This window comes from Phyllobates terribilis, unplaced genomic scaffold (assembly GCF_046119375.1).
Source record: "Phyllobates terribilis strain yellow unplaced genomic scaffold, ASM4611937v1 Scaffold_2__4_contigs__length_985480577, whole genome shotgun sequence".
NCBI lineage: Eukaryota > Metazoa > Chordata > Amphibia > Anura > Dendrobatidae > Phyllobates > Phyllobates terribilis.
Window position 1 is genome coordinate 620965169 of NW_027362762.1, and position 144179 is coordinate 621109347.

The window sequence follows — 144179 nt, forward strand, 5'->3', positions numbered from 1 at the left end:
GAGGTCAGTATAGATGGACTAATAGAGAAAGTCCCACACACTGCTAGAAGGCCAAATATTTTTTCAGAGCTAGATGCAGAAAAAAATTATATTCAGTTTGCAACCTGATGGAGGTCAGTATAGATGGACTAATAAAACAAGTCCCACACACTGCTAGAAGCCCAAATATTTTTTCAGAGCTAGATGCAGAAAAAAATGATATTCAATTTGCAACCTGATGGAGGTCAGTATAGATGGACTAATAGAATGATGCTATGCCCAAAAGATTTTACTTCACTAGGTGCAGTAAAAAAATTGGTATTCTATACACAGGTGGTATATCTTGCAACACAGATAGGCTACTCCACTGACTAACACACTCTGCAATAGGCCAAAAATGATTAGCTTTGCTAGATTCAGCCAAATGCTGTGAAAAAAACTTGCACAGCACTGGCACAGACCTGCCTGGCAAAAACTGATAGGAACTGATGTAACCTAGTCCTGAAAAGGACTGCAATTACAATTAGTCTTTACTCCCACAATCTATCTATTTAAGAGTACAGACCTGCCTGATAAAAGTCGTAGGAAATGCTGTAACCTAGTCCTTAAAAGGACTGCAATCACAACTATTCCCTACTCCCAAGCTATCTGTAGATTTGTGCGAAAATTGGCTTGAAATTAACAAGGTATAGCGCACACAGCAACAGCGGTGCCGTCTAACACGCAGCTGCAGCAGTGAGAAAATGGTGGCGACGGGGAAAATGGCTTGGTCTTATAGGGCAAGGACATGTGACATACACTGCCAATGACACATGCCCTTGCTTGTATGAAAAACAGCAGTTCGCTCCGTGTGTGCGCTGCTGATAGGCTGACAGACTGCACCTCCCCATTGCAAATGCGGGAAAGAGAAAAAAAAATGGAGATCTTCATTATTCCTGCAGAGATCCATCCCCTGCCCCTCCCCCCACCCCGCTGTACACTCAAACTGCGTATTAACATTAATTTTCATCATTACTGAGAAAAAATCCAGTTATGATTTTGGTGCACGAACAGTTATCGAACATAACCTCGAACAGCCGAATTTTTCTCAAATCGTTCGTGTTCGCCGAACGGCTCGAACACCGCCCAAAACAGCTCGAATTTGAGATTGGCGAACAGTTTGAGTAGAACAACGCTCATCTCTACTAACTAACTAACTAACTAACAATGTCCAGTCTTTTCTAAGAATCTTTGTTGGAAGTTAAAGAAGGGAAGATTCACACAATATTCACTTGTCAATCCGAGGTGATACTGCTTTGAAGTTAAATAATATCAGACCCCTAATGGGACTTCACCCCTTATAGTCTCACCTTTGACTACATCCAACCAGGACGTCAAGAGATACTGCAAACAACCACACACCACGTGGAAACCACGCCAAACGGTCAGTGTCACTAGTAAAGAACTTGTGCACTTACCGTGGCTTTTTGTGGGGGATGATCAGTCCCAATTCCAGTGGGGGAGGCTGAGAGTAAGTCTCTCTTTGTGGACGTCCAGAGGTGGAGGGGCGTCCCTGGTTAGGGATCCGAGTCACGGCACCAACTGTTAAGGGAGGGCAATAACCCTTCACGGTTGACCAAGTGAGTGTCAAATTATTATGCAGCAGAGTTGGTTCAGCTCTCCACAGGTTAATAGTTGATAGTTAATTATGAGGTAGCTGTTGTTGTGCAGTGTAGTGCAGGGCTGGTGATGGTGCAGCAATAATTCACAGAGACAGTGGGGTGCAGTCTTCAAGGTTTACTCACGATTATTACATTGCTCCTGGTTACAACGGCCAATTATGACCACCCACAGCGTTCTGCGTTCACCGAGGCAGGGGTTCAGCAATCCCTCAGGTAATTCAAGAGCACTTAACGGGACCCCTTTCTGTGTGCCTTTCTCGGTCGTCTTCCTGTGCTGGCTCTCACCCTCCTGCCCTGTTCCTCGCAAACAGTGTCCCAAGTCGGTAACCTCAGATCTTGGCGGGCAACCTGGAGTTCCCTGGATCCTGTGCAGCTACCTTTTCGGTGATTAATTGCGGCTGTGGGACATTACACCCTGAAAATGTAGAAGCCTCCGGTTTCTAGCTCAGTGTTGTAATTCCCACTAGTTAGGAGCCAGTCCCCTTTGCGGCCAGATCCTTCCACGTCCTGGTAGATTCGGGCGTACGGGTGGCCTCCAGCACTTCCCGTACCCCTAGGATCCCTTCTTTCCTTCTGGAGCCTTCCTCCCTGCTCCTCTCCTCTCTTCAGTCTCACCTCCTGGGCCTCTCTTACTCAGGCCCGCTCCTCCTGAGGAGAGCTCCTGCAGAGCTCCTGCTCCTCTCACTGTCCTCCTCTGACTGGACCCCTTCTAGATGGTTCCATCCCTTTTTATACTACTCCTGAAGTGCTCCCCTGATCTTCTTCCTCCACCCACCCCCACTACATGGTTCCACCCTCCAGCTAGGGACCAGGGACTGTGCTCTCCCTTAGGAGCAATCTCGCCCTTCCCTCTGAAGTATACTGTAATGGATGCAAGTGGGTGGGTCCCGGGCAGTACTCCATCCTTACCTGAGAGTGAGATACCACACCTCTGGGTGAGATGCAGTACCCCTGTGGCGACTGAATCCTCAGGGGCGACACACGAGCACTAAAATGCTCGGGTACTCGTTGCTCGGATCGAGCATATTGGAATACTCGGGTGCTCGACCTAAGCAACGAGCCCAATGTAAGTCTATGGGAAACTCGAGCATTTTTCAGGCGGCTCCACGCGGCGGTCTGCAGAGGGCCTAAAAATTGCCCAAATTGATGGGAACAGTGCTCAAATGACATGGGAACAGCATGGGGAAGACGCCTGGAAGCATCTGACTCCCAGATCACTGCTGTCAACAACGTTGTCAGAGTATTACGCCACTTTTACGGACTCACAATAAAACATGCAAAAACAAAACCAAAATGGATTTTCCTGGGAAATATGTTAAGGAACATCCTTTCCAGGGTAATGACTTGTATATAAGGCAAAATAAATAACCAAAAACAAAAATACTCCTCCACACCTTGGGCTATGTTCACACGTAGCGTTTTTGATGCGTATTTGCACTTTTGCATTGCTTTCAACCAAGACAAATGCATTCACCAGGAAATGTCATTTTAACATTTTACAACCTTATCTGGCCATGTGGTGTGTGACACATCATCAGACACATGTATACAGTGCTGAAAAGACATGGGAACAGTATGGGGAAGACGTCTGGAAGCATCTCTAACTCCCAGGTCACTAAAAGTGTGCCCATCATAAATGATCCTTGGCGCATGCGAAGATGCCTCCCACCATGCACCTGTCGTTGCAGACTTGCAACAATCACCGTCCACATCCTTGTCCCAGTGCAGCATTCAGTTATCCCTACCCCATTCCTTGGAATGCAAGCACAAGTATGCAGCCAGCCACCCACCCACCCACAGGCTGCAATACTATACTGCCAAATTTTTGACAGCTGTTTGCACTTGAAATGTGGCCTTTTAGGCTCGTGGAGGCGGAAGCTTTTCATAACGTCATGCCGGCGGTGGCGGGGTGTCCCCAGCCGCCACTGTTTCTCCCGGTGTCGTCTCCGCCTTCCACAAGTACGGGTCCCACAACATTACCCGTGCCCTCCCCAGTGCACTTACTGGGAAGGACCGCCTAACCACAAACATCTGGACAGGTGAATGTGGCCAGGGATGGTACGGAGCCAGTCCACAGCTTTTTTTGCTGAGTTGTATTTCACCACAGCCGTATTCTTTAGCTTGGTGAAAGGACTTGGGAAACCATATCTACCCAGCTGTCATTTCTCCCAGGAAGTCCTCTAAAGCTGCTTTCACTTGAAATGTGGCCTTTTAGGCTCGTGGAGGCGGAAGCTTTTCACAACCTCATGCCACTTGTCCATACTCGGTCCCCAGTCGCCACTATTTCTCCCGGTGTTGTCTCCACCTTCTACAAGCACGGATCCCTGAACATTACTGCTGGTACTTTTCTGTGGGAATCTGCTTGATTTCTACCAGCCTGGAATATTTCCAGTAAACTATGGTACGACGCCATGGTATTAGCACTGCCCCCAGTAACAGTAGCGAAGCCTTCCCCAATTTCCTTCTCAGGAATTTTATTTGGTACACTGAATGGCTTTCCAAATACATTAGTTTCTCACAAAGGAGCTGAAGATAGAGTGGCAGTAGGTGCAAGTTTCTCCAACCTGTTAGATATCAGAGGGTGAATGGCAGCACATTGGATCAGTGGTTAGCACTGAAGCCTTGCAGCGCTGGGATCCTGGGTTCAAATCCCAGCAAGGACAACATCTGCAAGGATTTTGTATGTTCTCCCCGTGTTTGCGTGGGTTTCCACCTCAGTAAAAAAGCAGCCATATAGTGTCCGGGAACCTTCCCACACACTTTTTTTAGCCAGGACTGCTTCTCGGAAGGGTTGGACGGTCCCACCAGAAAATCCTCTGGTGTGCTCTGGCTTCTACATCAGGAGAGTTCATGATAGCACTAACTTTGCAGCTGCTATGGGGCTCTTGAGAGGGGGAGAAAGGTGAGCCCTCAGAATCAAATCCTCTGGTGGGCCCAATGTTTTTCAATCTGAAACAGCTTTTCAGTGGGAGTTGTATTTCACCACAGCCATATTCTTTAGCTCGGTGAAAGGACTGGCATAGAGGGAAACCGTATCTACTGCGGCTGTCATTTCTCCGTCACCAGGTTCTGCCTATTGTCACACACGACCATGCCTAGCTGTATGTTCAGCGTTGAGAGCCACAGATCAAGCTACTGTGTTACAGCTTTCAACAACTCTGCAGCACTGGGCGGTTTGTCACCTAAGCATTAAGCATGTTATCTTCAGCACAGCCTGTTGCCGCTTGGCCAAGGCAGTGCTGCAGCAATTCAGCTTGTGACTGATGTGGTCATTTCGGAGATGGAGGAGGAGGTGCAGGAGCTAAACAATGTGATTACATTGAGGTTACATTGGCGACTCTGTTTTTATCCTAAAGAAAGATCCTACTGTTTTTTTTTCTACGTTATTTTTTAAGGCAAATGCATTCACCGGGAAATGTCATTTTAACATTTTACCACCTTACCTGGCAATGTGGTGTGTGACACATCATCAGACACATCCTGTTTCATTGATGATAGAGGGACTCTGAAAGACACATAGAGCAGGGCCACAGTAACGAGTACGACATGTTCCCATTAGAAAAGAGAGAGTCTGCTACACAGTTATAGGGCATGCAGAGAGTCCAACGGCTGACCAAATTTAGGAAAAACTCCACTAAGAAATTAAAGACACATAGAGCAGGGCCACAGTAACGACAAATTCCCATTAGAAAGGAGAGAGTCTGCTATACAGTTATAGGGTATGCAATGAGTCCAACGGCTGACCAAATTTAGGAAAAGCCCCACTAAGAATTTAAAGACACATAGAGCACGGCCACAGTAACAAGTACGACATGTTCCCATTAGAAAGGAGAGGGTCTGGGGGGCGTGTCTAGCTTCTGAAGGAGACGGTCGCATCTCAGGGAGCTCCTGTGCCTGAATATAAATCTACTTCAATCCACTTGTTTTTTGGGGTCTTTTCTCCCTTCCTGACCCACTTATAACCTCCAGAAGTACCTGCTAATCCATCTGGCCCAGAACAAAGACTTTAATCCGGATAGCTCCTGCTCAGAGGATTGAGGCCTACTGGAAGACCGAGACCACGGCCCTCCCCACGTGCGCACGGCGGAACTAAGGAGCTTGCCTTGAAGCAGCAAGTTGGGACGCTACCTGACTCTTTCCCTGGTGCCCAGACGTAGGCTGGTGGTGGGTCACTGCTGTGGGGAGACCCGACCTCCACGTGGAGCCGAAAGCGCAGCGAGCGGAGCCGTGGGAGAAAGCCCGGCACGTGTCTCGCGGCGGCCTTCAGCTTTCTTTGGACCGTGGCGGAGGCCGTATCGCCAGATCCGGCGGGGACAAAGAGACCCTGGAGAAAACCACGGCCTCGGTTTAAGGTACTGCCACCCCCCGTCAACGGCACCCATCGACATCTATAGAATGGAAAGGGAGGGCTTGCGGTACTCACAGCCCTAGGTTCTGCTGCTGGAAAAAACCCCGTCCCGTTGCGGTAGCTGGTGCGGTTGCCCCCCTGGGATCTGGGACACATCGCTCCCTTGCCCCTGAGTCTGCGAGCCCCTCGTGTGTGCCCTGCCATCACCGACTTGACTGAGTGGGTTTTCCCTGCCTTGGCCACCGCCATCTGCGCAATAATAACGAAACGACAGGCCCTGGAAACAGAGTCGGGGTCTGATACAGACATCCCTTCCTCCTTCTCTAAAATACTGCAGAGCAGGATGATAAGAGAGTAAAGGATACCCTGATATAGAATACAGACTCCCTCTTAACCTAAAATCCGATTGCTCCTCACTCATAAAATCTGCATAGCTTTACAGCTCCAAATATATATATATATATATATATATATATATATATATATATATATATATATATATATACCTGCTCCTCATTGGACTGGACACAGCATCTTTTGTGAAGTGACCAGGATTTTGCATTTTTTTTTTCCTCTCTCTTTTTCTCTCTCTCAAAAAAAATAAATAAATTAAAAAAAAAAAAAAAAGGGAGAGGGAAGAGCACTCTAAGCCAACTAGTAGATGAACAATAGCAACATCTAGTGGCTGAAAATTAAAACAGCAACCACATTTCTACAATAATTTCTCAGCTGTGGATTTCACTCCAGAGGTTTAGGATTGAAGCACCAAAACCACCGCCCACTCATTTAATTATTACATTCTCAGCAAATAATATGTAAACTCTACAAGTAACTCAACACTGAACTCTAAATTTAAATTTATACCTAAGGAACTTTTGCAAAATGGTCAAAATAGGATGCGGTCCTTCTAAAGATACAAGCTCGCATCCAAAAATTCTGAAGTGGGAAATGGAGAAATTTATCAATAAAAATAACAACCCCCCTTCTATTTCTATTTCTTCGAATAGAACATCACCGTCCTCAAAGGCCTCTAACCCAACCTCAAAAACCCTCTTAAATGAAGAGCAAAACAGTGATACAGAAGATACTCTGCAGGACACAAGACCAGTGTCTTGCTCATTCATCCATAAAGCGCTACAATCGGCACTTGACCCGCTTATTAAAGAATTAAAAGAATTAAAACAAGAAATTACACAAGTTGGATCTAGAGTTGATTCACTAGAAACAACACAAGAGTCACTATGCAAATTTTCTGTAGATACATCAGATAGCCTTAGGAAATGCCAACATTACCTAAACTCAGCTTTCGAGGCTCTCGAGGACCAAGAAAACCGCGGTCGCCGCAATAACCTTCATATTAGAGGCCTACCTGAAACCGTCCTACCGGAATCCATTCCTTCTACGATTAAAACCCTCTTTATCCAGATTTTGGGAGGAAAGTACCAGGATGAGATTACCATAGAAAGAGCTCATAGAGCCCTTAGGAAAAAACCTACACCCTCTGAACCACCCAGAGATGTAATTTGTCGCCTTCTGAACTACAAAGTCAAAGAAGATCTCCTTAAAAGCTCCAGAAGCTCAGACGGTATCTTTTTTGAAGAAACACGTATCTTAATTTTTCAAGATATTTCTCCTCAAACTCTTCAAAAGAGAAGGATTCTGAAACCGCTCACAGACGCTTTAAGGCAAAAGAAAATTCTATACTCCTGGTTATTCCCTTTCGGTATCTCATTCTTTATCGAGGGAAAAAGACTGACCATTCACAACAGAACAGAACTAGATGAAGCTCTAATACTTTTGGGACTCCCGGATATTCACATTGAGGACTGGAGTTTCGTACAAGACTTATCAACATTACAAGCTGTGCCTCCTCCACCTTCATGGGAAGCAGCCCCGACCGGACGCCCAGGCAAACAAAGAAAGCAACAAGAAAAGTTAGCACCTAAACGCCTAATCACTGACTGACTTAACATGAGACCCACTTAGAACCTTCTGAACTTTATCCTAGTTTCTAGACAATTTGACTAGAAATTCTCTTCGTGGGCAAACCATCCGGAGTCCCTGACACTACTCTCCTTTTTTAGAGATAAAACTAGTGTCTAAACTCTATTGAGCCTTTTTTTTGGTCTCTCTCTTCGACCTTCTTGTCTAATTTGCAATAATCTCCTTTAACATAATTACTATTAGATTGAGTTCTAGTGTTGACAATGTTCTCATTGTATTTTTTCAAATGTTGTACAATGTACTTTCACGTGCCTCTAACAACATAAAAATATGGTTTATTTGTTCTTTAGACATAACTGATGTTCCTGCTGAACACCTTAATGTTTCTCTTCCCCCCAACTATCAATCCTACTATCTTCTCCCCCCCCCCCTTCTCCTTATTCCCCAAACAGAGCGACCTGTCTACACAATCAGACTCCCATGGCTCCCTCCAAGGACAATGATCTCTCAAACAACCAGAATCTTTGCCATCTCTTGTTCTCCTCCGTCCTCTTCACCTACGCCTAAAGTGTATATCCAGCTGATTAAAAAACCTACTCATCTATATATCTGTGAGTATGACTCGCGTTAAGATTTTGTCATATAATATTAGGGGAATTAACTCCCCTTCAAAAAGAGGTCAAGTCATCAAATTTCTCAAAAAGAATAAGGTTGATTTCTGCCTGATACAAGAAACACATTTCAGAGACGGACATATACCCTCCTGACCAACTGAGAGACAAAGAAGGCAGATACATCTTTTTAAAGGGCAAAATTGTCTCGACTCCCCTTACCATCGCTAATATATATGCACCAAACACCGACCAGATTAATTGGCTTATTGAAACCATTGATATTTTACAAGATTTCACAGATGGGATCCTCGTTCTAGGAGGAGATCTAAACATCGCATTAGAACCAAACATAGACACCTCTTCAGGGAAATCCGCTTTCTCCCAGAGAGCGCTTGCTAAACTTAAACACAAACTACAAAACTCACACTTAATAGACCTCTGGAGACTCGCTAATCCCACTGTGAAAGACTACACCCACTTCTCAGCCCCTCATAGCTCATATCAAAGGTTAGATTACTTCCTAGTCCAATCACAATACCTAAACCAATTCATTAATCCAAAAATAGGATCTCACATATTCTCAGATCACTCTCCAATAGAAGTTAGTCTGAATATCCCTCACCTACCAAAGAAAGAATTCAGCTGGGATCATATTCTCAAAGAAACAGATAATAGTAAAAAAATTACCCAAAAACTTCTCGACTTCTTTGAGATTAATGATAATGGGGAAGTCCCGACACAAATAATATGGGAAGCCCACAAAGCATTCATCAGGGGAGAATTCATCTCATTAGCAGCCCATATTAAAAAACAAAAAGAGAAAGAACAGCAAGATCTGCTAAATAAAATCCAACACATAGAAAAACAACATAAACAATCTATGCTCCTTCCCCAATTCTCCCAACTTAAAGAACTTAGAGCCAAATTGAGCAACCTGCTAAACCTACAGTCTGCTAAGAATTATTTATTCTCCAAGTTTAAATACTACGCCCACGGTGACAAAGCGACGAGATTTATGATGGCACCGATTAAACAGAGGAAAGCAAAATCATTTATATCATGACTGAAATCAGATACTAGATCTATTATCTATAAAACAGAAGAAATAGCATCTGAATTCAGGAAATATTATGAGAAATTATACAATCTAGAAACCCCCTCCCAAGATTCGTTAGAGGATAAAAGAACTAGAATTCAAAAATTTCTTAAATCAGTCTCACTCTCACAGATCTCTGAGTCCCACATAAATACCCTCTGCGCCCCAATTACAGAAAAAGAAGTCACAGACATAATAACTGCAGCTCCAAAGAACAAATCCCCTGGACCAGACGGCCTCTCTTCCTACTATAATAATGAATTTGGCCAAATTCTTTGCCCTTATTTAATAAAACTATTCAATGAAGCCCTCAACGGTATCCCTTTCCATCCTCAAACGCTATCTGCTAAAATTTCTATAATCCCCAAAGATGGTAAAGATAATACTTTATGTAGCAGTTACAGGCCCATATCCCTATTAAACACAGACCTAAAACTATTCGCAAAACTCCTTGCCAATAGGCTGAGGGCCCTACTCCCAGATATTATCAATATAGACCAATTCGGCTTCGTTCCCGGCAGAGAGGGTAAGGATAACATTCACCGTGTAATCCAAATAATACATCTCTCCCAATCCACATCCTCACCGTTAATTCTACTAGGGACAGACGCAGAAAAAGCATTTGATCGTGTAGATTGGTTGTTTATGCGGGAAACGCTGGCAGCATTCAATATCCCCAATCAGTTTATCGAAGAAATCTTCTCGATGTACAGCAAACCAACCGCGAAGGTAATAGTCAACGATATTATGTCTACATCTTTTAGTATTTCTAACGGTACCAGGCAGGGATGCCCGCTTTCCCCACTCCTTTTTATTCTTACACTAGAACCTTTTTTGCAAAAACTCAGAGAGGAGGGGAGGATTGTTGGCATCAAATCAGCAGGTACCGAACATAAAGTTGCAGCATACGCAGATGACCTACTTATCATGACCTCTAACCCGAGAATATCTGTCTCAGTTATCCTGACATTGCTCAATGAATACAGTGCACTATCTAATTTTAAAGTGAATCTTAGCAAATCTCAAGTCCTAAATATAAATATCCCAGAATTACAAAAAACACAAATGGCAATTGGGTCCCCCTTTAATTGGTCCCCCCCCATCAATACGTTTCCTGGGAGTTGAGATTTCCCCAAACCTACAAGAACTTTATAAGCTAAACTTCCCTCCGCTACTGCAGAAAATCCAGAAACTTACCCCCAACTGGAACATCTCATACATCTCCTGGTTGGGTAGGAAAAATCTACTTAAATGTATGATATGGCCTAAAATAACTTATCTAGTACAATCCTTACCAATCCACCTACCTAATACTTTTTTCTCTGACATACGGAGACTCCTCAGCCGTTTTCTGTGGCACAACCAAAAACCTAGACTTCCATTACAAATATTATCCCTCCCACACTCTGAAGGAGGTATCGATCTACCAGATCTAAAATACTTCAACAAGTCACTCATCTCCAAAGAGTCGTGGATTGGATTAGGCTCCCACCACAGAAGCAATGGATTAAAGTAGAAGAAACAAACCTTAAATTCCCCCTTAGACAACTCATCCTCTCGCCCCCAACTAGTATTAACTATACATCAATCAAAAACCCATTCACCGCCACTACCTTTAAAATTTGGTCCAATTCTCATATCAAACAAAAATGCTCCCCGTTTCCCTCCCCTCTTCTACAAGTTAGAGGCCTAGTTCTTTCCAGCTCTCCAGCCCGTAATGCCACAATACATAACTCAATTCGTAACCTGACAACACCACTCCAAAAAATTATAGACAATGGGGTCATACCCTCCATGGCCGAACTCAATCAAATGCTAGATACAACCTTATTTCATTCCTTTATGTACCAGAAATTTATGTCCAACCTAAAATTAGTCTTTAAAACTCCAAATTATAATAGGGAAATGACTGACTTTGAAAAACTTATAGCAGCAAAAAAAAAAAAAAAGAACGCTATCTGTCCTACAAAAACAACTATGCTCAGCCAGAACCCCTAAGAAACTGTCATATGTAACGAAATGGGAACAGGATCTGAATAGATCCATCACCCCTTCTGAAATTAAAAGAATACTACTAGCACCCAAAGCCTCCTCTAGATGTGTTAGAATACAAGAGAATGGCTATAAGGTCCTCTCCAGGTGGTATATGACCCCATCAAAACTTCAGAAATTTTACAAAGGACTTGATCCTAATTGCTGGAGATGCTCTTCTGAAGTGGGCACTATGCTCCACATGTGGTGGAACTGTCCATTGATCAAGCCCTTCTGGACAAAAATAATTCAAGCTATAAATAAAATTTTAAACTTACAACTCTCGACCTCACCGGAAATCTGCCTTCTGTTTCTGTTTCCAGATAACATCCCTAAATTAAAACTAACTCTTCTTAGACAGCTCCTAGCCTCGGCCAAGATTCTGGTGACATCTTTATGGAAATCTGTGAAGACTCCAAATATCTCACTCTGGGAAATTAAGGTAGAACAAATATATAGGCTAGAAGAACTAGCTAGCTGGGATGAAAAAAGTCATAAACAATTCTCGGTGATATGGCGTCCTTGGCTCAGATATACTACAGATCGTACAATATTAATCTAGAATACTTAGATTGTTAGCCCACCCCAACCCAGCTCCCCTCCCACTCCCCCCCCTCCATCTTTATCTTTGTAATCCCCCCCCTCTCTCTTCCCCGCTCCTTTCACCTCCCTCTCTATCTTCCCCCTTCTTCATGTTTTTCTCTCCTAAAGTTTATTCCTAGGTTATCACTTTAAACTTTCTTAAAAATGTAAACATATTATGCGACCACAGTTTTGGTCTCTGGCATGTTCAAAAGAACCTAATCTTTCTTTTATATTTTTTTTCTTTCCTGAAACTTGTCACTGACTGGCTGAAACTAGTGAAGTCCGTTTAATTATTTCTTATAATCTATGCGATAACCTTTTATTGAATTGTTTCACAAACAATGTGATATTTCTATGTTCAATTGTAAACCTTCTTTATAAAATCCTAATAAAAAGATGTTTAAAAGAAAAAGAAAGGAGAGGGTCTGGTATACAGTTATAGGGTATGCAGTGAGTCCAACGGCTGACCAAATTTAGGAAAAACCCCACTAAGAAATTAAAGGCACATAGAGCAGGACCACAGTAACGACAAATTCCCATTAGAAAGGAGAGGGTCTGCTATACAGTTATAGGGTATGCTGTGAGTCCAACGGCTGACCAAATTTAGGAAAAACCCCACTAAGAAATTAAAGACACACAGAGCAGGGCCACAGTAACGACAAATTCCCATTAGAATGGAGAGAGTCTCCCATAGTTTTGGCCTATGCAGTGAATGCAAGGGCTGCCAAAAATTTGGAGGCACTTCAATGCCCCATGGAAGAGACGTGGAGCAGGGCCTCATAAAAAAATTTTCCCATTAGAAAGGAGCGGGCCTCCTATACTTGTAATGCCCATGCACTAAGTGTATGGGCTGACAAACATTTACGCCTGTGGGGTATACATGAACATACTCTATAAAAAAATTTTTTACGGGCATTATAAACACCCTTTAAAAAAATTATGTGGGTGTTGCATCGCGGACCACGGTCACCCTGGTGATATGGTGGTGGAGGATGAGGAGAAGGAGGAGAACAAGAGCAAATATCCAAAATCAGGAAGCGTATACCCATGTGTGGGTGTGAAAAGTTGCATGGCAATACACCTCCCAAGAAAAGACACTGGATTTGAGTTTATGTTACGCTGCTATCATTCGCTTTAGGGCCTGTGCGATGGGAGGGTCTGAGAAAACTCTCCCAGAACTGTGACAGTGTTCCCCTGCCTCTGTTGGATTGAAGTTGTGTCTCTCTCGTCTGTACTCCTTGGTTGTCCAACGAAGTGTGCCCTCTGCCGCCAGCGTTTTCAGATGGGAATTTTTTTAATAGTTCCGCAACATGGGCCTTCTGGTACACCCCCATTTTTGTAGACCTGTTTGCCTCAGGAATAAGAGATATAAAGTTCTCCTTGTAGCGTGGGTCTAGAAGTGTCACCAACCAGTAATGACTGTCACCCAAAATTTTGAGAACACGAGGGTCATGGGAAAGGCAGCGTAGCATAAACTCTGCCATGCGTGCCAGACTACTAACAGGCAAAACTTCCGTGTCCTCACCAAGAGGATGACTGACCATGCTCTCCTCCTCCTCCTCTCTGTCCTCTCGCCATCCACGCTGAACAGACGGTATGACAGCTGTGCAGGTAGTACCATCTATAGTGCATAAAACTAGATCCTGTCCTTCCTCGTCCTCCTCTTCCTCATTGTCACCCAATCCACGTTGGGATGAGATGAGGCTTGGCTGTGTGTAATCACCCTGTATGGTTCCTTGCTCCATCTCATCGTGCTCCGCCTGCAATGCATCCTCTTTGATTGTGAGCAGAGAGTGTTTCAGAAGACAGAGAAGCGGGATGGTGACGATAAATATGGCATCATCACCACTCACCATCTTGGTGGAGTCCTCAATGTTTTGGAGGATGGTACATATGTCTGACATCCATGTCCACTCTTGAGGTCTTATGTGTGGAGTCTGAACTGAATACCGATGGCTGGTACTCAACAACTGCCCTCTTCTGCTCACAAATCCTTCCCAACATCTGCAGTGTAGAGTTCCAACACGTGGGGACATCACACACCAGTCTGTGAGCCAGAAGCTGCAAACGCTGATGAAACACGGCAAGGGCGGCGGAAGCTGTAGTTGACTTTCTAAAATGGGCACACAGGCGGCGTACTTTAACAAGCAGATCCGGCAGCTCTGGGTAGGATTTTAGAAACTGCTGAACCACGAGGTTAAGCACATGGGCCAGGCATGGTACGTGTGAGAGCTCGCTTCGCCTCAGAGCCGCCACCAGGTTCCTGCCATTGTCACACATGACCATGCCTGGCTGTAGGTTCAGCAGTGTGAGCCACAGATCTGCCTGCTCTTTCAGAGTTGTCCACAACTCTTCAGCATTGTGCGGTTTGTCACCTAAGCATATTAGCTTCAGCACAGCCTGTTGCCTCTTGGCCGAGGCAGTGCTGCAGTGCTTCCAGCTTCTGACTGATGTGGTCATTTCAGAGATGGAGACTGAAGAGGATGAGGAGGCTTAGGAGGATGAGGTGCAGGAGCTGTAGACCCTGGGGGCAACCCTGATTGACCTAGGGCCCGAAATCCTTGGCGTCGGGAGGTCGTGTTCCGTCCCAAGGTCCGACTGGGTCCCGGCTTCCACTATGTTAACCCAGTGTGCCATCAGCGAGATGTACCGTCCCTGCCCACAAGCACTTGTCCACGTGTCTGTGGTTAGGTGGACTTTCCCGGTAACTGCGTTGTTGAGGGCACGGCTAATTTTTTGGGACACGTGCTTGTGTAATGCGGGCGGCACACCGGGAGAAATGGTGGCGGCTGGGGGCCGAGTACCAAGGGACGGCCGCCGCTATCTGGTTGCGGAATGCTTCCGTCTCCACGAGCGTAAAAGGCAACATTTCGAGCGCAAGCAGTCGTGAAATGTGAGAATTTAGTAGTGTGGCCTGTGGGGCATTGGGTGCATATTTGTGCTTGCGTTCCAAGGACTGGGGTATGGACAACTGAAAGTTGCACTGGGACAAGGACATGGACGTGCTTCCTGATGCTGCTACTTGAGAGTGCGCAATGACAGGTGCAGGGCAGGAGGCATCTTTGCATGCACCACAGACAGGGGATTAGCTTGCATGCACAACAGCGGAAGAAGCAATGGTGCCACCTGCAGACACTATTCCTGGACCCTGGGTTTCGGCCCACAAAGTCGGGTGCTTTGTTGCCATATGCCTAATCATAATGGTGGTGGTCTGGCTGGTCGTTTTGCCACCCCTGCTGATGCTGGCCTGGCAGGTGGTGCAAATGGCCTTTTTGGGGTTATTGGCAGAGTCTTTAAAAAAACAACCAGACTCGGGAAGGCCTAACAGTTGTACTGGCAACTTCCTTCATGTTGATGTTACGAGGAATGGTTGCCTGCCTTCTGTCTGCGGCCACCAAACTGCTTCTTCCTGCCTGTGGGGTGCTCTGCCTCTCTCCCCCTGTGTGCTGCTGTCCTTGCTCTGCATGTCCTCCTGCCAGGTTGGATCAGTTACTATATCATCCACCACCTCGTCTTCCACTTGCGCACCCTGGTCCTCCTCCTGACTTTCTGGCAATTGTGTCTCATCATCGTCCACCTCTTGTGACACTTTCCCACCGTTGCCTTTGTGTGACCGTGGCTGCTCAGATATTTGGGCATCGCTACACGCGTTTGTTACGCTCGCGCCCGGACTGACTGGCGTGAGCGTGATTAGTGATCCCACTGTACCATGAACCGAGGAGTGCCTGGAGGGGCGTAACTAAGTATCTACCCGATCCGACCAAGGTCGCACGGTGGCTAACGACTCCGTGAACCAAGGAGGAACCGAGCAGAGGGACCAGGTGCCACTCCAGGTCAGACCCTGGTCACAGCTGTTGACCCACACCGGGGAATGCAGGAACAGGCAGGTTAGACTGGCATACAGACAGGTGGGTATTGGCAGGCACGGCAGGTATGCAAACAGGTGGGTACTGGTAAGCACGGCTGGTATACAGACAGGGAGATACTAGCAGGTTGGAGCGCAGGCTGGATAGGGTCCAGTACAGACTAGGAGACAGGAACAGAGCCACAGATGCGGTAGACAAGCAGAGTAAAGCAAAAACCGCTGGAGCGGTGAACAAGGCAGAGCAGAGCGAAACCGCCGGAGCGGTAGACAAGACAGAGCAGAACGAAACCGCAGGTGTGGTGGACAAGGCAGAGCGGAGCAAGACTGCCAGATGCGGTAGACAAGCTGAGCAGAGCAAAACCCGCAGATGCGGTAGACAAGCTAAGCAGAGCAAAACCCGCAGATGCGGTAGACAAGCTTGAGCAGAGCAAAACCCGCAGATGCGGTAGACAAACTGAGCAGAGCAAAACCCGCAGATGGGGTAGACAAGCTGAGCAGAGCAAAACCCGCAGATGGGGTAGACATACTGAGCAGAGCAAAACCCGCAGACGCGGTAGACAAGCAGAGCAGGGCAAAACCGCAAGTGCGGTGAACAAGCAGAGCGGAGAAAAACCGCAAGCGCGGTGAACAAGCAGAGCAGACCAAAACCGAAGGTGCGGAAAACAAGCAGAGCGGAGCAAAACCGCAAGCGCGGTGAACAGCCAGAGCGGAGCAGAACCGCAGGCGCGGTGGACAAGATAGAATAGAACAAGTGCAAGCAGAAAGGACAGGGCTCTGTTCACATGGAACAGATAGGAAATTACAGAAAAATGGCTAGAACACAGAAGGTAGATATGGAGGAAGGGAAAAGAGACAAGCAGAACCAGATACACACAAGGTACTTACAATGAAGTAGCGAGTGGACACAAAACTCACAAACAGAAGTACAGAGACAACGAGTTGGAGCAAGGTGCAGGTTCAGACAACGCAGGAAAAGAGAAGGTACGGACATAGAGACAAAACAGGTAACAGGCTAGCGTACAGTTCAGACAGGAACTGCTACTGCAATGAGATACAAAAACGAGCCTGGGTAAACAGCCCCCAGAATGGCAGACAGACTAGAAGTGAGAGATAACAGGCCTGGGTACACAGCCCCCAGAGATGGCAGAAGCGGACAAGAAGTCATAGATAACAGGTCTGGGTATGCAGCCCCAGAAACAGACAGAAGCAGAACTGGACCAGGCAACTTCAGAGTCAAGGAGCACACTGAAGTGTTGCTCAGGCACCTCCTACTGGGTGGAGGGGGTTTAAATATCCAGTGACTACCAGCAATAGGCTGGAGACGCATTAGGGGTGTGTCCACAGCAGCTATAAGAATCAGGAAGTAACCGGGCCGCCGCCCTAAACAGTCAGTCAAGAGACATGCACACAGCATGAACTGGAGCACGGTTTACAGGCTGGACTGACAGGTAAAATTGCGGTCTTGCATAGTGGGAGGTGGTGCACTATGCAAGCATGCCACCAGGGATGTTACAACGTTCTCTTCTTGCCCCGCTTCAAGTGGACCGGGTGAGAGGCCCAAATCTATAAATGGAAAAGTGAACAGCTCTTCAGAGTGTTCAAGTGTGGGATCAGTTGTCTCCGGGCACTAGGCATGGTGGGAGGAAGGAGGATCAGGGTGAGGAATATGCTGTCCAGACTAACGGCTACTGAGACTTGACCGTGTGGAAGACAGGGTGGTGGTGGTGGTGGCTAAGTGACTGGAAGCATTATTCGCTATCCAACCAACAACCTTTTGACACTGCTCTGTGATGTGCTGCGATCACCTAGAATTGGGACAGGAAGGTCAAGCGAGAAGGTCAGGTGAGAAGATGTGGGTGTTTGTTGTGGCACAATTTCATACACTCCCGGTCTTTCCACGCTTTCAGCAGGTTCACTTGATACAGTTGTCCCAGTTTTCTCATTCCTTGTTGGTATACTCTGTAATTCACCTCTGCCACCTTTTCCTGTATTTCATAGGGCCCTTGCCACTTGGCCATGAGTTTACTCTCTGCAATGGGCACTAACACTAACACCCAACCCACTTCTTTAAAGGACCTGACCATGGCTTTTTATTATACGTTCGGCTCTGCGCTGCCTGGGCATCCATTATATGCTCTTTCAATATAGGCATGACTACTGCGATCCGATCCTGCATAATTGCCACGTGCTCAAATATACTTCTATGCGGAGTAGGCTCCTGTTCCCACGTCTCTTTGGCTACATCCAGCAGCCCCTAGGATGCCTGCCGTGCAATAGCTCAAAGGGGGAGAACCCCGTGGATGTCTGTGGTACCTCGCAGACAGTGAACAATAAATAGGACAGTAACAGGTTCCAATCCCTCCCATTCTTGGAGACCACTTTTTTTAACATAGATTCAAGAGTCTTGTTAAATCTCTCCACTAACCCATCGGTCTGTGGGTGGTACACTGATGTGCCTAACTGTTTTATCCAGAGCAGTTTACATAGTTCACTTGTCACCTTGGATATAAAAGGAGTCCCCTGATCTGTAAGGATCTCCTTAGGTTGTCCAAGGTGGCAGAACATGGCAAACAGCTCACGGGCGATAAGTTTTGCCGAAGTGTGGCAAAGTGGTATTGCCTCCGGGTAACGGGTGGCATAATCTACTACCACCAAAATATGCTGGTGGCCACAGGTGGACTTTACTAAGGGCCCTACCAGATCCATCACAAACCGTTCAAAAGGTACCTCTATAATGGGTAGAGGTACCAATGGACTACGGAAGCTTGCAGTGGGTGTGGTAAGTTGACACTCGGGACACGACTCACAATACTTCTGCACCTCGGCATAAACCCCGGGCCAAAAGAACCACTGCAAAATACGTTCTTGGTTTTTTTTTACCCCTAGGTGCCCACCCAGCAGGCGTGTGTGCGCCATCTCAAGTACTGCCCCTCGGTATGATTGAGGCACTATTCGCTGTTCGACGACCTCATCCCGGATTTTATCAACCCTATATAATAAATCCTGATTGACAGTCATGTGTGGGAAAACCCCCTTTGCACCCGGTTGCTGAGGCACTCCATTTATTTCTACCACCCTTTCTCATGCCCAGGCTTGAGTGGGATCCTGAAGCTGAGCTGTCCTAAACGTACCAGTGGACACTTCCAGCTCTGGGATCAACGGGGTCTCCTAGACCTCTCCTGCCAATACCTCTAGGGGAAACATATTGGGGTTAGACTCTGTCCCTAGGTTGGCGACCCCTACGGCAGGTATCCCTGATTTGGGATCTTTGGGTTCAGCACCCAGCCACTTTTTGACTAACTATAATAAGTCATATGCCTGAGACCTAGTGGGTCGGGTCTCCGCAAAAGACCACTGGTACACACGTTGTGTCCGCACAAAGGTGTTAACCCCACGTCAGGCAAGGATCTCACCTTTCAGCTTCCCGTAGTTCAGGCATCCTCCCGGGTGAGGTCAAAGTGTGTCTTCTGGGTATCCCCCATCAGGAACGGGGCCACCACCTCAGCCCACAGCGCAATTGGCAAGCTCTCTCACTCCGCTGTGCATTCAAAAACCGTGAGGAAAGCTTCCATGTCATCCACTGGACTCATCTTCCTTAGTGCTGCCTGACTTTGTCCCGGGCCTCCGAACAAACCGGGGTCGGTGTTGGGGGCATCTCTCGCATGGCCGCAATCTGTTGCAAAATCAGTTCATTAGTTTTCTGCTGCTGCTGCTGATTGTGCTACTGGTGCTGCTCCTGCTGTTGCCGTTGGAGATACTGGTGCTGCTCCTGCTCTTGCTGCTGAAACTTCAGCTGCTGCTGCTGGGTGAGTACCAACTGCTTCAGTAGCTCCTCTGTGTTGTCGGCAGGCCTGAGCTGTAGCTTTGCAGGCTTAATCATGGACATGCTGCTTTGGGGGGTATTCCTCAGTTAACACTGCCCGCATTCTCCACCATATTGTAGTGCGATGGTGTTCACACAGTACGATTTAACAGGCAGTGACACATGAATGTCCAACTTAAAGGTTTTATTGTCCAAAAAAACTCACAAATTAAAGGCAGCTTTATCCTCCGGATCGCAGCTGCCGCCTCCAATACAATCAGTATTACACAACCTCATTGCCATGGGCAACTGCACCGCCATGTTACTCAAGGTGCATCAGGTATGTTGCATTCACTGACCTGTGTTCAGCTTCACACAGGCTGGTAGTGCAGAGCCTACTGCTCTGCTGCTAGCAAACACAACACTGACACACCCAAACCTTTGCTGCTGGTTTTTAAATGAAAACTGTGGACATGAGCCACATCCAAGACCCGGGCTGGAGGGAGTGAATCTGCCCACTGCCATCCTGTAGTTCACTCCAAAAATAAAAGCCTATGCCGGGTTTTCTTAAATCTGACTTAGCCAAACGGTTTGACCAAGTCCAAACTTTACTTTTATTTTGCACTGCAACCACAGCTGTGCCTGTGACTGCAATGCACTCCAGCGGGTTCAATATGCCTCTATGCGCATCCTGGGGGATACATACCTTCCCTCGCATATAATCCCCCTCACTGCCTCACGCCAGGGGCCGGATAAAAGGTTATTGAGGGCCATAAAAGGCTTGCGGGCCGGTTCCCCGCTCTTGCTCTAAGCACGTAGAAATGCTAGAATAAAGTCAAAAGACCTTGTGAGCATTTATAGTGACGATATGTAATAATGAAATATAAAAAAAAAAGTCTAAAACCATAATCCTAAAAGAGAGAACAACGAACAACGTGGTGCCGGAATTAATTTGCATACAGAGAACATAAAAAGGAATCACCTTCATAGATCAAAATGTATTAATACAGATTATTTTGCTGGTTTATATTAGTCGGGCATGTCAAACTCAAAATTTTCTAATCACGTATCGACACTGTAAGGAAGGACGAATTTCAGAAATCCCATATTTTATAAAATTTCCCAGGACAACCTCTATTTTGGTAAACTGTACATTTTGCAAGATATTATTGAATTAACTAATTCAATCCAGGACCATAGGGTTGGACAGGAACTGCCCATCCATTGCAGGGCTAACAACTATCTTGCCAGAAACAGCGTCTCTCGGAGAAAGATGTACCCTCTTCCAGAACACCAAATAGACAGATTAAGGGTCAAAGGGAATATGGATACATATCAAGGAGGCCAAAAATGAAATTACTTCTAGCCAATAGGACAAAATGATTTGACAGCTCCATATCAGGTGTGTAAAATTTGCATCTAATGCATGGCATCTCAGACATTTTAAAGCTGGAGATCGTCCCATTCAGAATAACTTAACCGGAGTGAGATATGATTGATGGATTATATAAATTTGGTTCATTTTATTATTGATTGAAAGGGAGACCTGGGTTGGAGATTCTAAAATCTCCTTCCAATTCTCTTCCTGAATAGTAGTGATCAAAAGTTTCCATTTCTATTGATTTTGCATCTGTTCAAGGACATTAAAATATTTTGGTTATATATATCTTTTAACGAGAGTACAGCTTGTGAGCTCCAAAACTTGGCGGACTGGTGATTCAACAATGTAGAAAAATAGACATTGCCAAATGCCAAAGCGATATTTCAGCTATGACTCCATTAAAGTTAACCACTTTCTTGACCTGTCTCAAAATCAGACATGCTAGCTTGAGAAGAGGCAACAATTTAGGTAAAAAAACAACAACAAACAATTAGCTTTAGCAGCTTGAGCTAGATGGCTCTCTGAATTTGGTAGCTTAGAGATGGGCATCTATCCACTAATTGCTTTGAGCTGACCTGCTAGATGGTAAAGAAAAAAAACAGGTAACGTTACACCTCTGATTCGGTTGGATCTTTGTAGAGTTGATAGCTTAAGTTTAGGTCTTGTGTTGCCCCATACAAAAGTAGAAGTCAAAGAATTGAGAGTTGAGAAAAAGGATTTGGGGACTGGTACCGTGCTATGTTGAAGGGTTTAGCTACATTTAGGGAGTAATATCATTTTAATTAAATTGAATCGTCCTGATACTCATAGCAGCAGTTTGCTCCATAAAGTGAATATAAGTTTAGAGTAGAAATGCTAGATGAGAAGTCATTCTTGATATCCTTCTGTATAATTATTCCCAAATATTTGAAATTAGACACAATAGGTAAGGGTGATAATGGTTCTAAGTGGTCTAGCGAGGTGTGGGTGAGGGGCATAAATGCTGATTTATCCCAATTTATAAATAATCCGGAAATAATGTGGTAAAGGTTCTTCTACTTTATCTATAAAAATTACCATATCATCTGCATATAAGCACATAGTATCTGTCCGGACCGCTACAGTAATACCTACAATAATCCTGGTTACTCCTTGAATCTGGTGGGATGACTTTTAAGCTTTTTTTTGGTCAAAGTCATAAAACATAAATAAAACTTAATTGTACTGACCCACAGATAACACTTAGATAACAGATAGAGATAACACTTTATTTGGGCAGCACGTCAATTCTCCCCATAAAGAGTTAATAAGAGACAGGTAATAAGTGATTTGTGGAAAAAAAAGTGGAAAATCCAGCAACCGCAAAAGTCATTAAAACATCACATTTATTAGCTAGTGTAGCTCGAAACGCGTCGACCGTTGTACTATCATGGTTTTTACATTTTTCTTTTTCATGTTTTAATCTACAAATAAATGCGATGTTTTAATGACTTTTGCGGTTACTGGATTTTCCACTTTTTTTTCCATGGTTCATGGCCTCTGTAATGTGTCAGTGAAAAACTAAAACATCATCCTAAAGCCACAAAATGGGCATGTTCATAAGATTTTAATGTAGTAATGAATAATTAAAGCATTTTTATATAGTGGATATAACACTTGTTTCCAGATGCAATAAATAAACGCATTTGCAGGAAGAATTTGTGTTTCCTTTTCTCCATTATATACATTTCCATGCACACATGGGATACTGAAAGTGAATGTAGTGTTTTTAAGACCAACACCCAAAAATATCTCTACAACTATAAAGATGTAGGTGATAAAGGATATTGGAATGGAATGTTATTTGGTTTCAAAGCTCTCGGTGCATGTTGTATATGACCAGCAGGGGGAGCCTAAGCCATAAACTAAGTCCATGTGACCATAGAAACGATTCGTACACAAGCTGGAGCAGAGCATGGAGCATGAGCCAGGTAATGCTGGATCTAGACACCTATAGTGAATAATATAGATTTAAGAGAAAGAAACAAACTGTACATGAAAAATAAAATGCCGCAATTTCTACTGTAGTTCAGCAGATAAACTTTGGGTTTTTCAAGGCACCAGTGGACTTGTGTTCAGTAATAAACATATTTTTTACCTTGCTTATTGTTTTCTATGTTTGTTGCTTTTTAACATTTTTCACTGATTTTAACACTTCAGAAGCCCAGAAGAGAGTCTGCTTTGGCAGTTCACAGGAAAGAAAACAGTTCCCCTACTACTGTGCCCCAGACCGCCTGGGTAATGATCTAGCCCCCATCAGAGGAGCCCCAAACCGTGGACCCGGATGTTATAAATATGAGGAGGTGGGTAAATATCATTTTCATGTTCACACATCGCACATTTTTGCTTTTATCGGATGCATTTTTGTGAAATGGAAAACGCACTATCTACATATGAAAGTGAATGGGATTTTGATGCCTATGGCACCTGTATGTATGTTCCCAAAATTGTGAACATGAACTTTAATGACCCAGACAGATGCATACTTCTTAGTACATGTAGTAGAAACCATAATCCACTACTCTTAAATCCAAGGTCCACATAGTATACATTTTTGTCACTATTTCTGACCCAAGAAGAAGCCGCAGTGGTGGCTATACCCTTGGGGCTGTTTCCCTTCCACTTCCCTGCTAACAGTTATTATAGTAATTTGGGTATATTTCTTCATTGCTCTTATGCACTCCATCTATAATTGTGAGCACAGGCATTTTTTAGTTTATGTTGTCTATTGGGTCCTTTATACTACTATTGCACTTTTTATAGCGAATATTTATAATCCATTTTTTTGGACTAGGCATAATCTGCATTTCTATATGTAGTTGCTCCACAGGGGTCTCATTGTATTAGGTGTATTGGGGCTGTATAACTTTAGCCTGTTGTCACCTGGGACATTGATAGACACCATGTTTGGGTCTTTCTTTAAGTGTTTTTAGTAGCCTTGTTTCGTCTTGGAATTCATATATTTGTTAAGAAGTAAAGTTTATTTTTCTTGTACTTTTGTCTGAATGCTAAATATGCACTTAATTCTTTCTCTTGTCAAATGTTTTTGTCACTATGGGCTTAATGATCGTGGTCACAGAGGGTGAAACTGCAATTGGGCCCCGATGGGTAGGGGGCCCAATAACATGGAATATGATGATCAGGCTGGCAGCAAAAGCACAGCTGATCTGTGTATGCAAGCAAAGTCTAAGTTCATTTTACACCGGTCAGACTGGAAGGCAAGCTGACAAGTGGCGACAGCATTGTAATGGCACAGGTCTCCTCTCTTCATTTGACATTAGCAGGAGGAGGAATAAGACTGGAACAATGGGGCCAAGAGTCCATACAGCAAGGAGTCGCAGGGCAGCGCACACCTCTTTGAGTAGCTTCTTCTTAAACTCCATTTCTTTTTACACAACTGAAAGAGGAGGAGGATAGATCCTGGCCGGTCAGGGTGATGTACTGTAGAAATAAGGTGGTGATGAGTCAGTGATATCAGATAGTCAGTGATATGATCCTTCCCATAGGCTAAAATTATTGAGGTCTGGACCAATACCTCTGCCAGAAGGCCAAATATAATGTAGATATGAATAAATATCTAATGGAAATAATGCAAATCGTAATGGAATAAAAAGTGATATGCCCACAACATGTGAATCGAATGCTTCTGTGTTTGCATGTGTGCAGGTATGCCGCCCCACTGTGTATGCATGTGTAAAAGCATACCTCTGTGTGTAAGTAATATTGTGCTTGTATGTAAAACTGTGCCTTTATGTCTGGAAAAGTTTAAGCAGATATTTGAGGGATATTCCAATATTGTGACTATTAACTGAAATGCACAGACCTGCTGCAGGTCTACCGATGCGAGCTCAACAGCCTCATATATGCCTTGCTAGAACAATGGCACACATGGGTGTGAATGTATCCTTAAAGGGAACCTGTCACTTCGAGAAGCATTATTTATTTGCAGACATAGTGCTAATCTGCAGGTAATCAGCATTTAGATCCTATGTACCTGGCTTACTGGAGCAGCGGCTACAGGGAGAAAATTAAATTTTATTCTCTCTGCAGCCATTCGCTTCCAGTCATCGGAACGGTGAACTACTCACTACCATGTGAGCACAATTGTAATCGTTCTCTGTCACTTTGATTGACAGCCTGCTCTGTGGACACACATGGCACACATATGCTGCAGATCAAGCAGACAATCAAAGTAGCAGAGAGTTATTACAGCCATTCTAACATATGCTTTTGAGGCTGTTGAGTTTGGTTTGGGAGAGACATGGTTGGTCCATGAATCAGAGACTATGACTCATATGGATGTGTGAATGTAGAAAACTCACAGAGGCACAGACAGCATGAGTAGCATCATGCATATAAGCAAGGCAGCATTTTTGCATGAAGTATGCTGCTTAGGGCTCCCTGACTATATACGTACTGTGTTGGCAGGTGCCTAAGGGTTCTGACGCGCCCCCTGGGCCGTGGGGTACTTGGTGCCGGGCCTGTTGTTGCTAGGGGAGATGTCACAGTGGCGGTGACCCAGTCCGTGACCCAGGGCGGTCAATCAAAAGGGGATTATTTACAGGGGATTTATAGTTTTTATATATAGTTCGTGACTCCACCTGTGGTATGCGGCTATTTGGAGCCGCCGCTAGTGTGCAGAACCTCCGGAGCTGGTGTTAGTGCAGCAGGGTTAGTTCAGCTCTCTACAGGTAGAATTTAGCTCCAGGGCAGTGTAGATGTTGTAGTGAAGTAGATGATGCTGGACGTTGTAGTGCAGGGGTGATGGCGCAGATAATAATCACAGAGACAGTGGGGTGCAGTCCTCAGGGTCTTTACTCACGGTTGTTGCAGTCCAAGTTACAGGTACCAGTGTAACTTCCCTCGTCGTGCTGCGCTTACTCAGGGAGGGGTTCAGTCAACCCTCAGATATCTCCGGAGTACTCAGCGGGACCCCCTTCTGTGTGTTCTCTCTCTCTGGCAATCTCCCTGCACCTCATACCTAGGGTCCCAATCCAGTACCCGCGTGCCTTGTCGGGCGACGTCTGTTACGTCCCCTGGGTCCTCTATAGCTACCTTCTTGGTGAGGCTGATATGGACTGTTGGCTGCAGGACTTGAAATACTGCAGCCTCCGGTTTCTAGTTGAGACATACAATCTTCCGCTAGTTGAGGGACCGGTCCCCTTTGTGTGGCCTGACCCCTCCACCTCCTGGTAGATTCAGGCGTACGGGTGGCCTCCAGCACTGCCCGTACCTCTGGGGTCCCTTCTTCGTTCCTGGAGCCCTTCCTGCTCCTCTCTCCTTCTCCTTCAGTCCTGGGCCTCTCCTCAGGCCCTCCTCCTGAGCAGAGCTCCTACAGAGCTCCTGCTCCACACACTCTCCTCCTCTGACTGATCTGGCTCTACAAGATAGCTTCTCTATTTATACTTTCCTTCATGTGCTCCCCTAAACTACTTCCTCCACCCACACCCACTACATAGCTCCACCCTTCAGCTAGGGACCAGGGACTGTGCTCTCCCTTAGGAGCAATCTTGCCCTGCCCCCACTGGTGTGGAATGTGTTGGATGCAGGTGTTAGGAGCTGTACTCCTTCCTTACCTGAGAGTGAGATACCCACCTCTGGGTGAGATGCAGTACCTCTGTGGCGACCGAACCCTCAGGGGCGCCACAGTTCCATAATAAATTATGCCAGCTAGACACATGCAAACTGCATGCTCAAGTTATAGCACTGTTTGTCACAATTACAGAAATGTGCCACTCTACAGTTGCAAACATCTGGATATTTTTCCCGGGTATACGTTAGTAGTTTGCATATGAATACAATGTGAACAAATAATAACACAGGTCTACAAAAAAATATTTTTTGTAATCATCGCAGTTGACCTTGCACTTTTCTGAATCATTTTTTTTGTTCTGATTTCCACGGAGCAGTATCATTATTATAAGGTTTAGGAAATATACTGGCGACATTAAGAAAAAAGTAATCTACATATCAGGAAAAAATGCTTGACCTTACAAAACAGTTTTATTGAACCAAAATAATTTCACATGCAAAATAGAAACCAAAATATGAGCAAAAATGAAAAGTGCTTGACATTAGACTGTCATTGATACAATTTTTCAGGGTTGTCCCTATATAACATCCAACAATAATCTGCCATCATTGAGTCATTCCAAAAACCCTGGTAGCGGTGTTCCATTACTTTAATGTCCTGGTGAAACCGCTCGCCTTGTTCATCGCTTACATTCCCAAGATTTGGAGTGAAGAAACCTAAATGTGAATGCAAAAAGTGCATTTTCAGAGACATGCGACATCCAAGACACTGGTATGCATTTAGCAGTTCCTCAACACCTTCAACATATTCTGGAGATTTATTTTTTCCTAAGAAGTTTTCACAGATCCACTTGAAGCTTTTCCAAGCTCTCAATTCCTTATCATTTAGAGTTCCTTCAAACACATCATCTCTCATAAGCTCTCTGATGTGAGGACCAACAAATACCCCTTCCTTCAGTTTTTCTGGTAAAATGCTGGAGAATTTCTGTGAAATGTACTGGAACCCTTGTGAATTTGTCTTTGCCATGGCTTTCACAAAGTTTTTAATCAATCCCAATTATATGTAGTGAAGGAAGAAAGATTTTTGTTGGAACAACTAAAGAATTATGCCATACATTGTGTCTACCTGGAGCATAGATGTTTCTCTGTCCCCAATCACGTCGAACATAAAGCTCTACTGTATTTCTACTGTCCCATAAACACAAGAAGCTACAATATTTTGTGAAACCTCCTTGCATTCCCATTAGCAGACCAATCACTTTCAAATCTCCACTGATATTCCATTGATGATGCTTATATTGTATAGCATCCAAAACAACTGACAGCTTTTCATAACTTTCCTTTAGATGACATGAGTGAGCAATAGGGAGTGATGGTTTCATATTTCTATTGTGAAGCAACACCGCTTTCAAACTTCTCTGGGATGAGTCAATAAACAATCACCAATCTGCCACAAAATACTCTTGATTCAGTTCTTCAAAGAGGCCATTCACATTGTTACAGCACACCATTGGTCTATCAACTGTGAGAAATTGTGTTACACTGTTACTTCTGTTTTGGTCATAACACACTTTAACATCATTATGAAGAAGATTCTTCTGTTTCAACCTAGATGCAAGAAGTTCGACTTTATCTTTTGACAATGACAGGTCTCTGATGAGATCATTTAATTCATGTTGAGTAAAGCGTTCTGGCTGCTCGGCTGCTCCATCAGGTACATACTCATCTTGACTTGAGGTCTCCATGACTTCGCTAGTAGCTTCAGCTCCATATTCAACTTCAATTTCATCCAATCCAGACAATGGTGGTACAGGAACTGGCAAGGTAATGTAGCACCCTGAGGACTCGGCTGCTACAGGGGTATTGCACCTCACTCCAGAGGTGTGGTATTCCACTCCCGGGTAAGGATGGAGCGTGGGACTGAGCTCAGTAGGCTGCATGCACTACATACATCCCATTTCCGGGGGACAGAACTACGGTACTCCCACCAAGTAGATGTGCAGGTACGACAGCGTCAGTCCCTGGCTGGAGTGGGAGGGGGGATGGAACATCCCAGTAGTGTAGGGGCAGATAGGGGGAGTACTCTGGGTAAAGCTAGGAGCCCATTGGGTGCTGGTCACCTGGGCTCACACATAGAGGGAGTATATATGGTGGGCACCATCTTAGGACAGGGTCAAGTTCAGTCTGAGGAGAAGCAGAGCAGAGGAGCTCAGCCAGGAGGGCTGAAAGGGAGCTGTGGCTCCGGCTGGGCCCAGCTCCAGGGCCAGGCCTGAAGCAGAGAGGAAGAAGGAAGGCCCAGAGACGCAGAAAAGAGGGAACCCTAAGATCCCATAAGCAAACCAAAAAGGGTGAAGGATTGGCAGAAGAGGGCACCGGATCCCAAGCTGGCGGAGGCAAAAGTAACCCTTAACCAGGAACCGGAGGTCGTGGTCAAGTTTTGCCACGACCCTCACCACATCCACCAGGAAGGTACACCAAGAGTAGGGTCAGGAAAGCCAGAGAAGGTTTTACCATAGAAGGCCCAAGGGAACCGGACAAAGGTGGATCCCTGGTGGGGACGGCCAGGAGCAAGAGAGTGAGAGGGAAGCTCAGGATCACGCTCCGGAACTGCCTGGGGGTTAGCCGAGTCCCGCACCTGGTGAACGCAGTACGGCTCGGGTGGTCACTCAAGGCCAGAGTGACTGAAGGAACACCTGTGAGTAAAAACCCTAAAACTGCATCTCACGTCTCTGACTCTCCTTTCTGCACTATCACTACCTCCATCATCCGCACCAGCTGCCCTGAGGCCATACCCCTCCCGTTGGGGGTTATACCACCATTGCTGCACACATACTACCGGCCTCAGCGGACTGTTCTGCAGCGGCGGCCTTGTGACCGCAAATCAACGGGTGGCGTAGTCTACACTGAAACAACATCTACCAAGACTGCCACACACTTAGTTTGACACCCTGGGCACGGACCGGGTCACCGCCACAAGGACTACTACCCCTATCCAGATCCGGCTCCGGGTATCCCTTGAACATGGCCCAGGGGGTGCGTCAACTTTGGCGTAGTCGGCAGGATTACGTGCCCGCAACCACCGGGTACTGCGTGCCTGAAGAAAAGTTCATATTTACCGTAAGAAGAAGTCACCCGCCAATTCCGGAGGGTCCCCGCCATCGGACGCCATCTCGGATCGTTTCCCGCCGTTTGCCCGCCATCTGCAGTCTTTTCCCGCCATCCACAGAGTTTCCCGCCATTGGGAGACGGTTCCCGCCATCTGAGAAGATTTCCCGCCCTGGCAGAGCGGACGCCATTATGGGCGTGCCAGAGGGTGGCAAGAGACTACCTCCCATCGTGGGCCTGGTCCCAGAAGAGCGCCAAAAGCAAAGACCGCCCCCACCAGCAGAGACTGCAATGATTGAGATGTCCGTCAGCGAGGGGGGACTGCCCCTAGAACTGACAATCACCAAGTTGCCCCAGGACCGCCCTCAGTGTGGGCGGATCAAGAACAAAAGAGTGAGGATGGGTGCAGCCTGGAGGAGTCTGGAGAGTTCGCACCCGGAGATGGAGGGAGAGTCAGGCAGCACCGACCCGATGGTCAGGAGCCTGTTGCAAACCACCACCCCACAAGACCTGGTGGAGATCCTGGCACAGCTCCCCCGAGACCGGGAGCGTGCACAGACCGCGCTGGAGGGCCTCGCACGGAGGATGGCCCAGGTGCAGCGAGAAACGCTGACTGATTGGAGTAGGGAGATGGCCCAGCAGGCTGGAACCCGCCAGCGGAGCACGCCACCCGAGACGAGGAGTCTGACCGCCTCTGAGGATGGTGCAGGAGGAATGAAGGCCGGAGACGACGCCGTGGAAGGAGCTGAAGAGACGGAGGCAGGTAAAGGGGACGACACTACCCCAAGCCTAGAAACCGTGAGCCTGCCCCAGCTCCCCGTCGCAGAGCCCGAAATTCCCCCTACCGTGCCTGTCGCTGCACCGCCCCCGCTCCAGACTAGGCCTCAAGCAGGAGCCGCGGCCACGCCCCCTGTGACATCACGCGCCTCAACCTCGAGCGCGGCCAAGCAGGAGACGCCACCGGCCTGGTCGCAGGGCCGAGTACCCCCGGGCGCCGCAGTTCCAACAGAGCCCTCTATCTCCACCAAGTCACCGGCCTGGTCGCAAGGTCGAGTGCCCCCAGGCGCCGCCGTCTCCACAGTGCCCTTTACCTTTAGAGCGCCACCGGCCTGGTCGCAAGGCCTGGTGAATCCGGGCGCCGCTACTACCATCGCGCCCTCAACCTCCACCGTGCTACCCTTGGGTGAAGACCTGTTCGCCCAGCACACTTGCCCGGATGGGCAGCCCTTTGAGTGGCCACCGGAGTACCTCCATCCCCGACTCCGGAAGGAAAGGCCTCTGTGTGAGCCTCTGATTCCGGCTCCGGCGCCCGCCAAGATCACCCCACTCCCGTTGGAGGAGGCGCAGTTCGAATGGGACCCCACCGGAGAAAACCTCATTGGGTTCACCCATGAGACCCGGGCGGCCGCAGCCCAGCGAGCAGAGTGCTGCCGGCAACAGCTGGAGGTCTTCGACCGGGAACGGCGAGAAAGGCGGGTCCGCGAGGAGCGGCTGCAAGTACAGAGTGCGGAACAGAAAAGCCGGACCAGACGAAACCCCCGTGCAGCCCACGGTCCCCGCGCCACCGGGACCGTAATCAAGTTTCAACTGCAGCACGGTTGGGGTTTTATCCGGGACCACAGAACCCCCGGCGACGTCTTTGTCACCCGCAGGGACGTCGAGAGCCATCTGCCGGAGGGACACAGAGGACGTGATCTTTACCTGGGTGACGAGGTCACCTTCACCCGGCATCAATGTGCCAAAGGTCCATATGCTCTCCATGTGCACAGATTGACTGAGGAAGAGCTGCGGTTTGAGGAAGGTCAAGAGGACCCGGACGGGTCTGAAGATTACCCTCAAGAAGGAGCAGGAGGATGCCGTTACTAAAGTACGGTACAGTGAAGCTGTAAATAGTTACCCGTAAGGGTACAAGAACTGTTACCAGTAAAGTATAGTCCCCGTTGGGACCAGCAAACTGTTACCCGTGTGTCCCTATCCCTTAACAGGCTGAGGACTGTGAGCAGCCATCCCTTATCCCCACTGGCCGAGGACTGAGAGCGGCCACCCTGTAAATAGTTGCGCTTCTTAAGGCGCCCCCTACCGGTTTTATAAGGAACTGTTTTTGTGACTGTTGCACTTTTACCTGGTCACAAGTTGCACGGTGGCCAGGAATCAAGAACATTTTATATAAAAGAGTTTTATATGAAAAAGTTTATATTGCTAGAATCTGATAATGTTTATAATGTTTTATATGTTGGTGTATGTTTTAAAAAAAAGTTTGTATGTTTTATATTGTTTTGCTCTTTTACAGCCCGAGGACGTGCTGTGATTTACCAGGGGGGAATGTAGCACCCTGAGGACTCGGCTGCTACAGGGGTATTGCACCTCACTCCAGAGGTGTGGTATTCCACTCCCGGGTAAGGATGGAGCGTGGGACTGAGCTCAGTAGGCTGCATGCACTACATACATCCCATTTCCGGGGGACAGAACTATGGTACTCCCACCAAGTAGATGTGCTGGTACGACAGCGTCTGTCCCTGGCTGGAGTGGGAGGGGGGGTGGAACATCCCAGTAGTGTAGGGGCAGATAGGGGGAGTACTCTGGGTAAAGCTAGGAGCCCATTGGGTGCTGGTCACCTGGGCTCACACATAGAGGGAGTATATATGGTGGGCACCATCTTAGGACAGGGTCGAGTTCAGTCTGAGGAGAAGCAGAGCAGAGGAGCTCAGCCAGGAGGGCTGACAGGGAGCTGTGGCTCCGGCTGGGCCCAGCTCCAGGGCCAGGCCTGAAGCAGAGAGGAAGAAGGAAGGCCCAGAGACGCAGAAAAGAGGGAACCCTAAGATCCCATAAGCAAACCAAAAAGGGTGAAGGGTTGGCAGAAGAGGGCACCGGATCCCAAGCTGGCGGAGGCAAAAGTAACCCTTAACCAGGAACCGGAGGTCGTGGTCAAGTTTTGCCACGACCCTCACCACATCCACCAGGAAGGTACACCAAGAGTAGGGTCAGGAAAGCCAGAGAAGGTTTTACCATAGAAGGCCCAAGGGAACCGGACAAAGGTGGATCCCTGGTGGGGACGGCCAGGAGAAAGAGAGTGAGAGGGAAGCTCAGGACCACGCTCCGGAACTGCCTGGGGGTTAGCCGAGTCCCGCACCTGGTGAACGCAGTACGGCTCGGGTGGTCACTCAAGGCCAGAGTGACTGAAGGAACACCTGTGAGTAAAAACCCTAAAACTGCATCTCACGTCTCTGACTCTCCTTTCTGCACTATCACTACCTCCATCATCCGCACCAGCTGCCCTGAGGCCATACCCCTCCCGTTGGGGGTTATACCACCATTGCTGCACACATACTACCGGCCTCAGCGGACTGTTCTGCAGCGGCGGCCTTGTGACCGCAAATCAACGGGTGGCGTAGTCGACACTGAAACAACATCTACCAAGACTGCCACACACTTAGTTTGACACCCTGGGCACGGACTGGGTCACCGCCACAAGGACTACTACCCCTATCCAGATCCGGCTCCGGGTATCCCTTGAACATGGCCCAGGGGGTGCGTCAGTATCATCATGTGGAACTGTCCTAATCGCACATTCAAGTTCATGGTAATTAATCTTATGTTTGTTCTTTGTAGAAAAGCCCTTCAGTTTGACAAAACAAAAGTAGCAGTCATCACTGATTTTTGGGTTCTCTCCTAATCATGGGAACATCAAGTGGCATAGCCACTTTCCTCATATTCAACCAGTCACGAAGACCATTTGAAGAACTTGAGCATATCACATGAGGGGCCCAGCTTTTGTCCTGATCACCAAGCGGACAGTTAAAGTACATCTGGTACATCATTTTAATATTATGTGTGATTAATCGTACTTGGCCTTTTGGTGTAAAAGAACCACACACATAGTAGAATCTGTCCGGATGATTGATACACTGTCGGGGCATTTTTCTCCTTTAAATCTGATCAAACAGTAGAGTAAGTTAAGTTCAGTGGTGGTGACAAACTCAAAAAAAAAATGTGATGAGTCGGTATGTAGATATTTCCCCAGAGATGACAGAGGCAGCTTGTATTTAGATCATACCAAACAATGACGTGCAAGAACATAATAATGTAAACATATAAAGTTTATTATAATCCAAAGTTAAAAGTTCACAGATAGATGAGAATATATTGGCGCAGATACAAAAGCAGTGAGCAAAAAAACTAAGTACTCAGGGCTACACTCCAACATATAGTATTAATTGGTGATAGAAAGTCACTCAAATAGGACACAGATAAATCCAACACATGATATGGAATAATATATAAGAAGTTGCTAGAATGGGACATATATAAATATGAACATGTGTAACATGTATCATAGCCAGATTAGTGGTATATAAACCATAAAAACAGGCTCAAATGAGCCACTAAAGTGCACAGTGCATGGCTAAGTACAAAAAGAATCGAGTCACCATTGAGCAGCAAGCTTAAATATAAGAGCAAGACTTACATGTGTATATAGCAGGAATGTATGCCCGGGTACTGTCACCCCTACGCGCGTTTCGGCGCTGTGCCTTCTTCTGGGGGTAGTGACATACTGGAAATCGGTATTGTTTATATGGGGCCATTAGCCAATCAATGGATGGGATGCAGAAAAAGGAATAATATCTAACCAATCGCTGGTAGCGATGCATCCAGTAAGGGAACGCATATCCGTGTGTTAGCTCCGCCCCTCCGGAAGTTTACATTGTTGTCACTGACATCGCAGCGTTGAATACACATCCCGCGTCACGTGATGGCAGGGAGTACAAAACCCACCCTCATACATCACGTGACTGCGAGTGTAAGCACCGCCCCGTGTATAGTACATCTCCAAAATAGGAGGGCCAGAGATGTCACAGTGACACACGTAACTGGAAGGAGCGGAACCCGCCCCCGACACCACGTGACCACTGACCTAACACCGCCTCCAAAATCACACAATGGTGTATTAACGTCACATTCTCAAATGAATAGTAGTGTGACGATTATGATATAATAGAGAGGGGATGATATATAATAACAATATGATGGTTGAACATAGAATGGGCAGTACAAAGGCAATTAGTATATAAGATGCACATTAATGATATCCACACTTAGTATATAAGCTGTATGTAGCAATGCACATATAACAAGACAATAAATACAAAAAGGATACATAATGCATGAAGGACATCAGAGTGTGCTAATACATACTAATAAGACATATAGCATATTCATAATATAATTACAGAAGCATATATTTAGTTGTTATATTAAGGAACCTAGATCTAAAGAATGCTACTGTCCAAAGGTGGCATGGTACCTTTGCCACCGCGGAGAGCGGCATAAAAATTGTAAGCAATAGTATATCTAGTATGATCAAATAAATTAATATACATACAAGGCAAATAGAATATATATGAATCATAAATATTAATGCATATAAAGCTATGTATACAAATCTGTGTTATTTAATTCATTATAAAATTGGTCTTTATTCCACAGTGTTTCTTCAGATGGTTCCAATAACTTAATATTTCGATGGTCGTCATACAATACTAAGCGTCAAGGTAGTCCTCATATATAATTCTTCATAAATTGGGAGGAGGGAAAAGAGGGGATGCGGTCCAAATAAATATACACATGGCTAAGAAGAGAAACAAATATATGTGAGACAAAAAGAATTAAAACAATTAAAAACAAATTAAAAATACCGAAACGGAGAACAGACGGTCGGAGAGAGATGGCGATCACAGAAATGGTGAAAAATTGAGAGACTCATTGAGTCCCTGGGGGTGTAATGTTTGTAATGACCAGATCCATCTGGATTCCTTTTGTGCAAGGACACGACCAGTGCCACCACCACCTAATGCACTGTATACATGGTCGATGCCCCTGACTCGAAAACCAGTTGGATCACAGGCGTGATACTTCTTAAAGTGCCTAGGAATCGTCTTTAGTAATTCAATATTATCCTCAGTTGCGGCCGCCATGATATCACGTACGTGCTCCCTGACTCTAATCTTAAGCATTCTGGTGGTAAGACCAATATAGATCAAGGAGCAGGGGCACATAGCGTGATAGATGACATTAGATGTTGTACAAGTGATGGAATGTAGAATGGTAAATTCCTTCCCATTGGATGAGACAAACTTCTTGGCGCTAGCGATGTTTGGACATGAGATACATGAGCCACACGGAGTGCACCCCCATGTTCGTTTTCTATCAATTTATCCAGTATCTCCAATTGTCCTCTGGATATTTGGAGTAAGATAACTCCTAACTAAATGATCTCGAAGGCTCGGACATCGACGAGCCGCAACTGATGGATGATTAGGTAAATATTGCCGCAAAGTCGGATCTGCAAGCAAAATTGGCCAGTGTTTCTTCAGTATATCGTACATCCTATGCCACTGAGAGTGATACTGTGTCACCATCCTAACCCAATTTTCTTGTTTATGGTTTACATTGGGATACATAAGATTCTCACGATTACTATTCCTGGCTCGATTGTATGCATGCTTAATACTCCTTTTGCTGTACCCGCGGTCAAGAAATCTGCACCTTAACTCCTCGGCCCCCCTCTCAAAATCACTATCCGTAGAACAGATACGTCTAATGCGCAGAAATTGGCTAACAGGTACAGCATTGATAGTATGAGTTGGGTGGGACGAAGATGCATGCAACAAGGCGTTCACAGCCGTGTCCTTTCTAAATAAATCTGATTGTAGATAACCCAGACTGTCCCTCTTGATAAGGACATCCAGGAATTCAATATGGTGATAATGGAATTTATAAGTAAGTCTAATGTTCTTAGTGTTGGAGTTTAGCCTCCGAAAATAATCATCCAGTTCACTCGGTGTACCTCGCCAGATCTGGAAAATGTCATCAATGTACTGGGCCCAGAGGATGACCCAGTCAATTGATGCATCCCGATCCGGCGAGAACAGGTCCCTTTCCCACAGGCCCAGGAACAGGTTGGCATAGGAGGGCGCACAGGCCGCACCCATGGCTGTTCCCTGGAGCTGCAGAAAAAAGGACCCGTTAAAGCAAAAAAAAATTTTTGTAAGGACAAACTCCAACAGTTGAACAATGAAGTTCCTCTCATCCAATGTGAATTGGGTCATAGAAAGGAAGTACCGGGCCGCACCAAGTCCATCCTTGTTGTGTATGCTCGTATATAAAGACTCCACATCACATGTGACGAGGGGCATATCCTCGTCAATGTGGGTGGAGTCAATCTTCCTAAGCAGGTCAGAGATATCACGTAGAAAAGATGGTATTGTTTCTACCAGGGGCTTCAAGAAACTGTCAACATATTTGCAAACATTTTCAGTCAAACCACCGATCCCAGAGATGATGTGTCTGCCCGGAGGTGTAGTCAAGTTTTTATGCACCTTGGGCAATAAATAAAGAGTCGGGATCGATGGTTCCTTGATTAGTAAAATGTCACATATATTTTTGGTGATGATGTTTTTCTCTACCCCATCCAATAGAATTTTGGTAAATTGTGCTTTGTAGGACGCTAACGGATTGTACGTTAATTTCTTATAGCATTTATGGTCCCTGAGCAATTTATAGGCTTCAAGTTCATACATAGAACGGGGCCATACTACAATGTTCCCACCCTTGTCGGCAGGCTTGAATATCACATCCTTAAGTGATTTTAGTTGTTTTAAGCACATATGTTCAGGTCCAGATAAATTGTCCTGATATATGGTTGCTGGTATCTTTTCTAGATCTTTAGATACCATCTGTACGAAGATGTCGACATTTGGGCATGTCGACAAGGGCGGGAATTTCTTGGATTTAGGACGGATAGAAATTGGAGTCTTACCTAATGAGGTTTGATTATGTTCAATCGCTAATTCTTCTAGTATACACAGAGCCTGTGGCTCCTCAGGTAGTGGGAAGTTTTTATGAAGGGCTGTATTGTGGAACAACTTCTTGAAGACCAAATTCCGGGCAAAGATATGGAGATCTGTCAAGGCTGTAAATTGGTCAAATTTAGTGCTAGGAGAGAATGTCAAACCCTTAGACAATAAATTTAGTTCAGTTTGAGAGAAAACGTAATTAGATAAATTAATTACCTTCGGTATTTGATCGCTCTGCAATTTCTTGTTGCCAGTCGATTTCTGAGTCAGAGTACGTTTGACATTCTTTCCATATCTTGTTTTAATAGAATACCCAGAGGTATATGATGCATCAGAGGTCTCTCCCATCGACGAGGACGACGATACAGAAAAGGATCTCTGGGTGCGTTTGTGTGTCTGCGGCCGTCACCATTTATAAACTTGGCCAAGCTGGTAATCCATATTATCTCGGCCAAGTTTTTTGGCCTGTATCTCCTTAATTTGTGATTCCCATTCACCAGAATATTTCTCCATCGCCAGATTAAAGTCAGTTATTACTTCACTTGTAGAATTAGTTTTAAGTTTGGAGTAAAGGTCCTCAAGTTCAATCTCAAGGTCCTTGATGGACATACTATTCAATTCAATTAGAAGTTCTATTAATTGATAAAAGCCCTGTGAACAGACCTCCTCCCACCTCATTCTAATGGATTCATTCTCTACTGAGAATGATGGAAAGACTTGGATTCTCAACCCACGAGGGATCAATTTCTTTCTAATATAATTCTGTAGGAATGCTCAATTCCACCATATCTTTGTCCTCCTGTGTAGTAAGCGTTTAATCTGGTCTTTAGTAACACCCATATCCCTCTGATCGCCACTCTCTGCAACCGTCAGCCCACCACCAAAGACCTGCGCCACTTGTACTTGCCAGACACTATCTCTGGCTTTAAAATCCATGGTACACCAATTCAAGATAGGAGTCTGTGAAAATACACAGCAAAGTAATGAAGCAAAAAATTATTTGACCATACGGGTCACAAATCAAAATATGCTAAATCCGGTCAACGTCTCAGACAATAGTTCATACAAAACAATGACGTGCAAGAACATAATAATGTAAGCATATAAAGTTTATTATAATCCAAAGTTAAAAGTTCACAGATAGATGAGAATATATTGGCGCAGATACAAAAGCAGTGAGCAAAAAAACTAAGTACTCAGGGCTACACTCCAACATATAGTATTAATTGGTGATAGAAAGTCACTCAAATAGGACACAGATAAATCCAACACATGATATGGAATAATATATAAGAAGTTGCTAGAATGGGACATATATAAATATGAACATGTGTAACATGTATCATAGCCAGATTAGTGGTATATAAACCATAAAAACAGGCTCAAATGAGCCACTAAAATGCACAGTGCATGGCTAAGTACAAAAAGAATTGAGTCACCATTGAGCAGCAAGCTTAAATATAAGAGCAAGACTTACATGTGTATATAGCAGGAATGTATGCCCGGGTACTGTCACCCTTACGCGCGTTTTGGCGCTGTGCCTTCTTCTGGGGGTAGTGACATACTGGAAATCGGTATTTCTGCTCCTCCAGTTACGTGTGTCACTGTGACATCTCTGGCCCTCCTATTTTGGAGATGTACTATACACGGGGCGGTACTTACACTCGGGGTCACGTGAGGTGCGAGGGTGGGTCTTGTACTCCCTGCCATCACGTGACGCGGGATGTGTATTCAACGCTGCGTTGTCAGTGACAACAATGTAAACTTCCGGAGGGGCGGAGCTAACACACGGATATGCGTTCCCTTACTGGATGCATCGCTACCAGCGATTGGTTAGATATTATTCCTATTTCTGCATCCCATCCATTGATTGGCTAATGGCCCTATATAAACAATACCGATTTCCAGTATGTCACTACCCCCAGAAGAAGGCACAGCGCCGAAACGCGTGTAGGGGTGACAGTACCCGGGCATACATTCCTGCTATATACACATGTAAGTCTTGCTCTTATATTTAAGCTTGCTGCTCAATGGTGACTCGATTCTTTTTGTACTTAGCCATGCACTGTGCACTTTAGTGGCTCATTTGAGTCTGTTTTTATGGTTTATATACCACTAATCTGGCTATGATACATGTTACACATGTTCATATTTATATATGTCCCATTCTAGCAACTTCTTATATATTATTCCATATCATGTGTTGGATTTATCTGTGTCCTATTTGAGTGACTTTCTATCACCAATTAATACTATATGTTGGAGTGTAGCGCTGAGTACTTAGTTTTTTTGCTCACTGCTTTTGTATCTGCGCCAATATATTCTCATCTATCTGTGAACTTTTAACTTTGGATTATAATAAACTTTATATGTTTACATTATTATGTTCTTGCACATCATTGTTTTGTATGAACTATTGTCTGAGACGTTGAACGGATTTAGCGTATTTTGATTTGTGACCCGTATGGTCAAATAATTTTTTGCTTCATTACTTTGCTGTGTATTTTCACAGACTCCTATCTTGAATTGGTGTACCATGGACTTTAAAGCCAGAGAGAGTGTCTGGCAAGTACAAGTGGCGCAGGTCTTTGGTGGTGGGCTGACGGTTGCAGAGAGTGGCGATCTGAGGGATATGGGTGTTACTAAAGACCAGATTAAACGCTTACTACACAGGAGGACTGAAATATGGTGGAATCGAGCATTCCTACAGAATTATATTAAAAAGATATTGATCCCTCGTGGGTTGAGAATCCAAGTCTTTCCATCATTCTCTGTAGAGAATGAATCCATTAGAATGAGGTGGGAGGAGGTCTGTTCACAGGGCTTGTATCAATTAATAGAACTTCTAATTGAATTGAATAGTATGTCCATCAAGGACCTTGAGATTGAACTTGAGGACCTTTACTCCAAACTTAAAACTAATTCTACAAGTGAAGTAATAACTGACTTTAATCTGGCGATGGAGAAATATTCTGGTGAATGGGAATCACAAATTAAGGAGATACAGGCCAAAAAACTTGGCCGAGATAATATGGATTACCAGCTTGGCCAAGTTTATAAATGGTGACGGCCGCAGACACACAAACGTACCCAGAGATCCTTTTCTGTATCGTCGTCCTCGTCGATGGGAGAGACCTCTGATGCATCATATACCTCTGGGTATTCTATTAAAACAAGATATGGAAAGAATGTCAAACGTACTCTGACTCAGAAATCGACTGGCAACAAGAAATTGCAGAGCGATCAAATACCGAAGGTAATTAATTTATCTAATTACGTTTTCTCTCAAACTGAACTAAATTTATTGTCTAAGGGTTTGACATTCTCTCGTAGCACTAAATTTGACCAATTTAAAGCCTTGACAGATCTCCATATCTTTGCCCGGAATTTGGTCTTCAAGAAGTTGTTCCACAATACAGACCTTCATAAAAACTTCTCACTACCTGAGGAGCAACAGGCTCTGTGCATACTAGAAGAATTAGCGATTGAACATAATCAAACCTCATTAGGCAAGACTCCAATTTCTATCCGTCCTAAATCCAAGAAATTCCCGCCCTTGTCGACATGCCCGAATGTCGACATCTTCGTACAGATGGTATCTAAAGATCTAGAAGAGATACCAACAACCATATATCAGGACAATTTATCTGGACCTGAACATATGTGCTTAAAACAACTAAAATCACTTAAGGATGTGATATTCAAGCCAGCCGACAAGGGTGGGAACATTGTAGTATGGCCCCGTTCTATGTATGAACATGAAGCCTATAAATTGCTCAGGGACCATAAATGCTATAAGAAATTAACGTACAATCCGTTAGCGTCCTACAAAGCACAACTTACCAAAATTCTATTGGATGGGGTAGAGAAAAACATCATCACCAAAAATATATGTGACATTTTACTAATCAAGGAACCATCGATCCTGACTCTTTATTTATTGCCCAAGGTGCATAAAAACTTGACTACACCTCCGGGCAGACACATCATCTCTGGGATCGGTGGTTTGACTGAAAATGTATGCAAATATGTTGACAGTTTCTTGAAGCCCCTGGTAGAAACAATACCGTCTTTTCTACGCGATACCTCTGACCTGCTTAGGAAGATTGACTCCACCCACATTGACGAGGATATGCTCCTCGTCACATGTGATGTGGAGTCTTTATATACGAGCATACACCACAAGGATGGACTTGGTGCGGCCCGGTACTTCCTTTCTATGACCCAATTCACATTGGATGAGAGGAACTTCATTGTTCAACTGTTGGAGTTTGTCCTTACAAAAATTTTTTTTTGCTTTAACGGGTCCTTTTTTCTGCAGCTCCAGGGAACAGCCATGGGTGCGGCCTGTGCGCCCTCCTATGCCAACCTGTTACTGGGCCTGTGGGAAAGGGACCTGTTCTCGCCGGATCGGGATGCATCAATTGACCGGGTCATCCTTTGGGCCCGGTACATTGATGACATTTTCCTGATCTGGCAAGGTACACCGAGTGAACTGGATGATTTTTTTCGGAGGCTAAACTCCAACACTATGAACATTAGACTTACTTATAAATTCCATTATCACCATATTGAATTCCTGGATGTCCTTATCAAGAGGGACAGTCTGGGTTATCTGCAATCAGATTTATTTCGAAAGGACACGGCTGTGAACGCCTTGTTGCATGCATCTTCGTCCCACCCAACTCATACTATCAATGTTAGCCAATTTCTGCGCATTAGACGTATCTGTTCTACGGATAGTGATTTTGAGAGGGGGGCCGAGGAGTTAAGGTGCAGATTTCTTGACCGCGGGTACAGCAAAAGGAGTATTAAGCATGCATACAATCAAGCCAGGAATAGTAATCGTGAGAATCTTATGTATCCCAATGTAAACCATAAACAAGAAAATTGGGTTAGGATGGTGACACAGTATCACTCTCAGTGGCATAGGATGTACGATATACTGAAGAAACACTGGCCCATTTTGCTTGCAGATCCGACGTTGCGGCAATATTTACCTAATCATCCATCAGTTACGGCTCGTCGATGTCCGAGCCTTCGAGATCATTTAGTTAGGAGTTATCTTACTCCAAATATCCAGAGGACAATTGGAGATACTGGATCAATTGATAGAAAACGAACATGGGGGTGCACTCCGTGTGGCTCATGTATCTCATGTCCAAACATCGCTAGCGCCAAGAAGTTTGTCTCATCCAATGGGAAGGAATTTACCATTCTACATTCCATCACTTGTACAACATCTAACGTCATCTATCACGCTACGTGCCCCTGCTCCTTGATCTATATTGGTCTTACCACCAGAATGCTTAAGATTAGAGTCAGGGAGCACGTACGTGATATCATGGCGGCCGCAACTGAGGATAATATTGAATTACTAAAGACGATTCCTAGGCACTTTAAGAAGTGTCACGCCTGTGATCCAACTGGTTTTCGAGTCAGGGGCATCGACCATGTATACAGTACATTAGGTGGTGGTGGCACTGGTCGTGTCCTTGCACAAAAGGAATCCAGATGGATCTGGTCATTACAAACATTACACCCCCAGGGACTCAATGAGTCTCTCAATTTTTCACCATTTCTGTGATCGCCATTCTCTCTCCGACCGTCTGTTCTCCGTTTTGGTATTTTTAATTTGTTTTTAATTGTTTTAATTCTTTTTGTCTCACATATATTTGTTTCTCTTCTTAGCCATGTGTATATTTATTTGGACCGCATCCCCTCTTTTCCCTCCTCCCAATTTATGAAGAATTATATATGAGGACTACCTTGACGCTTAGTATTGTATGACGACCATCGAAATATTAAGTTATTGGAACCATCTGAAGAAACACTGTGGAATAAAGGCCAATTTTATAATGAATTAAATAACACGGATTTGTATACATAGCTTTATATGCATTAATATTTATGATTCATATATATTCTATTTGCCTTGTATGTATATTAATTTATTTGATCATACTAGATATACTATTGCTTACAATTTTTATGCCGCTCTCCGCGGTGGCAAAGGTACCATGCCACCTGTGGACAGTAGCATTCTTTAGATCTAGGTTCCTTAATATAACAACTAAATATATGCTTCTGTAATTATATTATGAATATGCTATATGTCTTATTAGTATGTATTAGCACACTCTGATGTCCTTCATGCATTATGTATCCTTTTTGTATTTATTGTCTTGTTATATGTGCATTGCTACATACAGCTTATATACTAAGTGTGGATATCATTAATGTGCATCTTATATACTAATTGCCTTTGTACTGCCCATTCTATGTTCAACCATCATATTGTTATTATATATCATCCCCTCTCTATTATATCATAATCGTCACACTACTATTCATTTGAGAATGTGACGTTAATACACCATTGTGTGATTTTGGAGGCGGTGTTAGGTCAGTGGTCACGTGGTGTCGGGGGCGGGTTCCGCTCCTTCCAGTTACGTGTGTCACTGTGACATCTCTGGCCCTCCTATTTTGGAGATGTACTACACACGGGGCGGTGCTTACACTCGCAGTCACGTGATGTATGAGGGTGGGTTTTGTACTCCCTGCCATCACGTGACGCGGGATGTGTATTCAACGCTGCGTTGTCAGTGACAACAATGTAAACTTCCGGAGGGGCGGAGCTAACACATGGATATGCGTTCCCTTACTGGATGCATCGCTACCAGCGATTGGTTAGATATTATTCCTATTTCTGCATCCCATCCATTGATTGGCTAATGGCCCTATATAAACAATACCGATTTCCAGTATGTCACTACCCCCAGAAGAAGGCACAGCGCCGAAACGCGCGTAGGGGTGACAGTACCCGAGCATACATTCCTGCTATATACACATGTAAGTCTTGCTCTTATATTTAAGCTTGCTGCTCAATGGTGACTCGATTCTTTTTGTACTTAGCCATGCACTGTGCATTTTAGTGGCTCATTTGAGCCTGTTTTTATGGTTTATATACCACTAATCTGGCTATGATACATGTTACACATGTTCATATTTATATATGTCCCATTCTAGCAACTTCTTATATATTATTCCATATCATGTGTTGAATTTATCTGTGTCCTATTTGAGTGACTTTCTATCACCAATTAATACTATATGTTGGAGTGTAGCCCTGAGTACTTAGTTTTTTTGCTCACTGCTTTTGTATCTGCGCCAATATATTCTCATCTATCTGTGAACTTTTAACTTTGGATTATAATAAACTTTATATGTTTACATTATTATGCTCTTGCACATCATTGTTTTGTATGAACTATTGTCTGAGATGTTGAACGGATTTAGCTTATTTTGATTTGTGACCCGTATGGTCAAATAATTTTTAGCTTGTATTTAGAACTGATTTTACTGGAGGTAATCTGGTAGATAACTATATACAGGTGTGAGGTAAACTGGTCAGCCTATTCCTTACAGATGAACACTTGCAGACAGGCAGGTTCTCAGTGTGATATTGGCTCCTTTCAGGTTCTCCCTCTGTGGAGACCCTCACTCAGTTACACCTCAGTGTAAGAGGCCTGTAGAGGCCTGTCTCCTGTCACAGTCTCACATACCCGTCCTTGCTGCCATCACCATCCTTTTCTGACTGACTCAAATCTTACCACCTCATAACAGTTAGCTCCTCCCCATAACATGTGACTTTCCGAGAAGCAGTCATTGGCTGACAGCACTGTCAATACTCCTTCTCGTAAAACTCACTAAAAACTTTACTGATGTTGTCCCTGTAAGAAAATTCACAATTAAGTACGACAAGCAAAGAAATGGGAATAACATAGAAAAACCATATACATTGAAAATGTAGAAATAACGTAATAACAAAAATGCTGCTATATCAGACATTTTATGTGATAGAGCTAAACTAAGTATATTTTTGGAATCAGCACATCAAACTCTATAAAACAGACATATTACCTTTGCTGATGAGTTTTTTGTGTTGACCAGTGTAATTAGTTTCTGTTTTATTCAGCATAATGAACCAGCTATCTGATGTGTATGTGGGCATCCCAATTTCCCCCAACAGATGATATTGAAGGAGAGGAGAATTGGGCAGTTTGAATTTCATTGCCAGTTTTTTGTTTTTAGGAGGGCTAACGCTACATTCACATCATATATGGGTAACACTCCTGTGACTGCGCTGGGCCTTCCATCTGAAGACCTGACAAATGGGTTTCGGGCTCAACCCTTGAATATGCTATAGACTTTAATGAAGCAAACTGAGTATTTTGTGATCTTTGGCCTCAATTTCAACAATGTCTGCCATCTTAAGTTAGTCACCTTTCTCCTCTGTTTGGTAAAAACTCACGATTGTTTGCCTCATACATAAGAGTGCACGGCAGGAGATAGCTGTCTGTTGAATGAATGTATGGGTATGGCTGGCTTTAGAGAACGGCTTGCAGTTCTGGACCTACTAAGGAGGTTTTCTGAGATAACATTCACTATCGTTTACAAGGATGGAGAGGGATATACAATGTAGTGTTCTTTTAACTGATTTCTCAAATGTTCTTTTTTTAAGCCCAAGAAATCATCAAATGTAAAAAAAGACATTATGCTGACTGTTAAACTATGTTCACATTAAAATTGTGCTAGTTGCTCATGGAATATCATGGTTTAGCTTCATTCATGCAGTATGTTCCAGTAGTCCCAATTTCACAGGACTGTCTCAGAAATTGAACAATAAAAGTGCATAAGAGAGATTATGGATTTGAATATTAGTTTATATACTGTGAGGTATGAGACATAACCAAACAGTTCAGCTCCAAAGTTGGCTGAGGCTATGTGCCCACGATGCAGAAATGCTCTGGATTTTTTCCTGAGCGTTTCTGCATCTCCCTGGCAGAAATAAAAGCATGCGGATTGTACATGCGGATTGTACATGCGGATTGTACATGTGGATTGTACATGCGTTTTCCTGCCAGGGACATGTGGATGTGAAGCGTTCTTCACATGCATTTCTGCATGCGGGTTGACAAGCGCTTTCCAAGCGATTTTAGCATCACTTGGAAAGTGCTTGTCAACTTGGTTACACTATATAAATCCATGCAACCGGCATGGATTTATATAGTGTGACCAAAAGAATGGTAAAAATAAAAAATAAATATTATACTTACCTTCTGATGGCCCCCGGTGTCCTTATCCGATGCGTCTCGGCTTGCCGGCAGCTCGCGATGGACTAAAGGACCTGCCGATGTCAGCGGTCGCGTGACCTGTCACATGACTAAATGACGTCACCGCAGGTCCTAGAGTCCACCGCGAGCTGCCGGCAAGCCGAGACAAGGACACCGGGGGCCGCCAGAAGGTAAGTATAATATTTATTTTTCATTTTATTCTTTTTTTTACAGGTACTATGGTACCCGGGTCCGGAGGAGAGTCTCCTCTTCTCCAAACCCGGGTACCATCCGCACATTAAAGCGCATGGAATCCACATGTACAGATGCAGTGATGCGGATTCCAATGCAAGTCAATGGCGGCAAAATTGCCGTTCTTCCGCAAAATAATTGGTAGTGCTGCGGATTTTTCCGCAATGATAATCCGCAGCGGAAATTTCCTCTACATGTGCACAGCACATGCGGATTATCATTGGGGGACATGGAAGACCTTCTCCCAAGCGTTTTTTAAGTGTTTCTGCAGCGGAATTGCTGCTGCGGAAAAGCTTAAAAAACGCATAGTGGGCACACAGCCTTACAGTTTTTAGCTGGATTTGGGAAAATAGCTGATATAGACAGTAGAAAGGGAAACAACTGGGTGTAAGAATGGGAGACTACATTTTAGTGATTAGTGAGGGTTCCATCGGTGGACCCCCTGAAATCATACAGCTATCACATATCCTGCATAGAGGTGATAAATGTTCTCCTTTAAGCAGAGACTTTTTATTACTTCCCTCTTTTTTGACTCAATAACAGTTCTTATGTTTTATTAGGTTACCAGCCTAGAATATCTGCAAGAAAGAAGACCTATGAGTAAGAAAGGTTACATAATGGGAGCCAGGACAGCTGCACGCTTTCCAAAAGACAGTAAGGTAAGAACTCATTCTGTGCATGTAAGAATCACCCACATTAAGGCTTATGGATGATTGTGTCATAAAGATAATCCCATTGATAGCTACTAGTAGGGTGTAGAAACAGGCTACAATCTATATTATGCAGGTGACAGTAAACACTTCTAATACGCAGGATGAGTACATAATCTTCCTTGGGATCATTAATATTTTGGATTTTGTTAGGCAATAGCAGAAACACGAACTGAAAATTTGTAAAGGTAAATTGGTACATGCCTCATGTGTGGACTTTCGATTAGAATCAGTCTCTCTTTATGAGAAAAACATTAAAAGAGAATGGCGCCTCATACAATAAACTTAGGGTGAGGACCCTCTACCCTTCACACTTGGTCCATGTGAAAAAACTGTCATCTGAGCAGCCCAATTGATTACAATTAGTGGGTTGTCCAATTTATACTCGGACAGTACACATCAGTAAAATACGCTTGTCTGAACAAGCCCTTATGGCTGAAGCAACAGCTCAGTAACAGATTCTGTTTGCTGGCAGCAAAAATAAAATATACTATCAGTATTATTCTAAGATGTACATACAATGTGCATAGAGCAAAAATGAACCATTAAGTCAAAATTCACACAGCAGTATTTTGGTCAGTATTTCACATCAGTATTTGTAACCAAAACCAGGAGTGAGTCACTTTTTCACTGATTGTTCTGACCAAACTGACCAAAATACTGCCGTGTGAATGTAGCTTTAGAAAGATGATTAATAGTGTGTATATATTACATTCCTGCTATGAGATGAGGTTTGCTGGCAAAAGTTGTGGAGACGCTGCTTGTTACTGAGATGTCGCCTAGATCTGAGTGACAGGGACCTACTACTAAGTAGCGAATAGAAAGATGATGGAGCAGGACCACGGACTCAGCACCATGAGTGCAGGGAGAGCTGCAGGGTCTTCTCCCTACAGCGAAACCTAAGCATGGGTGTGTGCCCACGATGCGTTTTTTAAGCGTTTCTGCAGCAGCAAAAATGCTGCATAAACGCTTAAAAAATGCATGGTAGAAGGTCTGCCATGTCCCCCAATGATAATCCGCATGTGCTGTGCACATGCTGCGGAAATTTCCACTGCGGATTATCATTGCGGAAAAATACGCAGCACTATGAATTATTTTGCGTTTTCGCCGCCATTGACTTGCATTAGATCGCATGGATTATGCATCTCTGCATATGTAGATGCACATTCCATGCATTCTAATGTGCGGATGGTACCCGGGTCTAGAGGAGAGGAGACTCTCCTCCAGACCTGGGTACCATTGAAAACTGTAAAAAAAACAATAAAATAAAAAATAAATATATACTTACCTTCTGGCGGCCCGCGGTGCGCTCCTCCTTGCTTCCCGGCACTTCGCGATGGAATGAAGGACCTGCGCTGACGTCAGAGTCATGTGACGGGTCACGCGACGCTGACGTCGGCAGGTCCTTCAGTCTACCGCTGCCAGCAGCCGGGACGGTGAAGCAAGACAGCGCGGGCCATCGGAGGGTAAGTATACATTTATTTTTTTATTTTTTGACATTCTCTCGGGTCACAGTATATAAATCCATGCTGTTTGCATGGATTTATATAGTGTGACCTAGTTGTCACAAGCACTTTCTAAGTGATGCTAAAATCGCTTGGAAAGCGCTTGTCAACCCGCATGCAGAAATGCATGTGAAGAACGCTTCACATCCGCATGTCCTTGGCAGGAAAAACGCATGTGCAATCCGCATGTGCAATCCGCATGTGCAATCCGCATGTGCAATCCGCATGTGTTTTTTCTGCCAGGGAGATGCAGAAACGCTCAGGAAAAATCTGGAGCATTTCTGCATCGTGGGCACATAGCCTAACAGTTTACTAAGGCATTGTGTTTCTGATGTTCACTTTGCTTGCCAAAATTACCACCCTCCTGCATAATGCAGGCAAGTGCTGCTGTAAAAGCTCACTCACACGAGCGTATACATTGGAAGAGTGCTATCTGAGGTTTTATCGGATAGCACTCAGACCAATGTTATTCTATGGGGCAGTAAAATCACAGCATACGGTGAGTGGCTCTGCAAATCGGACCATGCACACCCATTCAAGTCTGTGGGGGCAAGTAAAATATCGGACTGCACTCGGATGCAGTCCGATAGACAATGGAGAAATTAAGTTCTCCATCTTTTCCGCACCTGTGCTACGAATCTCTAATGCAAGAGATTTGGATCACATTCAGATGATACTTGGCAGAGTGTCAATTACATAATCAAGCCGATTCTCTCACACAAGAGAATCATGGCTCATGTGACAAGGCCTAAATTACTGCTTCACTTATTTGTTTCTGAACCTTGTCTGCTCCTTAAGCTGGCAACCAATCACTTAATTTTCAATTCACTGGTAAAATTAGCCTTCAGTGAATCCAGATTTCCCCATTACTGAGAAAGGAGATGTATGTTTGTGCTCATAAAGTTTGGTAGTGAACTGTAACTGCTGTTTCCAGAAAACTTGCAGCAGACCATCTATGTCTGCCTCCAGCTGCATCTTCCTGCTCTCCACCTCTCAATAGAATTTTAAAAGCACCAACTGTTATCTCCTATCTCAGTAATGGGAAATCTGTCTGAAGTGAATACTGATTTTACCCACGAACTGGAGTAAAAAAATCAATACAGGAGGAGAAAGATCTATTACAAAGTTAGTTACTTTTATGCAAACTATTTATTTATGAAATAAAAATTGAAAGTATGATTACTCTTCAATTAAAAAGCACAATAAATATAATAGTATAATATACATACTTAACAAAAAAATGTAACTCCAAGTAAATCACGCTTATGTGAAATCAACCTGTGCAGTTATGAAGCAGCACTGATTGTGAATCAATTTCACATGCTGTTGTACAAATGGAACAGGCAATAGATAGAAATGATAGGCAATTAGCAAGACACCCCTAGTAAAGGAGTGGTTCTGCAGGTGGTTCTCATCCTTTTTTGCTGTTTTGGTCACTTTTGCATATGGTCATCGCTCTCACCCCTACAGGTACAGTAGCATGAGGCAGTGTCTACCACCCAAGAAGTTGCTCAGGTAGTGCAGCTCATCCAGGATGGCACATCAATGTGAGCTGTGGCAAGAAGGGTGGCTGTGTCATTCAGCACAGTGTCCAGAGCATGGAGCAGATAGCAGGAGACAGGCCAGTACACCAGAAGATGTGGAAGGGGCCATAGGAAGGCAACAACAGAGCACCAGGACCGCTACCTGCTCCTTTGTGCAAGGAGGAACAGGAGGAGCCCTGCCAGAGCCCTGAAAAATGACCTCCAGCAGGCCATGAACATTAATGTGTCTGCTTAAACTGTCAGAAACAGACTCCATGAGGGTGGTATGAGAGCCCGACATCCACAAGTGGGTGTTGTGCTTACAGCCCAACACCGTGCAGGGCAATTGGTATTCGCCAGAGAACACCAAGATTGGCAGATTCGATATTGGCGCCCTGTGCTCTTCACAGATGAGAACAGGTTCACAATGAACACATGTGACAGATGTGACAAAGGCTGAAGATGCCGTGGTGAATGTTCTGCTACCTGTAACATCCTCCAGCATGACCAGTTTGGCTGTGGGTCAGCAATGGTGTAGGGAGGCATTTCTTTGGAAGGCCACACAGCCCTCCATGTGCTAGCCAGAGGTACCTTGACTGCCATAAGGTACCGGGATGAGATGCTCAGACCCATTGTGAGAACATATGCAGGTGCAGTGGGCCCTAGGTTCCTTCTGATGCATGACAGTGCTGAAGTGAATCAGCAGTTCCTGCATGATGAAGGCATTGATGCTTTGGACTGACCTGCCTGTTCCCGAGACCTGAATCCAATCGAGAAAATCTGGGACATCATGTCTCGTTCCATCCACCAATGCCACGTTGCACCACAGACTGTCCAGGAGTTGACTGATGCTTTAATTCAGGTCTGGGAGGAGATCCCTCAGGAGAACATCCGCCACCTCATCAGCAGCATGCCCAGGCATTGAAGGGAGGTCATACAGGCAAGTGGAGCAGGGCCGGACTGGGTCAAAAAAGCAGCCCTGCCACACAAACCCCACCAGCCCACATACTTTAAGGGTATGTGCGCACACAATCGGTATTGGCAGCGATTTGAACGCTGCATATTTTATGCTGCTTCCAAAGCACTGCACGCAGGTGAATCCGCATGTCTTCATTGAACCATGCGGATTCATCGCATTCTATACATTGCACTGATATAATTTCTCAAGAGGAGTTGACATGCTGAGGTCTGGAAAGACGCGCCACATATCCGTATCCGCAGGTGCACGGAGACGCATAGTGGACATGGGATTTCTACAAATCCCATCCACTATGCTGTAACATCTCGCCTCTACGGATTGCATGCAATCCAAGCGTGCTGCATGCAATCTGCAGCAATTACTGATTGTGTACACGTACCCTAATACTCATTACCCCCAATCAGTGAATTTACTTCGTCATGCCCCTCACTCTCCAAAAAGAAGTTATTTGAAGAGCCACATGCGACTGGTGCCACAGTGCGTATGATCAGACACAGCTCATTTATATGGTGCTCTACAGAGCTCCGATTCTCGGGATCATGCAGTCGGATCTCCAGAGATTGGACAGTTATCCCCTATCCAGAGGAGATGGGATAATCAATTTAAACAGGTTTTCTAATATTTATTTTAATTTGGCCATAGTAATATGGAAAATAGTAAACCAATATTGACACCTCTCCGACAACAGGACTGGAGGAGTGGTACTGTGCAGTGTATATACAGGACAGGAGGAGTGGTACTGTGCAGTGTATATACAGGACAGGAGGAGTGGTACTGTGCAGTGTATATATACAGGACAGGATAAGTGGTACTGTGCAGTGTATATATACAGGACAGTAGAAGTGGTACTGTGCAGTGTGTGTATATACAGATACTTAGATTGGCACGGTCTCAGCCCGGCACCTTGTCACTTCTGGAACCCTTGCCACCTTAACATAGCCCAGCTGTGCTTCATGAACACTGCCATTTTGTAACCACATTAGTATTTTCCCAGTGAGTACTGGAGGAATCGTACCTGTGTGAATGACCGTTCTGACAATGACAAACTATTCAGCGCAAACTCTGCAGCTAGAGGCATTAGAAGCTATTAAATAGTGCACAATATACAATACCAGCTTTTCAAAGTCAAATCTGTGTCTGGATTGCCCATCCTAAACTCTTAGAACTCTGAGTCATCCAGTCATAACCTCAGACTGCACACAGAATGCACGACTCACTGATACACAATGGTACACTGATAACAGTAGCCAGGCAGCCCATTTTATGACCTAACAGGCCAGCCCACCGGGCATCTGCCCGATAAAGCAGATTAGCAGTCCGGCCCTGACGTGGAGGCCACAAACACTGCTGAACATCATTTCGTTGTCTTGAGCCATTTCCACTGTAGTTGGATCAGTCTGTAATTTGATTTTCCATTTTGATTTTGAGTATCATTCCAAATCCAGGCCTCCATGGGATATTAATCTTGACTTGCATTCATCATTTTTGTGTTTTATTGTTCTGAATACATTCCACTATGTAATGAATAAAGATTTGCAACTGGAATATTTCATTCAGTGGTATCTAGGATGTTGTATTTTAGTGTTCCCTTTTTGAGCAGTATATAAAGGTAGAATCAGGTGCTCAAGATCAGTTCCACCCCATGCATATAAGAAAATTGTAAGATAATTAGCACTCCAAAATGAATAACAAAATTTTATTAGGCAATCCAAGTAATAAGTCAGTGATGTTTTTGCCCTAAGACATGGACCTTCCTCAAATACTACAAAGTAAAGAAAAATAAATATTAACATGTTGTGACCACACCTGTGTAAGTGTATATACATAAATGAAATAAATACATACAATCATGTAAAATATATACAAAAATTGGTGTCAAAGGAAATCATTATATCAATAATAATGTACTGGACTAATCTCCTCCTAATGATAGACCCTAAGTATATCAGTTGTGGCTACAAAATATATAAATCATGCAAGTGGTAAGATATCCATCATAATATTATGAACACATGCCTGAAGGAATATTTTCCTGGAAATGTTTGACCCTGTTAATTTAATGGGAGGAAGAACAGCTGTATATTTATAGATAAACAGCATATAAAACAGAGTGAGTCACCTATAGTGAATTCTAGGTACATATACTGTATAACCTGTGCTATACCAGGGTGAATGTGTTATAAAAAGAAAAGAGTGAAAAGAAAACGAATACAACCCCTGGCAAAAATTATGGACTCATCGGGCTTGAAGGATGTACATTCAGTTGTTTAATGTTGAAAAAAAGCAGATCACAGACATGGCACAAAACTAAAGTCATTTCAAATGGCAACTTTAGGGCTTTAAGAAACACTAAAAGAAATCAAGATAAAAAATGTGGTACTCAGTAAGGGTAATTTTTTGCAGACCAAGCAGAGGAATAAAATTATGGAATCACTCAATTCTGAGGAAAAAATTATGGAATCATGAAAAACAAACCCACAAAAGAACACTCCAATACATCACTAGTATTTTGTTGCACCACCTCTGGCTTTAATAACAACTTGCAGTCTCTGAGACATGGACTTAATGAGTGACAAACAGTACTCTTCATCAATCTGGCTCCAACTTTCTCTGATTGCTGTTGCCAAATCAGCTTTGCAGGTTGTCATGGACCATTTTCTTCAACTTTCACCAAAGATTTTCAATTGGATTGAGATCTGGACTATTTGCAGGCCATGACATTGACCTTATGTGTCTTCTTTCAAGGAATGTTTTCACAGTTTTTGCTCTATGGCAGGATGCATTATCATTTTGAAAAATGATGTCATCATCCCCAAACATCCTTTCAAATGATGGGATAAGAAAACTGTCCAAAATACCAATGCAAACTTGAGAATTTATTGAAGATGTAATGACAGCCATCTCCCCAGTGCCTTTACCTGACATGCAGCTCCATATCATCAATGACTGTGGAAATTTGTATGTTCCCTTCATGCAGTCATCTTTATAAATCTCATTGGAACGGCACCAAACAAGAGTTCCAGCATCATCACCTTGCCCAATGCAGATTCACGATTCATTACTGAATATGACTTTGATCCAGTCATCCACAGTCCATGATTGCTTTTCCTTAGCCCATTGTAACCTTGTTTTTTTCTGTTTAGGTGTTAATGATGGCTTATGTTTAGCTTTTCTGTATGTAAATCCCATTTCCTTTAGGCGGTTTCTAACAGTTTGGTCACAGACATTGACTCCAGTTTCCTCCCATTCGTTCCTCATTTGCTTTGTTGTGCACTTCCTGTTTTGGAGACACATTGCTTGACGCTTTGATGTCTTCCTTGGTCTACCAGTATGTTTACTTTTAACAACCTTCCCATGTTGTTTGTATTTGGTCCAGATTTTAGATACAGCTGACTGTGAACAACCAATATCTTTTGCAACATTGCGTGATGATTTACCTTCTTTTAAGAGTTTGATAATCCTCTCCTTTGTTTCAATTGACATCTCTCGTGTTGGAGCCATGATTCACGTCAGTCCACTTGGTGCAACAGCTCTCCAAGGTGTGATCACTCCTTTTTAGATGCAGACTAACGAGCAGATCTAATTTGATGCAGGTGATAGTTTTGGAAATGAAAATTTAGAGGGTGATTCCATAATTTTATCCTCAGAATTGAGTGATTCCATAATTTTTTCCCTCTGCTTGGGCTGAAAAAAATTACCCTTACTGAGTACGACATTTTTTATCTTGATTTCTTTTAGTGTTTCTTAAAGCCCTAAAGTTGCTATTTGAAATGACTTTAGTTTTGTGCCATGTCTGTGATCTGCTTTTTTTCGACAACATTAAACAACTGAATGTACATCATCCGAGCCCGGTGATTCCATAATTTTTGCCAGGGGTTGTAGAACAGAAAAAGAAGACTCCTCACTCCCATGCAATACTGGAAAAAAATACATGTATGGGTAAGTGCAAGTGAATCTCACCAGAATGTTGCCGTAGTAAAACGCAAGTACTATTTGATGTGTCAGCAAACTGGCGCATACAGAGCACATAAGAAATGTCCTGGAAGCATGCAACAGCTCCCACAGGAACACTAGATGGTGCTACAACTGAAAATTTGTGTTGAGCCACCCCCGTAGTGTTCGAGTTCGGTTCGGTTCGTCGAACACCCGTATGTTCGCCGAACTGTTCGTCGAACTATTCGTCTAACACCTTCGAACACCGTTAAAACCAATAGCAGGCAAACAAAAACACATAGAAAAACATAGAAAACACATAGAAAACACTTCAAAGGTGTCCAAAAGCTGTCAAACTGCTCAGAAGACACAACTAACACATGGAAAAGTGACAAGTACATATAGTCATGCGAAAAGAAAAGAGGTGGAGGAGTAAAAGGAGGGGGAGACACAGATATAGGCATGTCATGCCCTTCTAAAATCAAGAAAGGCTGGAGTAAAAATCTAAAATCAGCCTACCAACACCCAGACGTCGTGACAAGAAAATTAAAAAAAGAAATATCTTTAGGTAGAATGGCGGTTCCATTCAGAACACTTTCCTTACAAGACGCAGTGGTATCCCCGTTGTGAGTTGTGCCAAAAACAGAACCTAATACATTCGGACTAATCCACCATTTGTCATATCCAAGGGGCAGGTCCGTAAACGACAACATCGACGCGGAACCAAGTACAGTAGTATATACTGTACATCCTTTGACAAGGCAATCAGGTGGATCAAGAAGTTGGGAAGGGTCACCCTAATAGCCAAAACAGACATTAATGCGGCGTTCCGGTTACTTACTACCCGTGCCTCCGAATAGTGTCCACCTATTGGGCTGCTTCTGGGAAGGAGCATACTATATAGATCGCTGTTTGCCCATGGGGTGCTCCAGATCCTTCTCACTATTTGAGGCATTTAGTTGCTTCCTCGAATGGGTTGTAATGGACGTTTCTAAGGGGGCACATATTATCCATTACCTCGACAACTTCTTATGGCTGGGCCCAAAAGATTCGCCACAGTGTGAATACACGCGGTAGTCCACCTGTGAGAAGGAGAGAGCTGGAGGGAGAGCGGACACCACAGAGCCGAGGGGTTAGATGGAGAACGGAAGAAGGAAAGACGGCGAGGGAGGTAAGGGAGTACAGTGGAAGGCTGACCTGAGCTCCCCCCACGTTCCTGCTGGGCAGGGAACAGCCCTGGGAAGAAAAGCCGCTTGCGCATCCCTTTGAAATTACAGGCCCGAACGGGCAGAGGGACAACGCTGGAGTGCGAAGCCAACACGGCCAGTCTGTTCCTGTCCATTCCTGCCCGTGCGACCTCCGTGTCGTCGGGTTTGTGCCAGAGCCGCGGTGGACCCTGACGGCCAGCCCCCCTCTCCCAATATTGGTGCCTGTCCGCTGGTGGGTCGAGCCCCCCCCCTGCGGTGGGGGGGAGTAACATCTGCAGAAGGAAGACCATCCTCCAGCCAAACTAAGATGTCTACTTCTTTTCGTGGACAATGTGATACGATCCCTTCCTTACGGACACGCCCATCGCTACAAATTCCAGATGAGGCACAAAAACAGCAGATGCTTCAACGGATATCAAGTGCTCCTTCAAGTGGGCTCTCCTCCACCTCAACTTCAACATCACAAATACTCCAGTCCTCAGAGGTATCACCCCAATCGCACTTGCTTCCTCACATCTCCTAAGTCTCCAGCTGCCCGTCTGAGTATGGGGTAACACAGATGGTTGAGTATGCACAGCTGTTTACTCATACTATAGCCTGGGAAACGGAGGTCTGCTCCAGAGCTTCTGTTAATCCAGACGAGGAAATGATCTGCACTGATGCCCAGAATCTTTATGAGTCTGATCCAGGACCAGATGAAGAAGGTTCTGAGCATAATGTGGACCCTCGTTCCCAAACTGTAATTCCTGTTGGTGGAGACAATGATGAAGACGATGATGAGACTCAAATACCTCATTGGAGCGACAACTTGACTTTTCGGTCAGGGCAGGAAGAGGTTGGCTCTGAGGACGACGGGTGTGAGAACACACAGGGTGATGATGACGAGGTTGGAGTTCCCACTTACTGTCAACCCACAGTCAGCCAGTTGATAAGGTCAGCAGAGGAGGTGGAGGAGGATGTGACTAGCCCAGGGGATGGGGATGACTCGGTTGCCTGGCCTTTGGGATGTCACGGTGGTCGGCTCCCGGGCCCGTACCCTGGGGTCACTCTTTAAAAGGGTGGATAATTGTTAATTTTATAAGAGTTCGTGACACCACCTGTGGTATCTGGTGAGAAGCACCAGCGCTGCAGTAGTCCACTGAGGCCAGTGATAAGGCAGATCGATGGTATAGCTCCCCACAGGTGGAGCTAGGCCTCAGAAAAGCGTATGCAGGGGGAATGCAGGACAGGCAAGACCCAGCTGGGTCAGAGCAAGAACGGGAACGGACACGGTAGTCACTTCAGTACCTTTTACTGGTGGAAATTCAGGCACATCCCAGAGCACTGTAGGGTGAAGAGTGCATATCAGGATCCTCCCCATTGAGCGGGAGTAGGGCTTCCTGTTTCTTGCCTCTGCGTAGTAAGTTTCTGACCTGCCTGGAGATAGGCCTTACTTTGTCTCTGTCCTGCGCTGGCTGACCTTGTGGTAGGGCCTTGTCTTGGAGTTCACGCCCCCAGTATGCGGGGCCTAAGCATCTCCTGGCTCTGTTATGTATCAGCACCTTAGCGATTCTGGGACTTGTATTTCTCCAGAGATTCTGGTTATGCCTTACTGGGTCATAGAGATCCCGGAAAGCTCGGATCCGGTGTCCGGTAAATTCTTCGGGGTGAGCTGGTTAAGCTCCTCTGCCCCCTATGTACTAACTCTCCACTCGCCTTCGGCCTACTCGGGCCCTCACTAGGCTATACACACTAACGGCAGCTTGCCGCGCTTCACCTTTAGCTCTAACTGGGCTCCCTGAATCTAGCTAACAGGAGCCTCGTGCTCCACTGATGAACTATTAACAGAGTTCTCTAGACTAGACTGAGCTCCACTGCAGACTGACCTCTCTTAGGCTTCTCTACTGCAGGAACTCTTCAGAGGAACTGAACTGCCTAGCTCCACCTTCCCTATTTATATCCCTAACAGGCTCCCTCTGCTGGTCTGAGGTGGAAGGTGGAGATGTGTGAATGTTTATGGGGGCCTCTTGTGGAGGATTCCATCAATGCACTCTTCTAGGATCTGTGATACCAAGCGCAGCTGGGCGTCACGGATGCTATTGACGACGAGGTTAGGTTGCGCCTTCCTGGACAGAGAGAGAGTACTGGAAGCACATCAACAACTGCATCTTCAACCACAACTCTGCCTCTGACCACAAGTAGTTGTGGCTCTTCAGGTTGCATGGGCTCTAAGCCTTGCATAGCCTGGGCATTTTTTCAGATCGATAAGGATGACCCAACTCGTATTATCTGTAATATTTGTCACCAAAAGCTAAGTAGAAGTCAAAAAATCCATAGGTTGAGTACTTCATGCATGAACCGTCACATGGATATGAAGCATAAGTTGCAGTGGGAAGCTCACTGTGCTACAATGCGGCCTAGCGGGCCGGGCCAACCATCGTCTGCCCCATCTTGTGCATCCGCGGCCTCTTCATCCTCTGTGACTGGGGGAACAGCAGTCACACATGTTTTTGGATGCAGACCTGCCACCTCTTTACCTGCAACAGCCAGCGTGATTGGCAGGTCATCATTTCATTTGGAAGTGGAAACACCAGCTGGTGTTGAGCGCTCTCTGACATTGAGAGCACCACCTTTGGATCAAGGCAACCTAACTTTTCCGCCTGCATCTTCCTCACAGACCGGCAAGTTTGCCGGGGACACCCTACTCAACCCCGTCTAAGCACAACAGCCAGCCCTCGGTCCCTCAGATGTGGACAAGTAAAAGACCATTTCCTCCTAGCCATGACAAAGCTAAGAGGTTGAATTTTACCATCTGCAAGCTGTTGGCTACAGAAATGCTGCCTTTCCGCCTGGTGGACACAGAGGATTTTCGAGACCTTATGTGCGTCGCAGTGCCCCAGTACCAGATGCCCAGTCGGCACTACTTCTCAAAGAAAAGTGTGCCTGCGCTCCACCAGCATGTCGCACACAACATCACTGCTTCTTTGAGAAACTCTGTGTGTGACAGGGTGATTTCACCACAGACACTTGGGCGAGTAGGCATGGACAGGGGCGTTACATGTCGCTGACTGGGCACTGGTTAACTATGGTGACAGCAGGACAAGGGGCTGCTGTCCAAGTCTTGCCGTCCCCACGAGTTGTACGTCAATCCTCTTTATCTAGAAGTTCCTCCACTGCTTCTGCCTCCTCAACCTCCTCTCGGTCCTCCACCTGCACCCAAAGCCTGTCTGGTAATGCCACCCGCTTTCTAACTGCGCAGAAGGAATCCTGCACACCTCCTTACTATGCTGGCAGCAGGGCTCAACGGCATCAGGCGGTGTTTACTTTAAAATGTCTGGGAAATGTGAGTCACACAGCTGAGAAGTTGTGGTCAGCTCTGGAGACCCAGTTTCATGAATGGTTGTCTTCACTGGACCTGCAACCAGGGAAGGCCATGTGCGACAATGCTGCAAACCTGGGTGCGGCTCTTCGCCGGGGCAATGTCACACTTGTCACACTTGTATGGCTCACGTGTTGAACCTGGTTGTCCAGCAATTTTTAGCCCACTATCCCGGACTAGATGGCCTTCTGCAGAGGGCACGGTCGCTGTATGCTCACTTCCGCTGTTCGCATCCCGCAGCTCAACGACTTACATCTCTACAGAAGTCGTTGGGCCCGCCAGTTCACCGGCTGAAATGCGATGTGCCGACACGGTGGAATTCAACTCTGCACATGTTGCAGCGACTGTGGCAGCACCGACAAGCCCTGGTGCAATAAGTTCTGACGTATAGCCTGGGCGAACGAGATCCAGAGGTGGGGCAAATCACGCTGCAGGAGTGGTCTCAGTTCAGGGACCTATGAAGTTGACGCGCCCCCTGGGCCGTGGGGTACCCGGAGCCGGGCCGGTAGACTCTGGGGGTTGTAGTCACTGTGGCGGCGACTCGGTCCGTGACCCAGGGCGGTCAATCCAAGGGTAATTTTTATATATGGGTTTTATAATGTCCGACTACGCCACCTGTGGAGTACGGCCAAAGGGGCCGCCGCTGCGGAACAGTCCTCTGAAGCTGGTGGTTTTGCAGCAATGGTATTATTACTCCCCACAGGAAGAGTGTAGCTTCAGGGAAGTGTAGGTGGATGATGGTGGTTGTAGTGCAGGGAGTCAGTAATGAACACAGAGTCCGAGTAATGCAGTCCCAAGATCTTTACTCACAGTTGTTGCAGTCCAGATTACAGGTACCAGAGCAATCTCCCCCGTCGTGCTGTGCGTACTCAGTGAGGGGCTCAGTCCACCCCCAGATAGCTCCGGAGTACTTAGCAGGACCCCCTTCTGTGTGTCCTTTCTCTGGCCTTCTCCCTGCACCTCACACCCAGTGACACTTCTTTCCGGTATGCTCGGGCCTTGGCGGGCGACGTGTGTTCCGTCCCCTGGGTCATATGTGGCTACCTTCTTAGTGAGACTGGTGTGGACTTTGGCCTGCAGCAGCGGGCGTACGGGTGGCCTTCTGCACGGCCCGTACCCCTAGGGTCCCTTCGGTTCCTGGAGCCTTACTGCTCCCACTCCTCTCTTCTCTCCTTCAGTCCTGGGCCTCCCAGGATAGGCCCGCCTCCGGAGCAGAGCTCATGCAGAGCCTCTGCTCCTGTCACTTCTCCTCTGACTGGCTTGCTCTTTCTAAGATGGCTTCCCATTTATACTCTCCCTGTCATATGCTCCCCTAAGCTGCTTTCTCCACCCACACCCACTATATAGGACCCTCCCACCAGCTAGGGACCTGGGACTGTGCTCTCCTTTAGGAGCAATCTCGCCCTACCCCCACTGCGGGTGATGTGTTGGATGCAGGTGTTAGGGTCCCGAGCCATACTCCTTCCTTACCTGCGGGTGAGATATCACACCTCTGGGTGGGATGCAGTACCTCTGTGGCGACTGAACCCTCAGGGGCGCCACACACCCTTCTGCACAGTTTTGAAATGGCGACGAAGATGTTTAGTGCTGACGACGATGCCATTATCAGCATGACTATTCTGGTGATTTACATGCTGGAGCACACGTTAAACAGAACTCAGGTGGTGGGACAAGAGGAGGTGGAGGAAGTAGAGGAGGAGTAGTATGCGGAAGGGATAGCATCTCCAAGGTCCAGACGGTCGGCAGCACCAAGGCGGCAGGCATGGGAGGGTGGGGGAGAGGGATTAACCAGGGCGCATCGTAGCAGCCAAACTGTTGAGGAAGGTGCAGGAGCCGAGGAAGAAGTGGAGGACGAACTGGTGATGGGCATGTAAGACTCATCAGATGAGGGAGACCTTGATCACATTTCTGTTGTGCGAGGTTGGGGGGAGAGGGCAGAGGAAGGAAGCATGATTCTTACCTCGCTACCAACACAACAAGGACTTGGTCCTCCTGGATGCGCAAGACACATGAGTGCCTTCTTGCTGCACTACCTGCAACATGACCCTCGGATTGTCAGAATTCGAAGTAATCCTGACTACTGGGTTGCCACACTCTTAGATCCCCGGTACAAAAGTAAATTTTCCGAAATAATTCCTGCCATAGAAAGGGATTCACGCATGCAGGAGTATCAGCAGAGGCTGTTGCAGAATCTTACATGTGCTTTTCCACAAAACACCAGTGGTGCACGTAGTGAATCTCACAGTTCTAACTTGCAAACCGTGGGACTGTCGAGTCTTCATCACTCAAACCGTAACAGTAACACAGTATCTGCTGGTAACAGCAATTTTGTGGAATCGTTTCACCACTTTTTTAGACCATCCTTTGCAAGGCCACAGGAGACAAGAAGTCTGACACATAGTCAACGCCTAGAGAGGATGGTACAGGAGTATCTCCAAGTGAACATCGAAGCTATGACTGTGTCACTGGACCCTTGCTCATTTTGGGCTTCCAATCTGGAAAAATGGCCGGAGCTCGCCACTCACGCCTTGGAGATCTTGTCATGCCCTGCAGCCAGCGTTCTCTCTGAACGTGTGTTCAGCGCTGCTGGTGGTGTGCTAACAGATAAGCGCACGCGGCTGTCCACTGAGAATGTAGACAGACTCACGTTCATAAAGATGAACAAATCATGGATCTGCAAGAACTTTTCTACCCCTGTGTCATCCTGGGTAGACTAAAAGCTTGAGGATTTGGTAAAATCACCTCACCAACCATTTTAAGCAACTCTGGGGCAATTGATGCCACTGAAGTGGTGTCTGTGCCACAATTTTTGGAAAAAATGGAGACTCTTTTTGGAGTCCCCTTGCTGTGTTTTACGTGACGTTGGCATCGTCAATTCCAGGTGGGTTGGGTCGCTCCCCCCCCCCTTTTAACTGTAAGAAACTACATACACTATGGTTGGGGTAACACAGATGGTTGAGTCTGAAGAGCTGTTTACTCAGAGGTCTGCTCCAAAGCTTCAGTGTCTGCTAGTTAGCATAGAATTTTTAACTGCATCTAGCCTAGGCAATTCTTTGGGCATAGTAGCCCAGTTGCGAAGCAAGCTGCACCGCCTGTGTATCTAATAAGAATTTTTAAATGCATCTAGCCTAGGCAGACTGTGGGGACCCCCAACCAAACCCAGACGCTCAGCCCCCCTACCGCCCCCCTTTCCTTGACAATACAATAATGTATCTCTTACAACTGGATGGGTGAGGATCGGTCACAGCTTTATTAACTCTTTATACTCATTTCATTAGAAAGGCATTTTATTTCTAAAATAATTCAGCTTGTTGCAGCATGCCCTGGGTCTCCACACCGGCAAGTTGGCCAACAAGTGTAACTTTCCAACATGTCCTTTCTATTTCTAGGCCACGGAGGATCCTGCGTACTCGTATGCAGGACTCTGACCCCCATCCATCACTCTTAACGCTTGTTCCACTCCGTCCTGGAGTCCTGACAGGAATATGTCCAGTCCAATATCCATTAAGTGAACACCGTCGGGCCTTATGAGGCCTGGTTTATCTCCTTCCAGTTGTCGGTGTTGTATCACTACACCGCCTCTGTCTCTTCTAAATTTTGACATCCGAATATTTATTACCCGCCTTGTCCATTCGATGGCCGTGATGTCTCGCGCACCTTGCCATACCGCTATCGGCACAATCTCTGACCATACTATAGTTAGTTTTGTGAAAAATTCTCTGAAGCGCTCAGTGTCTAGTTTTATTATTGCCATTAGTTATGCGCTCTTGTGATGACCTAGGTCATTTCCCCCGGCCTGTATAACTAAGATGACCAGACCTCTTGCCTCTCTCCCTACCTTGATTACCTCCATTAGTACCTGTGGCGATAGCAGGCCTCTAATACCTCTCCAGTTGAAATATGTGTTATGAAACTCTAATTTCCTCCCGCCTGGGCGGACTTTCACCCTTTTTTCTGCCCAATATATATACGAGTGGCCTATCACCCACACTGTTGGCTTAGCGTCACCTGTAAAAGAAACAAACCACGTTAGGATAACAAGTCCGGTCTTATGTATCTTGCCAAACACGTGGATCGCCTTCTCCCTATCCTCTGAACTTCCGTTTCTGACAGTCCTGCTCTTGCTGCTTCCGTGGCCGCGCCTATGCGGAATGAGTGTGTCCCATAGTCTTTGGGGTGGTTCCCTGCTGATGTTATGCATTTATTAAATATAGCTTGGAACTGGTATCTTGATAATGGCGTTCCATCAATGTGTGATAGGAAGAAATTACTTTGTGATCTGATGGTTTTATATGTTTTTACTATTGTTACCCGACTCAGTGTACCGTTTGTGGGTTGTAGAAGTACCCAAGTGCCCCTGCCTGCTGGAACCGTTTTCGATTGGCGTATGCGTAGATGTATTGCATTATTGGCTATGACTACGTCCTGGTGTAATAAGCCTCCACTGGTGGTAATTTTGGATTGAGGGACTAATTCGCTTATGCATAGCGCCCCGAAGAAGGCGATCGAAAATGCAGTAGACAGTAGTGTTGCTTCAAATTGTGAGTGTCATGTTAATGGTGCAAGGGATATGATGTGAGAAATCAGTTTTAGTGACGGGACGTCTACACTCCTGACTTGGCTGACCCCTTTTCCACCCTTTTATGGATTGTCTGATGATGAATCTCTTTGTCACATCTCCCCAATTCAGTAGTTGGAAGTGAAATGCTACTCCGGTCAGCCACCGCTGCGCTGACGCCCCTGATATGCCCCTCATCATTAGCTGGTGGAGAAATTCTATGGTGACTTGTAATCTGGCTTGTTCACATTGGTCAACCCGTCTGCCTGCTACTAGTCGTGTCCACTCTTCCCATGCTTTACCGTATGCTTGCCACGTCGACGGGGCAACTGACGCTCTGATTAATGGCATCAACTATTCGCCACTAGATCCCATAGGGAGGGTGGGCAACTGTTGCCAACTGAATTGTGATAAAGCGTTAGCAGCAGCTTTAGACCCCTCAGCATCGTGGCTAGCGCAGACCCATACATTGTGTTTTAGGCACAGGAATGCTAGCCGGCGTAGTAGGCCTAGTACTGGGAGAGACGATGATGCCATCTTATTAATGCAGTGCGCTAGGCTGGTGTTTTTTGTTATGAAGCGTATATTTTTGTTAGCCAGGAGCCCGCCCCATATTTCTTTTGCTACCACTATTGGGAAGAAAAATTATTTTCCGGGTTAGATGCAGCTTAAAATTATTATTAATTTCAAAGCTGGTGGAGCTTGGTATAGATGGCCTAATGCAATGAGTACCACACACTACTACTATGCCCAAAATTATTTTCCAGGCAAGATGCAGCTAAAAATTATTAGTAATTTGAAAGCTGGTGGAGCTTAGTATAGATGGCTTAATACAATGAGTACCACACACTACTACTATGCCCAAAATTAGTTTACAGGCAAGATGCAGCTAAAAATTATTATTATTTTCAAAGCTGGTGGAGCTTGGTATAGATGGCCTAATACAATGAGTACCACACACTACTACTATGCCCAAAATTATTTTCCGGGTTAGATGCAGCTTAAAATTATTATTAATTTCAAAGCTGGTGGAGCTTGGTATAGATGGCCTAATACAATGAGTACCACACCCTACTACTATGCCCAAAATTATTTTCCAAGCAAGATGCAGATAAAAATTATTTTGAATTTGCAACCTGGTGGAGGTTAGTATAGATGTACTAATAGAACAAGTCGCGCACACACTGCTACAAGCCCATCCCAAATATTTTTTCAGAGCTAGATGCAGATAAAAATGATTTTGAATTTGCAACCTGGTGGAGGTTAGTATAGATGGACTTATAGAACAAGTCCCACACACTGCTACAAGCCCAAATATTTTTTCAGAGCTAGATGTAGATAAAAATTATTTTGAATTTGAAACCTGGTGGAGGTTAGTATAGATGGACTAATAGAATGATGCTATGCCCAAAAGGTTTTACTTGGCTAGGTGCAGTAAAAAAATTTGTATTCTATACACAGATGATGTAGCTTGCAACACAGTTAGGCTACTCCACTGACTAACACACACTGCAAGAGGCCAAAAAGAATTTGCTTAGCTAGATTTAGCCAAATGCTGTGAAAAAAACTTGCACAGCACTGGCACAGACCTGCCTGGCAAAAAGTGATAGAAACTGATGTAACCTAGCCCTCAAAAGGACTGCAATTACAATTAGTCTTTACTCCCAACTAGAGATGAGCGTTGTTCTACTCGAACTGTTCGCCAATCTCAAATTCGAGCTGTTTTGGGCGGTGTTCGAGCCGGACGGCGAACACGAACAATTTGAGAAAAATTCGGCTGTTCGAGGTTATGTTCGATAACTGTTCGTGCACCAAAATCATAACTGGATTTTTTCTCAGTAATGATGAAAATTAATGTTAATACGCAGTTTGAGTGTACAGCGGGGTGGGGGGAGGGGCAGGGGATGGATCTCTGCAGGAACAATGAAGATCTCCATTTTTTTTTCTCTTTCCCGCATTTGCAGTGGGGAGGTGCAATCTGTCAGCCTATCAGCAGCGCACACACGGAGCGAAGTGCTTTTTTTCACACAAGCAAGGGCATGTGTCATTGGCAGTGTATGTCACATGTCCTTGCCCTATAAGACCAAGCCATTTTCCCCGTCGCCACCATTTTCTCACTGCTGCAGCTGCGTGTTAGACGGCACCGCTGTTGCTGTGTGCGCTATACCTTGTTAATTTCAAGCCAATTTTCGCACAAATATACAGATAGCTTGGGAGTAGGGAATAGTTGTGATTGCAGTCCTTTTAAGGACTAGGTTACAGCATTTCCTACGACTTTTATCAGGGAGGTCTGTGCTCTTAAATAGATAGGTTGTGGGAGTAAAGACTAATTGTAATTGGAGTCCTTTTCAGGACTAGGTTACATGAGTTCCTATCAGTTTTTGCCAGGCAGGTCTGTGCCAGTGCTGTGCAAGTTTTTTTCACAGCATTTGGCTGAATCTAGCAAAGCTAATCCTTTTTGGCCTATTGCAGAGTTTGTTAGTCAGTGGAGTAGCCTATCTGTGTTGCAAGATATAACACCTGTGTATAGAATACCAATTTTTTTACTGCACCTAGTGAAGTAAAATCTTTTGGGCATATCATCATTCTATTAGTCCATCTATACTGACCTCCATCAGGTTGCAAACTGAATATAATTTTTTTCTGCATCTAGCTCTGAAAAAATATTTGGGCTTCTAGCAGTGTGTGGGACTTGGTCTATTAGTCCATCTATACTGACCTCCATCAGGTTGCAAATTAAAAATAATTTTTTTCTTCATTTAGCTCTGAAAAAATATTTGGGCTTCTAGCAGTGTGTGGGACTTGTTCTATTAGTCCTTCTATACTGACCTCCAGCAGGTTGCAAATTGAATATAATTTTTTTCTGCATCTAGCTCTGAAAAAATAGTTGGGCTTCTAGCGGTGTGTGGGACTTGGTCTATTAGTCCATCTATACTGACCTCCATCAGGTTGCAAATTAAAAATAATTTTTTTCTGCATCTAGCTCTGAAAAAATATTTGGGCTTCTAGCAGTGTGTGGGACTTGGTCTATTAGTCCATCTATACTGACCTCCATCAGGTTGCAAATTAAAAATAATTTTTTTCTGCATCTAGCTCTGAAAAAATATTTGGGCTTCTAGCGGTGTGTGGGACTTGGTCTATTAGTCCATCTATACTGACCTCCATCAGGTTGCAAATTAAAAATAATTTTTTTCTGCATCTAGCTCTGAAAAAATATTTGGGCTTCTAGCAGTGTGTGGGACTTGGTCTATTAGTCCATCTATACTGACCTCCATCAGGTTGCAAATTAAAAATATTTTTTTTCTGCATCTAGCTCTGAAAAAATATTTGGGCTTCTAGCAGTGTGTGGGACTTGGTCTATTAGTCCATCTATACTGACCTCCATCAGGTTGCAAATTAAAAATAATTTTTTTTCTGCATCTAGCTCTGAAAAAATATTTGGGCTTCTAGCAGTGTGTGGGACTTGGTCTATTAGTCCATCTATACTGACCTCCATCAGGTTGCAAATTAAAAATAATTTTTTTCTGCATCTAGCTCTGAAAAAATATTTGGGCTTCTAGCAGTGTGTGGGACTTGGTCTATTAGTCCATCTATACTGACCTCCATCAGGTTGCAAATTAAAAATAATTTTTTTCTGCATCTAGCTCTGAAAAAATATTTGGGCTTCTAGCAGTGTGTGGGACTTGGTCTATTAGTCCATCTATACTGACCTCCATCAGGTTGCAAATTAAAAATAATTTTTTTCTGCATCTAGCTCTGAAAAAATATTTGGGCTTCTAGCAGTGTGTGGGACTTGGTCTATTAGTCCATCTATACTGACCTCCATCAGGTTGCAAATTAAAAATAATTTTTTTCTGCATCTAGCTCTGAAAAAATATTTGGGCTTCTAGCGGTGTGTGGGACTTGGTCTATTAGTCCATCTATACTGACCTCCATCAGGTTGCAAATTAAAAATAATTTTTTTCTGCATCTAGCTCTGAAAAAATATTTGGGCTTCTAGCAGTGTGTGGGACTTGGTCTATTAGTTCATCTATACTGACCTCCATCAGGTTGCAAATTAAAAATATTTTTTTTCTGCATCTAGCTCTGAAAAAATATTTGGGCTTCTAGCAGTGTGTGGGACTTGGTCTATTAGTCCATCTATACTGACCTCCATCAGGTTGCAAATTAAAAATAATTTTTTTCTGCATCTAGCTCTGAAAAAATATTTGGGCTTCTAGCAGTGTGTGGGACTTGGTCTATTAGTCCATCTATACTGACCTCCATCAGGTTGCAAATTAAAAATAATTTTTTTCTGCATCTAGCTCTGAAAAAATATTTGGGCTTCTAGCGGTGTGTGGGACTTGGTCTATTAGTCCATCTATACTGACCTCCATCAGGTTGCAAATTAAAAATAATTTTTTTCTGCATCTAGCTCTGAAAAAATATTTGGGCTTCTAGCAGTGTGTGGGACTTGGTCTATTAGTTCATCTATACTGACCTCCATCAGGTTGCAAATTAAAAATATTTTTTTTCTGCATCTAGCTCTGAAAAAATATTTGGGCTTCTAGCAGTGTGTGGGACTTGGTCTATTAGTCCATCTATACTGACCTCCATCAGGTTGCAAATTAAAAATAATTTTTTTCTGCATCTAGCTCTGAAAAAATATTTGGGCTTCTAGCAGTGTGTGGGACTTGGTCTATTAGTCCATCTATACTGACCTCCATCAGGTTGCAAATTAAAAATAATTTTTATCTGCATCTACAGTACCTCTGAAAAAATATTTGGGCTTCTAGCTGTGTGTGGGACTATTTGTATTAGTCCATCTATACTGACCTCCATCAGGTTGCAAACTGAATATATTTTTTTCTGCATCTACCTCTGAAAAAATATTTGGCCTTCTAGTAGTGTGTCGGACTTTCTCTATTAGTCCATCTATACTGACCTCCATCAGGTTGCAAATTAAAACTAATTTTTATCTGCATCTACAGTACCTCTGAAAAAATATTTGGGCTTCTAGCTGTGTGTGGGACTATTTGTATTAGTCCATCTATACTGACCTCCATCAGGTTGCAAATTCAAAATAATTTTTTTCTGCATCTAACCCAGCCAATAGTTTTGGCCTAATACCACAGTTTGGCCACTCAGCTCTGCTCGGTTACCATCCATTGTTTTTTTGTGCAAACAACTCCAGAGTTGTGAATTAGTTAACCACCAAAATGAGTGGAAAAAGGCCTGCTGCTGGTGGAAAGGGGAATAGGCGTGTTGGGAAGGGGAAAAAAGGTTGTGTCCGTGGGGTAGGTGTTAAAGCAACAGTAACATCTGCAGAAGAAAGACCATCTTCCAGCCAAACTAAAATGTCTACTTCTTTTAGCGGACAATGTGATAAGATCCCTTTCTTACGGCCACGCCAATCGCTACAAATTCCAGATGAGGCACAAAAACAGCAGGTGCTTCAACGGATATCAAGTGCTCCTTTAAGTGGGCTCTCCTCCACATCAACTTCAACATCACAAATACTCCAGTCCTCAAAGGTGTCACCCAAATCGCACTTGCTTCCTCACAGCTCCCAAATCTCCAGCTGCCCGTCTGAGTATGAGGTAGAACAGATGGTTGAGTCTGCAGAGCTGTTTACTCATACTATAGCCTGGGAATCAGAGGTCGACTCCAGCGCTTCTGTGAATCCAGACGAGGAAATGATCTGCACTGATGCCCAGAATCTTTATGAGTCGGATCCAGGACCAGACGCAGAAGGTTCTGACCATAATTTAGACCCTCATTCCCAAACTGTAACTCCTGTTGGTGGAGACAATGAGGAAGACGATGATAAGACTCAAATACCTGATTGGAGCGACAACTTTAGTTTTTTGTCAGGGCAGGAACAGGTTGGCTCTGAGGACGACGGGTGTGATAACGCACAGGGTGATGATGATGAGGTCGGAGATCCCACTTACTGTCAACCCACAGTCAGCCAAGAGATGAGGTCAGCAGAGGAGGTGGAGGAAGATGCTAGTGACGACGAGGTCAGGTTGCGCCTTCCTGGACAGAGACGTAGTACTGGAAGCACGTCAACAACTGCATCCTCAAACACAACTCTGCCTCTCACCACAAGTCGTGGTGGCTCTTCAGGTCGCATGGGTGCTATGCCTTGCATAGCCTGGGCATTTTTTCAGATCGATAAAGATGACCCAACTCGTGTTATCTGTAACATTTGTCAGCAAAAGCTAAGTAGAGGCCAAAAAATACATAGTTTGAGTACTTCATGCATGAACCGGCACATGGACATGAAGCATAAGTTGCAGTGGGAAGCTCAGTGTGCTACAATGCGGCCTAGCCGGCCGGGCCAATCACCGTCTGCCATATCTTGTGCATCCGCGGCCTCTTCATCCTCTGTGACTGGGGGGACAGCAGTCACACCTGTTTTGGGGCGCAGACCTGCCACCTCTTTACCCGCAACAGCCAGCGTGATTGGCAGGTCATCATTTTCTTTGGAGGTGGTAACACCAGCTGGTGTTGAGCGCTGTCCGACATCGATAGCACCACCTTTGGATCAAGGCAACCTAACATGTCCGCCTGCATCTTCCTCACAGACCGGCAGTTTGCCGGGGACACCCTTATCAACCCCGTCTAAGCACAATAGCCAGCCCTCGGTCCCTCAGATGTGGACAAGTAAAAGACCATTTCCTCCTAGCCATGAGAAAGCTAAGAGGTTGAATTTCACCATCTGCAAGCTCTTGGCTACAGAAATGCTGCCTTTCCGCCTGGTGGACACAGAGGATTTTCGAGACCTTATGTCCGTCGCAGTGCCCCAGTACCAGATGCCCAGTCGGCACTACTTCTCAAAGAAAGGTGTGCCTGCGCTCCACCAACATGTCGCACACAACATCACCGCTTCTTTGAGAAACTCTGTGTGTGACAGGGTGCATTTCACCACAGACACTTGGACGAGTAGGCATGGACAGGGGCGTTACATGTCGCTGACTGGGCACTGGGTAACTATGGTGACAGCAGGACAAGGGGCTGCTGTCCAAGTCTTGCCGTCCCCACGAGTTGTGCGTCAATCCTCTTTATGTCAAAGTTCCTCCACTGCTTCTGCCTCCTCAACCTCCTCTCGGTCTTCCACCTGCACCCAAAGCCTGTCTGGTCATGCCACAAGCTTTCTAACTGCGCAGAAGGGATCCTGCACACCTCCTTACTATGCTGGCAGTAGGGCTCAACGTCATCAGGCGGTTTTTACATTGAAATGTCTGGGAAATGTGAGTCACACAGCTGAGGAGTTGTGGTCAGCTCTGGAGAACCAATTTCATGAATGGTTGTCTCCACTGGACCTGAAACCAGGGAAGGCCGTGTGCGACAATGCTGCAAACCTGGGTGCGGCCCTTCGCCGGGGCAATGTCACACACGTGCCTTGTATGGCTCACGTGTTGAACCTGGTTGTCCAGCAATTTTTAGCCCACTATCCCAGACTAGATGGCCTTCTGCAGAGGGCACGGTCGCTGTGTGCTCACTTCCGCCGTTCGCATCCCGCAGCTCAGCAACTTACATCTCTACAGAAGTCGTTGGGCCTGCCACTTCACCGGCTAAAATGCGATGTGCCTACCCGGTGGAATTCAACTCTGCACATGTTGCAGCGACTGTGGCAGCACCGACAAGCCCTGGTGCAATACGTTCTGACGTATAGCCTGGGCCAACGAGATTCAGAGGTGGGGCAAATCACGCTGGAGGAGTGGTCTCAGATCAGGGACCTATGCACCCTTCTGCACAGTTTTGAAATGGCGACGAAGATGTTTAGTGCTGACGATGCCATTATCAGCATGACTATTCCGGTGATTTGCATGCTGGAGCACATGTTAAACAGAATTCGGAGTCAGGTGGTTGCACAAGAGGAGGTGGAGGAAGTAGAGGAGGAGGAGTTGTATGCGGAAGGGCTAACATCTGCAAGGTCCAGATGACGCGCCCCTGGGCCTGTGTCGCGCTGCGGTGCGCACGCGGGAGCTTACCCGGAGCCGGATCCGTGGAGGGTTGTAATCTCGTGGCGGTGACCCGGTCCGTGCCCAGGGAGTCAAACTAGACGGCAGTCTATTAGTAGTAAATAGTTGATGACTACGCCACCCGTTGAGTGCAGCCAGGAAGCTGCTGCTGCAGGGCAGACCGCTGAGGCCGGTGGTAGGATTGTGCAGCGTGATAGTATAACCCCCAACGGGAGGGGTATGGCCTCAGGGCAGCCGACGTGGATGATGGGGGTAGCAGGAACCACTCAGAGACGGTACGGTGTAGTTCAGGGTCTTTACTGGTAACAACGACAGACCCTCCCGGAGTACTTGCTAGCAAACGGGGCCTGGTCAGTCTTTGAGCAGATGGGATCTCCCCTGGCCAGGCGTAGTTGTAGGCCTCCCAAACTGACAGTACTCTTCTGGCTACCTTGCTAGAAGCTGATGTAAGTAGCCCACGTCCCTGAGTGTACCGTGTGGTGCTCACCCGTATGGCCGGTGACTCGGGGCCTTCTAATGGCTTCCGCTCCACGATGGCGGTGCTGGTCCCACGCGTGTGACCGTGCCTTCGGGCTTCTGGGCCAGAGGACCTGAAATCCCCTGCCCTACGGATTCTGCTGCTGGGTAGGAGTTAGTCCCCACAGCCTCGGACTCCGGGTCCGGTAAAGAATCTTCTTAGTCAGGGCGAGCTCTGTAGCTGCCAGCCCCTGACTCCTTGTAACTCTGCTGTTTCCTATGCTGCTTCTCTTCTCCACTCTCCTTGTCTGACTCACCCTGCCTCAGCCCCGGGTTTATACAGGGGAAGTTCTTCCCCTCCCAAGACTGGGCAGGAGGTGTGGCATGCACAGGATCCCTGACCAAAGGACCTCCCACCTGCTCTCAGACATAATATCTCTATCACTGTGGCAACCAGACCCCTGGGGTGTCACATTCCCCCCTAGTGAAATTTAGTACTCCGGGACTAAACATATTTTTTAGAAAAACATAACAAGGTATAGCAATAACAATACAACAAGAAAAACACATAAGATGGTTACGGCGTGTCCGCAACCGGGTGCAGTTTTGAAAAGCAAGGTGTCCATTTCACCAAAACAGGGAGACGTAACCAGGTAGGGGCCTGTCCTGCCCCGAGTCCTTAACAGTCTTTAGTCCATCCTGGGTTACGCTCCAACTATATACAAGGATTCCCGGTAAATCCACCAAGGTTTCCTAAAAATAACTAGAAACACAAAATTATACACAAGCAACAAGACACAGAAAAACATAAATAAAACAATTTATACACTTTAAATTCTCCAGCGTGCGGGTAACTGGCCTCTAGTGGCCCGAGTGGACCTACGGAGCTGACTGTCTGGCCCTGAACTACAGGGTGTAGGAGCTGTCAAGGGTAAACTGGGCAGCTGTCTACCGGCTCTTTGTCTCACTAGGGGTACGGCAGGCTCACTATAAGCAGAGGGTTGATTCTCCTGTTCTGCTTGTGTGGAGTCTTCTGCCTCCTGGACCGGCTGTTCTTCCAGCTCTACCCGTTGCTCCGTAGGTTCTTGGGATGATGGTTGGAGGAAGGTGAGTACGGGTACCACAACTGCACCATTGACTTGAGTCCAAGACTGAGGAAAGTCCCCGAGCACGGTACTAACCATATCTTCCCTTTCTTCCACGGGTCGATGGTCTTCTTGTTCCTCTTCAGGGTTCCTCAGTTGTTCGGGACACTTCTTCAGGTGGTCCCGGGATACAATGGCTGTGGTTTCCCCTCCGTCTTTACTGATGGTACAGACCTTCGGGTTCTCGTGGCTTGAGGGCAGTACGGTGTACGGGTCCTTCTCCCACTGGTCGTCCAACTTGTGGAGCCGTCTCTTCCTCTTCAAGACCTGCTCTCCGGGTACCAGGGGAACAGCGGGAGCATACTGGTTGTAAGTTTTCTCTTGTCTTTCCCTAGCCTGACAGAGACTTCGCTCCACGCTCTCCTGTACTCTCCGGTACTGCTGCTGCCTCTCTGTGTCCCAGTCTGTTTCTGGTGAAGTGTCCTCGGGGGTCAGGACTCCCATTTCCAGGTCAACAGGTAACTTACCAGGTCTTGCCCTCATTAGGTAAGCCGGGGTACAGTTGGTGGAACCTACCGGGATGTGGTTGTATAGGTCCACCAGATCGGGCAACTTTTCAGGCCACAGACTGCGTTCTTCCAGGGGCAACGTTTTTAGAAGATCCATTACCACCTGGTTCATTTTTTCACAAAGTCCATTAGTCTGCGGATGGTAGGGTGTCGTCCTTATCTTCCGGCAGCCATACAGATTGCAGAATTCCTGAAAGACCTCCGCTTCAAAGGCAGGTCCCTGGTCCGTCAGCACTTGGTCCGGGTACCCGTGTGGACGGCGGAAGTGCTGCTGGAAGGCTCTAGCTGCTGTTTGAGCCGTTAAGTCCTTGACGGGGACGACAACCAAGAACCGGGAGTAATGATCCACGATGGTTAACGCGTAGACGTAGCCACTTCTGCTTGGGGTCAGTTTTACATGATCCAAGGCTACCAGTTCCAACGGTTGCCGGGTGACGATGGACTGCAGGGGAGTCTTCTGGCTGGCTCGGTCCTTCCTTCTCAGGTTGCACGGGCCACAATCTCTGCACCACTTCTCGATGGTTCCCCTCATGCCTACCCAGTGGAACCGCTCGCGCAGCAGGAACTCCAGCTTTTTCCACCCAAAGTGTCCAGCTCCGTCGTGGTATGCCTCCATCACCATGGCTGCGTCTCTTCGTGGCACCACTACTTGCCAGAGTAATTCATGCGTCCGGGAGTTAACCATTCTGCGGCACAACTTCCCTTTGTAAAGGAACAGTCGACTCTTCTCTGCCCATAGTTGTTTGGCTTCCTCCGGAGCGTCTGGTTCAAGGCGAGCCTCCGGCCGAGTCAGCATCTCCTTCACCAGTCGGACGGCAGGGTCGCTGTCTTGCGTTTCCGCCCAGTTGTAGTGGGGTAAGGGGTTCAACGTAGCAGCCTGCTTACTCCTTACCCGGTGGGAATACTGAATAGTCCCATGACGGTGGAACGCAGGGAGTTCAACTTCTTCCAGTCCCTCCGGATCTTCTCCTCCGTCCGGCAGGTTGGGCATCCTGGACAGGGCGTCCGCGTTGGTATTGGAGCGTCCTGCCCGGTATTTAATTGTGAACTCGTAGTTGGACAGACGGGCCATCCACCTCTGCTCCAGGGCACCGAGTCTTGCCGTGTCCAGGTGTGTCAGCGGGTTGTTATCCGTGTACACGGTGAACCGGGAAGAAGCGAGGTAATGCTTAAAGCGCTCAGTGATTGCCCATACTACGGCCAGGAACTCTAACTTAAATGAGCTGTAATTCTCGGGGTTCCTTTCGGTGGGTCGCAGTTTTCGGCTGGCGTAGGCGATTACTCGTTCCTTCCCCTGCTGGATCTGGGACAGTACGGCTCCTAGCCCGATGTTACTGGCGTCGGTGTAGAGGATAAAGGGCTGGCTATAATCCGGGTACGCCAGGATTTCGTCCCCCGTGAGGGCCATCTTCAGCTGGCGGAAGGACTCTTCTTCCAGCTCTTCCCATTTGAAGGGCGGCTTCTGGTTCTTGGCCTTCCGGGACTGGCCTATCAGGAGGTCCTGCATAGGTGCTGCCTTTTTGGTGAAACCGGGAATAAACCTTCGGTAGTAGCCTACCAACCCGAGGAACTGCCGCACTTCTTTTACGCTGGAGGGGCTTGGCCATCCCTTAATTGCGGTGATCTTATCGGGGTCGGGAGCCACTCCGTCAGCGCTCACCACGTGTCCCAGGTACTGCACCTTTGGTTTCAGGAGGTGACACTTGGAGGGTTTCACCTTTAGGCCGTAACTCGCCAGAGCCTCGAACACTTCCGCCAGGTGTTTCAGGTGGTCCTCATACGTCTTGGAATATACGATGACATCGTCCAGGTACAACAGGACCGTCTCGAAGTTTCTGTGGCCCAGACAACACTCCATTAGGCGTTGGAAGGTTCCTGGTGCGTTGCAGAGTCCGAACGGCATGCAGGTGAACTCGCTAAGTCCCATCGGGGTGGTGAATGCGGTCTTCTCCCGGTCCGCCTCTGCTACAGGAACCTGCCAGTACCCGCTAGTGAGATCCAAGGTAGAGAAGAAGTTAGCAGATCTTAAAGCAGCCAATGACTCCTCTATCCTTGGTAAGGGGTACGCATCCTTGTGTGTGATACGGTTGATTTTCCGGTAATCTACACACATCCTCATGGTGTTGTCTTTCTTTTTGACTAAAACTAATGGGGCTGCCCAGGGGCTACAACTATCCCGGATTACCCCAGCCTCCTTCATATCTCTAAGCATCCCCTTGGCGTGTAGGTAATGTGCAGGGGGTACGGGTCGATACCTCTCTTTTATGGGAGGATGATCTCCCGTGGGGATGCGATGTTCTACCCCCTTGACTCGCCCGAAGTCTAACGGGTGTTTACTAAACACTCTCTCATACTCTTGAACCACCCGATAGACTCCTTGTTTCTGATGTGAGGGGGTGGAGTCAGTACCCAAATGTAGTTGCTGACACCAGTCCTCCATGTCTTTCTTAGAGCCGTTACCTTCCTCCGGGTGAGATGGAGGCAAGGGTTCCACAGATTGTATAGAACTTTGATTAGTGGTATATAATTTGGCTAGCGTGGCATACCGGGGCAGGTACACTTCCCTCTCCCCGATATTTATTATGCGAATGGGCACCCTCCCATGGCGTACATTGACCACCCCCCGTGCTGTCAAAATGGTGGGCCTACTGTCTGAGTAAACTGGTTCTACCATTGCCTGGTAATCTCTACCTCTCAGACCAATAGCTGCCCGGCACCAAATCATCATTTCACTTTTTGGGGGCATGGCAATAGGAAAAGGGTCACACATTCTTACGCTACCAATCTCACCGCCGGAGAGTTCCACTTGTTGCCGTTGCATCAGTGCCCGGATCTCTTTCTGGAGCACCCGCTGCTCGCCGGAGCTGGCATTCTTGGCAACCTGCTGTAAAAGGAAAATCACCTCTGCAAGACAATTTTCAATTACATTAGTTCCTAGAGTTATTTTTGGGTGACTCTCATGTTTATCGATATCTACAATGATCAGTCCCTGTGCGGCCAGTTCGACTCTACCAATTTTGATGGTCACCTCTTTAAATCCGATCTGTGGCACGGGCTGACCATTGCTGGCGATGATACTCAAGTCGTCGTCGGGGTAGTGGGTAATATCCGAGTCATTCCAGTACTGCTTGAAGAGCACGTACGGGATGGTGGTGACCTGTGACCCGGTGTCCAGTAGGGCACTCATGGGAATGCCATCCAGTACCACAGGCAAGACTGGACGTCCTCCCACATATCTGTCGTGCCAGTTCGATGGGCCTGGTGATCTTTTTCCTGGGGGTTGGCCCTCTACCCCAGGTTGTGCCCGTTTAAAGAACAGTACCTTGCCATATGTCCGGGTTGATTGCAGCGGCGGCAGATGGGTCGTCCGTCCTCACTGTATCGGTCACTGGGTCTTCCTCTGGCCGGTGGGGTCCTCCTTGGTCGACGCCACGGGATGTCCTCCGGTCCGAATGCCAGCTGGATCTTCCCTGGGGTGGAAACCTGTAAAGACTGCACAGTTCGGGTTAGCGCAGCAACGCTCTTAGCTAGCTCTTGGACCTGATGGTGTAGGTCTGGAGCCGGGTCATTGTCCAAAGCCTGCGCATCAGCTCCCACAGGCCCTGCTGACAAGGGCGCCGCCTCCTGGTAGTAAGTGGTAGTGGGGCGTCTGTGGGTCACAACGCCACCTGGTGCCGGTTCTCGGAGCACCCGGATGGCTCTGTCCTTGAACTGTGCAAAGTCCAGATGGGGATCCTGTAAGGCCATTGCCCGCAACTGGGTTCGGTGGGCATTGCAATATAAACCCTCTATAAATTGTTCAGTCAACAGCCTGTCCTCGTTTCCCACCCCATCAGGGTCGGTCTGCTTTATGGCCCTCAGGGCCTCTTGTAGGTTTAATGCATAGTCCCTTATACTCTCATGCGCTCGCTGCTTGCACCCGTAGAATCTAAGCTTAATCTCGGCTGAGGTGCGGGTATCAAAGGTGTCCTTCAGCCGGGTTAGTATCCCTGCGACAGTCTTCCTCCCAGGTGGCCAGGATTTTACTTCCCTTTTGGCTGCCCTGGTTAGTTGGGCCACCAGGATGCTCACTTTTTGCTCTTCTGTGAGGGGGTACACCTGGAAGAGGCTATCCAGCTTTTCTCTAAAGTCATGCAGGGTATGTGACTCCCCTGAGTACTGGGGTAGCCAAGCTGCTCCCGGGATATAGGGCATGGTGAAGGGCATAACTGCAGCAGCGGTAGCGCTGGCGGGGGTTGAGGCAGTGAAGCTCTCCTCCGTATCCGACATCTTCCTCCCCCCTAGTGGACCGTGGCCTACCTTGCGATGATCCTCTTCCGTAGGCCGCGGCTCCGCAGTGGATCGTCAGGGTTGAGGACCTTCCGTCGCGCTCCGGTGACGTCGGCGTCTGCTGGGCTCCTTCCAGGACCTTACGCAACGTCCGGACGTGAGGCGGGGCTTCAGTTCTCGCGTGCTTTCGGAGTCCACGCCCCTCTTCTTCCCGCGCGGCGTCCTCAAGATGGCGTCCAATGGCAGGAAAACTCCACGGATGGCGGGAAGAAGGTCGAAGATGGCGCCGGATGGCGGGAAAACTTCGCGGATGGCGGGAAGAAGGTAGAAGATGGCGCCGGATGGCGGGAATCTTCACCACTGGTAAGTTTGAACAGTCTTTGCTTTTCAGGCACGCAGTACCCGGTGGTTGCGGGCACGAAATCCTGCCGACTACGCCAAAGTTGACGCGCCCCTGGGCCTGTGTCGCGCTGCGGTGCGCACGCGGGAGCTTACCCGGAGCCGGATCCGTGGAGGGTTGTAATCTCGTGGCGGTGACCCGGTCCGTGCCCAGGGAGTCAAACTAGACGGCAGTCTATTAGTAGTAAATAGTTGATGACTACGCCACCCGTTGAGTGCAGCCAGGAAGCTGCTGCTGCAGGGCAGACCGCTGAGGCCGGTGGTAGGATTGTGCAGCGTGATAGTATAACCCCCAACGGGAGGGGTATGGCCTCAGGGCAGCCGACGTGGATGATGGGGGTAGCAGGAACCACTCAGAGACGGTACGGTGTAGTTCAGGGTCTTTACTGGTAACAACGACAGACCCTCCCGGAGTACTTGCTAGCAAACGGGGCCTGGTCAGTCTTTGAGCAGATGGGATCTCCCCTGGCCAGGCGTAGTTGTAGGCCTCCCAAACTGACAGTACTCTTCTGGCTACCTTGCTAGAAGCTGATGTAAGTAGCCCACGTCCCTGAGTGTACCGTGTGGTGCTCACCCGTATGGCCGGTGACTCGGGGCCTTCTAATGGCTTCCGCTCCACGATGGCGGTGCTGGTCCCACGCGTGTGACCGTGCCTTCGGGCTTCTGGGCCAGAGGACCTGAAATCCCCTGCCCTACGGATTCTGCTGCTGGGTAGGAGTTAGTCCCCACAGCCTCGGACTCCGGGTCCGGTAAAGAATCTTCTTAGTCAGGGCGAGCTCTGTAGCTGCCAGCCCCTGACTCCTTGTAACTCTGCTGTTTCCTATGCTGCTTCTCTTCTCCACTCTCCTTGTCTGACTCACCCTGCCTCAGCCCCGGGTTTATACAGGGGAAGTTCTTCCCCTCCCAAGACTGGGCAGGAGGTGTGGCATGCACAGGATCCCTGACCAAAGGACCTCCCACCTGCTCTCAGACATAATATCTCTATCACTGTGGCAACCAGACCCCTGGGGTGTCACACAGACGGTCGGCAGCACCAAGGCGGCAGGCATGTGAGGGTGGGGGAGATGATTTTACCAGGGCGCATGGTAGCAGCCAAACTAGTGAGGAAGGTGCAGGAGCCCAGGAAGAAGTGGAGGACGAACTGATGGAAGACTCATCAGATGAGGGAGACCTTGATCACATTTCTGTTGTGCGAGGTTGGGGGGAGAGGACAGAGGAAGGAAGCATGATTGTTACCTCGCCACCAACACAACAGGGACTTGGTGCTCCTGGATGCGCAACACACATGAGTGCCTTCTTGCTGCACTACCTGCAACATGACCCTCGAATTGTGAGAATTAGAAATAATCCTGACTACTGGGTTGCCACACTGTTAGATCCCCGGTACAAAAGTAAATTTGCAGAAATTATTCCTGCCATAGAAAGGGATGCACGCATGCAGGAGTATCAGCAGAGACTGTTGCAGAATCTTACATGTGCTTTTCCACAAAATACCAGTGGTGCACGTAGTGAATCTCACAGTTCCAACTTGCCAACCGTGGGACCGTCAAGTGTTCAGCACTCAAACCGTAACAGAACCACAGTATCTGCTGGTAACATCAATTTTGCGGAATCATTTCACCACTTTTTTAGCCCATCCTTTGCAAGGCCACAGGAGACAAGAAGTCTGACACATAGTCAACGCCTAGAGACGATGGTACAGGAGTATCTCCAAGTAAACATTGAAGCCACGACTGTGTCACTGGACCCTTGCTCTTTTTGGGCTTCCAATCTGGATAAATGGCCGGAGCTAGCCACTTACGCCTTGGAGATCTTGTCATGCCCCGCAGCCAGCGTTCTGTCTGAACGTGTGTTCAGCGCTGCTGGTGGTGTGCTGACAGATAAGCGCACGCGGCTCTCCACTGATAATGTAGACAGACTCACGTTCATAAAGATGAACAAATCATGGATCCGAAACGACTTTTCTACCCCTGTGTCATCCTGGGGAGAGTAAAAGCTTGATGATTGGTTAAAATCACCCTACCAACCGTTTTAAGCTTTCAAATTACTAATCATGTTTATCTGTATCTTGACTGGAAAATAATTTGGGCTTTGTAGCAGTGTGCAGCACTGATCCTATTAGGCCATCTATAATAAGCTTCACCAGATTTAAAATTAAAAATAATTTTTAGCTGCATCTAGCCCGGAAAATAATTTTGGGGCTCCGAGATGCGCAAGACACATAAGTGCCTTCTTGCTGCACTACCTGCAGCATGACCCTCATATTGTCAGAATTCGAAGTAATCATGACTACTGGGTTGCCACACTCTTAGATCCCCCAAACTTTTCGATCAACCTTTTCATTTTAATAAAGACCAAAAAAATGGTCATTTTTGAAATTATAAGCATTAGCAGGTTGTTAGAAACTGAAATCAAACAGTTTTCAACTCAAAACTTTATTCTAGGTGATGTTACATTTTCACATAGGACCCCTTGTTCGAAAGGAGCTTCTGAACTCTCTCGTCCATTGAATTTGTCAGGTTTTGGATGGTTTCTGCTTCAATTGTTTTGCATGAGGACAGAATACCCTCCCAGAGCTGTTGCTTAGATGTGAACTGCCTCCCGCCATCATAGACACTCCTTTTAATGATGCTCCAAAGGTTCTGAATGGGGTAGAGGTCAGGGGAGCATGGGGGTCACACCATAAGTTTGTCCCCTTTTATGCCCATATCAGCCAGAGATGCAGATGTTTTATGTGCAGCATGAGATGGTGCATTATCATGCAGAAAAATGATCTTGCTGTGAAATACACGGTTCTTCTTCTTGAACCATGGCAGGAAGTGCTGTTTGAGAAAATCCACATACATTATGGAGTTCATCTTTAGCGCCTTCAGGGATCCTAAAGGGGCCGACAATCTCTCTCCCCATGATTCCAGCCCAAAACATTACTCCACCTCCTCCTTGTTGGCGCTGCAGCCGTGTTTGCGTGGGGTGTCCATCAACCAGCCATCCTCCACTCCATTCATCTGGACCATCGAGCGCTGCACGGCACTCATCCGTGAACAAAACAGTTTTGAAATCAGTCTTCATGTAATGTTTGGCCCACTGGAGCCGTTTCTGCTTGTGTGAAGTGGATAGAGGAGGTCGACAGGATGGCATATGCACAGCTGCAAACCTCTGAAGGACCCTGCATCTTGTTGTTCGGGGGACGTTGGAGGCACAAGCAGCTTCAAAAACTTGTCTGCTGCTATGACAAGGCTTTTTTGCCGCTGCTGTTTCAACCTGACGTAATTGCCTGTAGGAAAGAGTCCTCAATTTGCCCTTATCAGCACGCACACGTGTGTACTGTGAATCAGCTACATACTTCTTGATTGCCAAGACACTTCATCCTGATCATCGCACAATGTTGATTGTAGTCATGCCTTGACCTAAACACTCCACAATTTGTTGCTTCTCAGCAGCCGACACATCCTTTTTCTTTCCCATTTTGGCAGAAAATGTAGGCTGCTTAATAATGTGAGAGAGCCTTCTTAAGTAGTCTTGCCTTTCATTGGACACACCTGCCAAACTAATTAGCACAGGTGTCTGCAATTGCTTACAGTGATATAAAGAGCCCTGACACACATCACCATCAATGAGTTTAACTGACAAACAAACAAATTCTTCCCTTATCACTCCTAAACACTTTTTGCATAATAATTTGGAACGCGGTGTACATGTGCTTTTCCACAAAACACCAGTGGTTCACGTAGTGAATCTTACAGTTCTAACTTGCCAACCGTGGTCTGTATGGAATTGTTCAATAAAGGGCCCAAAATTAAGATAACATAGATGGGAGAGGTCTCTATGAATAGGAATTCCTAAGTATTTGATACCCTGTGAGGGCCAGGCAAAGGGAAAGTTGGACTGGATGGAATCCTATATGGATTTAGGGAGGGAGACATCGAGGGCCTCAGACTTCGCTGCATTGATTTTAAAATTTTACCATGTAACAAAGTGATCTATTTCAGCCATAACAGCAGGGATGGATATATGTGATTGAGTGATATATACTAGGACATCATCAGCAAATAGAGAGCACTTGTACTCGGTGCCTCCCACCTCAATCCACCTAATATTGGGGTTATGGCGAATTGATGAGAGCAGGTGCTCCGTCACTAGGATGTATAAGAGAGGGGACAGAGGACATCCCTGCCTTGTCCCATTGGTGATTGTGAAAGGTGATGAAAATGTTCTGACGCACCCCCTGGGCCTTGGGACACCCGGAGCCGGACCCTTTTTGGTGGATGCTGGTGGTTGTAGTCTTCGTGGCGGCGATCCGGTTCCGTGGCTCAGGGCGGTCAAACCAGTGGCGGAACTATTTATGTGGTTTTGATGTTTAAATGTCCGACTACGCCACCCGTGGATTGCGGTCAGAGTGAACCGCCGCTACAGGGCAGACCGCTAAGGCTGGTGTTGTGGGTGCAGCAGAGCGTAGCATAACTCCCCACGGGAGGAGTATAGCCTCAGGGCAGTGTATGCGGAGGATGGGGGTGATGGTGCAGGGCAGCAGCAGTAACGACACGGAGTCAGTGATGCAGTTCAGGGCCTTTACTCACAGTTCTTATTATCCAGACCACGTCTGCAGGTAACGGCTGCCCACGTCGTACTGTGCTCACCAGGTGAGGGGCTCAGACAACTCCCAGATAACTTTGGAGCGCTTCACAGGACCCCCTTTGTGTGTCCTTTGTCTGGCCTTTCTTACCAACACTTCTGTCCGGCTGCCTCGGGCCTCCTCTTGGTAAACTTGGCGCCAGTTTCCCTGACCCTATGTGGTGCCTTCCTAGCGGGTGGAGCAAGGGGCTGCGCCACATAAAATGTCAGAGCCTCCGGTTTCTAGCTGAGGGTCGTTTCCTGCCTCCACTAGTTCGGGGACCGGTCTCCCCCTTTGGCCTGACCCCTCCACGCAGGTGGATTCGGGCGTGCGGTGGCGACTCGCCCGTCCGCACCCCTGGGATCCCTTCATTCCTCGTTCCTGGAGCCTTCTCCGCTCCTCTTCCTTCCTTCTCCCTCTTGCAGGCCTGGGCCTCTGTTACTAGGCCCGCCTCCGGAGCAGAGCTCATGCAGAGCCCCTGCTCCCTGCCACTTCTGCTCAGACTTCTCTGCACTGAACTAAGATGGTGCCCACCTTTTATACTCCCTTCTCAATGCACCCAGGAACTGCTTCCTCCCTGCTCCTGCACTGCAGGGTTCCCCTTCCTCAGTGTTCCCTCCCCCCACTCCAGCCAGGGACAGGGACTGTCGTGCCCATCTCAGGGGCATATTGGTCGCCCTGCCCCACGGCAATGTGGTGTAATGCATGCAGGTGTCGGGTCCTGATCCACACTCCATCCTTATCTGAGAGTGAGATATCACACCTCTGGGTGAGGTGCAATACGTCTGTAGCAACCGAGCCCTCGGTGCTACAGTTCCATTTATCTTCAGCCTAGGTGACGTATTGTGATACAGGGCCGTGATTTTGGCTATAAAAGGGTCCGCTAGACCCCTACCCCAAGCTTTTTAAGAGAATCATATATGGCGTGCCAGGAGACTCTATGGAATGCTTTCTCAGCATCCAACGAGAGTATCTACTTACAAATTTTTAACTGCATCTAGCCCAGGAAATACTTTGTGCCTAGTAGCAGTGTCTGCTAGTCAGCGGATTATCCCGGCTGTTAAGCAAGCTACACCACCTGTAGTTTGGACACTTAATTTTTTCAAAGGAAATGCTTCGGGACCACGGGATACTTAGTGAAGAGCATCAGGAGGCACCCCAAGGCATAGGGGCTGGGACTGGCACTAGGATGCCTTGCGGTGGACAGCCGAGCTCGATCCTTATAAAAGCTTTTTAACTGCAGCAGCTTTAGTGGACGCTACTGGAGCTGGAATTACGCGGCTGCTGGCATGAGACTTGCCCTCCAATAGATCCTTGTAAATGGATTTAAAGTGTATTCATTCAAATTAGAGGGACAATTTAAATTAAAAAGCTTAGAGCTGCCTCCACCACAGGGGGGCTCTCTCGACCCACCAGCGGACAGGCACCAGTATTGGGAGAGGGGGGCTGGCCGTCAGGGTTCACCGCGGCTCTGGCACAAACCCGGCGACACGGAGGTGGCACGGGCAGGAGCGGACTGGCCGTCTCGGCTTCTCACTTTTTGGATTTTAGAAGGGCATGACATGCCTATATCTGTGTCTCCCCCTCCTTTTACTCCTCCACCTCTTTTCTTTTCGCATGACTATATGTACTTGTCACTTTTCCATGTGTTAGTTGTGTCTTCTGAGCAGTTTGTCAGCTTTTGGACACCTTTGAAGGTGTTTTCTATGTGTTTCTATGTGTTTTTGTTTGCCTGCCATTGGTTTTAACGGTGTTCGAAGGTGTTCGACGAACAGTTCGACGAACAGTTCGGCGAACACACGGGTGTTCAACGAACCGAACCGAACTCGAACACTACGGGGGTGGCTCAACACTACTCCCAACCTATCTATTTAAGAGCACAGACCTGCCTGATAAAAGTGATAGGAACTAATGTAACCTAGCCCTCAAAAGGACTGCAATTACAATTAGTCTTTACTCCCAACCTATCTATTTAAGAGCACAGACCTGCCTGATAAAAGTCGTAGGAAATGATGTTACCTAGTCCTCAAAAGGACTGCAATAACAACTATTTCCTACTCCCAAGCTATCTGTAGATTTGTGCAAAAATTGGCTTGAAATTAACACTCAAAGTATAGCGCACACAGCAACAGCGGTGCCGTCTAACACGCAGCTGCAGCAGTGAGAAAATGGTGGCGACGGGGAAAATGGCTGGGTCTTATAGGGCAAGGACATGTGACATACACTGCCAATGACACATGCCCTTGCTTGTGTGAAAAAAAGCAGTTCGCTCCGTGTGTGCGCTGCTGATAGGCTGACAGATTGCACCTCCCACTGTAAATGCAGGAAAGAGAAAAAAAAATGGAAATCTTCATTATTTATGCAGAGATCCATCCCCTACCCCTCCCCCCGCCCCGCTGTACACTCAAACTGCGTATTAACATTAATTTTCATCATTACTGAGAAAAAATCCAGTTATGATTTTGGTGCACGAAGAGTTATCGAACATAACCTCGAACAGCCGAATTTTTTTCAAATTGTTCGTGTTCGCCGAACGGCTCGAACACCGCCCAAAACAGCTCGAATTTGAGATTGGCGAACAGTTCGAGTCGAACACCGCTCATCTCTACTGAAAATACCTCATATAATGTAGGATTTTTTTATGTCTTAGGGCCAAAACAGCACTGATTTATTACTTGGATTGTCAAATAAAATTTTGTTATTCATTTTGGATTTCCAAGTTTCTTACAATTTTATACAATATACATATTGTAGCAACGTTATGTAGGACAGGGTTAAATCCTAGCTCCGCAGGGTTTGATTAGAGGCAGTGTCGTAACTATAATCTAATGGGCCCCGGTGCAAGATTTGGACTGCCCCCACCCCCCTTCCTGAATATATTTTATATATGCGTCCCTCATCCTGACCTCATTTTGGTACATATATCACCCATCCCAGTATATGTCCCCTATCCTAGGCCCCATCCTGGTATATATGTGCCCCGTTATGCTGCTGTTCTTTAACTTATAGAAGAAAAAACATTATACTCACCAAGGGTGTACCTAGAAATCATGGGACTCCATAGAACCAGAATAAATGCACCCCCCATAGTCCTCCATATAATATACTGTACAGCTTACAGTATAATACACTCCATAGACATCCACAGTAGTATAATGCACCCCATAGTCATCCACAGTAGTATAATGCACCCCATAGATATCAATAGTAGTATAATGCACCCCATAGACATTCAGAGTAGTATAATGCACCCCATAGACATCTATACTAGTATAATGCACCACCATAGACATCCATACTAGTATAATACACTCCTATTGACATCCATACTAGTATAATGCACCCCGGTAAGACATCCATACTAGTATAATGAACCCCATAGATATCAATACTAATGTAATGCACACTCCATAGACATCCATACTAGTATAATGCACTCACATAGACATCCAGAGTAGTACAATGCACCACCATAGACATCCGGAGTAGTATAATGCACCCCCATAGACATCATTAGTAGTATAATGCACCCCATAGACATCCATACTAGTATAATGCACCTCCCTAGACATCCATACTAGTATAAGGCACCTCCATAGACATCCAGAGTAGTATATTGCATCCCCATAGACATCCATAGTAGTATAATGCACCTCATAGACATCATTAGTAGTATAATGCAACCCATAAACATCCATATTAGTATAATGTACCCCATAGACATCCATACTAGCATAACGCACCCCCCATAGACATCCAGAGTAGTACAATGCACCCCCATAGACATCTAAAGTAGCATAATGCACCCTCATAGACATCCATAGTAGTATCATGCATTCCATAGACATCCATAGTAGTTTAATGCACCCCCATAGACATCCATAGTAGTAAAATGCACCCCATAGACATCCATACTAGTATAATGTACCCCCATAGACATCCAGAGAAGTATAATTCACCCCCATAGACATCCAGAGAACTATAATGCACCCCCATAGACATTCATACTAGTATAAAGCACCCCATAGATATCCATACTAGTATAATGCACCCCCATAGACAACCAGAGTAGTATAATGCACCCCCATATACATACAGAGTAGTATAATGCACCCCCATAGACATCCATAGTAGTATAATGCACCCCATAGATATCCAGAGTAGTTTAACCCCTTTCTGACATTGTCAGTATTAGTACGTCCCTGGGCCTTATAGACTAGATACATACTATTATGACAATGTTATTGCGCCCTCACACAGGCTGTGTGTACGTGATGGCCGCAGGTGTCAGCTGATTCTAACAGCTAATGCCCGGCACTCAGTGCCAGGAGCAGTGCCCGCACCGTTCCCTGCACTTTAACCCCCTAAATCCTGCAATCGCAGCATTTAGCGAGTGAGCAGGGGGACAGATGCCCCCCTGCTCTTGGATCAGAGACCTCGCGCTGTCAGCGCAGGGTCCCGATCGTTGCCATGGTAACCCGATGTCATCATGATGTCGTCATTTGGGTCACAAGACATCAGCAAGTTACTTTGATCATGCGCAGTGCATGATCAAAGTAACTTGTGTCTGCAGGGCTGACAGGTCATAATGTATAGCAGTGATCCTGCACTGCTATACATTAAAACTGCAATCAAACTGCAGAAAGTTAAAGTCCCATAATGGTACTAAGTAAAAAAGTGAGAATAAAGTAAAAAAAAAAGTTGTAAAAATAACTTTTAAAAAAAAAATTATTAATAGAAAAAAAGAAAAAAAATATATTATATATACAGTATATATATACACAGTGCATTGTGAAAGTATTTGGCCCCCTTGAACTTTTCTACCTTTTTCCACATTTCCGGCTTCAAACATAAAGATATAAAATTCTAATTTTTGGGGGGAAGAATCAACAACAAGTGGGACACAATCGTGAAGTGGAACGAAATTTATTGGATATTTTAAGCTTTTTTAACAAATTAAAAACTGAAAAGTGGGGCGTGCAATATTATTCGGCCCCCTTGAGTTAATACTTTGTAGCGCCACCTTTTGCTGCGATTACAGCTGCAAGTCGCTTGGGGTATGTCTCTATCAGTTTTGCACGTCGAGAGGCTGAAATTCTTGCCCATTCTTCCTTGCAAAACAGCTCGAGCTCATTGAGGTTGGATGGAGGGCGTTTGTGAACAGCAGTTTTCAGCTCTTTCAACAGATTCTCTATTGGATTCAGGTCTGGACTTTGACTTGGCCATTCTAACACCTGGATACGTTTATTTTTGAACCATTCCATTGTAGATTTTGCTTTATGTTTGGGATCATTGTCTTGTTGGAAGATAAATCTCCATCCCAGTTTCAGGTCCGTTGCAGACTCCAACAGGTTTTCTTCCAGAATGGTCCTGTATTTGGCTCCGTCCATATTCCCATCAATTTTAACCATCTTCCCTCTCCCTGCTGAAGAAAAGCAGGCTCAAACCATGATGCTGCCACCACCATGTTTGACAGTGGGGATGGTGTTTTGAGGGTGCTGAGCGGTGTTGCTTTTACGCCGAGCATATCATTTTGCATTGTGGCCAAAAAGTTTGATTTTGGCTTCATCTGACCAGAGCACCTTATTCCACATGTTTGGTGTCTCCCAGGTGGCTTGTGGCAAACTTCAAATTAGATTTTTTATGGATATCTCAGAGAAATTGGTTTCTTCTTGCCACTCTTCCATAAAGGCCAGATTTTTGCAGTGTATGACTGATTGTTGTCCTATGGACAGACTCTCTCACCTCAGCTGTATATCTCTTCAGTTCATCCAGAGTGATCATGGGCCTTTTGGCCGCATCTCTGATCAGTCTTCTCCTTGTTCAAGATGAAAGTTTAGAGGGATGGCCGGGTCTTGGTAGATTTGCAGTGGTCTGATACTCCTTCCATTTCAATATGATCGCATGCACAGTGCTCCTTGAGATGTTTAAAACTTGGGAAATCTTTTTGTATCCAAATCCGGCTTTAAACTTCGCCACAACAGTATCTCGGACCTGCCTGGTGTGTTCCTTGGTCTTCATGATGCTCTCTGTACTTGAAACAGAACACTGATACTATCACAGATCAGGTGCATTTACAGTGGTGGCCCAAAGTATTGGCACCCCTGCAATTCTGTCAGATAATACTCAGTTTCTTCCTGAAAATGATTGCAATCACAAATTCTTTGGTATTATTATCTTCATTTAATTTGTCTTCAATGAAAAAACACAAAAAGAATTGTCCTAAAGCCAAATTGTATATAATTTCACACCAAACCTAAAAAAGGGGGTGGACAAAAGTATTGGCACTGTTTGAAAAATCATGTGATGCTTCACTAATTCGTGTAATTAACAGCACCTGTAACTTACCTGTGGCACCTAACAGGTGTTGGCAATAACTAAATCACACTTGCAGCCAGTTAACATGGATTAAAGTTGACTCAACCTCTGTCCTGTGTCCTTGTGTGTACCACATTGAGCATGGAGAAAAGAAAGAAGACCAAAGAACTGTCTGAGGACTTGAGAAACCAAATTGTGAGGAAGCATGAGCAATCTCAAGGCTACAAGTCCATCTCCAAAAACCTGAATGTTCCTGTGTCTTCCATGCGCAGTGTCATCAAGAAGTTTAAACCCATGGCACTGTGGCTAACCTCCCTAGATGTGGACGGAAAAGAAAAATTGACGAGAGATTTCAACGCAAGATTGTGTGGATGGTGGATAAAGAACCTCGACTAACATCCAAACAAGTTCAAGCTGCCCTGCAGTCCAAGGGTACAACAGTGTCAACCCGTACTATCCATCGTCGTCTGAATGAAAAGGGACTGTATGGTAGGATACCCAGGAAGACCCCACTTCTTACCCCGAGACATAAAAAAGCCAGGCTGGAGTTTGCCAAAACTTACTTGAGAAAGCCTAAAACGTTTTGGAAGAATGTTCTCTGGTCAGATGAGACAAAAGTAGAGCTTTTTGGGAAAAAGCATCAACATAGAGTGTACAGGAAAAAAAAAGAGGCATTCAAAGAAAAGAACACGGTCCCTACAGTCAAACATGGTGGAGGTTCCCTGATGTTTTGGGGTTGCTTTGCTGCCTCTGGCACTGGACTGCTTGACCGTGTGCATGGCATTGTGAAGTCTGAAGACTACCAACAAATTTTGCAGCATAATGTAGGGCCCAGTGTGAGAAAGCTGGGTCTCCCTCAGAGGTCATGGGTCTTCCAGCAGGACAATGACCCAAAACACACTTCCAAAAGCACTATAAAATGGTTTGAGAGAAAGCACTGGAGACTTCTAAGGTGGCCAGCAATGAGTCCAGACCTGAATCCCATAGAACACCTGTGGAGAGATGTCAAAATGGCAGTTTGGAGAAGGCATCCTTCAAATATCAGGGACCTGGAGCAGTTTGCCAAAGAAGAATGGTCTACAATTCCAGCAGAGCATTGTAAGAAACTCATTGATGGTTACCGGAAGGGGTTGTTCGTAGTTATTTTGGCTAAAGGTTGTGCAACCAAGTATTAGGCTGAGGGTGCCAATACTTTTGTCTGGCCCATTTTTGAAGTTTTGTGTGAAATGATCAATGATTTGATTTTTGCTTCATTCTCTTTTGTGTTTTTTCCTTGCAAGCAAATTAAATGAAGAGAATAATACCAAAGAATTTGTGATTGCAATCATTTTCAGGAAGAAACTGAGTATTATCTGACAGAATTGCAGGGGTGCCAATACTTTTGGCCACCACTGTATATGGAAACTTGATTACACACAGGTGGATTCTATTTATCATACCAGTCATTGAGGACAACATTGGATCATTCAGAGATCCTCACTAAACTTCTCGAGTGAGTTTGCTGCACTGAAAGTAAAGGGGCCGAATAACATTGCACGCCCCACTTTTCAGTTTTTAACTTGTTAAAAAAGTTTAAAATATCCAATAAATTTCGTTCCACTTCACGATTGTGTCCCACTTGTTGTTGATTCTTCCCCAAAAAATTTGAATTTTATATCTTTATGTTTGAAGCCAGAAATGTGACAAAAGGTAGAAAAGTACAAGGGGGCCAAATAATTTCACAATGCACTGTATATATACACTGCTCAAAAAAATAAAGGGAACAGTCATATAACACATCCTAGATCTGAATGAATGAAATATTCTCATTGAATACTTTGTTCTGTACAAAGTTGCATGTGCTGACAACAAAATCACACAAAAATCATCAATGGAAATCAAATTTATTAACCAATGGAGGCCTGGATTTGGAGTCACCCCCAAAATTAAAGTGGAAAAACACACTACAGGCTGATCCAACTTTGATGTAATGGTCCTTAAAACAAGTCAAAATGAGGCTCAGTATTGTGTGTGGCCTCCACGTGCCTGTATGACCTCCCTACAATGCCTGGGCATGCTCCTGATGAGGTTGCGGATGGTCTCCTGTGAGATCTCCTCCCAGACCTGGACTAAAGCATCCGCCAACTCCTGGACAGTCTGTGGTGCAACGTGACGTTGGTGAATGGAGTGAGACATGATGTCCCAGATGTACTCAATCAGATTCAGGTCTGGGTAACGGGCGGGCCAGTCCAAAGCTTCAATGCCTTAATCTGGCAGGAGCTGCTGACACACTCCAGCCACATGAGGTCTGGCAATGTCCTGCATTAGGAGGAACCAAGGGCCAACAGCACCAGCATATGGTCTCACAAGGGGTCTGAGGATCTCATCTCGGTACCTAATGGCTGTCAGGCTACCTCTGGCGATCACATGGAGGGCTGTGCGGCCTTCCAGAGAAATGCCACCCTACACAATTACTGACCCACTGACAAACCGGTCATGCTGAAGGATGTTGCAGGCAGCAGATCGCTCTCCACGGTGTCTCCAGACTCTGTCACGTCTGTCACATGTGCTCAGTGTGAACTTGCTTTCATTTGTGAAGAGCACAGGGCGCCAGTGGCGACTTTGCCAATCCTTGTGTTCTGTGGCAAATGCCAAGCGTCCTGCACGGTGTTGGGCTGTGAGTACAACCCCCATCTGTGGACGTCGGGCCCTCATACCACCCTCATGGAGTCGGTTTCTAACCGTTTGTGCATACACACGCACATTTGTGGCCTGCTGGAGGTCATTTTGCAGGGCTTTGGCAGTGCTCCTCCTGTTCCTCCTTGCACAAAGGCGGAGGTAGCGGTCCTGCTGCTGGGTTGTTGCCCTCCTACGGCCCCCTCCACGTCTCATGGTATACTGGCCTGTCTCTTGGTAGAGCCTCCAGCCTCTGGACACTACGCTGACAGACACAGCAAACCTTCTTGCCACAACTCGTATTGATGTGCCATCCTGGATGAGCTGTCCTACCTGAGCAACTTCTGTGTGTTGTAGAGTCCGTCTCATGCTACCATGAATGTGAAACCACAACAAACATTCAAAAGTGACCAAAACATCAGCCAGAAAGCATTGGTACTGAGATGTGGTCTGTGGTCCCCACCTGCAGAACGACTCCTTTATTGAAGGTGTCTTGATAATTGCCAATAATTTCCATCTATTGTCTATTCCAATTGCACAACAGCAAGTGAAATTGATTGTCAATCAATGTTGCTTCCTAAGTGGACAGTTTGATTTCACAGAAGTTTAATTTACTTGGAGTTATATTCTGTTGTTTAAGTGTTCCCTTTATTTTTTTGAGCAGTGTATATATATATATCTATATGTATATATTGCACCCATAAATAAATATTGTTATAAAAAAAAAAACAATAAAAGTACACATATTTGGTATCGCCGCGTCTGGAACTACCTGACCTATAAAATTGTCCCTCTAGGTAACCCCTTTAGTGAACACGGTAAAAAATGAAAAAAAAAACTAAGCGAAAAATGGTGTTTTATCTTCATACCGCAGAACAAAAAGTGGAATAAAACACGATCAAAAAGACGAATGTAAACAAAAATGGTACCGCTGAAAACATCATCTTTTCCCCCAAAAAACAAGCTGCTATACAGCTCCATCAGCTGAAAAATAAAAAAGTTATAGTTCTCAGAATAAAGCGATGCAAAAAATTTTTTTTTTTCTATAAAATAGTTTTTATTGTGTAAAAGCGCCAAAACATAAAAAAACTGTATACTGTAAATGTGGTAGCGCCCGAAGAATAAGGCTACCTTATCAATTTTACCACACGCATAACGGTATATAAAAAAACAAAAAAACAATTCATGAATTGCTGGTTTTTGTTTATTCTGCCTCCCAAAAATCTGAAAAGAAAGCGATCAAAAAATGGCACGTGCCCAAAAATGGTACTAATAAAAACGTCAACTTGTCTTGCAAAAAACAAACCCTTACATGACTCTGTCTTTTAGTGTGTGACAGCTGCCAAACAAAAAAAAACAGATATTAATCTGGTATCGCTGCAATCTCACCGACCCAAAGAATAAAGTCGTCTAATCAATTACACCACAAGAGGAACAGCATAGAAAATAAATAAAACAAATTCTTTACCTGCTGCTGATTTGTTCATTCTGCCTCACAAAGATCGCAGTAAGGCTCGGCTCACATTTATTCTGCGCTGAGCGCCTACATCGGGGGTTTCGTGTAAATCTCTAAAATATGTGATTCAGACGGAACCCCCAGTGGAAGACTCCCTGTACCACACTACAAGGCCACTGCATAAAACCATGGTCATCACACGTGATCCCATATTACTGCGGTAATAATAAAGACATTTTGTGGAGCATGTCAAAATACTTCATTTTAAGTCTGCCAGCTGTGTGTTGTTGAATCTATTCACACTTGGTCGCTGACCAATACCACGCTACAAGGCCACTGCCTAAAACCATGGTTATCACATGTGATCCCATATTACTGCAGTAATAATACAGACATTTTGTGGAGTGTGCCAAATATTATACTCTATTTAAAATGGGCAAGGCACGTGGCACGGGATGGGGAAGTGGACGTGATGGTGATAGTGCATGCAGAGGCCGAGTCCATGGGCAAGATGAAACTGTGCCTGCTGAGGGAGCACAACAAACACTCACATCATGTCGAACTACCTTCCCGTCCCAATTACTAGGGGGCTGAAGAACAGCACTCTTGAAGCCAGAGCAATATGAAAAGGTTGTTGGTTGGATAGCAGATAATGCTTCCAGTCAGTTTGCCATCACCACCACCCTGTCTTCCACGCGATCAAGTCTCAGTAGCTCTGAGTCTGGACCACATATTCCTCACCCTGGTCCTCCTTCCTCCCACTATGCTGAGTGCCCAGAGACAACTGATCCCACACTTGGAAGCTCCGAAGAGATGTTCACTTTTCAATTTATAGATTCGGGCCTCTCGCCCAGTCCGCAGGGCAAGAGGAGATCGCATGTAGCAATGTCCAAATATTTGAGCAGCTACAGTCACACAAAGAAGACGGTGGGAAACTGTTGCAAGAGGTGGATGATGATGATGAGACACAATTACTACCAAGTCAGGAGGAGACTCAGGGTGCAGAAATGGAAGACGAGGTGGTGGACGATGAAGTCACTGACCCAACCTGGCAAGGTGACATGCATAGCGAGGACAGCAGCACAGAGGAGGAGGGAGGCATAGCACCACAACAGGCAGGAACAAGCAGTGGGGGGGCCACAGACACAAGATGGGCAACTGTTTCCCGGAACACCAACACAAGGGAAGTTGCCAGTCCACCTGTTAGGTCTTAAAGAGTCTGGCTCTTTTTTAAAGACTGTCCAGATAACCCTAAAAAGGCCATTTGCAACATCTGCCATACCAGCATCAGCAGGCGCAGCAAAACTACCAGACTGGCCAACAACAGCATGCTCAGGCACATGACAGCAAAGCTCCCGACTAGGTGGGCTGAACTCCTGGGTTCCCAATCAGTGTCTGCGGAAGACACCACTGCCTGTTCCGCTGCTGTGCGTGCACGCCAATCTCCTGTCCATCTGCAAGCGAAGATGCCTCCCGCCCTGCACGTGTCGTTGCACACTTGCAACCACCACCATCAGCAACCACATCCATGTCCTAGTCGCAGTGCAGCGTTCAGTTGCCCCTACCCCAGTCCTTGAAACGCAAGTGCAAATACGCAGCCAACATCCCACAGGACACAATACTAAACTCCCACATTTCTCGAATGCTTGCACTTGAAATGTCAGAGGTCACAGTTCCTTGGACAACCAAGGAGTATAGGCAAGGGAGACAAATACGATGCAGCAGAGGCAGGGGAACACTGTCAAAGGTGTGGGACAGTTTTCTCAGACCCTCCGAGCGCACAGGCCCTGATGCACGGGGTATTCTGACAAAGAGGGAAAAGTTTTGGAAGATGCTGAAGGAGTACCTTGCCGACCGTACCAGCGTCCTCCATGATTCCTCTGTGCCTTATAACTATTGGATATCCAAGCAGGACACGTGGCATGAACTGGCTCTCTATGCATTGGAGGTCCTGGCCTGCCCTGCCGCTAGAGTTTTGTCAAAGCGGATTTTTAATGCCTCCGGGGACATTATAACTGATAGGTGCATCCGCTTGTCAACTGAAAATGCTGATAGGCTGTCTCTTATCAAAATGAACAAGGGCTGGATTGCGCCAGACTTCTCAACACCACCGGATGATAGCAACATAAAGTCAAATCCAGTGTCTTTTTTTGGGGGGGGTTTATTCCCATGCACCTCTTCACACCCAGACATAGGTATAAACTTCCTGATTTTGTTTATTTTCTGTTGTCCTCCTCCTTCTCCTCATCCTTCACCACCATATCACCAGGGTGACTGTGATGCAACACCCACATAATTTTTTAAGGGTGTTTATGATGCCCATAGGAAATTTTTTTAGGGACCTACCTCTAACATTCTGTATGTTATACAGTATGTTCATGCATACCCACCAGGGTTAAACGTTTTTCAGCCCATGCACTTAGTGCATGGGCATTACCAGTATAGGAGATCCACTCCTTAAAAATGGTAACAATTTTTTTTAATGAGAACCCCCTCTACGTCTCTTCAAAGGGGTATTGGAGTGCGTCCAATTTTTTGACAGCCCTTGCAGTCACTGCATGGGCATTACCACTATAGGAGACCCACTCCTTAATAATGGAAACAATTTTTTTTAATGAGGACCCCCTCTACGTCTCTTAAAAGGGGTATTGGAGTGCGTCCAAATTTTTGGCAGCCCTTGCAGTCACTGCATGCGCAATCACAGTATAGGAGACCCACTCCTTTATAATGGAAACATTTTTTTTATTGAGGCCCTCCTCTATGTCTCTTCAAAGGGGTATTGGGGTGCGTCCAAATTTTTGGCAGCCCTTGCAGTCACTGCATATGCAATAACAGTATAGGGGACCCACTCTTTAATAATGGGAACAACAAAGCATAGCCGGCTGATGGCCCTCTAACAATAGTGAGGGCCGACTGCTGGCCCTTTAACAATAGTAAGGGCCATATGATGGCTCTGTAAAAATAGGCTTTGTGAGTTTCATAAATGAAACAGGATGTGTCTGATCATGTCTCACACACCACATAGGCAGATAAGGTAGTAAAATGTAATACTCTGTAAAATGTAATACCCTGACAACATTGTTCACAGCAGTGACCAAGCAGTCAGAGATGCCTCCAGGGGTCTTCCCCTTGCTGTTTCCATGTTATTTCAGCTCTGTATGGATGTGTTTGATCATGTCTCACACACCACATGACCAGATAACCAGATAAGGTAGTAAAATGTTAAAATTACATTTACTAGTGAATGTATTTTCCACTGTTTATAGCAATGCCAAAGTGCAAAAACGCATCAAAAATGCTATGTGTGAACATAGCCCAAAGTGTGGAGGAGCATTTTTGTTTTTGGTTATTTATTTTGCTTTATGTGCAAGTTATTACCCTGGACAGAATGTTCCTTAACATTTTTTTCCAGGAAAATCCATTTTAGTTTCATTTTTGTATGTTTTATTGTGAGTTAGTTAAAGTGGCGTAATACTTTGACAACATTGTTCACAGCAGGAGTCAGAGATGCTCCCAGGGGTCTTCTCCATGCTGTTTCCATGTAATTTCAGCACTGTTCCCATCGATTTGGGCAATTTTTAGGCCCCCTACAGACCTCCGGGGAGGGGGGCATCGGAAAAATGCTTGAGTTTCCCTTTGACTTAAGTACATTGGGCTCGTTACTCGGGTCGAGCACCCGAGCATTTTGATTTTCTTGACCCGAGCAACGAGCACCCGAGCATTTTAGTGCTCTCTCATCACTAGTTAGGGTTATGTTAGGGTTAGGATTAGGGTTGTGTTAGGGTTAGGGTTGTGCTGGGATTAGGGTTGTGTTAGGGTTATGGTTACGGTTAGGATTAGGGTTGTGAAAACTGATGACGATATGGCGACTAGTGTTGAGTGCAAGTGCTCACTACTTGAGTTTGTATTGGGTGCTTGGGTATGCACCGAGTATCGCGAGTGCTTGAGTGACATGCTCGAGTCCTCGCCCCGCATGTTTTGCAGCTGTTATACAGCCAAAAAAAACCACGTGCCGATTGCCAGCCATATACGAGCAATCTCCGCATGTTTTTTTTTGGATGTCTAACAACCATGAAACATGCGGGGCAGGGACTCGAGCATGTCATGTGAGCACCCGCGATACTTGGTGCATACCCGAGTACAAGATGTAAACTCAAGTAGCGAGCACTTGTGCTCAAGACTAATGAAAACATATTCAATATGATGGCGTGATGTTATCAAATTCTGTGTCAAATCTCTGGGTTCAAAATGTTCACTATACCCATTAATAAAATCCTTGAGGGGTGTAGTTTCCAAATGGAGTAATTTGTGGGGGGTTTCCACTGTTTAGGCACATCAGGGGCTCTGAAAATGTGACATGGCGCCTGCTCTCGATTCCAGCCAATTTTGCTTTCAAAAAGTCACACAGTGCTCCTTCCTTTCCAAACCCTGCCGTGCACCTAAACATTTTTTCCCCACATATGAGGTAATTGCACAACAGTTTTAGGGGTCCATTTTCTCCTTTTACCCTTGTGAAAATAAAAAAATTGGGGCTAAAAGATAATTTTTGCTGAAAAAGTTAGATTTTTTTAATTTTCACAGCTCTACGTTATAAAATTCTGTGAAGCACCTGGGGCTTCAGTGTGCTCACCACACATCTAGATAAGTTCCTTGAGGGGTCTAATTTCCAAAATGGGGTCACTTGTAGGCAGTTTTCACTGTGTAGGCACATCAGGGGCTCCCCAGACGTGACATTGCGTCCGTTAATTATTGAAGCAAATTTTACATTCAAAAATCCAAATGGTGCTCCTTCCCTTTCGAACCCTGCCGTGCACCCAAACAGTGGTTCTCCCCTACATATCGGGTATCGTCATGCCAAGAGAAATTGCACAACAAATGGTATGGTGCAATTTCTCCTGTTACCCTTATGAAAATGCTAAATTGGGAGCTGAAAAACATTTTTGAGGGAAAAATGTGAAAATTTTATTTTTATGGCTCAATGTTGTAAACTTCTGTGAAGCACCTGGGGGTTCAAGGTGCTCACTACACATCTAGATAATTTTCCTGAGGGGTCTATTTTTCAAAATGGAGTCACTTGTGGGGGGTTTCCACTGTTTAGGCATATCAGGGGCTCCCCAAATGCGACATGGCATCTGCTAATTATTCAAGCAAATTATACATTCAAAAAGTCAAATGGTGCTCCTTTCCTTCCGAGCCCTGCAGTGTGCCCAAACAGTGGTTTTCTCTCACATATGGGGTATCGGCATGCTCAGGAGAAATTGCACAACAAATTTTGTGGTCCATTTTTTCCTCTTACCCTTGCAAAAATAAAAAAAAATGGGTCAAAAATAACATTTTTGTGAAAAAAAGTTAAATGTTCATTGTTTTCTTACACATTCCAAAAATTCCTGTGAAGCACCTGAAGGGTTAATAAACTTCTTGAATGTGTTTTGAGCACCTTGAGGGGTTAAGTTTTTAGAATGGTGTCACTTTTGTTTTTTTTTCTGTCATAAAGGCCCCTCAAAGCCACTGTGATGTCCCTAAAAAATGGTTTTGTAAATTTTATTGTAAAAATGAGAAATCGCTGGTCAACTTTTAACCCTTATAACTTTCTAATAAAAAAAAATTTGGTTCCAAAATTGTGCTGATGTAAAGTAAACATGTGGAAAATGTTATTTATTAACTATTTTGTGTGACATATCTCTCTTATTTAAGGGCATGAAAATTCAAAATTTGAAAATTGCTAAATTTTCAACATTTTCACCAAATTTCCAATTTTTTTTCTACTTTTTACTACTATTATAAAGTGACAGTGGTCAGAATTGTAAAAATTGGCCCTGATCATCAGCTTGCAAACCACCTTCGGGGGTAAAGGGGTTAATGCACCCCATCCATAGTAGTATAATGCACCTCATAGACATCCATAATAATATAAAGCACCCCATAGACATCCAGAGTAGTATAATGCAACCCATAGACATCTATAGTAGCATAATGCACCCAATAGACATCCAGAGTAATATAATGCAACCCATAGACATCTATAGTAGCATAATGCACCCTGTAGACATCCATACTAGTATAATGCACCTCCATAGACATCCAGAGTAGTATAATGCACCCCCATAGGCATCCAGAGTAGTATAATGCACCCCATAGACATCCAGAGTAGTATAATGCACCCCCATAGACATCCATAGTACTATAATTCACCCCAAAGATATCTATAAGAGTATAATGCACCCCATAGACAACCATACTAGTATGTTGTACCCCCATAGACATCCTTAGTAGTATAATGCACCCCATAGACATCAATAGTAGTATAATGCACCCCCATAGACATCCATACTAGTATAGCCAATGATTTAAAAAAGAAAAAAAAATACTCACTGTTCTTTCACTCTCGCGCGTCCTCTTATAGAGCTGGCAGGACTCAACGTGAAATGGGAGTGTGTGATGTCACTGTCATGCGCCCAGTCATGTGCTGACGTCAGCTGCTGGCCTCTGATTGGCCGGCAGCTCGTGTTATGGCATGTGGACCCGCTTCAGCTATATATGGTCCGAAGAAGCCTTTGCTCCTTAATTGAGGATCATCAGATGCTGTTTGTATGTATTGCAGGCTTTTTATTATCATTATTTACACTTCTTTAAGTTGCATTTTTCTGAACCTGCACTCAACAAAGCTATTGTTATATCGGTATGTACCACCATAACTCTTATAGTCTCTCTGTGTTAGCTTTTTGGTGTTATCAGCCTGTTTTACAATATTATTGTCTGTTACATTATTGCCGCTTCTTGTGTTTTGCCTTACAGCGCGATGTACAGCTCTATGTATATAATTTTACGTTTTACCTAATTTCACACCAATTATTTCTTCTATTTGGAGCTGTCCCGCGTTACCGGCATCCTGCTTGAGCTCCATTTCTGGTATTTGTGAATCTGCAGTACAATATTCATTAATGGGTATATACAGTGCCTTCAAAAAGTATTCATACCCCATGAACTCTTCGACATTTTTAACGTTACACCCACAAACTAAAATATATTTTATTGGGATGATTTTATGTGATGTACCAACACAAAGCAGCAAGTATTTGTGAAGTGTAAAGGAAATGATACATGGTTTTCTAAATTATTTTAAAAATATATAAATGAAAATTGTGACATACAGTACATTTGTATTCACCCCCTAAGTCAATACTTTTGTAGGACCACTTTTTGCTGCAATTACTGCTGGGTATGTCTCTATCAGCTTTAATCATCTAGATGCTGAAATATTTGTCCATTCTTTGCAGACTAGCTCTAGCTCAGTGAATTTGGCTGGAGAGCTTCTGTGAACAACAATTTTCAAGTCTTAACACAGATTCTCAATGGGATTTAGGTCTGAACATTGAGTGAGAATCTGCGGTCGTATGCACAACAATAATGTGGCAATAAAAGGGACAAATGATACCACCAACAATGACCGCTAACATTATTTCTATACTGATAATGATGATTAAATTAATAAAATGCACTGTGCAAAGTCCAATGTTATCAGCACACAGTGACCATATAGTGGTAGATTTTATAGCATTGAAGGTTGTATAAATGAGTGCTGTAAAATTGCCCACTAAAAATATGAATGCCCCTTGTAAGTGCCCTAGAAAGTAATAATGCTCAAATTTTGCCCCCCCCCACACTCTGTGTGTCCCTTTGATAGTTATAACACTCCGAGTGCTCCTATAATGTCATAGTATATTTTAAGGGCCCTTAAAAGCTAATGATGTCCCCACAGCCCATCACACACAGTATGATTGCTGCCATAGCCCCCCCCCCCCCACACACAGTATGATGGCCTCAGTCTCCTTATACAATGTACGGTACTCTTAAGGTCGCCCATGCAGTATGATGGCCGCACAGTAGTCCTCACCACAACTCATAGTATAATGCTCCCACATTCTCTTACAAGTACTGACCTGTAAAATATAAAATTAAACACTGTACTCACGTAACCCCAGATTCTGAATCCACTGACGTTCTTTGTGCACTCCTGCCATTCTATAGGTCGCAAGCCTAAAACAACCTTTGTATTACAAAACAGAGAAGAGTAGGCTAGGGATATTAAGGATCCCTGGTCTACCATAGAGTTTGACTATTTTGGCATGCTATGCACTCCAATACAGCTTATAAGTGGCAGTTGCTCCTGGTGTGCCCCATTATGCGAGTGGATCAGATTTCCTGCCTCCTCTGCTGCCCTTTTAGCTAGGCTACTGGAAATGTAGCATCATTAACTCAACAGTGCTTACTGACATCACTGTCCCCATTAGAGCTCACAATCTAAATTCCATATTATGCCTTTGGAGTGTGGTATGAAAGCCACACAAACAAAGGGAGAACATATAAACTACTTGCAGATGGTGTCCTTGGGGGAATTTGAACCACATCCCCACTGCAAGGTTACAATACTAACCACTGAGCCTCCATGCTACCTTTATATCTCCTATACCATAGGGTGTCCCTCTTTGTGCCTAAATGCAGGTGATCTGATGTTTTCTGCACACTACCTACTTTCAGGTTGTGTTGGGGCTATACAATGAGGTCCAGAAATGTATTGCTGCCCTAGTTAACGTTGCTGTCATTTAAAATTAAGGGTTGTTTCCTGATATTAAATCATTCCAAGCTTTTACTAATTTATATTTTTGTAAACCTGTTGCATTTCCTAGATGCAGACGCCTAGTCCTGCAGAATATCAGTCCTCCTGGTCCAGAGAGCGCTCATTCTCACCAAGCTATGCTCCTTTTAATATCAAAGCTCTACGATTTCCAGATAAGAAGACAGATATCGTCCTAAACCCTAGGTAATGTCTATTTTTCTAGAATAAAATGATAATGCTCATTTCCATCATTTAAAATGGTCTGCTATATGGCATGGACACGACAAAAAGGTTGTATGCATCAAACTCCTACGGATTTCATTAGGTATTAAAGGGGCTGTGCAGTACTTTAGATTACCCCCCATGTATCTCCCCTCCAGATCCCTAAGACTTTTTGTAAATACCTTCTGCTGTTGATAATGCCTGTGAGCGGCGCTATCGGTGGCCGCTCACAGGCATCACATGACCCCCGGCTCTGACATCCGCTGATGTCACCACAAGTGTTGGCAGCAGCCGGGGGTCACGATCTTCTTGGTTCACGGTGGATGCCAGGCTGTGGGCAGGGTTACCCCCTGTGTCACACCCGGCATCCACCGCACACTCTGCCTCTCCACATTCATTGGGAAAGCTTGGGGTAGATGCCGGGTGTGATGCGGGGGGTAACCCCGCACACAACCCAGCAGCCACCGCGAGGACCCCAGTGCTGAGTCACGCCTCACTTGTCATGACGTAGGCGCTGGGGTCATGTGATGCCTGTGAGTGGCCACCGATAGCACCGCTCATAGGCATTATCAACAGCAGAAGGTGTTTACAAAAAGTCTTAGGGACCTGGGGAGAATACATGGGGGTGTTATCTAAAGTACCGCACAACCTCTTTAAAGTAAAACTATTGCCAGGATTACAATATATATTTTACTTGAAACACTGTTAGCCTCCTGAAAAATAATTTTTTTTAAAAATATAACTCATTATAAATTGTGACCAAAAACGCAAGATAGTTTGTGAGTCTTTTATGTAAATGACATAACACCCCCCTCACCCACGGAAGTTGGATTTGAATTTCAGGTTAAAGAGTTCAGACAGGTTTCTTCTCACCACCCAGCTCTGTACAGTGTGAAGCCACAATTCTGTGCATCTCTAAGAGAACACAGTGATACCTAATATATAAATACTCTGCCAAATCACTCCAGTTTCATACAGTATCAATTGTTACCTAAACCACAGCACCATATCCAAGTCCTTACTTAAATAAAACACCAGAACCAAATTAACAAGAAAAATACAGCACCAGAATCAAGTTAAGGCCACGTTCACAAGTTCAGTATTTGGTCAGTATTTTACATCAGTATTTGTAAGCCAAAACCAGGAGTGGGTGATATATACAGAAGTGGTGATGTGTTTCTACACTGTGTGCAGAATTATTAGGCAGGTTGTATTTTAGAAAATTATTTTTATTATTGATCAATAACTATGTTCTCAATCAACCCAAAAGACTCAAAAATATCCAAGCTTAATATTTTTGGAAGTTAGAGTGTTTTTTTTTTAGATTTGGCTATCTTAGGAGGATATCTGTTTGTGCAGGTAACTATTACTGTGCAGAATTATTAGGCAACTTAATAAAAACCAAATATAATCCCATCTCACTTGTTTATTTTCACCAGATAAACCAATATCAGTGCACAAAATTTAGAAATAAACATTTCTGACATGCAGAAACAAAAACAAAAAAAAATAGTGATGAATATAGCCACCTTTCTTTATGATGACACTCAACTGCCTTCCATCCATAAATTCTGTCAGTTGCTTGATCTGTTTTCGATTAACATTGCGTGCAGCAGCCACCACAGCCTCCCAGACACTGTTCCGAGAGGTGTACTGTTTTCCCTCCCTGTAGATATCACATTTTATGATGGACCACAGGTTCTCTATGGGGTTCAGATCAGGTGAACAAGGGGGCCATGTCATTATTTTTTCTTCTTTTAGACCTTTACTGGCCAGCCATGCTGTGGAGTAGTTGGATGCATGTGATGAAGCATTGTCCTGCATGAAAATCATGTTTTTCTTGAACGATACCGACTTCTTCCTGTACCACTGCTTGAAGAAGTTGTCTGGGAGTTGAGCTTCACTCCATCCTCAACCTGAAAAGGTCCCACAAGTTCATCTTTGATGATACTGTGGCGCCCAGCTGCGCTTGGTACCACAAATCCTAGAGGGGTGCATTAAAGGATTTCTCCACAAGAAGCCCCCACAGCATACACACACCTCCACCTTCCACCTCAGACCACCAGAGGGAGCCCGATAGGGATATAAATAGGGAAGGTGGAGCTAGGCAGCTCAGTGATTCAGCAGTTCCTGCTCAGACACAGAAGGAGTCAGTGCAGTCAAGCCAGAGCCTAGCAGTTCCTGCAGAAAGAATTCAGTACAGTCTATAGAGTGAGTCCAGACTAGAACTCACAGAGCTCAGGATAGAGAGCTAGGAGTGTGCCGACACTCTGAGAGCGGCGAAGAAGAGCAGCATCCCGGCTGCAGTGTGTGTAGCCTAGTGAGGGCCCGAGCGGGGCCGAAGGCGAGTGGAAAGTGAGTAACATAGGGGGCAGAGGAGCTTTACAAGCTCACCCCAGAAGCATATACCGGACACCGGGTCCGAGTCTACGTGGATCTTCATGACCAGTAGAAAACAACCGGAACCCCTGGCGAATTACATGTCCCAGGATCACCAAAAGCTGATACGTACCAGGGTCAGGAATCACGGAGACCCCAAAGAATAGGGAGAGTGATCTCCAACAGAAGGCCCTATCACCAAGTCAGCAGGTGCAGAACAGAAACCAAGTTAGGCCTAGCTCCAGGCAGGTCAGAAACTTACTACACAAAGGCAAAGACAAGAGGCCCTACACCCGCTCACTGGGGAGGATCCTGATATGCACCCTTCACCCTACAGTGCTCCGGGACGTGCCTGAATTTCCATCAGTAAAAGGTACTGAAGTGACTATCGTGTCTGTCCCTGTTCTTACTCTGGCCCGGCTGGGTCCCATCTGTTCTGCATCCTTACATCCCCACTGCCCTGCGGCCTAGCTCCACCTGTGGGGAGCTATACCATGCAAGCTGCCTTAACACCGGCCTGGGTGGGCTGCCGCAGCGCTGGTGATCCTCACCAGGCACCACAGGTGGCGTCACGAACATTTACTAACCTATCATCCCAATATACATTCCCCTCTTTTCAGTTGTCCGCCCTGGGCCACGGACCGGGCCAGCCACCGTGATATCCCCCAAGCATCTGAGGGCCCGGCTGCCGAGTACCCCACGGCCCCAGGGGCGCGACAATACCAGCCCATACTAGTACCCCACCTCCACCTTGCTGGCATCTGAGTCGGAGTGGAGCTCTCTGCCCTTTACTGATCCAGCCTCTGGCCCATCCATCTGGCCCATCAAGAGTCACTCTCATTTCATCAGTCCATAAAACCTTTGAAAAATCAGTCTTAAGATATTTCTTGGCCCATTCTTGACATTTTATCTTATGTTTCTTGTTCAAAGGTGGTAGTTTTTCAGCCTTCCTTCCCTTGGCCATGTCCCTGAGTATCGCACACCTTGTGCTTTTTGATACTCCAGTAACGTTGCAGCTCTGAAATATGGCAAAACTGGTGGTGAATGGCATCTTGGCAGCTTCACCCTTGATTTTCCTCAATTCATGGGCAGTTATTTTGCGCCTTTTTTGGCCAACATGCTTCTTGCGACCCTGTTGGCTATTTGCCATGAAACGCTTGATTGTTCGGTGATCACGCTTCAAAAGTTTGGAAATTTCAAGACTGGTGCATCCCTCTGCAAGACATCTCACAATTTTGGACTTTTCAGAGCCCATCAAATCTCTCTTCTGACCCATTTTGCCAAAGGAAAGGAAGTTGCCTAATAGTTAAGCACACCTTATATATGGTGTTGATGTCACTAGTCAACACCCCTCCTCATTACAGAGATGCACATCACAAGATTTACTTAATTGGTAGTTGGCTCTCAAGTCTATGCAGCTTGGAGTAGGACATGTATAAAAAGTATCATGTGATCAAAATACTCATTTGCCTAATAATTCTGCACGAGGTGTATTATACTTTTCCTCTAATTGTTCCACTCCTGGTTTGGGCTTACAAATACTGATGTAAAATACCGAACGTGTGAACGTGCCCTGATAATATAAATACAGCACCAGAACCAAGCTCATTACAAAAATATAGCATCAAAACTAAAGTCATAACAAATACAGCACCCAGAGAAAACTTCGGCACTGAGATGACAAGAAGATAGTTTGCTTTTCATGAAGTGATATTTTTATTCATTCACGACCAATTTGTACAGATAGTACACACAGATGTTTCGGCCATGTTGGCCTTTGTAAAGGTTATCTGTAACAAGTGGTGGTCGGCATAACTAGCATGATTTCAGTAAGTAAATACAGCACCAGAACCAATTTCAAAATATAAATACAGCAATAGCACTTAGCTCATAATATAAATACAGCACTAAAACCAAATTTATAACCAAAATATAGTTTCTGAACCAAACTCACAAGTTGGTTCTGGTGCTGCATTTTACATTAGGAATTTGATTTTGACACTATGTTTTGGTTTTGGCGCTATCATTTTGTTATAAATTTGATTCCGGTTCGGTATGCATTTAATAAGCTTGCTTTACGTGCTTAGCTCTTGGTATATACTTATAAGCTTAGTGCTGGTGCAGAACTAATTATGTAAATACAGCCAAAGACCAAGCTTATTACATGCATGCAGAATCCAAATCAAATTCATAACAAGAATATAGCAACAGAAGCAAACTCACAGCATTAACCGAGCATATCTAAAATAAGTAAAGCATCATAACCAAGTTCACAACATAAATACAGCACCAGAACTACACCTAGAACATAAGTACAGCACCTAAACCGAACTCACTATGGAGCACTATAACCATAAATACAGCACTATAATCATACTGACATCATAAATACAGCACCAGAACAAATGTGTTAACAGAAATACAGCAGATAAACACAAGGAAACAAGCTGAAAACACAAAGGTAGCACTAGACCTCAGCTGATAGCACAAATACAACACCAAAACTAATTTGATAACATATAGCACCAGAACAAAGCACATTACATCAATTTACCTCTAGAACTAAATTACTAACAAAATTATAGCACCGGGACATGGCCTGTAATATAAGTACTGCACCTAATTTAAGCCTATTACATAAGAACATCACCAAAACCAATTTCATGACAAAAATACTGTATATCACCAGTACAAAACACAAATACATCACTAGGTTCAAGCTTACAACATAAATACAGTCCTTATATCATACTCATTGTATAAATACAACAAAACCAAATTAATAAGAAAAATATAAGACCAGAACCAAGCTCATAACAAAAAGCACTGGAACCAATATAATTACATAAATATAATACCAAAACTGAATTCATTATAAAAATAAAGAACCAGAACTAAGTTCATAACATAAATACAGTACCAGAGCAAGCTCATGGTACAGATCTAAAGCGCAAGAACCAAATAAGTAACAAAATACAAGAACGGAACTAATATTCTAATTAAGATTAACACTAGAACCAACTCACAACATAAATACAGCACTAGAACCAAGCTTGTATGAAATAAAGCACTGTATCTGTGGCGCCCCTGAGTGTTCAGTCGCCACAGAGGTACTGCACCTCACCCAGAGGTGTGGTGTCTCCTTCTCTCAGGTAAGGAGGGAGTACTACCCGGAACCCCAACACCTGCATCCAACACTACACTGCTCCAGGCCGGCTGGAGGGGCAACATGCAGAGCGCAGCTGCTGAGCCCTGTACCTGGCTGGAGTGGGGAGAACCCAGAGGTAGGGGGAACCAGTAGTGGGTGTGGGTGGAGGAAGCAGTTTAGCGGAGAAGCCATCTTAGGGTGGCAGATTAGTCAGTGGAGAACAGTCAGGGAGCAGAGTCTCTATAGAAGCTCTGCTCCACAAGTAGGGCCCAGTCCTAGAGGCCCAGGTGGGGAGCAGAGGAGTAGGCTCCATTCTAAGAAGGGATCCTAGGGGGTACGGCGAATGCAGGATGGCACCCGTACGCCCCGCATCTGTCAGAAGACAGAAGGATCGTAGGCCGCAAGAAGGGGACTGGCCCCTGGTCCAGCCGTGTTACTCCAGGTCTCGGCTGGAAAAACCAGAGGCTTCCATAGCCAGTTGCTGAAGCCTCATTCTAATCCCCGTAAGGGTCAAGCAGGTCCAGGAACTCCGACGAGACAGGAGGGACTTCAGAGCACCCGAGCAGGATTGAGAGTGGGAAGCGCAGGGCAGGAGGGAGAAAGACCCAGCGAGAAGACGGTCTAGTTAGGAACACGAGAAAGTGGGGTTCTGCCAGGTACTCCTGATCTACCTGAGGAAGTGCTGAACCCCTGCCTGGTGAACGCAGCGCAACGTGGGAGGCCGACAACTGTACAGTGCACCAGTGGAACTGTCATAAGAACTGTGAGTAAAAACTCGGATGACTGCACTGCACTGCCTCCGTCCCTTCTTTCATCTGCATCATCTCTCCCTCACGGCACTACAATGCTCAGCGCAACCCACACCGTCCTACACTGCCCTGGAGCTAGCTCTACCTGTGGAGAGCCACACCAGCCGTAACACCAGCTCCAGAGGACTGCTCCGCAGCGGCGGCACCCTTTAGCCGCTATCCACAGGTGGCGTCACGAACACTATTCTAAAAAAAAAAACATAAATAGAAGCATCCCCCACTTTTTATTGACTGCCCTGGGTCACGGACCGGGCCAGCTACCTTTATATCCCCCAGCAGCCAGAGGCCCAGCTGCCAATTACCCCACGGCCCTGGGGGCACATCATATTTATATGCAAAGCCAATATATAGTACCAAAATCATTCTTATAACATAAATATAGCACAAAAACTAAGCTCAAAAACACAAATACAACATTAGATCCAATATCATAATATCAATACGCTAGTAAAGCAAACGTCAGTACATAAATACTGCACCAGAGCCAAATTTATAACAGAATTATAGAACCAGAGCCAAGCTTAAAATATAAACACAGCACTATAACTAAGTTTCTAGCACAAGCTCACCACTTGATCTAGGCAACCAATATAAATAGAGCTCCACAGCCAAGCTTATAATGTAATTAAAGCACCAAAACATAGCTTAAAACACAAAAAAGCATTGGAACCTGTTACTCACCTGTCCTGATTCCAGCACCAAGTGCTATATTGCGCCTTTCATTTTTCTGATTCAATCTCTTTCTGACTCATCACCCATCGGTGACCCCATCACATGATCGTGGGTTGCCGATGGGTTGGCATGACAACCCAGGGTCTGCAAGAGACCCCTGTGGTTGTCATAGCCAATCTAGAAGTCGGCGTTCAAAGCTGATGAGCACTTTTGTGCACCACCGCTGCATGAGAAAATTCTCATGCAACGGTGCAGTAAGTGAGGTCACCGGAGCTCATCAGCTGATCATCAGCTGATGAACTTATGTGACCTCTGTCTCAGCAGCTCAGCGCTATACACTGCCGGGAGCGATCACTTCGTAGGAGACATGTGATTACGGCAGATGGGTGAGTGTAAAGAGCTTTTCATTTTAATATCAATTTATTTTAACTTTATTTTTTTTAACACTGTGAGCACAGGTGGCGGTTGATGAGACTACTTCTCCCATCAGCGACGCCTGCTCTTGCCGTTATAAGTTTCTTTGTGTCAATTCTTTGTGCGTTTTTGCAGCGTTTTTGACCCATTGACTTCAGTAGAGTCAGTCAATTACGCAGCAAAAATACACAGCAAGACCAAAAAAATTTTTATACCTGTTTTTTTGCTGCGGATTTGACTGACTCAAGTCAATGGGTCAAAAAAGTGGCAAAAAATGCATGCCCAAAGAATTGACATGCTGCAGATTTAAACATAATGCAAATCCTGACAGTAAAATTCCTGATCATGTGCACAGCACTTCAGAGTTGCCATTGCATTAGCTGGTAGGAGGATTCCCTAGCATTTTTGGCCCATTTCCACGCGGAAATACCGCCGTGAAAATGCACCAAAAACACATTCTGTGTACACAGCTTCACATTGTTTTTGCTGCAAATTTCACTCATAGTAATGAGTGGGGAAAAATCTGCACCAAGAAGGTGATAAAACAATCACAAACTGTAGATTGTGTTTTTCCTGCCAAGAGATGCAGAAATTTCTTAATATGTGCTCATACCCTAAAGCTGCAGCAAATATCTGAAATTGTGGCAAAAAGGTGTGTTGCAAAAAATGAATTGTGAGCACAGCTTCAAAATTCTTACAATTCCACGTTGTTTGACTTGCATTTATTTGCTTGATTGAGCTTTTGTACCTATTTTGTGGACTACTACAAACAGATTAGGGCTACATAAAGGAGCCCCCCAACAAAGAAATTAAGACTAAAATTAACAAAAACAATCAATTTGCCACATTTTTTGTTCATCTGAAATTTGTCTGAATGTTGCTGAAACAAACAGGTTTTGCTAGTAAACACCTGAGGGGGCAGGATTTCTTCAAGGGACAGGCTTCAAACACATATTGTAAAGGTAATTTGTTACCTAATTCATTCTGTCCAAGCACAATTGCAGCCAGGTATATTTTTCTTTGAAGACTCTGGAGTTTCAGAGAGATAGTTAGAAAATTCGGCCCAGTGCTGCTGTAAATGATTGACAGCTCTCTCTCCTGTCAATCAACTCTAGCAGAGCTGGTAAGCTTTGGTTGGGGTCGCCACCGGGCTAGTCTCATCTCTCCATATGGGCCAGACCATCTAACTCTATTTTCTCTGAAACGCTAGAGTATTCTCAGCCTTTTGGCTAAGATCAAATGTAATATAATTTGAAAAGGCAGTTTTGGCCCATGCCGACCCAGTAGATTGATATGCACACTGAGTACAGTGTGCAGGGAAGTACACTGGGTGGTTTATATAGTCATCCGGTGGAAAGCCTGGCCCTCCAGGATCAAAGTCCTTAGGTCTGGTAAGTTAGAGAGCCCAAGGTGTGAAGTACTGCTGGACTTGTGACCATGAGGTGCCATAACTCGCTGGGCATGGGAACCCACTTGAGATTTGGCACATTTGTACTGCACTTCATCCTTTTATTCTTTTTTAGCACACACCCTTCTACTGGCCTTTTGGCTACGATGGGGGATTTTTAAATTCCCATTTGAAGGTTTGGCTAGTATTACACTGGATAAATGTCATTATTTATGCTAAATGTTTTTCACTTGTTTGTTATCCTTTATGTGTGTCTGTCACTAGGACTGTTCAGATTGCATTTCCCCTAAGGATTCCCTCCTGTTGGTTTGGTGTGGAAGTGGGGGGATTTGGGGTGTGTGGCCATCAGGTTCCACTTCCCCCTGGCTCTTTCAGGAGGGGAGCTGACCATAGATGTCTCCTAGTTTTGCTTGGGTGGGAACCCAGCCATATGCTAATAGCAAGATTGAGTCTCCCTTGGCTTCGGCTAGGGGAGGCTACTAGTCCCTGACCCTCGCTGTGGCCTTCTAGCTCAGAGGGATGGGAAATGGTTATTGGGGGCTTTTCTCCTGTTAGAGAGGGCTACAATTTTCTGCATCCTAGTGCACTTTTTTGTGGCAACATTTTAGTGCTCCAGGGTACAGATAATGATATTCCTGGCTGCACCATAATCAATCATTGATTCATGCTGGCTATAGATTTGAGCAACATGAATCAGAGGTTCAAACACTATCCTTACAAAACATACCATTTGATTCATACATAGGCATCAACTATAGTATTTGTTTATGTAAAAAAAATCAGTTCAAACAATTAAGTCATAGTCATTTTAATCACCATATCACTGAATTAAAAACCCCCTGGTACTTAACGACCTTGGACGTATGGATACATGATGGCGATTTTGCGAGCACAGAGGTTGTGCGCGTGCGATTGCCACAGGTTGTTAGCTGATTCTGACAGCTGACACCTGGCTCTCAGTAACCGAAGCAGTGCCCTCACCACTGCTGGCGCTTTAACCCCCTAAATTTAGCGAGCATTTAGCGAGCAGGCAGAGCAAGGAAAGCCCCTCTGCCCTTGGATCGACACCCCCCACGACATTATCGTGCGGGGTGAAATCATTGCCATGGTGACCCGATGTTGTCATGATGACATCTGGGTCACCAGGCACTAACAAGTTAGTTAGATCATGCCCAGTGCATGATCTAACTAACTTTTGTCTGCAAGGCTGACAGATTATAAGGCATAGCAGTGATCCTGCATTGCTCTGCCTTATAACTGCAATCAGACTGCTAAACTTGAAAGTCTCATAGTGGGACTAAGTAAGAAAGTAAAAAAAAAGTTGTAAAAATTTTGTATCCATAAATAAATATTTTTATGAAAAAAAAATAAACAAAAGTAAACACGTTTTTGTATCACCGAGTCCGGAATAAACACCGTCTAAAAATAAATAAAAAACAATGCTTTATCATACTGCCAAGCAAAAAAGTGGAATAAAATGTGATCAAAAAGACGAATGTAAGTAAAAATGGTATTGTTGAAAATGTCATCTTGTTCCCGAAAAAATAAGCCTCCATACAGCTCCATCAGCTGAAAAATCAGTTATAGCTCTCAGAATAAAGCGATGCAAAATAATTATTTTGTCTATAAAATTGCTTTTATTGTGTAAAAGCCCAAACACATAAAAAAAAAATGTATCGCTGTAATTGTACTGACCCGAAGAATAAAACTGCCTTATCAATTTTATCACATGCAGAACGGCATAAAAAAAATAAAGAAATAAGTCCTGAATTGTTGGTTTTTGTTTATTCTGCCTCCCAAAAATTGGAATAGAAAGCAATCAAAAAATGTCATGTGACTGAAAATGGTACCAATAAAAGCGTCAACTCATCCCGCAAAAAACAAGTTTTTGCAAAAAAAAAAAAGCAACTTTTAGTGTGTGACAGCTGCCAATCATAAAAACCCGATATAAATCTTGTATCGCTGTAATCGCCCCTACCCAAAGAATAAAGTTGTCTAATCACTTATACCACACAAGGAACAACGTAAAAGATAAATAAAACCAATTCTTCACCTGCTGTTTTGTTCATTCTGCCTCCGAAAGATTGCCGTAAGGCTCATGGCACATTTATCCTGAGCTCTGCACTGAGCGTTTGCACCGGGGTTTCCGTGTAAATCTCTGAAAAACGTGATTCAGATGGAACCCCCGGCGGAAGATTCCCTGTAATGAGGCAGATGGAGGCACTGTGGACGCTGTCTAGCCTATGATCCGGCGGTGTCCATCTTTTTATTCGGCGTGCATAAAAGCGCCATCGGCCAGTTTGATGTACCTCTGAAAAAAAAGGACATCGCTGAACAGAGGCCAGACGGAGTCGAGAGTAACTCTGCTGCCTCATTATAGTGAATGGATCCCGCAGGGGTTTCATCTGAATCACTTCATTCGGAGATTTAAATAGAAATCCTAATGTCAGTACTCAGAGTAGAGAGCCGGATAAATGTGATCCAAAATGTTATGTAAAATGTTCCTAACAAAAGCTTCAACTCACTCCACAAAACAAGTCCCCACTCAGGTCCATCATCTGTCAATGGAAATATAGGAGCTTCCACTTACTGGTAGTACGAATTCTCTGAATTCTGCGCTCTCAAATCCAAATGCCCCCTCCATTCTGAGCCCCAGTGTGCCTAAACCACATTTAGCATCTACATGTTTGACATTTCTGTAGCGATGAGAGCCCAACTAATTTACGGGCGCATGTCTCCAGAAGTACGATCTGGGCATTACAACATATTGAGCACTACAACAGCAATTTGCAATTTTCCCTCAGCAACATTCACTGCTGCTTGTCTCTGGAAAACACCCATGTAGTTAAAATCTTCATCACACCTGTAGATAAATTTCCAAAGGGGTATAATTTCCAAAGTGGGGTCACTTGATGGGGGATTCTGCTCTTCTAGCACTTGGGGGCTTTGTAAATGGAGTCTGCATACTATTCTAGGATTCTAGGAAAATCTCCGCTCCAGGAGAAAATAGTCCCTCCCGAGTCTGACTATGTGGCTAAGCAGTACTGTACAGCCACATATGGGGTATTTCTACATTCAGCAGAAATTGTGTGACCAATTTTGGTGCCATGTTTACCTATTTCCCAGTGTGAAAATGTAAAATCTGGGGCTAAAATAAAACTTTGGTGGTAAAAATGTAATTATTCTTTTTTCACCGCCCAATGGTATAAAACTCTGTGAGGTGTCAACATGCTCACTGCACACCTAGATGAATTCATTGAAAGGTGTAGTTTGTAAAATGGGGTCTCTTACTGGGGGTTCTGCTGTTCTGGCACCTTGGATGGTCAGCCAATGTAAAATGGCACTGTCAAACTCTAATATGGCGCTCCTTCCCTTCTGATCTTTCCCCTGTGCCTCTAAAGTAGTTTTCGACCACATATGGGGTATCGGTGTGCTCAGTAGAAATTACAGAACAAATTTTGGGGTCCATTTTCTCCTGCTATCCTTATGAAAATGAAAAAAAGTGGGGGCTAAAACAACTTTTTTTGAGGGAAAAAATATATATATTTTTTATTTTAACAACTATGCATTATAAACTTCTGTTAAGCACCTGGGGGTTCAAGGTGCTCACCACACATCTAGATAAAATCCCTAAGGGGTCTAGTTTTCAGAATTGTGTCACTTGTTGGGGGTTTCCACTCTTTAGGCACATCAAGGGCTCTCCAAATGAGACATGGCATCCACTAATTAATCCAGCAAATATTGCATATTAAAAGTGAAATGGCGCTCCTTCCTTCCAAGCCTGTCATGCGCCCAAACAGTAGTTTTCCCCCACATATGGTGCATCGGCATGCTCAGGAGGAATTGCACAACATATTTTGGGGTCCATTATTTTCCTGTTATCCTTGTGGAAAAAAAAATTGGATCTAAAGTAAAATTTTTATGAAAAAAGTTAAATGTTCATTGCTTTCTTCCACATTCCAAAAATTCCTGTGAAGCACCTGAAGGGTTAATAAAATTCTTGAATGTGGTTTTGAGCACCTTGAGGGGTGCAGTTTTTAGAATGGTATCGCTTTTGGGTATTTTCTGTCATAAAGGCCACCCAAAGTCACTTAAAATATAATTTTACTATCATGAAGTACAATATGTCACAAGAAAAATAATCTCCGAATCAGCGTGATCCATTGAAGTGTTCCAGAGTTATTACCTCAAAAAGTGACACTGGTCAGAATTGTAAAATTTGGCCTGGTCATGAAGGTGAAAACAGGCTTGGGGATAAAGGGGTTAAATCAAGTAACTACGGTCTTATTACATTTTAATTGTTAAATGTATAAATAACTTTTGTTTTAAGATGTCTATATAAGTCACAATGGGAAGATTGTCATCACAATGTATACCTATATATAAGTTTACATATAAGTAGTATGTTGCAACATTATGTTTAGAAGCCAATTTTTTTTGTGCTATGTGTCTAGTTCAGAAAGTTTTATTACAAATGACAAACGCCAATTAATATCCTTCCAGTCCTGGGACATATGAACATTCTACTGAGCAGGGCAGGAAAGTGTCTTGGCCAGGAAGGTTTGGATCACCTGAGTGGTCAGTGGTGCCATCTCTGGAAAAGAAAACGCTAAGGTCAGAGGTAAGAGTCACAGATTACAATGAGAAATAACCCAGGACATATGTGGCAGTCTTAATCTATTTATCTAAAGAAAACAACTAACTACTTGTACAAGATGACATGCATGAATAGAAAATATCAGAAAGACAATATAAAAAAGACATGTAAACAAATTGTTACACATGGCAACTAATCATAGCGCAGATTTAATATTGTATTTTCTCTGGTAAAACAAAAGCTGCTGTGTGATTGGTTGCGTTTTCTGTAAGACAGTTTCTAAATCTGGCCTTCAATTAGGGACTGGAGTAAAATTTTTGGCATAAGGAACACTGCAGCTCGTCATGAATTAGAATAGGTGTGGCATGCCCTTATCATTTTGGCACAGCTGGGAGAAACTGCCTTAAAAACACCAAAGGTCGCAAACATTTTGAGCCACTCCGAGTAGCGCAAACATTTTGTAACTTTTCAAAGCAATTTACTCCAGGATTCTGGTGTCACTGCTGTGAAATCGAGGCCATAATGTTCTTATAGGAGTGAGCTCAGTACTCTCTCATTTGATACTGCGACCGCTCAATGCACTGACTGATGTATCAATGTAGCAAACAGCTGCAGCAAAGATCAGGTACTGCTATAGTAATAATGTGTGTTCACATGCCCCAGACAATGTGTATGACTTTTATAGGGGCCTACCCCATTTGACCATGTGGTTACCTTACTTGGAGCTGACAGAACCAGTTTAACATGTTACAACCTTTACTGTCTTTTCATTGATAAGCTGCTAACATTGTTTTCTTTACTTTCTTTTATAGCTTCTAACAGACAAAGAATTTCGTAAGACTAGAAATCGAGTGGCATATCTGAGTCTGTATTACGATTAAATGGATTCAATTATTGAAGGCTCATTACTCTTCTGTTATCAGTTTTGGGGTATTTTCCCCTTTTATTTCCTCTAGCTTACTCACCCCTTTTGTAAAGCAGCTTCTCTCCTCTGTCCCCCTTTCTTTTGTATCAGCTCATCCATGTGTCTGTCTGCCTGCTCTATAGTGAACAAAGTATAAAAATCAGGGACCTATTGTGCTATTCTAACAGCTAAACGCTATCATACTTGCATATTTGCATTGCATATTTGCATACTTCCAGCCACTTTCCGACTAGACTGTGTCCGACCTTGCCCAATACACTTTCATTGAGCGAGACCACGCTCATCTAGTTGGTTCATGATCGCGTCTATGCAAATTACAAAACTTGCGGAAAGCACCTGTGAGCGATTAAGTTCGAAAAACGATCGCCAATTTCAAATTCGGCACGAATATGGCACATTTGGATTCATGATAGCGTGCTTCTACCACACTCCTACCACACTATCTGAGCAACATGAGTGGGAAAAAGAGAGGTCGTGGTAGAAGGGGGAATAGGCTTGTTGTTCAATGTATACGTATGGAAGGTGGTAATGTTAGTGAAAGCACTAATAGTGAACCACCACTGTCACGTCCTATCTAAAGACAACTGAGAACTTCTGTTACTGGACGAGCTGCTCCAATCCCTTTCTTTGGCAGCCACACAGTGGTACGCCTTGTTGATGAGGACCACAGAGTGCAGGTGCTCTCGTGGATGGCAAGTTCTGCTTCAAGTGGCCTCTCCTCCTTTCCTCCACCTCAACATCATACACAGTACAGTCAACAGAGGTGGCACCCCAATTACCCTTGCTTTCCCCCACGTCACAACTGTGCAACTGCCCAACTGACTGTAGGGAGCCATAAATGGGTGAGTCTGCAGAACTGTTCACACATTCTATGCCATGGGCATCAGAAGTGTACTCCAAAGATTCACATGGTCAAGAGGAAGACAGCATCTGCACCAATACCCAAATTTTTTTAGGTTGGACGAAGTATGGTCCAAGCAGATTCCTGACCTTTGTCATCAGACATTATCCCCTGGGGGGGGTGATCCTGATGAGACTTAGATACCTGAGGCTCACGGGGACTGTTCTATGCTGTTAGGGCAAGAAGAGGAGGAGGGTGATTCTTAAGGCGAGGAATGAGATAACACATTGAATGATGATGAAGTTGTAGATCCCACTTAGTGTGAACCCAGGGGCACACAGGTGAGTAGCTCATCTTTTTTGACAGACACCACAAAGGGTGAGTCAACTCACGTTATCTGCCAACTTTGCAAGAAAAAACTCAGTATAGGGAAAAAGTGCAATAATTTGACTACTACATGCATGAACCTTCACATGTGCAATCAATATTTGTTACTGTGGCAGTCTCACTACGATAAAATGCGGACCATAGGACTTCAACAACCATCAGCCACCCCATCAACTGCATCTGCTGCTTCTTCCTCCTCCTCTGTTACCGTGGCAAATATTGTCACGCAGATTTAAAAATCTTCCCTTGGCTGGGTGTTCATAGTTTGGGGCTTGGGCCTTTGTCTGCCCTTATTCACACTGAGGTAAACTTTGACACATGGTAAGGTTTTTAATATTAGACAGTGTAAGTCTATCCCAAACGGGTTCACCTTGTCGCTGGTGGGATAGCTTTTATACTATTTTTGATCAAAAACAGTGTTACTAAGAACCCTTTTACTTAAATGCACTTGCTTTTTATTTATTTACAGCAGAGTTTTTGTTCATTTTGCTTCTTGTAGGTTTTTCTTATTCATGGCCATTGTGAAACATGCATTTATGTGCTGCATGTACAGTACAGACCAAAAGTTTGGACACACCTTTTCATTTAAAGATTTTTCTGTATTTTCATGACTATGAAAATTGTACATTCACACTGAAGGCATCAAAACTACGAATTAACACATGTGCAATTATATACTTAACAAAAAAGTGTGAAACAACTGAAAATATGTCTTATATTCTAGGTTTTTCAAAGTAGCCACCTTTTGCTTTGATGACTGCTTTGCACACTCTTGGCATTCTCTTGATGAGCTTCAAGAGGTAGTTACCGGAAATGGTCTACCAACAATCTTGAAGGAGTTCCCAGAGATGCTTAGCACTTGTTGGCCCTTTTGCCTTCACTCTGCGGTCCAGCTCACCCCAAACCATCTCGATTGGGTTCAGGTCTGGTGACTGTGGAGGCCAGGTCACCTGGCGTAGCACCCCAACACTCTCCCTCTTGGTCAAATAGCCCTTACACAGCCTGGAGATGTGCATGGGGTCATTGTCCTGTTGAAAAATAAATGATGGTGCAACTAAACGCAAACCGGATGGAATAGCATGCCGCTGCAAGATGCTGTGGTAGCCATGCTGGTTCAGTATGCCTTCAATTTTGAATAAATCCCCAACAGTGTCACCAGCAAAGCACCCCCACACCATCACACCTCCTCCTCCATGCTTCACAGTGGGAACCAGGCATGTAGAGTCCATCCGTTCACCTTTTCTGCGTCGCACTAAGACACGGTGGTTGGAACCAAAGATCTCAAATTTGGACTCATCAGACCAAAGCACAGATTTCCACTGGTCTAATGTCCATTCCTTGTGTTCTTTAGCTCAAACAAGTCTCTTCTCCTTGTTGCCTGTCCTTAGCAGTGGTTTCCTAGCAGCTATTTTACCATGAAGGCCTGCTGCACAAAGTCTCCTCTTAACAGCTGTCGTAGAGATGTGTCTGCTGCTAGAACTCTGTGTGGCATTGACCTGGTCTCTAATCTGAGCTGCTGTTAACCTGCGATTTCTGAGGCTGGTGACTCAGATAAACTTATCCTCAGAAGCAGAGGTGACTTTTGGTCTTCCTTTCCTGGGGCGGTCCTCATGTGTGCCAGTTTCTTTGTAGCGCTTGATGGTTTTTGCAACTGCACTTGGGTACACTTTCAAAGTTTGCCCAATTGTTCGCACTGACTGACCTTCATTTCTTAAAGTAATGATGGCCACTCGTTTTTCTTTATTTCGCTGCTTTTTTCTTGCCATATTACAAATTCTAACAGTCTATTCAGTAGGACTATCAGCTGTGTATCCACCTGACTTCTGCACAACACAACTGATGGTCCAAGCCGCATTTATAAGGCAAGAAATCCCACTTATTAAACCTGACAGGGCACACCTGTGAAGTGAAAACCATTTCCGGTGACTACCTCTTGAAGCTCATCAAGAGAATGCCAAGAGTGTGCAAAGCAGTCATCAAAGCAAAAGGTGGCTACTTTGAAGAACCTAGAATATAAGACATATTTTCAGTTGTTTCACACTTTTTTGTTAAGTATATAATTCCACATGTGTTAATTCATAGTTTTGATGCCTTCAGTGTGAATGTACAATTTTCAAAGTCATGAAAATACAGAAAAATCTTTAAATGAGGAGGTGTGTCCAAACTTTTGGTCTGTACTGTATACCATCTTAAACCAAGCTCAAATTGTGTTTTTTTTTAGATCTGACAATCACCCTGACTCCCCTAATGTCTCTAAATAGGTACCGCACCTATCGCCGAGCAGGAAACCTAATCCCTGACTGCCCCTAGCAGTAGGCTCTAGGTAGGGAGGGGATGGGGTGAGCACTAGTCAAGCCCCCACTGCAACTAATGACAAACAGGTAAATAGACAAGGGAAAACACTTAGCTTCAGAAGACACCAGAGAGATCACGCCAATAATCCTACAAGAGAACTCCAAGAAGACACTAGCCCACTACTAGTACTTCAGGCCTGACAGCGGAAAATAGAGCTGTCACCGGCGACTCCCTGTAGAGACTGAAGGTATTTAAACATCCAGCAAGTCAATCAGCAGCAGAAGGTAGAGGTCACTGCCCAATCCTAGAGGGAGAAGGATATCACTACATTACAGAGAAAAGAAGATTAAGAAGGTGCCTGCAGAGCCAAGCTCAATAACCTTCTACAGCTGGATCCAGGATGACTGTCTGTCACACCTTACACACCCGTGACAATACCCCCGTTCTACGAGTGGCTTCTGGATACTCAGGACCAGGTTTCTCAGGATGAGAGGCATGGAATGAACAAACCAGCTTAGGGGCATTCACCTCTGATGCTGAAGCCCACATCCTTTCCTCTGGACCATAACCCTTCCAGTGCACCAAGTACTGTAGGGAACGATGCTGGACACGGGAATCCACAATCCTCAAAATTTGGAACTCCAAATTACCATCAACCATGATTGGGGGTGGCGGCAGGGGAGAGGACACAAGAGGTTCTACAAATTTCTTGAGCAGAGACCTGTGAGAGCCTGTAAAAGCCTGAGGTAACTCAAGACGAAACGCTGCAGGGTTAATGATGGTGGTTATTTTATAGGGGCCAATAAATCTAGGTCCCAGCTTCCAGAAAGGAACCTTCAACTTGATATTCCTGGTACTCAACCACACAAAGTCATTAACATTTAGGTCTGGACCTAGCAAGTGTTTCCTGTCAGCCATACGTTTGTACCTGTCTCCCATGATCTTTAACCCTTTCGTAACCTTGGGTTTTGTCGTTTTTACTTTTTCGTTTTTTGCTCCCCTTGTTCCCAGAGCCATAGCGTTTTTATTTTTGGACAATATGGCCGTGTGAGGGCTTATTTTTTGCGGGACAAGTTGTACTTTTGAACGCCATTACTAGTTTTACCATATCGTGTACGGGAAAACGGGAAAAAAATTCCAAATGCGGTAAAATTGCAAAAAAAAGTGCAATACCACAGTGTTTTTTTATTTATTTTTTTTACCACGTTCACTGAACGCTAAAACTGACCTGTCATTCTTATTCTCCAGGTCATTACGAGTTCGTAGACACCAAACATGTATAGGTTATTTTATATTTAAGTGGTGAAAAAAATTCCAAAATTTGGTAAAAAATAAAAAATAAAATAGCGCCATTTTCCGAGACCTGTAGCGTCTCCATTTTTCGTGATCTGGGGCTGGGTGAGGGCTTATTTTTTGCGCGCCGGGCTGACATTTTTATTGACAACATTTTGGGGTAGATCCGATGTTTTGATCGCCCGTTATTGCATTTTATTGCAATTTTGCGGCGACCAAAAAACGTAATTCTGGCGTTTAGAATTTTTTTCTCGTTACACCATTTACCGATCGGATTAATTCTTTTTTTATATTGATAGATGGGGCGATTCTGAATGCGGCGATACCAAATATGTCTATGTAGTTTTTTTTTATATATATATACAGTACAGACCAAAAGTTTGGACACACATTCTCATTTAAAGATTTTTCTGTATTTTCATGACTTTGAAAATTGTACATTCACACTGAAGGCATCAAAACTATGAATTAACACATGTGGAATTATATACTTAACAAAAAAGTGTGAAACAACTGAAAATATGTCTTACATTCTAAGTTCTTCAAAGTAGCCACCTTTTGCTTTGATGACTGCTTGGCACACGCTTGGCATTCTCTTGATGAGCTTCAAGTGGTAGTCACCGGAAATGGTCTTCCAACAATCTTGAAGGAGTTCCCAGAGATGCTTAGCACTTGTTGGCCCTTTTGCCTTCACTCTGCGGTCCAGCTCACCCCAAACCATCTTGATTGGGTTCAGGTCTGGTGACTGTGGAGGCCAGGTCATCTGGTGTAGCACCACATCACTATCCTTCTTGGTCAAATAGCCCTTACACAGCCTGGAGGTGTGTTTGGGGTCATTGTCCTGTTGAAAAATAAATGATGGTCCAACTAAACGCAAACCGGATAGAATAGCATGCCGCTGCAAGATGCTGTGGTAGCCATGCTGGTTCAGTATGCCTTCAGTTTTGAATAAATCTCCAACAGTGTCACCAGCAAAGCACCCCCACACCATCACACCTCCTCCTCCATGCTTCACGGTGGGAACCAGGCATGTAGAGTCCATCCGTTCACCTCTTCTGCATCGCACAAAGACATGGTGGTTGGAACCAAAGATCTCAAATTTGGACTCATCAGACCAAAGCACAGATTTCCACTGGTCTAATGTCCATTCCTTGTGTTCTTTAGCCCAAACAAGTCTCTTCTGCTTGTTGCCTGTCCTTAGCAGTGGTTTCCTAGCAGCAATTTTACCATGAAGGCCTGCTGTACAATGTCTCCTCTTAACAGTTGTTGAAGAGATGTGTCTGCTGCTAGAACTCTGTGTGGCATTGACCTGGTCTCTAATCTGAGCTGCTGTTAACCTGTGATTTCTGGGGCTGGTGACTCAGATAAACTTATCCTCAGAAGCAGAGGTGAATCTTGGTCTTCCTTTCCTGGGGCAGTCCTCATGTGAGCCAGTTTCTTTGTAGCGCTTGATGGTTTTTGCAACTGCACTTGGGGACACTTTCAAAGTTTGCCCAATTTTTCAAACTGACTGACCTTCATTTCTTAAAGTAATGATGGCCACTCGTTTTTCTTTACTTAGCTGCTTTTTTCTTGTCATAATACAAATTCTAACAGTCTATTCAGTAGGACTATCAGCTGTGTATCCACCAGACTTCTGCACAACACAACTGATGGTCCCAACCCCATTTTTAAGGCAAGAAATCCACTTATTAAACCTGACAGGGCACACATGTGAAGTGAAAACCATTTCCGGTGACTACCTCTTGAAGCTCATCAAGAGAATGCCAAGAGTGTGCAAAGCGGTCATCAAAGCAAAAGGTGGCTACTTTGAAGAACCTAGAATATAAGACATATTTTCAGTTGTTTCACACTTTTTTGATAAGTATATAATTCCACATGTGTTAATTCATAGTTTTGATGCCTTCAGTGTGAATGTACAATTTTCAAAGTCATGAAAATACAGAAAAATCTTTAAATGAGAAGATGTGTCCAAACTTTTGGTCTGTACTGTATTTTATTTTGAATGGGGCGAAAGGGTGGTGATTTAAACTTTTATATATTTTTTATTTTTTTTTATATTTTTAAAAACTTTTTTTTTTCACTTACTGCATGCTTCAATAGTCTCCATAGGAGACTAGAAGCAGCAGTTGTCTGATCGGCTCTGCTACATACAGGGGACCAGCAGATCCCCTGCATGCAGCAGAAATGGTCCTGTGCTATGAGCGCCGACCACTAGGTGGCGCTCATAGCGACCAGATCATGACAACCACAGGCGTCTGCTGCAGACCCTGGGTTGTCATGCCCACCCATCGGTGACCCGCGATCAAGTGACGGGGTCGCCGGTGGGCGGGGCTTATGACGCGCAACCCGGAAGCGCGCGTTAAATGCCGCTGTCGGAGATTGACAGCGGCTTTTAACATGTTAACAGCCGCGGGTGGATCGCGATTCGACCCGCGGCTGTTGCGGGCGCATGTCAGCTGTAAGAATCAGCTGACATGTGCTCGGTTCAGTGAGGGCTCAGCGCAGCAGCCCTCACTGAACGGGGGGTATGCAAATGTGCGTACTAATACGGCATGGGCTGTAAAGGAGTTAAATTACTCAGCACATCCCGCCACACATAAGAGATCGACGGAGCAAAATGTTCCTCCTCAGGAACTCCCGAAGCCCCTCCCCCACTAAAAGTACCAAATTGTGGATGGAGACCGTATGCACCAAAGAACGGTGACCTTCCAGTAGATTCTTGGAAATGATTATTAATAGCAAATTCGGCCAACGGTAAGTAGGATGCCCAATCCTCTTGGTTTTCGGAGACAAAACACCTGTGGTAAGTCTCTAAATTTTGATCAATTCGCTCAGTCTGCCCATTCATCTGAGGATGGAAGGCAGAAGAAATGGACAGCTGCACCCCCAGTCGAGTACAAAAAGCTTTCCCGAACTTAGAAACAAACTGGGTCCCCGGGGGCTGACACCACATCAGAGGGAACCCTGTGAAGCTTCACGATCTCATTAATAAAAACCTGAGCAAGAGTCTAGGCATTAGGAACTGCCGGTAATGCGATGAAATGAACCATTTTACTGAACCTATCAAAAACCACCGAAACCACAGTCTTGCCTGCAGATACCGGTAGGTCAGTAATAAAATCTATGGACAAATGTATTCATGGCCTGCTAGGAATAGGTAGTGGAAGAAGAGGACCAGATGGTTGGGTATGAGATACTTTAGAACTTGCACAAATACTGCAAGCAGACACCTGCTTAACCACATCCTTGTGCAACCCCGGCCACCAAAAATGACGAGAAAGGAGATCCGCGGTTGCCTTACCACCTGGATGACCAGCAAGCACTAAGTTCTGATGTTCCTTAATTAATTTACAGCGCAGATTAGATGGTACAAATAACCTCCCCGAAGAGCAGGAGGCAGGGGCGTCCCCCTGAACCTCCGACACCTCACCCTCCAGGTCAGGGTACAGCGCCAAAATGACTACCCCTTTCTGCAAAATTGGGGCAGGGTTCTCATAGTCACCACCACCAGGGAAGCTCCAGGACAAAGCATCAGCCTTGATGTTTTTAACCCCTGGACGAAAAGTGGCAACAAAATTGAACCTAGTAAAAAACAGGGATCCTAGCTTGCCTAGAGTTGAGACGCTTAGCAGACTGAAGATATGACAGGTTCTTATGGTCCGTGATAACAGTAATAGAATGAACAGCCCCTTCCAACCAATGTTGCCATTCTTCGAATGCCAATTTAATTGCCAAAGTCTCCCTATAACCTCCAAAGCATCAACTTCTGCGATAAAAGATTGAGAAACATCAGGTTGACTGAGTATAGGTGCTATGGCAAGACAACTCTTTAGGAAGGAAAAAGCCTGCTGGTTGGCATTCGTCGATTTAGAAAAATCAGACCCCTTCCTTGTCATGTCAGTAAGGGGTTTCACAATTACCGAATAATTTTGAATACATTTCCGGTAAAAATTTGTAAAGCCCAGAAAGCGCTGTAATGCCTTCAGGTTCTCGGGACGGTCCCAATCAAGTATAGCACGGTACCACAGGTACCCCAAAAACTGCACCTCCTGGACAGCAAAAACACATTTCTCTAGTTTGGCATATAATTTGTTATCCCTTAATATCTGGAGCGCCAGTCTAACAAGTCCCAGATGTGTCTCAAAAAAAGGTGAGTAAACCAAAATATCATCCAGATAGACCACTACAAACCTGCCCACCAAAGGATGAAAAATGTAATTTATGAAATGCTGGAATACCGCAGGTGCATTGGTCAGACCGAACGGCATAACCAGACTCTCGAAATGTCCTTTCGGGGTATTGAACATTGTTTTCCATTTATCCCCTTCTTTGATTCTAACCAGGTTGTAGGCTCCCCTTAAATCCAATTTGGAGAGCACCTTAGCTCCCACAACATGCTTGAATAAATCTGAAATCAGATGAAGAGGATATGGATCTTCGATGGTAATTTGATTCAATTCCTGGAAATCTGAACAGGGACGAAGACCGCCATCTTTCTTCTTCACAAAGAAGAACCCTGCCACCACTGGCAAGATGAGGGTCTAATATGTCCCTTCTCCAGACTCTCCGCCATGAAATCCTTCATGGCTTGTCTCTCAGGGCCAGAAAGATCTTATAGTCTGGACTTTGGTAGTTTAGCTCCAGGGATTAGGTTAATAGGATAGTAATATACATGATGAGGAGGCAAATCCTGACACCCCTTCTCAAAAAATACATCCTCAAAACTATACAAAAACACAGGCAAGGTCTCCGTAGAGACTGCAGAAAGGGAAATGTTTAAGCAGTTCTCATGGCAGTAATCTCCCCATTCAACAATCTCTTTGGCTTGCCAATCCACTATCGGATTATGTTTCACCAACCAGTACATTTGGAGTGGGAAGGCCCTCCAGGACATAACAAGGAATTACCTAATAATGAAAAGACCCCACCCTCAGTCTTATGTCATGTGCAATCTGAGTCGAAGCTTTCTGTGCAAGTGGTGCTGAGTCGATGGCTTGGGCTTAGCTAAAGTACAGTAAGCAAGCCCATGCGTTCTCACAAACTCAGCATTAACCATGCTGACTCAAGCTCCACTGTCTACAAACACAGATTTTTTCTCAGTCCTGCTCTTTAGCACCACCTCTGCTCCCAGGACAAACCGAGTACTGCAGGTTGAAAACAGACATACCCCTTGATTATCCAATTCCAGACTCCCCATGGTTAAACGAGTCTCTTTTTGCTTAGGAATCGAGGGACAGGCCCCATTAAAATGTCCCCTGACATCCACACCCTTTCTTTTGTGGATCTCAGGGGAAACATGTGAGGCAGAAGCACCCTCTAACTGCATGGGTTCCTCTAACTTCACAAGTACTGGTTCTCCCCAAACCGCCCCCCCTGACAAAGGGACATTGCCCCGGAAAGAGGGCTCAGGAGAAGGTGGTCTTACCCACCTATCCCGCAGGCGTCTATCCACATGTATAGCCAATGCCAAGGACTCTGGCATTTCGTACACTGCCAAGGTATCTTTCAACCTTTCTGCAAGACCCTGAGATGCCATAGTTAGAGTCACTATTCCACTTCTCTGTCTACTGAAACATTCGCTGCTCACAATTAAAGAGGAGGCATTGTAGGCAGAGCACAGAACTATACAGGGTTATGATACACAACCCAGCCTCATCTCAATGCAGATTGGGTGATAATGAGGAGGAGGAGAACATGGACAGTCATTCTCTTGGTGAGGACAGAGAAGTCTTGGCTATCTTGGAAGTCTTGATACCCCTCTTTCAGTCTGTGGGAAAGCTGTATGAGTTGGCCTAAACCATGGCTTTGCTTCTGCACGTTATTTCGCAAAATGCATTGCAGATGAAGCCATTGCCCAACCTCTTGAGAAAGCTGTCATCTGCATGGCGAAATGCGTGTTGAGGTGTTTATTTCCATCACCCTCAGTTGTCCTGCTCCATGATCAGTGGTGCCTGACTTTTGGTAAGGTTCTGGGCTCCTCTTTCCCTTGACTACACCATGTATTGACTATGTTGGCTGATATATTTATCTCCTGTAATATGAGGTTTTGAGTTCTCAGACCTGCCTGCACTTTATTTGGCAGCAATTAGGGGGTGCCCTGTCCTTGATGCTTTGCGGCTGTTACCTGGTGAATCACATTTTGTCATTTTTCTACCTTATTGTTTTCTATTTAATGTAATTATGTCTGCATTGTATTTGATATTCAATAAAAAAAATACTTTTAATGTCAGTTAAACTCTTTATCCTCCTATCGAAACATGATTATTTGAGTTGGTGCTCACATGCGTATACCGGCAGTTTTTTAGGCCGGCTACGCTGTGCATTTTTTCATGATGTCTTTGGCCTTTCCTCTGCTATATCATTGCCCAACTCTGCAGTCGTGAAATTTCTAGGCGTAAAGAAAGATCTTTGTGTGTCGAAGCACCACCGAGAAGTGTGAGCTGATGTTGGACGGGCTGCCATTGCTTATGGAACAAGCTGCATTAGAGGACTTCCTGGGGGAAATCACAGCCAGAGTAGATACGGTTTCCCTCTATGCCAATCCTTTCATAAAGAATATGGCTGTGGTGATATACAACTCTCACCGAGAAGCAGTGTCAGACTGAAAAACATTGTGCCCACCAGATGATTTGATTCTACGGGCCCACCTTTCTCCTCCACTCAAGAGCCCAATAGCAGCTGCAAGGTTTGCACTATGAACTCTCCTGCAGGAGAAGCCAGGGCCCATCCAGAGGATTCTCTGGTGGGGCCATCCATCCCTGCCTAGAAGCAGCCCTGGCTAATAAAAGTCTGTGTGAAGGTTCCCGGACACTCTATGGCTGTTTGTTTTACTGTGGATTGGCTCCAGCAATCTATAAGACTTAAGATCTGCAATTTGGCACCTTGGCCAAGCCCAATTCTGTTCTCCCTCTGATATCTAGCAAACAGGTCATGCTGGAGAAACTTGCACCTACTGCCACTCAGTGTCTTCAGCTCCTTTGTGAGAAAATAATGTTTGGGCAGCCGATCTACCAAATAAAATTCCTGAGATGGAAATTGTGGATGGTTTAGCACCAGGAACTGGGTGCTAATACCAAACCATGGCATGCCATAATTCACTGGATATTCCTGGCTGGTTGGAGACAAGCTCATTCCCACAGAAAAGTACCAGTGTCACAAAAAGAGAAGGGGATGTCTGGCAGAAGGCACAACACATGGATGCAACGGGAGATAGAGGGGGAAGGAGGGCCATAGTGATAGGGAACAAGTGAAGGGACACCTCCTGACACCAACCTGTGTCTGTCCCTAAGCTTCCCTATCGTCCCTAAGCTGGTCCTTCACCCCGTACGCGATCACGAGCCCTTTCTGGCCCTGGACTTAACCTGGCTAGTGCGCAGGCCAGCGAGACTCCAGTCTCACCACTACAATAGGACAACATAAGGAAGGGAAGACGAACAATGGGAAGATAGCAATATAAAACACACTTATCTCTCCAACAGAAACCTTCACCGCTGCAATAGCAACAAACACCACAGCTTCTCCAGAGACTGGCATCTTTAAAAAGGTCAGCATAGAATAAACTATAAGCGGCGGTCAGCTGATGAATCATGTGGCTATTTAAAGGGAGGTGGGAGTGGCACCAACCAACATCAGCTGACTGCTAACAAGAGGCTTCCAGCAAGAGACTAACATTAACCCTTGCTGGACTAAAAGGAAGAAACTACATTTAAATTACAGCATAACCAGAGCTGCCACGAATCTCCAAATTATTTGTGACAGCCAGCAAGCTAAGGAGATGGTGGCCTCTGTCATCATGAAAGAGTTTGCTCATTGTCTAGGAGACCAACCACAGCTGCTGTCAACCTTGTGAACATTGTGTTAAAGCTTAATTGCCCCAGGTCCCGCAATGCTCTGCGTCGAGAAGACGTGTTCCGTCTCAGGGTTCCACTGGGTCCCGGCTTCCACAATAATAACCCAGTGTGCCGTCAGTGAGTTATACTGTCCCTGGCCATAAGCACTTGTCCACGAGTTTGTGGTTAGGTGGACCTTCCCAGTAACTGCATTGGTGAGGGTACAAGGAATGTTCTGGGACCGTTGCTTGTATAAGGTGGGGATGGCACACCGGGAGAAATAGTGGTGACTGGGGACAGAGTGCCAAGGGACAGACGCCGCCATGAGGTTGTGGAAAGTTTCCACCTCCACGAGCCTAAAAGGCAAAATTTCTAGTGCAAGCAGTCGAGAAATGTGGCAGTTTAGTATCGTGGCCAGTGAGTGGCTGCCTATTTGCGCTTGTGTTCCAAGGACTGGGGTAGGGACAATTGAACGCTGAGGGACAACTGAGGAATATGCCAACTCCACGTAAAAAAAATCTCTGGGAATCTGCACATTCCTCAAACAAGAATCTGCAAAAACAATTGTGCATTGTTTATTAGTTAGTAAAGGTATTCCACAGTATATCTATATATCCATCTGAACTAACAGTCCTTCTGAGGACTACTCCACCTGCATATATTCAGTGGTGATAGCAGGACTTAGGCAGGCAGGGTTTGTGGCAGTGTATACAGCAGAAGAGGGTCCATTGCACGTTCTGTCTGCTGCTGCTGTTACAGATATCCGTAGACATAGCCCCAGATATCGGGGGCCATGGCTAATTTTTTTTTTATCTTAATCCTGATTACTTGCTTAAAAGCAATCCAGAGCACACCATTTTAGTGCTCCATTTGCTTGTTAGCTCTGCAGAATACAGCCAGATCTCTTCCATCATCAGACGTGATTCGATTTTACAGTGATAAAAATACAGGAATTTGTAGTGAACGTGGAAAATATTATCCTTCACTTACAATTTTTAGCAGCATGTCAGTGAAGCTATTCACACGTGGTAGCTGTGAATAATAGGAAACTACAAGCCCGCTATTTAAAACTGTGAGCGTCCATCAGACGTATCACATATAACTGCGGTACAAATCCAGCCATTTGTAGCGACCATGAAAAATATTGTCCTTCATTTAGAGTTTTACATCAGAGTGTCAGTGAAGCTATTCACAAGTGGTCGCCGCGAAGAATAGTAAACTACAGGGCCGCTATTTAAAACTGTGGGTGTCCGTCAAACATATCACATATAACTGCGCTACAAATCCAGCCATTTGTAGTGAACGTGCAAAATATTGTTCTCCATTTAGAGTTTTGCATCAGTGTGTCAGTGAAGCTGTTCACAAGTGATCGCTTTGAAGAATAGTAAACTACAGGGCCGCTATTTAAAACCGTGGGTGTCCATCAGACGTATCACATATAACTGCGGTTCAAATACGGGCATTTGTAGTGAACATGGAAAATATTGTCCTCCATTTAGAGTTTTGCATCAGTGTGTCAGTAAAGCTATTCATACGTGATCGCTGTGAAGAATAGTAAACTACAGGGCCACTATTTAAAACCATGGGTGTCCGTCAGACGTATCACATATAACTGCGGTTCAAATCCAGTCATTTGTAGTGAACGTGGAATCCTGGGCAAGGCATGTGGCAAGAGATGGGGAAGTGGATGTGATGGTGATGGTGCATGCAGAGGCCGAGGCCGTGGGCGAGCTGAAATTGTGCCACAACAAACACCCACACCTTGTCGCTCCTGTTCTAATTGTTAAGGGACCACAGCACACCATTATTGAACCAAGAGCAGTGTTAAAAGGTTGTTGATTGGATAGCAGATAATGCTTCCAATCACTTTGCCACCACCACCACTCTTTCTTCCACACGGTCAAGTCTCAGTAGCCGTGAGTCTTCCTCCCACCATGCCTAGTGCCCAGAGACAACTGATCCCACAATTGGACAATCTGAAGAGTTGTTCACTTTTCCATTTATAGATTCGAGCCTCTCGTCCGGCCAGCTTCAAGCGGGCCAAGAGGAGAATGCATGTAGCAATGCCCAAATATTTGAGCAGCCACGGTCACAGGAAGGTGACAGTGGGAAAGTGAAATTACTGTCGCAAGAGGTGGATGATGATGAGACACAATTGCCAGAAAGTCAGGAGGAGGACCAGGGTGCGGAAGTGGAAGACGAGGTGGTGGATGATATAGTCACTGACCCATCCTGGCAGGGGGACATGCAGAGCGAGGACAGCAGCACACAAGGGGAGGGAGGCGTAGCACCACGAGAGGCAGGAAGAAACAGTGTGGTGGCCACAGACACAAGGTGGGCAAGCGTTCCCCGTAACACCAACACGAGGGAAGTTGCCAGTGCAACTGTTAGGTCTTCCTGAGTGGTTGTTTTTTAAAACCTCAACAGATAACCCCAAAAAGGCTTTTATCTGCCAGGCCAGCATCAGCAGGGATAGCAAAACTAGCTGCCTGCCCACCACCAGCATGATTAGGCAAATGATAGCAAAGCACCCAACTAGGTGGGCCGAACGCCAGGGTCCAAAAACAGTGTCTGTGGGTGACACCACTGCTTTTTCCGCTCTTGTGCATTCACACTAGTGATGAGCAAGTATGCTCGTTAGTCGAGATTTACGAGCATGCTCGGGTGTTTTCCAAGTATCTTCAGTGTGCTCGGGTGGTTTTTGTCACTCCGCGCACATGATTTGCGACTGTTTGACAGTTTTAATACATGTGAGGAATGCCTGTTTCTTAGGCATTTCTCACATGTATTAAATCTTTCAAACAGTCGCAAATCATGAGCACGGAGTGATGAAAACATATCACCCGAGCACGCTGAAGATACTCTACGAGCACCCGAGCATGCAAAGGGTTAAAAGAACATACTCACTCATCACTAATGCACACCAATCCCCTGCACACTCTTATCTAGCACCATCAGAAACCATGTCCACGTCCTTGTCCCAGCGCAGCGTTCAGTTGTCCCTACTCCAGTCCTTGGAACACAAGCACAAATACGCAGCCAATGCCCCTCAGGCCACACTACTAAATTCACACATTTCGCGAAGGCTTGCGCTTGAAATGTTGCTTTTAGGCTCGTGGAGATGGAAGCTTTCCGCAACCTGATGGTGGCGGCAATCCCTTAGTACTCGGTCCCCAGCCACCACTATTTCTCCTGGTGTGCCGTCCCTGCATTACACAAGCACGTGTCTCAGAACATTAGCCGTGCCCTCAACAGCACAGTTACTGGGAAACTCCACCTAACCACAGACATGTGGACAAGTGCTAGTGGGCAATGGCGGTACATCTCACTGACGGCACACTGGGTTAATATAGTGGAAGCCGGGACCCAGTCGGAACTTGGGAAAGAACACATGCTCTCGACGCCAAGGATTGCGGGCCCTGGGTCAATCAGAGTTGCCCCCACATTCTACAGCTCCTGCACCTCCTCCTCCTCTTCAGCCTCCATCTCCGAAATGACCACATCAGTCACAAGATGGAAGCACTGCAGCACTGCCTCGGCCAAGTGGCAACAGGCTGTGATGAAGCTAATATGCTTAGGTGACAAACCACACAATGCTGAAGAGTTGTGGATAGCTCTGAAAGAGCAGGCAGATTTGTGACTGACACCGCTGACCCTACATGGTCGTGTGTGACAATGGCCGGAACCTGGTGGCGGCTCTGAAGCGAGGCGAGCTCACACACGTACCATGCCTGGCCCATGTGCCTAACCTCGTGGTTCAGCGGTTTCTCAAAACCTACCCTGATCTGATTGTCAAAGTACACCGCATATGCGCCAATTTTAGAAAGTCCGCTACAGCTTCTACCACCCTTGCCGTGCTTTAGCAGCGTTTGCAGCTTCCAGCTCACTGACTAGTGTGTGATGTCCCCACGTGTTGGAACTCAATGTTGCAGGTGTTGGGAAGGATTTGTGAGCAGCAGAGGGCAGTTGTTGATTACCAGCATCAACATGCGGTATTCAGGTCAGCTTCCACACATAAGACCTCAGGAGTGGGCATGGATGTCAGACATCTGTGCCATCCTCCAAAACTTTGAGGACTCCACCAAGATGATGAGCGGTGATGACGCCATAATTGGCGTCACCATCACACTTCTCTGTCTTCTGAAACGCTCGCTGCTCACAATAAAATAGGAGGCATTGCAGGTGGAGCACGATGAGATGGAGCAAGGAACCATACAGGGTGATTCCATACAGCCCAGCCTCATCTCATCCCAATGTGGATTGGGTGACAATGAGGAAGAGGAGGAGGAAGAACAGGAGCTAGTTTCCTGCCCCATAGATGGTACTGCCCGCACAACTGCCATACTGTCTGTTCAGCATGGATGGCCTGAAAAGAGGGAGGAGGAGGAGGATGAGGAGAGGATGGTCAGTTGTCGTCTTGGTGAGGACATGGAAGTCTTGCCTGCTAGCAGTCTCGTACACATGGCTGAGTTTATGTTAAGCTGCCTTTCCCGTGACCCTCACATTCTCCAAATTTTGGTGACAGTCATTACTGGTTGGTGACACTTCTAGCCCCACACTACAAGGATAACTTTATATTTCTTATTCCTGCGGTGGACAGGTCTGCTAAAATTGGGCAGTACCAGAAGGCAGAATTATTTAAAAAATTACCACCTGAAAACGCTGGCGGCAGAGGTCTTAGTTCATTGGACAACCAAGAAGTACAAACGAGAGAGACACAAATCCAATCCTGCAGAGGCAAGGGAACACTGTCAAAGTTATGGGACAGTTTTCTCAGACACTACCTTCGCACAAGCCCTGATGCGCGGCGTAGTCTCACAATAAGGGAAAAGTTTGGGAAGTTTGGGAATCCTCCGTGATTCCTCTGTGCCTTCTAATTATTAGGTATCTAAGCTGGACAAGTGGCATGAACTGGCTCTCTATGCCTTGGAGGTCCGGGCCTGCCCTGCCGCTAGCATTTTGTCAGAGCGTGTTTTCAGTGTCGCTGGGTGAATTATAACTGATAGGCGCTTCCACCTGTCAGCTGAAAATGCTGACAGGCTGACTCTTATCAAAATTAACAAGGGCTGGATTGGGCCAAACTTCTCAACATCACCGAGTAGCAGAGTAACATAAACTCAAATACAGTGTCTTTTTTTTGGGAGGTCTAGCTCTATTCCTATGCACCTCTGTCTTCACAACCAGACATGGGTATACGCTTCCTGATTTTGTCTATTTGCTCTTGTCCTCCTCCTTCTCCTCATCCTCATCCTCCACCACCATATCACCACCATATCTACCATATCACCATCTACATCTCTTGCAAGGGGCATTGGAGTGCCTCTAAATTTTTGGCAGTAGTTGCATTCACTGCATAGGCAATAACAGTTTGGGAGACCCACTTCCTAATAATGGGAAAAAAATTTCATAAGGCTCTCCTCTACGTTTCATCCAAGGGGCATTGGAGTGTGTCCAAATTTTTGGCAGCCCTTGCATTCACTGCATAGGCAAAAATAGTATGGGAGACCCACTCGTTAATAATGGGAACACTCACTGCATACCCTACAACTGTATAGCAGAACTGCTCCTTTCTAACGGGAACATGTCGTTACTGAGGCCCACCTCTATGTGTCTTTAAATTGGTAGTGGGGTATTTCCCAAATTTAGGAAGCTGTTGCAGTCACTGCATGGGCATTACCACTATAGGAGACCCACTCCTTTATAATGGGAAAAAATTTTTTACTGAGGCCCTCCTCTATGTCTCTTCAAAGGGGTATTGGGGTGTGTCCAAATTTTTGGCAGCCCTTGCAGTCACTATAACAACAGTATAGCAGACCTACTCGTTAATAATGGGAACAACAAAGCATAGCCGGCTGATGGCTCTCTAAAATTAGTGAGGGCCGACTGCTTGCCCTTTAAGAATAGTAAGGGCCACCTGATGGCCCTATAAAAATAGGCTTTGTGACGTTCAGAGTCCCTCCTTCATAAATGAAACAGGATGTGTCTGATCATGTCTCACACACCATATGGCCAGATAAGGTTGTAAAATGTTAAAATTACATTTGCTGGTGAATTTTTCACAGTTGAAAGCAATGCAAAAGTGCAAAAACGCATCAAAAACGCTGTGTGTGAACATAGCCCAAGGTGTGGAGGAGCATTTTTGTTTTTGGTTATTTATTTTGCCTTATATACAAGTCATTACTCTGGAAAGGATGTTCCTTAACATTTTTCCCAGGAAAATCCATTTTGGTTTAGCTTTTGTATGTTTTATTGTGAGTCTGTAAAAGTGGCATAATACTCTGATAGCATTGTTGACAGCAGTGACCTGGGAGTCAGAGATGCTTCCAGGGGTCTTCCCCATGCTGTTCCCATGTCATTTGTGCACTGTTCCCATCGATTTCAGCAATTTTAAGGCCCTCTGCAGACCTCCGGGGGGTGTTGCTGGAAAAATGCTCGAGTTTCCCATAGACTTACATTGGGCTCGTTGTTTGGATTGAGCACTCGAGCATTCAAATTTTCTCGACTCGAACAATGAGTACCTGAGCATTTTAGTGCTCGCTCATCACTAGTGCTAACACTAAAGAATTCTCACGTTCTGCAGAGCGCGCGATGTGAGTATTAAGAAGTTTGCAGTCAGTGTGTCTGCAGACTTGTAGCCTAACGCCGGACAACCTCATTAAGGGCGACCCCTTCATTTTTTATTTGTTTATTCATATTCACATTCAGAGCAATAATTATATTTTTTGTCGACGCAGCTATAAGATAGCTTGATATTGCTCGATGAGTTGTATTTTTCACTATATTTTCACTTATTATTCAACTTTTTGACGTACATATGACTTATTACTTTAAGGGCTATACCCAAAATCACAATGTGGTCTTGCAATAATGTACACATTTATTTTGAGACAGCATAACCCCTTTTTAAATGTTCCCATTTTGCAAAAATCACCCCCTAAAGATGACCCTACAGGCTCTGTTTACCCTCCAGTTGCCGATGCTACTGCCCTTTAGTAGCTCCAGGTTATGGTAAACCATGCCCGGTGCTCCATCATTACAGCATAGAGAGCTCATAACAGGAAGTAGCAGAGTGCTGCTGTGCAGGTGTTCCGAGTTCATGTCTGCTGACTTCACAACTGACCCATCTCTTCCCCGCCTGTGCCAACATTAGGGCTACTACGAGTAACCGAGCCCACAGCCATAGTATATTTATCATGATGGACCAGATGTTTTATATGCCATTGCGACAACCTGACTTCAGCAGATAGCATTGCATCGCCTAAACAGCCAGGTTCAGTTGTACCTAGACAGTGTTCTTTCTTAGGCAGTTGCCATGAGCCTTAGTCTCATGGAGTTCTGAGTCGGGAGATTTGACCAATGGAAAGAATTGGCCCAGTTTGCTATGGGAGTACTTTTGTGTCAAACCTCAAATGTAATGTCAGAGACGGTATTCAGCATGCTTGTGGCTTTATCACACCCATGTGGACCAGGTTATCTGCTGCAAGTCGGAAAAACCTCACATTTGTAAGGTTGAATCAAGGAAGGATCAGTGCAGACTTTCATTCACCTACAGCTGAGGCCAATGTTTAAATTGTCCATACCATATGCTGTCCTGTCCGCTTTCTACACCGTTTTGCTCCTGCCAGTGCTAATGGTCCTTGCTTTTCATCTACTCCCAGTCTATCATGTCATCTATATTGTAGTACTGCTGCTGCTGGGGTTGCTGTTGCTGGTCCCACATTACCAGAGATCTCCTTTCTTGCCCCTTTTTAAATCTCTATTGTGAAGCTTTTGCCTTTGCTATTACACATCTTCTGGTTGCCCACTGTGTTTTATAGTGCAATACTATGTTGATGCTGGGAAAATTAGTCTTGCAAACTTGAAACTGCTATTAAAGGGATTGTCCAGTACTTTATATTACCCCCCCCCCCCCCATGTATCCCCCCCGAGGCCCGTAAGGATGATTTTTGTAATTAGCTTACTTTGCAGATACTGCCTGTGAGTGGCGCTATCACTGGCCGCTCACAGGCATCACGGGACCCCCGGCTGCAGCCGGCTCTCACATTCGCTGACGTCACGACAAGTGCTGGCAGCAGCCAGGGGTCTTTGTCCTTTGCGTTCCAAGGTGGATGCCAGGCTGTGGGCGGGATTACCCCCCGCGTCACACCCGACATCTGCCTCTCCTCATTCATTGGGAAAGCGCACGGTGGATGCTGGGTGTGACATGAGGGTAACCCCGCCCACAACTCAGCAGCCACCGCAGGGACCCCAGTGCTGAGTCACGCCTCACTTGCATCTCCTTTTACCATCAGGACTGGGTTGAGTTTATTGGTTAATTTAAAAGATTAAATCGTGTGTCTGTTGTATTTCAAATAAAGTGTTTACTCTGTGTCTGTGTTTATTTAACTCTTTACTTTACTTTAATTAAGTTTGATGATGAAAGGGTCTGATTGACACCGTGTCATCACCAAACAAAAGAGCTAGGTGTCAGCTAATCCCATTCGCCCAACCTCATTAGCATTTCCATTCAGGTAATTTATGTGGCAGCTGTGAGCTGCTACTTTTAGCCTAGGAAGGTGCCATTTGCAAACATGGTCCCTGGCCATTATTAACAGCTCACAGCTGTTTTATTAGCCAATACGTCCCCCCGATCATCACTCAGTAGTGCTTTGGACGCAGCATATTTTTGCTGCGTCCAAAACGCGGTGTTCTAATGCCGCACTTTTGTTGTGAGCACATGTACATGTATATACAGGTTCAAACCCACAGCATCCACACTTTAGTTGCCGGTACATGTACATGTATATACAGCGTCAAACCCGCAGCGTCCAGATGGTACAGTATCGTGGATGGGATCTCTAGAAATCCCATGTCAACTATGCGTGCATCTGAGGCTGCAGATCACCCGTGGACACGAACATGCGGCACGTCTTTCAGAACCGCAGCATGTCAAATTCTCTTGCGGAGTCGCTAGTCTCCGCAACAGAAATTTGACCACTAGAATGTATTGAATGCGATAAATACGCATGGTTCAGTGAACACATGTGGATTTACCTGCATTCAATAGAATGCAATGTCTTGGATGCAGCAAAAAGTATGCGTCCAAAGCACTGCTACGTCCGGATCATGGGCACAGAGCCTAAAATTTTTTAAAAAATGGCGTGGGCTCCCGCGCCATTTTTATAACCAGCAGCGGGAAAGCCGACCGCTGGGGACTAATATTAGTAGCCGGGGAAGGGGCCATTAGCCAAAAATGTTCCTTGGCTATTAATATAAGCCCACAGCTGTTTGCTTAGCCTTTACTTGCTAGATTACAGGGGGACCCCAGAAAAAAAGTTGATGAGGAGTCCCCCTATAAAATCTAACCAGAAAAGGCTAAACAGACAGCTGCAGGCTGATATTAATAGCCAGGGAAGGGGCCATGGATACTAGCCCCCTCTGCGGCTATTAATATCACCCCTCAGCAGTCCCAGAAATGGCGCATCCATAACAAGATAGCTTAGCCTCTGCTCTTCCCACTGCCCTGTAGCAGTGGCGAGTGGAGTAATGGGGTTGGGGTTCATGTCAGCCTTGTATTGACAGCTGACTTGAAACCCAGGTTAGTAATGGAGGGCGTCTATAAGACGCCCCCATTACTAACTGCGTAGTAAAGTTATTGTCGCCTTTTCAATAAAAGACACGGCCAGAATAAAGTAAAGTATTTTAATGAATTAAAAAACACATGATTTTGAAAAACATTGTTATTGTTCTCTGTCCACGAAGCCCTCGATCTTCTGAAAAAAAAAGTAAAAAAGCAAACAAGCATATCCCTTACCTGTCCGCCGTCACGACGCAGTCCATGATTCTGTCACGATTGTCCCTCGGCGATCCGGGTCACTTCTACAACAGTGACATCAGCAATCGGTACTGTAAAATGTTCATAGTAAGGGCTAGGGGCTGCAAAACAAAGCAAAATGGGGGTAAGAGCAGGACAATTGCCCTGCAAACAAATGTGGATAGGAAAATTACTTAAAATAACATAGAGTAAAAAAAATAAAAAAATAAAAAAAAAATCTTGAACCTGGAGGCGGAGATCCAAGTGGTTGTGGAGGAAGTGGAGATGGACGTGGCATTGTAGGTGGAAGAGGCGGAGGTAACCAAAACATTGGGAATGACAAATAGAATGAACAAACTGCGATTGAGTATAACAATGGCTGGGTGAGGCAGATCTACTTTTCTAGTCAACTGCACCCAGTTGGCATTTTCCGATCCTGCTCCAGTGACGAAGTAGTGATGGTACGTTGTCCTTGTAGCAGGGATCCAGCAGGATGGCCACCCAGTAATCAGCACTGGTAACAATCCAGTAAACTCTGTGATCATTGCGCAGGCACTGCAGCATGTATTGGCTCATGTGTGCCAGGCTACCCAGAGAAAATGACATACTATCTTTGATGGGAGGTGTATAGTCTGATTCCTTTGTATTCCCCCATCCACGCTCCAGTGATGCTTGTGAGCTACGTTTAGTGCCATTTTGCTGTGAACACAGTTCCTCCTCCTAAAAACTGTCCCCTGGTTGAGAAGTTGTGCACCTGACCACTGGTGGTACAGGAACCCACTCTCTGAGTGGACGACTGGCCTGATAATGGTGTGAATGGTCCCTGTTCCTCTTCCCCTTCCACATGAGAAACCACCTCATCCATCATCGCCTGAAGGTTTTTTTTTTCAAGCAGGCATAGAAGTGCTATAGTAATGCTGGGCATCATCAGTACTGGCCATGTTGGTTAAGTACGTGGGTACTTTTCGCTTTCTCTTCAGTGTCTGGGGGATGGACAGCTGAACGGTTCTATGGGACGTTGTGGAGATGCTCGCTGACACTGCTGGTGGTGGAGGTGCTGTCACATCCTCTCTTTGCGGGGATTCAGGTGGCTCTGTTGATTGGGAGATGGAGGAAAAGGCCGAGACCACAGCAGAAAAGGGAGCAGGAGGAGCCTCAGATCTTCCCTGTTTTTTTCTGGTATGTATTCCACTGCAGCTCATGCTTTAAATACAGAGATGCCTTGTCATGCAGGTGGTGCTTGATCAGGTTCAGAACATTTACAGTTGAAACCAGAAGTTTACATACACTATATAAAAAGACACATAGTTTTTCTCAATATCTGACATGAAATCAGAATAAACCTTTCCTGTTTTAAATCAGTTAGGATTACCATAATTTTAAATATTTGCCAAATGCCAGAATAATGCCAAATGCCAGAATGTTTTAAGGCATTTTTATTACTTACTGCAAAGTCAAAAGTTTACATACACTAAGATTACATTGCTTTTAAACAATTCTGGACTTCATGGGAAAGTCTAAAGAAATCAGCCAAGATATCAGGAAGAGAATTGTGGACTTGCACAAGTCTGGCTCACCCTTACAATTTCAAGATACCTGAAAATGCCTCGTTCATCTGTGCAAACAATTACACATAAGTACAAACAAGATGGGAATGTCGAGCCATCATACCGCTAAGGAAGGAGATGGGTTGTGTGTCCCAGAGATGAACGTGCTTTGGTCTGACATATGCATATCAACCCAAGGATAAAAGCAAAAGACCTTGTGAAGATGATGGCAGAAGCTGGTAAGATTGTGTCACTATCCACAGTGAAACGAGTACTGTATCAACATAGGCTGAAAAGCCACTCTGCCAGGAAGAAGCCATTACTCTAAAAGAAACATAAAAAAGCCAGATTAATGTTTGCAAATGCACACAGGAACAAAGACCTTATTTTTTTGAGACATTTCCTGTGGTCTTATGAAACTAAAATTGAACTTTTTGGGCATAATGACCATTGCTACATTTGGAGGAAAAAGGGAAAAGCTTGAAAGCCTAAAAGCACCATCCCAACTGTGAAACACGGGGGGTGGCAGCATCATGTTGTGGGGTTGTTTTGCTGCAGGAGGGACTGGTGCACTGCACAAAATACAGTAGATGGCGTCATGAGAAAAGAAGATTACCGTATTTTTTGGACTATAAGACGCACTTTTTTCCTCCAAAATTTTGGAGGAAAATGGGGGGTGCGTCTTATAGTCCAAATGTTGGGGGGGGTGTATATATATGTGGGGTGTGAGGGGAGCGGTAGCGGTGGAGGAGCGGTGCACAGGAGGCAGCAGCCACCCGCTGCAGCCTACACTGTCCCCGCTGCTAAAGAAAATGAATATTCAGTGCTCCCCATGCCCATGGGGCATGGGGAGCACTGAATATTCATGCTCCTTAATAGCAGCACACAGTGTAGCCGCAGCGCGGCTCCTGCTGCTGCCGGAATCGCCTGTGCCCGCTGTTAAAGGGCATGAATATTCAACCTCTCTCCACCCCCATGGGTGTGGGGAGGGGGTGAATATTCATGCCTTTAATAAGCGGGCACACGCGATAGCCCGGCAGCAGCAGGAGCCGCAGCGTGGCTACACTGTGTGTCGGCTATGAAGGAGAGTGAAGTCACTGCTCCCCGCGCACACAGTACCGGCATGGGGAGCAGTGACTTCCGGCAGCTGATCTCTCCTTGTGAGCCACGCATAGCAGTGACGCCATGCGCGGCTCACATGGAGAGATCAGTGCGGACAGACAGGACGCAGCGCTGGAGGAGAGAAGAAAGGTGAGTAGGAGTGTTTTGTTTTTTTTCTGTGCAGCATGATGGGGATTAGGGGAACCATGCATACTAGGATAAGGATGAGGGGGCCATACATACCAGAATAAGGATGAGGGGTGCCATGCATACCAGGATAGGGATTAGGGGTGCCATGCATACCAGGATAGGGATTAGTGGTGCCATGCATACCAGGATAGGGATTAGGGGTGCCATGCATACCAGGATAAGGATTAGGGGTACCATGCATACCAGGGTGGGGATTAGGGGTGCCATGCATACCAGGATGGGGATGAGGGGTGCCATGCATACCAGGCAAGGGATGAGGGGTGCCATACATACTAGGACAGGGATGAGGGGTGCCATGCATATCAGGATAGGGATGATGGGTGCCATGCATACCAGGATGGGGGTTGCTGTGCTATGCATACCAGGTTGGGGATTGCTGTGCCATGCATACCAGGATAGGGATTAGGGGTGCCATGCATATCAGGATAGGGATCAGGGGTGCCATGCATACCAGTATGGGGATTGCTGTGCCATGCATACCAGTATGGGGATTGCTGTGCCAAGCATACCAGGATGGGGATTGCTGTGTCATGCATACCAGGATAGGGATTAGGGGTGCCATGTATACCAGGATAGGGATTAGGGGTGCCATGCATACCAGGACAGGGATGAGGGGTGCCTTGCATACCAGGACAGGGATGAGGGGTGCCATGCATACCAGGATAGGGATGAGGGGTGCCATGCATACCATGATAAGGATGAGGGGTGCCATGCATACCAGGATGGAGGGGTTCCATGCATACCAGGATGGAGGGATGCCAGGCATACCAGGATGGGGATGGGGACCATGTATAAAAGGAAGGGGGGCATATATACCAGGATGGGGGATATTGTCAGAATTGAGGGACATTACCCTTATACCAGTGTCAGCAGAAGATCTCATCCCCCTTAAAAGTGCATCATGAACACATTTTTTGCTTAAATTTTTTTTTATTTTCCTCCTC

The 144179-nt window shown here is 45.3% G+C and overlaps 1 protein-coding gene across 1 annotated transcript; it reads left to right on the top strand.

Moving 5' to 3' along the window:
* Positions 1 to 23189: 23189 nt before the first annotated feature.
* CIMAP3 (ciliary microtubule associated protein 3) lies at positions 23190 to 117900 on the top strand. The gene is made up of 6 exons (XM_073670655.1): positions 23190 to 23255; positions 23485 to 23627; positions 47743 to 47841; positions 103433 to 103566; positions 116918 to 117035; positions 117824 to 117900. The coding sequence occupies exons 1-6, from the start codon at positions 23240 to 23242 to the stop codon at positions 117890 to 117892; spliced, it is 579 nt and encodes a 192-aa protein (XP_073526756.1). The 5' UTR covers positions 23190 to 23239; the 3' UTR covers positions 117893 to 117900.
* The last annotated feature ends 26279 nt before the right edge of the window (positions 117901 to 144179 follow it).

What these genes read in the sequence shown, in the direction of transcription:
- CIMAP3 (XM_073670655.1), top strand. An exon ending in GATGTTATAAATATGAGGAG is followed by an intron (nt 23,628 to 47,742) that starts GTGGGTAAATAT and finishes ATGTTTTATTAG; the next exon opens with GTTACCAGCCTAGAATATCT. An exon ending in AGAAAACGCTAAGGTCAGAG is followed by an intron (nt 117,036 to 117,823) that starts GTAAGAGTCACA and finishes TTTCTTTTATAG; the next exon opens with CTTCTAACAGACAAAGAATT.